The sequence below is a fragment of the Macrosteles quadrilineatus genome, unplaced genomic scaffold (genome assembly GCF_028750875.1).
Source record: "Macrosteles quadrilineatus isolate MER2022 unplaced genomic scaffold, UCM_ALF_1.0 Scaffold_5__1_contigs__length_97177068, whole genome shotgun sequence".
In the NCBI taxonomy this organism is placed as follows: domain Eukaryota; kingdom Metazoa; phylum Arthropoda; class Insecta; order Hemiptera; family Cicadellidae; genus Macrosteles; species Macrosteles quadrilineatus.
Window position 1 is genome coordinate 12,642,927 of NW_026542598.1, and position 144,179 is coordinate 12,787,105.

General features: G+C 33.0%; 1 protein-coding gene across 1 annotated transcript; it reads right to left on the reverse strand.

Annotated features, from left to right (window-relative positions):
• Nucleotides 1-8,905: 8,905 nt before the first annotated feature.
• LOC128995268 (uncharacterized) lies at nucleotides 8,906-79,061 on the reverse strand. The gene is made up of 5 exons (XM_054420228.1): nucleotides 78,954-79,061; nucleotides 17,852-17,981; nucleotides 16,423-16,578; nucleotides 10,620-10,790; nucleotides 8,906-9,672 (listed from the first exon to the last, which is right to left on the reverse strand). Exons 2-5 carry the CDS (start codon nucleotides 17,979-17,981, stop codon nucleotides 9,650-9,652), a joined length of 480 nt encoding a protein of 159 aa, XP_054276203.1. The 5' UTR covers nucleotides 78,954-79,061; the 3' UTR covers nucleotides 8,906-9,649.
• Nucleotides 79,062-144,179: the final 65,118 nt, after the last annotated feature.

Sequence of the window (144,179 nt, forward strand, 5' to 3'; positions counted from 1 at the left end):
TAAGATACAATAACGAGTAATTTCTGAAAATATGGTAGTCGTTGAGTGAATACCATGCTGTTGTAAACTGTAATAACCTTTAATGAATAAAATCCGAACCATTATAGATTTAAACAATATATTTAAAGTAGTTTACGCAACAAACGCATAAAGATAGTGTTAATGAGACGAGTAGAAATTTAGGGTACAAACCTTGGCGAGTGCTTTATAAAAACTTCTACGGGTGTCGTTAAGACTATTTACGCGAGTTGCGTACACTACTTTACTTAAGACAGTTTTTTAATTACTAACAATCACTACTCATAACTTCTAAGAGAGGTTATGTTTCCGTTTATAAACTCTCATTGCCACTGACAGTGAAACAATTAATCATTGTACCAAACACTAATGCACCATGAATCATAACAATTTTGCTTCTCCTCTCTCAATCCTTGAACCGCAATGGTCCGTTACCGGTGTTGTTAAGTAAAAGAAAAATGATAGTAAGTACGTAAACAGCGCTGTTAAGTGAATCTTTTCAGTTCATATACTGAACTGAAACGGCTAGTTTAAAAAACGGTCGTACGTAAAAATATATTTGAAGTCGTGGAACAGCATTTTTAATAACTTTTTTATTTGTAAGCTATTAATAAAATTAAAATAATTTAATATTTATTTTGAAATAGATGTAGGACGTAGGTACATAAATTCTCTTGTCACAAGAAAGAAAATATTATAGGAACAGGATTTAAATCCGTTTATCAAATACTACACCAATTATGTACTTTATAACATATCAAGTTATTGGTTCTAATATTGGAACTTTGTTGACGTATTTATTTAAAATATAACTACTACAAATTAAAGTTAAACTTAAAATCTGTTTTGAATGGTACTAGTTTAAATCATACGTACATTTATTTTATGATTATAAATGAACCCCTTATAATTCACCTCTATATAGCCTAGGAAGTTTGCGTTCCCAGCTAAAATCTACGTTTCGCAACCATATTACGCTAACTAAAGACATAGGTTTTAAGTAACGAAGATAGTTTCTTTCATAAACGCATTCTGAATTTTCAGTTCTATCGTGATAATGTACATTATGTGCATTTCACTGTTATTACCTGTTACAAATTGGCTCAAGATTTGTGATACACATCTAGAATAGTTACTGTAATTGATTCTACAGAAACAAAGCATAGTATTGTCGTGTTTAGTCCCAACGCATTTTATTTTACAGAAGAAAACGTGTATTAATAAATCAATTAACATGATTTCATGTAGAAGATTATTAAAAAGTTTTATTAAATAGCGTTGTCTTGAAATATTTTTAAATTAAGGAATACAATTAAAAAAAAGTCAATTCAATTTTATCTTTAGGCATCCAAAAAAATTTTGTATCTTCAACGTTTTTATTTCATATTTATTGCATGTACACTAAACTTCAGAAATTGTTTTTGTATAAATCCAAAGATAAACGAATGAACGATTTGGTGGAAAAGTTAAGAGGCACGACCAAGTAGTCAAGCCAAGGAAAAAAGGAACTTTATGTCATGGTGTGTTCGACTGTTATTGGTTGTAAGATATGGAATTTCCTCTGAAATCACGTTTATGTAAGTATTGCTTTTGACATTATGGTAGAATGTTTGTAAACAACAGTCTCAGAATTCATTACAATGTCACGTCTTGCAACAAGCTGTAACTAAACCGTCGTTTAAAAAGTGTGAGCGCATTGTGTACATTTACGTATTTACCTCTAGCCAGTTACTTTTAAAATTACATATTTAACAAAACCAACAAGAAGAGTTACCAGTGTATATTTTTCTTTAAAACAATTATTCTAAGTTACTAGAGAACCCGTGCGGCTCAATGAGCCGCATATGAAACATAACGCCGAGGAAAAACGTTATGCTTAAATTCGAGTAATTCTGGCCTACATCTTAAACACTTGTTAGAAACTAATTTTAAATATCTCTATTTGCGTCGTCAAGGTTCACCTGCATTATTTCTGCTCTCAGTTTTAACTGATAGCTTCTAATGAATGCTAAACGATCTGCTTCAATTCGAGCTAACATGTTGCAACAAAGTTTTTCCAGCATTGAGAATTGGAGAAAACTGTTGCCTAGACATCCCCCTAATCAAACGAATTTTCTCCGTAGAGAATCCTGAAAAGTGGTGTGATATCAACCATTTAATGTGCTCCATTTTTTACCCACAAACTCTGGGTTATCAACTGGAAACCCATAATCTGCTTTGAATAGGCTAAAGTAGCAACACCATTGATAGTTTGTTAACGTATTTTAACGTGTTGTGTGTTAGTCACAGTATATGCCCCGCATCAGAACGTCCTCACGTTGTTCAGTGGGTCCCAAAGTTTTGAAAGTATGGATTCATTTGTCGAAATAGGTTGGATAACTTTTGTAGCTATAAGATTTGTATAGCAATTTTCATTTTCTATTTTTGAACAGCATATATTATTTGCCTCTCCTGAATCATAAAAATAAACTTGACTTTAACTACTCGATCGTTGAATACATAAACAATAATCCGTTCACTTATGTCTAATATTGCCACTAAAATTAGTCAAAAACTTTTTAAAATGGTTTACAATACCTGCATATAGTAATCCTTTGTTGCTGATTACTATATGCAGGTATTGTAAACCATTTTAAGTATAATACAGTAATCCGGAGGCTAAACAACTATTTAAAAAAAAAAACTTTTTATAGGTTTGTCCTTATTATTAATTGTCTCCTCCTCCCGTTTTCAATATTTGTTTCAACTTGAGGCATTTCCCGTTCTTCCAACAAAACTGATTAAATGTTTAACTTGGTCTTAACCTACTGAATACTAAAACATCAATATTTACTTCCAAAAATCTAATGCGTTTCTTTTTATATAAACAGCTGTTTTTGTTTTGTTTTGAAATTTGTTCTATGCATTTCTTATGGGGAAAATCCGACCTTTGAGAGGGTCTCACGTCCTTAAGAGTAGAAATTTTAAAGTTCTAAAACCCTATTGCAAAACTACATATTGAGACGAATCTTTTGACACCTTAAACGTTGAAATTGGTCCACAAATAAGGGAGGAGTTGCGTTAACAAAATACAGCTTCACGTATTATATATATAGATAGATATATAAATATATAATACATCTATTATGAATAATATGAAAGTGTTTTAAGAAATGTATTAATAATATGAATAAATTGTGATTAAATTGTAATTGAATTATTTAATGCAGGAAAACTTCCATGGTTTGATACATTTAACCATTATTATTTTCAATCCTATATTATCAATCTATCTATATATTAATAGGCAAGCATGTTTCTTTAAAACCTTTTTTCTCAGCTCGTGTGCATCGTAGGGAAAATCTACGCATACCGTTGGAAAGCTATTTTCCTGTAGGTGTGCAGAATCCCTTTATAAATTTAAATAGGCTCAAAGATAAGCACAAAAAATGAGTTTAAAAATTTGAAAAAATTAACATGGATCTTATGCGTTGCTATGCTGGTTACGAAATAACAACGAAATATAAACAGAAAATCAAAACAAATGGAGGAAACTCCAATCACATGTTTTATTTACAGTGTGGGGTGAAAATAGATAAGTGAGTACATTACATATTTTTGGTCGAGTTTCGACCACTGGACGACCTCTCGTAATTGATTATTGCCTGTAAATTTTAACCAGCTCTATTTTTTAAAACGTTTGGTTTTTTTTACAGTTGAAACACAAATACTGGTTCTTTGTTAACCCTCCAACTCCTCAAACATTATATACAGTTACAGTGCAAATATTGCATGCTCTCTATGCATTTTTGTGTTATTCATCCTTTTTTTACGCACTACAATGCCACAGGATGTTTTTCAGAACTGTTATCTTATTGATATCAATTCCGGGATTATATTAAAACTAATGTTTAAATGTTAAAAGACGTTTTCAACAACAACAAAAATACCAGGTTTGTAAGGAGATTAAAAGTGGCAAGGGGGTTTGATGGAGAATCGTATAAGCTTATCTTACCAAACGGTTTACAACCAATAATAACCTTAGCTGGAAATAGCTTTGACTGCCAGTGGGCACCCCTGTACATAAACATTCTATAAATATATACATCAACCAGAGACATAGATTTCACCTACTGGTTTTATTCCACAAATCATCTACATCTAGCACCATTAATTCATTAATCAAACGATCTAACCAAACACTTTGATTTTCGGTCATATAAAGAGTCCAACTTTCATTTATTATGATAGCTTCATTGTTATGAATACATAGTAAATGTTACAAATGTTAATTGTCTTTTCAATTACTCCATAAACTCTACTACACCACAGAGAATAGACCAAGGTGGTCTATTGTCTGTGCGTATACATACGATAAAAAAGATAAACATGAAAATTCATTTCCCCACTCAAAAATGATTTTTTTGTTGATGTTTGAAAATATTTTATCGCCTGATCCGTTCTAAACATTTTTAACTTTGTGGTTTAATAAAAACTAAATGTCGTCCAATGGTCGTAAACTTGACCAAAAATATGTAGTGTCCAGTTCTCTCTATTCCCACGCTGTAAATAAAACATGTGATTGGATTTTCTTCCATTTGTTGTGGTTTTCTGTTTATATTTAGTTGTTGTTTTTTCGCCAATATGACAACCCCATAAGGGTTATAGTATTTTGTTTATTTTAAATTCATTCTTTTGCTTACTTTTGAGCTTATTTGATTTGATAAAGGGATTATGGACATATACAGGAAAATGCCTTTCTAAAAGTATTCGTAGATGATCCCTGCAATGCAAACGAGCTGAGAAAAAAGGTTTTCAAGAAACATGCTTGCCTATTAATATAGAGGATACAAACAATTGACATTTTGATAACTAAAATTGTATATATTTATCAACATGTGTGATTAGTAAGAGCAAATATTTAATTTTAATGCACTAGTAGCAGCTCACATTGAAACACAGCTCACAGTTCAATGTGCAGAGTAAGAGCAAAAAGGATAGAAGGGAGAATATGTAGTTACCTAAAACAACTGCCACCTAGGGAAATATAATGTCGGCTTCTATGATTCAAGCGTAAAAAATATATGTGTTTTAAGAAGACGATCCTTTAAAACCTTACTTACACGCCCGAAGCAAATTTAGTAATTCTTAAGTAAATTAATTCCACCTAACAAATAAATACACTTATTAATCTTTTTGTTTTCCCTCTTATGAGGGACTAATTCCTGTAAATGAGAAAATTAATTTTGGTTGAATTCAACGAACCACGCCTTCAATCGACATAAGCACCTTCATTACAAATAAATATGTTCTTCATCTGAATGGTTTGTACAGACAACTTGAGAAACTAATTAAAAGATTTTTCATAAGTCTGCATTCAAAAATAGCCCATTTTATACAGCTGAGATTTTAGGAAAACCGTCAATTCCCATACACCAAAAATAAATAATGATCAGCTGACGTTTCCTCAAATAAACATTACTTTCGTTACACAAACAATACTTTGTGACATCAACAAAGTTACAGCTGAAGTTCCCATGCTCGTCGATCTTCAATCAGCTGAATTTTACACTAAAATTAATTGTACAGCCGTTTGTGTTTAGTAGAAAAATACGAAATATCAGATATTTTTTTAAGTTTGATGAAGTACTTTTTTATTGTGATAAAAAGTATCGTTCAATACTGACACGTCAATACGCCAAAGACGGGCACTCTGCTAGCTACATAATAATTTCAATCTTTTTAGTTCTTCATATGAATGATTTGTACACACACCTAGAGAAACAATTTAAAGACTTTTTACAAGAGAACATATGGCAACAGATTACTCTGTTGAGTGAAAAAGTAATACTTTGAAAATATTGGAATTGGCAAATATTTCAACACCATGATAACGAAGAGTATAGCAAACACGTAGAGTTATCGCTGAAGTATGGAGTGTGTCAACAACAAGTAGGTTGTGGTCGCAATACAAGCTTTGCATTTCGAGGGTACTTTACACTTGAATGTACATTTGTGAAACCTGCACCACACATGTTGCTCGTTGTACAGCTTACTGAATCAAATAACGAAATATTTTTTTTTACTAGGGTATTGGCGAATTTTTTTTTTCAAAAAGCAACACATTACGGTTTAATTTTTGAAGTCATTTAGGAAAAAAAATCACGAGCATTTAAGGTTCATTTATAATAATATCTTTGGTGTAGATTACATACGATTTTGATAGTAAGTTGATAAATATATATGACAGAAACGGAAACTCTCAAGTGTCTTCAAATATAGCGTTGTTACTGACAATGGTAGACCAATAATTATCTTTGCCCGGGTGAACATGTACTAAACACCCCATGATCAAGGACAACTGTTTATTTAGTGCAAGGGCATTTGTGTTAGCTTTAAACTGATTTTCGGGTGAACACAGTTTTAAACAATTATTAAAAACTATGAAAATGTGATCTGTAGTCTCTTTTATCCGGCGAAAATTGTATTACAATACTAGCCTGTGTTATTGCTATATACGTATTTGTATGATTAAAATCAGTCGATAGCTGTTGCTCATGATAAAACAAAATTTCGTACCATGTCATTGGTTAAAACTAAAAGTGTAATCACACTTTCACAAGATTGCTTGGATAAGGGATGTATAAACAACATAATGTATTATTACTAAGTCAAACTTCGAATAGATTCATCTCTTCTTACAATAAGTTATTGCATGTTTCACAATTTAGTAGACAAATTATTGAGTTGAGATTAATAGCATTACTGACTTCTTTGAAAATCGATTTATACATTTACACTACCTACCTAGTGGAATTATCAATTTCATAACCCAACCCACATTTGTAATCCTAAATGCCCTTTCTTAAGGGGAGTCGGGATCTCCATTTAAACCAATGTTAATTTCTCTAAGTTTAAGGAACATTTACAAAAAAACTGTATAAGATATCATTTAAAACTTTTTATTGTTTGGTAGTGCATACTAATTTAAACATTTTAACATAAGATTTTTTTAAATAATTAGTTTTAATTTTATTTTTATTTTTTTTTTAAATAGGCTACGTTAAAAATATGAATATCTTTTATCGATTAGTCACCATAAAAATAATTGAGATTGAAATTTTTTTAATCCCTATGTTAGTTTGTAGAGCATAATGTACTCAACAAGTAAAAAATAAAAATTTTTGGTTTATCACTTGTAGTTATGGAGATAATGTACATACCTTGTTAGTAAAAAAAGTCAATTTTCAGAAAATCCATCTAATTGGAGAACATGTAGTAACCATAGTAACTAACCTTACTAATAATAAATATTATTATTAATAATTATTATAATAAATAATAATAATAATAATAATTATTATTATTATTATTACTATCATTATTATTATTATTATTATTTTTATTAATTTATAATTATTATTAATAAATTATAACCATAAATTATTAGTATTGTGTTCTCAACGCTGAAACTCTCAAAACTTGAGGTACAGCGCTTCGAAAAAATAATTTTGGAAAAAAAAACTATTAGACGGATTTAAATAAAATTAGTCTCAAATTAAAGGCAATAAAAAGCAGAATAATAGTATGTAAAAAACTCAAAAATTATTATTTTGACCCGTTTGAAATCCCGACTCCAACTGACTGATTATTTGAGTTGTAATTTGTATTGGTCTCATTAAATGTAAACATATTATTATAAGGTTGAACTTTAAATCAAAGTGTACGTGCGGGAAAGCTTTCAAAAGAATCTGTTGTGGTTAAGACGGATCACTAACGCTTGGCTATTTTTAGAATCCCTCTTGATGGAATTTATATTAAGCTGTTAGCCTGGTGACAGTTTCTGATTAAAGAATAAATCGGTTTCTGAGTGGATGGGCATTTGTCAACCAACTGACGGCAGACATGGTTTCCTTGGTAATGCATTGCATAGGCCTACAGACAGGGCGCTTTATTTGTATAAATCTTTGTATCGTAGGAATTTTTATTCAAGATACAATGTTTTCGTACATTAGTACTTAGTAGCGTTTTCACTGTATAAATTTGGATATCATACATTTCAAATAAAAGCTGTATATGAAGATGTATATACATTTAACTATACTTTCAATTGATATAAACTTAACAAATGATATATATTTGTCGTAAATACCATTAATTCTTCTTTATTTTTTGGATTTTCTCTCTTTGCTGACAGCTATATTTTTGTTATTTAACAAGGCATATTTATGAAAATAAAATTTGTAGTGCGACTTACCTTCCGCTGTAGTTCTTAACTTGTAGAGTTCGTTTAACAGTATCAAATACCACGTTTCGTTCGTTTTTGTAATTACAAATATTGTACACTAAAAGCACTTTGAAATTAATTTTATAATAATTTAAAACAGCTTAGGAGTACCAAAATTAAAGGTATGTAAACAGTTTGGCATTAATAAAATAGGAGTTCAGTTCTAGGTAGCACAAATCAAACTAAAATTTTACTATAATTGATAGCTCTGAGAGCTATACAGATAGTAGAAACCAGTATTATATTTAGTTCACAATATTTAGACGGTTTAAGGGGAAGTTCCCCACCACTATTTTTCTATTTAATGTATGTTGCTTAATGAACTGTTGAGCTATTATTTTAAAGGTAAGGGTCAAGTGGAGGGGATGGATTTCTTTCCCTAAAACCATATAAATATTGTGAACGAAGTATAGTTCTTTATATGAATAAATATATCATAGATGATGAAGTAATTTTTTCAGTACAGTTAATTATCATTATTCAGGGAAATACTTTCAAATGAAAAAATACGTGCAATTTGTATTAAGGTCATAATTAGTTTTTCTGTATTAAATCTTAAAGTGTTCATAAAGTTCATAGCAACTTAAAGTAGGTTAAAGGAAGAGAAAAATAAACTTCACATTGGATTACTTGGTTTATTACATAATACAATAATAAAATATAAAGCCAGTATATCAATGTTTACAACGTTTAAATTTAGTGTCGGGTTTGTATACAATGACATTTAAAATGAATCTCAGCATCGACAGGTGCCAAGTGGTACAGTATACACGATGTTGAGGTGACACTGTCGAATACCTCGTGAACATAAAACAAGATGACACCCTACTAGACACATACAGCTATATACAGCACATGTAGTATTGAAATAACAAACTGAATGTTCAAAAACTGTAAACTCCGGTAAAAACTACTTATATTACTCTATGGGTTTAAAATTGCTTTAAATGTATAGGCCTACACTAACATTTGATCTATCGGAGATGAGACCGGGTACCAAGCAACCCCGGGTTCGATCCTTACTAAATTACGAATAAAAAACATATGTAAAACGGTAAATGCATAGAGTACAGAGCTACGTCTATGACAGCTAAAAGCCCGCTCATTGGACGTAAATAAATATAAAAAAACTAAACTAAACATTACGAGTAGTCGGAAACATCTAAAGTTAAGACATCGAGACTATAGAAAAACTATCGAACGTTTGTGTTTCCATAGTCTTGCACAAAAGAAAAACATCCCGCTCCGAGGTTCGACTTTGACCCGAAGTAACAATAATACTTGAGATGTGGAGTGAAGGTGGTCAACCAACTAGGATCTGAGAGAATGTTGATATTTGCAGAAAGTTGAATGGAATGAAGACATCTACTGTCGGTTACGTCTTGCCCCTAGAGAACACCAAAACAAAAACACACCTTGTAGTCAGTGGTAAATATTTACATCAAATATCTACATCAAAAAGGGTTTGAAACACGCATTTAAGATTTACGTAAAATTAATTTTACAATGTATCAAATATCTTTTATACTGTGATATTTTTATTTTAACAATAACATCCACAGTTTCTATTTTATAGTTCGAAATTGCCACTACGATAATTTCTTACAAAGGAGCAATTCACAGCAAACGATAAATCTTACTCCCATCAGCTGTTGGCTACTGATTAATTGCATTAGTGACAGGGCTTAGTGTTGGATAAAACAGTAAATGTTAAACAGAGAATGCCAAGAATACGTCCAAGGCATTTCATGCATCTTCATAAAGGGAAGCTATGCAATTCTCCTCCAATCGTTATTGTGTAGCTAAGGAACCAAAAATATCTTCTATGTTGACGAGAAATGAAATGACAATAAAATGAAATAAAATGACGAGATATGAAATTTAACTGATCTTTTTTCATAAAGTAATTGTACTCATAATACTTTCAGTAATGTTTTGTGGAGATAAATAAATATTCACAAATGATAACCAAATTAGCCAAGATTTTAACAGATAAATTAAAAGCTTTAGTGAATAATATAATTTAAATCAACGTTTTCTATCTAAAATTATTTTTACAATGTTTACAAGACCTTGAAATTCGTCTTGAACTAACATAAAATTTGGTTTTGGTTTGTCAACGAGTAAATCGTGACGACGAGAACTTTGGTCCTCTATGTATGATTGTTGAAGTTATATCAGGAGCTGGTGTGTTGAATTAGGAGTTCTTAATGAATTGAGTAATATAATTGTGGATGCTGCGGGAGTTAATAGTTTAAGAGATGTGATTTATACGTAGGTTTAGGAATTATCACAGTTGGTGTTTTGAATTATGTAATGTGGTGTAAGTTCTTACCCGTGTTCTTGTTGGTTCCCTTTGCAGGCCTGGCCCCCTTACTTTTACACTTCTTGGTGATCTGCCTGGTCTGTTCACAAGATGAGTCGCTCTTGTCCTTTATCGTGTCCGTGCGAACCATCTCATTCTGTGCGCTGCAGCTGCTCCAAGCGCCCTTCTCATAGCGACAGGCTGCAAGCACATAACACGTCCAACTTTAGAAGCCATGCACGTATTATGTCCTACGTCATGCTGCCATGATCCTCTCACGAGACATTCGGTTGATGCAGATTAATGGACATTGAGGAAATATGTAATGCAACAGACAGATAGAACAAGAGCATGAGTAAATTTAAATTTTAAGGATACACATTTCTTGGTTTAGTGTTTTTGCGTCGACAAAATTATAATACAATGATTAGTAGTTATGCATATTTTATAGAAATATTATGTAAAATATAATAATTTAAAGAGTTAGATCTAAACCTTTGACTAACAAATTTAAAATAGTTGGATTCGCGAAATTTGGATGGAATAAGCTAAGGCTGATTGTAAAAAAACTATAAACAATACAGTATTCAGTAAAACGGCATTAGGCATTACAAAGCTTCCCTTGTTGATAAACATATCAAGAATCATTTTAAAACATTACAATAACATGCAACCTAAACAGTAATGCTCAAAATTGTCAAATTATTGTCAATACTTCCACCATCCACATGCACCCCTGCAAACCCATGCAAATAACTGCTCTAGTATTTGGATTCAGATTGTTGAAAAATGATAAAATACGTAATTTTTAACACGCACAGTAATACAAATTATAGCAAATCAGAGTATCTAACAAATAAACTGATAATATTACTTAAACATGCAAAGATTATTATGTCAAATTAAATATTCAAAAACAATATTCTAGCAGTGTAAAACATCACTCGATCTTAACGCATTAACAAGACGTAACAAAACAGTAACATAAATACATATTACACTCTCACGTCTGGCATTTAGATAAACAGTACAACCATTGGCTACATGGTATATAGTAATTGGTACAAATAATCGACTGATTATGTCGATGAACTTCAAAGGGAAATATCTATAAAGCATATTTATTATAACTAGTGGTCTCCTTTTGGTCAAAAAGTCGACCAAAAATTTCTATTGTGCAAACTTCTCTATTTTCACCCAACGCTGTAAATAAAACATGTTATTGGAATTTCTTACATTTGTTTTGATTTTCTGTTTATATTTAGTTGTAATTTCGTCACTAGTACAGCAACCCATAAGGCCCATGTATATTCTTTTAATTTTAAATTCATTTTTTGTGCTTATTTTTGGGCGTATTTTAATTTATAAAGGAATTCTGCACATCTACAGGCAAATATCTTTCTAACAATATGCGTAGATCTTCCCTACGATGCACACAAGCTGAGAAAAAGCTTTTATAGAAACATGTTTGGCTATTAATAGATAGATTCCTAATTATAATCAAAAAAATGAATAACGGATTGCATTATAATCATCTTATGCAGAGAAAAATGAAACAAAAAGATCAGTAACCACAGTGCCTAAGTAAATACGGTATATTCTGGGCTATCTGATTTCAAACAACATTAAATTATATTTTAGTCAAAAGAATTATCTTGAATAATACGCATATATTATAGTTAAGATCACGTCTGTGTATACAAAAAAAAATTATAATCTTTATTAATTAGAAGATTAAAGTACACGTAGTGCCAACAGCATTACCATTATGGGTTGTATCGAGTTAGAGTAATATTTATACTCTGTTCAACCAAGGAATCATTACGTCAGTGGTTTGAATTGATTTGCGAAGTTAATTCAACGACAAAGCTTGTAACATTGATGATAGAAGGACAAATCACCTCACCCTTGTTCAGATATAGGAGGTCTACAACAATGTTTCTCGGGGTCTGAGGCAAATTCATTTGCAGCACAAATACCTTTGTTGAATAATTCCTGTCTGGTGTTTGGTCCATGTACTTTGCATTATCCTCGGTTCAATAAGTAGTAGAAAACTAAATTGGTCTCGATCCTTGGTTAATGTTCGTTACATTTAGTTAAAAACGTATTAAATAAACTATATCCTTAATTAAATATACAGGGTGTAAATTAAGTCTGGCACACATTTTTTATCTTTTTTTCTATAGTAGATAGAAGAAATCAATTTGCGGGAATGATTAATAACAAATGTTAGACACTTTTTACAAATTTTGAAAATAAAAATTCCCTTAAGGGCAAGGGGTGGTGGGGGGTAACTAAAAATTTTCAAATGACAACCCCCATCTTGTGACCCCTCATTTTAAAGGTCATTGGAAGACAAATCCAAAGATGTGTCTAAAAAAATTTTTTTTGCACCCTATCCAAGATGGCGGTTTAAAATGTACTTAGGGTTGAATGGGTAAATTAGGTATGGCACACATTTATTATCTTTTTTACTCTTTGTAGATAGAAGGAATTAATTTGCGGGACTGAGTAAGAACAAATGTTTGGCACTTTTTCATAATTTTGAAAAAAATCCCCTTAAGGGTAAGGTGGGGATGGGGGGTAACTAAAAATTTTCAAATGACAACCCCCATCTTGTGACCACTCATTTTCAAGGTATTTGGAAGACAAATTTAACGATGTGTCTGAAAAATTTTTTTTTGCATCCTGTCCAAGATGGCGGCTTTAAATGTGCTTGGGGTTAAACGGGTGGGGTCTGGAACACAATTTTCCCCCGTTTCAGCAAACTTATTACATATCTTAGATACTGTAGCTCGATTAATTTGGCGATCAGGGTACAAGTTGTTAAAAATATCACACGCTTCAAGTTGAGTCCGTTTTTTATCTCCATAGCCAACAATGACAAGTATTTCTATCTTCTGTTTTGTTGTTAACAATGCCATGTTAAAATAAAAATAATAAAAGATGTACTTACGACTACTCCAAAGAAACTACCTTCACAGACTGAAGGGGAATAAGGAAAAACTGATAAGATTGTTACCTGATTAGCCTGCAGTCTTAAGAAAGAGGATAGGAATTCCAAGTGAGTGCAACGTCCAAACCTGGAATCTCAATTATCAGATTTATTTACTAAGTGATAAGAGCTACATAAGTTTGTTTATTGCACTTCGTCCTATTGTCCAAGTTTTTTTTTATATAAACTATCAAATCTATTATAACTTTATTTTTGGTAAAAAAATAAAAATGTGTTTCAGACTTAATTTACTTGTTCAACCCTAAGCACATTTTAAGCCGCCATATTGGACAGGGTGCTTAAAAAACATTTTTAGACACATTGTTAAATTGGTCTCTCAATTCCTTTAAAATGAGAGGTCACAAGATGGGGGTTGTCATTTGAAAAGTTTTAGTTGCCCCCCCCCCCTTACCCTTAGGGGATTTTTTCAAATAAATAAAAAGGTGCCTAATTTTGGCTCAGTCCCACGAGTGGATAAGTTCTATCTATTAATGGCAGAAAAGATAAAATTGTGTTCCAGACCCCACCCGTTTAACCCCAAGCACATTTAAAGCCGCCATCTTGGACAGGATGCAAAAAAAAAAAATTTCAGACAAATCGTTAAATTTGTCTTCCAAATACCTTGAAAATGAGTGGTCACAAGATGGGGGTTGTCATTTGAAAATTTTTAGTTACCCCCCACCCCCACCTTACCTTTAAGGGGATTTTTTTTCAAAATTATGAAAAATTGCCAAAGATTTGTTCTTACTCAGTCCCGCAAATTAATTCCTTCTATCTACAAAGAGTAAAAAAGATAAGAAATGTGTGCCATACCTAATTTACCCATTCAACCCTAAGTACATTTTAAACCGCCATCTTGGATAGGGTGCAAAAAAAATTTTTTTAGACACATCTTTGGATTTGTCTTCCAATGACCTTTAAAATGAGGGGTCACAAGATGGGGGTTGTCATTTGAAAATCTTTAGTTACCCCCCACCCCCCCTTGCCCTTAAGGGAATTTTTATTTTCAAAATTTGTAAAAAGTGCCTAACATTTGTTATTAATCATTCCCGCAAATTGATTTCTTCTATCTACTATAGAAAAAAAGATAAAAAATGTGTGCCAGACTTAATTTACACCCTGTATATAAAATCTGTGTGTGCATTTCACAATCTTAATAATTTTGAATGTTTAGTAAATACACTAAATTAAAAATATAAACCACTTGGAAAACCTGTGGTCCATAAAAATCGCAAGTTTAGTACAATAGGCTGTAGCAGTGAGGACTGATAAGTTATTTACGTTTGTATAAGTTAATGCTAGTTTATTTTAGTAGAATTTTTTAATATTTGTGGTAGTTTAAAATAAAGTCGTAAACATTGCTTTAAGGTATAAAATTTACGTTTTGCACTTCTGTTTTTAGCTTTAAGAACAATTGAATAAGGTATTGAATTTAATCTATCACACGAAGACCATTGAACATGAGTGTAATATAATGCAATGAATTTACTATTGGTGTTTGATCAAACTATTAGCATTTTATAACCACATCAAATATAATAAATCCGTAATATCAATTTAGGGCTCAATATGAGATTCGTCTGTGTGTTATATTGGATCGAATGTGCTGCACTATGAGCGATAAGCATTGTTTATTGTCCTACATTATACATCAGTCGTAATGAAGACATAATGCATGATAACGGATTCATTTCACAGTGGAACGGATCCATACAGTTGATGTTTGATTTCACAATATGAGTGACCTAGAAGAGACGAACGGTTAATATAGTGTACTGTTCAATATTTATTATTTATTATGTAGTGGCCATAGACCACTAAGTGTCTTATGAGATACTCGACCCATTTTTAATAAACTAATAAATAGATGTATTACTCCTGATCTACCCACTTCATGTTTTCATATATCCTATACTGTATATAAAAGTTAATTAATAATGTCTTCCAACCTTTCATCTAGTACTGGCGACGAAACAAATGGGATTTCATAAATGCAGCTGCAATTAGTTTCACTAAACATATTACAATGTATGAAATGCTTATCGCAGTGCACAACGAATATAAATAAACATTTTCTAAGTCATATGAAAAAATGTTTCGCTGAATGCCAGATGATAATATCCTGACTTTAACAAGGAAGAAGTCAATTTGACCTTGTTGTCACGGGCTAAGGTGACCCTCATTGATAGATGACACAGTTTTGTTGTTTACATTTTACTTATTTAAGATAATACTAATGTTTTAAGGAATAACAAAATCAATAAAAGAACTTTGGTTTTCTGTAATTTTTTTCATTTTCGAGATAAGTTAAAAAGTTTCCTCCGAATTTCTAAATTGAAGTTTTACAATGAAATACACTATCTACACCCGTATAAGGTACGTCAAGTCTTGTACTGAGAACTGTTGATACATGAAGAATTGTTATGAGAAATGTCGATACATGAGTCATCTTCAACAATTTTGGTTTACTTATTTTACAAGTAAAGTTGAGGTATCAGTGAATATTATTGAAACATTTCTATTAGTTAGGGCGAGACTAGCCAACTCGAACCTTTTATAATTCAATCCTCTTTTACAAAGAGTTCGTTGGTTTATTAAACATATATTAAACACTATATTAAACAATTATGCAGTCCAAATTCTCCAAAAACTAAACGAAACTGTTACTCATTAGCTCGTGCAAATCTGAATTTTTAATTAGACCTCATTCCCCTATCAGGAGTATAATGTTCTCACTAGTCTAGTTTGAAAGCACAAACACTTCGCCATGCATTTCCACAGCACCAATCACACCAGACATGCCAAGTAGTGAATGTTGAAGCGACAGACCTTTCTTACCTTTCTTGCACTTCTTCTGGATGGTCTTCGTGGGTTCACAGTTAGCGGCGGCCGTGGTGTCCCCCTTCTTGCGGTCTTTCAGAGTCAAAGTCCGCGTTCTCATGTTGTTTTTGGGGTCACACTCCGACCACGGCCCCTTCTCATATCGGCATGGCTCTGAGAAATCCAAACATACATATTTAAAAAATTAAAAATTAATTTTTTGCTCAATATAAAAAAATACAATTTGTTTCAAAATTATTCGCAAGCCATGCAATTAGCTCGTGTTGTAAAAATGAATGGTTTATTGAAAATGTTTGTCGTTAACTTAAGTTGTAAGAATAAGATTATTGTTTCAAACCATGTACCTGTCCACGCTTTTTGGTTTGATAAAATATAGTTGAGCGTTTAAATTAGTTATAGACAATCATTATTGAAGGTTGCACTCATAATTTCTGTCGCATGAGAAGTGGTTTTGTGTACTCTTTATAGCAAAGCACACACGATTTTTATGTTGAAAAACATAGATGTTTTATATTACGTCGTGTAACATCATACACAACTAACTAACTGATCACAAGACCTATCTCGGACCTCTAAATGAAAATAATTACATTTGAATTTTTTTTACTTTTATCATAATTCTTTTCAGAAATATTACACACACTATACTTTTTAAGTTCTCTTTTTGCGATTGAGTGTAGTATAAATCAGTCGAAGGACATTTCAAAATGGTTTAGTGCATGTTTAATTCTCACTGATGTGTTTTCTTACTAGGGTTTCAATGTTTTTACTTAAGAAAACACAAGGTAAAAATTCTTCTGTTTAAACAAGGTTTTATTAAATTGTGTTTAAAAGAAGACTCTAAATGCTGTAAGAGGATGAACACGCTTTGTTGTCCTCCAAAGAATTCTTTTATGACAAATCCTTCTTTCTTTTTCACCAGAAACGACGGTTGCTCATAAAATATTAAAATCTATCTGATATTGTTTTCTGACATTTAGCGCAAAGTTGTGGAAAAAGTCGAAATCGATCACCACTCATCATCTTTCATATGCATTTAATGTCTTGTGAGTCAACAGAATACGAGTAAAGATATTATTACATAAGTTATTAGACGTATTTGTATGTACTTATAGTAAATGGATGTATGTATACAAAACATTTCATAAAATGGAGCTCCATTTGGTAAATATACTTTGTAAACAATCGTAGTAAAAAATGTGGGTAGTCTATAAAGTACCATGGGAAAATTATCATAATTATGTGAGGAACCGAATGATTTCAATCCGTTTTAATTATCATGTTATTTCCATTCGAAATTTCCCAATAACAATGGAATGATATTAGGGAGTGATTACATGACCGTTAACTCCATACTTCATTCGATCCTTGCCATTCAAGTTTGACCAACAACAATACATTAGACAAGTCTTGTTGTTTTTCTCACCTTTGTTGTTCTTGGTCCCTCGTTCACTGCGGATCAGCACTTCCCGTTCGTCCTCTTCCCAGATCTCCCCCTCGGCTCTCACCACCGCCGCCACCAGGACTACCACCGCGACCACTCCACACCACTTCATCTGTAACACACCAGAAACACTTGAAAATGGATAGACTATACCTAGGTTAAGGTCGAAGCAGTCTCAGCGTTCAATGAGACTTCAAACGTTAAAGGAGATTCTGTAAACACGTTCTTTATAAAAGAATTTGTTTGTTAAATGTGTCAACTAATTTTTAATTTTGAGAAAGGAATACTCTTAATAAGTAGATGATTTATAACCATATTATATTTTTGTAGATTGTTTAAAAACATTAATGAGAAGAAAGTGATTTCTAAACTTTTTTGTCCTTACTTTCTTGGCTTTGAAAAGAGGGGAACATTATCATTAAATAAAAAAAAACAGTATTCTCGATTAAGCTTTTTGCGTAGATATAACACACAAAAAATATGAGAAATGTAAATGTAGTATATTCCTTACCAAAGATACCCGAATGATTAATCCTGCATATTCATGCAGGCAGAAGAAATCTCTTTTGCAAACCAAAATTAATTATGATGCATGAAGTCCAGTAGTAGCAACGGTAAGCATTATCGGCTTTTTATAAACATATGCATACACCTTTTTGAGTAAAATTTAACTTCAGTACGTCATATTTCCCCTACAATGTAACGTAAAACATTTATAATAAAAGCTACGATTTACAGTACCTAAACTCAGCAGTATTCACTATATAATACCATCGTTACAGAGTGGGTTGTAGATGAGTGGATGTTTAAATCAAACATGCGAGTGACGAGTGAGAAGAGGTAGGTTTAATATATAATTGGTTGGTACATGAATGGGATCTATACCTCATAATGCCTGTGAAATAGTTTTTTATATTTTATCGTATAAAAACATCTGCATTCACCAAACATGTGTAAACTCAAAGGTTTAATAAATCGAACAACATTAAAATATGATGTAACAAATGTTTGTTATGATGATGATGTTATAATGATTGTTATAATGCCTTTGAAATATTTCAGATTCCTCATATATTTGAGATTTATTTTTTGCAAGACTTTATTTCATACAAAAACAATCCTGAATCATTGTGACTATAATGGTAATCATTATACCTACCTAAATGTAAAAAGGAGTAAAAGAAAAACATAACCTCCTTCCTAACAAACATAGTTTGTTGTCTTATTTTTCTAAATGAGGCGCCAAAGAATTTTCTGACGATCACCGATGAAACTTCTGTCGAACATCCTCACAAATTAATGTTTAAGTACGGTATGAAAATCAATCGCACCTGCCGCTTTCGATATTTTATTATCTTCTATTATCTCTAAAAGGTTTGTGAGTTATGAATATGATTATTAAGTGACAACATATTTTAAGTTTGTTATAATTGAAGCTAGGAATTGACAAAATTTGATATATGTATCAATTTCATATAAACATGCAAGTTGATGTACAGCTCGTATATATGCGAGAGAGTATTACACGCTACAGTTAGGAGGTTCTGGGTACAATGTTATTAGGTAGTGAACCGACCAACCACCGTAGAGGAGACTATCAGGCACATAACAACCGACATTAACCATCATTTGCTGTCCTGTTACCAAGACTAAGTAGATTGTTTCTGTGCGCTTGGAACCCCTCGAGTACCACAGAACGCTTTTAGTGTGCTGTAATTGAAACAGTAACACTTTTTCAGGATTAAGAATCGAGATAACGTTCGTGGGTGATTTAAAAACAAACCAGTAATCTTAAGTGGAATTATTTACTCTGGTCATTTAAGAAAAATACTTAATATTTTTAAACTTGTGACGAACATTTTCTCCGAGTATTTCCTACAACACAATCTTTATGACTGATTTTACATCGTAGGACGTTAGGCTCTGGTCTGAAATACTTACTTACTTATACACTTAAATACTTTCTTCTAAAATGGCCACCATACGGATGAAGGTTTTTTAAGCCAAGTGGAGATGAGTGTAGGATGAGTGGCATGATCTTGTAGACTTCTTAGTGACTAAGGCCGACATGTTCCTTAGACACAGCTCATCATTTTGCATATTACTTCAGGCAAGACCTAGTGGGCTAGCTCAACAAGTGGGCATAATAGAACATAGTTAAGAACCGTTGGGGATTTAAACCTGGGAACTCGGGAGCCGAGCATCGCGCTCTACCACTAGACCATCGAGTTCAACTGAATCATATGGTCTACATCTACAGCAAAACACAAAATTAAAATAGTTCAAGACGTACTATGACAATAAGCCAAACAAATGAAACATTTAATGCTAATGGTAAGTAGTTTTTAGTGTGTAAGCTCATATTTGGGTATTTCCAGTAAATACAATATCGCAAAGCTTGTCGGTGAGAAGAGCAACGTCCCCAATGTTTAGTGTTGGCTGAAATGTAAATGTAAAATGGAGCTCCATTTGGTAAATATACTTTGTAAACAATCGTAGTAAAAAATGTGGGTAGTCTATAAAGTACCATGGGAAAATTATCATAATTATGTGAGGAACCGTTTAAGACGTCCTGCGTTGTATTAACTGAGAGAGCTTAAAAAGGGAGCGTTTCATAAACTCCAAATTTCACAAACTCCAACGCTTAAAATATTAAATGAACAGAGCGGTTCATAACCTCCAAATTTCATAAGCTCCAAATCTATAACATTCAAATAATCACTGGTTCACAATGTCCAAGTTTCACAAACTCCAACGTTTAAATATTAAATAAACAGAGCGGTTCATAACCTCCAAATTTCATAAGCTCCAAATCTATAACATTCAAATAATCACTGTTTCACAATGTCCAAATTTCACAAACTCCAACGTGAAGATACCAAATAAACAGTGCGGTTCATAATGTCCAAATTTCATAACCTCCAACGGTACAGTCTGAGCCAGAAGTCTCTACAGTGGTTGCCACAGCTTAAAAGAACGGCCCCAAAACTCAATGTTCCGCTTCAAAATAACTCGACATTTAGCCTACTTAGACTTAAGTTATATGGTTGAAACTTCGTATGAGTGAAGTCAATAAGTCTATGACACTATTGGTTTTAATTAAAAGCTTAAAAGTTAGTATTTTCTATTTTAAATCTTCAAATAAAGTCGGTACTTTTAAATGAGTTTTAAAATATGACATGAAAAAGTTCGTCGGCTGCTAATTTTTTTATTTTTTGGTCAGGTAAGTTAAAAAACGGTGGATTTTGTAGCTAAAGAGTTGAACCTTTTGGATCATATTTTTTAAAATTTTTAGCTGGCGTAGTTTGGTTGTAATTTAAATTGTAATATAGGGGCTACCCGCCGCGCCGCGTGGCGTCATGCGGGCAGATTCTGCCTACAACGTCACTTGTAATACAGTTTAGATACTCAAATTTGGAGCTATACAGGAAAGTTACTAAACTAATTAGAAAAACACGGATTACGAGTCACACTCAGCTGTGTGACTCAAATATGTGTTAGCACATAATTTGCAAATCAAATTACATATTTATATTTTTAATAGCTTTAATTCAAGCTTTCAGCTGAGTTTCTTAACTGTTCCGTCTCTCAATTAAAAGCCATTACAAATATAGTAAGAGATTTTTTTTACCGATGAAAAATTTTAAAACATATAAATTTGTTTTATAAGTATATTTTCTATTAGCTGTTAAAATTTCATGATGATTACATCAGTAGTTTTTTTTTGTTATGTGTAAAAATAGCCCTTTGTTAGAAAAGTGCCGAAAACCTTGTACTTTATTTATTCTACCCACTAAAAGGACGAGAGTTAAAACAACATAAAAAGGTAGAAACTAAAATACATAAACGCAGAAATACATTTTTATAAATAGGATTTAACTTATTCATCATATTGTAGGTATACTGGTCAAGTTTCAATAAAAGTTCATACTCGAGTATTTACACTTTTTTACTCGACAGCAGTCTCGTTTTCTCCTTGCAACTTAATGTGGGTAGTTCAATAATGTTAAAGTTTTGACAAAATGATAATTTATATTTGGATTTGCCTTTTCAGTGGAGAGTTAGGCATTGTATACCTTTTATTTACCAAAAAAATGCGTAATCACAAACAGTGGAGTCTTTGACTGTCGTATAAAATATTAAGGTATGAAGTTGTTGTTGTAACGATTATTGCATATTCTATTTAAAAATAATGTTCAATGTAAATAATTCAACAAGTTATTAGATAGGTACCTTTTATAGTTTTTAGTTTCTATTTAGCAAATTTCCCTATAAGGAAGTACAGTAGCTATTACCGTAGATGGCATGGTAAGACCTACGCCCGGGACCGATTTACTTTTTGATTTTGATGTCCCCAGAGGCCAAAAACACCATTCGTTAAAATTGTTATATATGTATATACTAGCTGTACCCGCGGGCTTTGCCCCGTTTAACTTCATAAGTATTCGCATGGCTCATTCACGTCCTGGTTGAAGTTCGTTCGCTACGCTCACTCACCTTTAGGTTGGAGCTCGTTCGCTGCGCTCACTTGCCTTCAGGTTCGAGCTCGTTCGCTGCGCTCACTTGCCTTCGGGTTCGAGCTCGTTCGCTGCGCTCACTTGCCTTCAGGTTAGCTCGTTCGCTACGCTAACTCGCCTTTTAGTTGGAAATTAGCTGTTGTCATAAATTAAAAAAAAAGAATAGTGCTACACCCTGTTGGTAATCCTTGTAACTTTTATGCTATTGAACATCATAGAACATAACGACAGAACCAACTTGTTTAATTGAAACAGCTGTTAAGATTCATTAATTCCTTTTAAATATGAAAAATTATAAAGTTAACATAAAAGTTAACTAAAGAGCCACTGGGGCGGAGCCCGAAAGGATTTTTGAGATAAGAATATGCTTTAATGTTAATCGGGAATGTGAGCTGTCATCATGCCAAATTTCAGCCCAATCCGTCCAGTAGTTTATGCGTGATTGAGCAACACACACACAAACACACACACAAACTCACAAACTTTCAGATTTATAATTAGGTTATTAGTAAGATAGATAGATAGATTTATATATATATATATATATATATATATACTAGCAGTTACCCGGCGCGCTTTGCTGCACTTAACAAATATTATTTTAAATGGCAATTAGTTCATTACGACGAATAATAAAAGTGTATACAAAAAAAACATATTTTACTTAATTGCTAGTGGATGAACAATGTTTTTTGTTTTTTCATTAGGTGTATAAATATATAAGTTTTCAGGCGTACCTACCACCACGTCAGCACGCAACATACAGCTGTCCGTGTGAAAGCATGCATATTCTAAATTTAAACCGACGACAGTCAGGGATTGCCCTGGTGTCTTAAAATGGTTATTGCGAAAGCAAGACACAAAGGAAATTTTAGTTTCTTAAATTCAGAGGGTAATTCGGATGAAATCATCAGTATTCATGTGATTAAAACTATTTCTCCTTTAAACTTACCACTGATAATTCTTGCTTCAATCATTTTTGGTGTCAATTTTAGCGAATTTCCCTATAGCGAAGTAAGCTATTACCGTAGGTGGCATGGTAAGACCTAGACCCGGGACCGATTTACTTTTTCATTTATTGATGTCCCCAGAGGCCAAAAACACCATTCGTTAAAATTTTTATATATGTATATAAATAACGATGTACGGATGGATAATGCTACTTGATATTTAGATTCAGTGATATCACTACCTGCCGTCCCCCCTCCGCGCCACTTCGTCACGCCACACGTTTTGTGAAGTTTTACGTTCATTTATACAATTTCCATTATGTACGGACTTTGTCTCGTTATTATAACACGCATATGACCTTTGACTATTAATACAATAGTTCTTCTGTATCCAATAGTGAATGATATAACATACAATTTCCCAAAACTTACTACTGTATTATTAACCAATCGTTTCAATTGTTTTAATTTAAAATTCTCATAATGCAACTGGTTAAATGATATATAAAATTCCAAAGTGCAAATGATAAAATCCACGTCATCTACCAGACAAAACTACTCTTAGTTTTTAACATTGCCGTTATTAACTCCGTTTAGTGATTAATTTCAAATGAATGTAGGATAAGTAAAAACAGTCGATGATGCGTAGAACAATTGCAATAATTAAATGCTGATAAGTTTCCTACTCTAAATACCCTACTCTAAAATATTTACCTAATGTTACTTTTTAAATTCCGATAAATTTAAAATGTGGACCATTAAAAAAATATGCCGGCACCACCCATAGTCACTGGGCGACAAAATCTCAGGACTGGGTGACACTTGTGTCGCCCAGTTAACATGTTATTGTATGCCCTGAGAGGAACCATACTACTCTTGCAGCGTTAAAATAATTATAATATCCAAGAAATGTTCAAATCCATGATATTGATTGAGTAATCCATTATCTTGACTTAAGGCTTCAAACGTTCAATGGCTCAAATTAAAGCCTATAATTTACTGATTATTTTGAGTTTAAAACATAGAAAAAAAAAACATAAACAATACTAGAAGTATTGATTTTCAATGATAGAAAGCCCGTATATAAAGATTCATGTTAAAGAGAATACGAATTTCACAATATATTCTTATATGAACTACATCATGTGAAATGTTCACAAAAATCCAATATTTTCCAAATGTAACACACTGTTACTCATAAACAAGGAAGTAGCTTTATAAAAAAAATCAACTTAAAAAAGTTTTAATTTGCAATTACATGCTGAAATCACAATAAAATACAAGTTGTCAGATAGAAAATACTAAAGTTAATTTTAATAAGGGAAAATATTGGGGATATTTAAAACAGCGGATTTGTATTTGTTAAAAGAAAATAGTTCATGCTTCCTAAATGTTTTCTCTAAATCTAATAGTGTCTGAGAAAGCAACGTTAAAATAAAAACGTTCGAACCACTGCAGTTTCTAATTTTATATTAAGGGTATAGTTAAAAATTACTCGTACAGTAATCAAATAAACAGGGTAACGAATTGAAGGATAGGTACAACTATACTACAGTATAAGGACGCCAAATACGCGTAGGTACAACTAGGTTGTTGTCCCTAGGAATCGAGGTACAAGTAGACGGCGGTACAACGAGAGGGCATACATGTCTAGTTGTACCTACGTCTAGTTGCGTTGGTTGTACCTACGACTAGTAGTTGTCCCTAGGTATCGAGGTACAAGTAGACGGCGGTACAACGAGACGCGTTCTCCCGATGGACTAGGGTTGGGACTGATGACTCGCCCAACCAAGCTAGCAGTGCGGAGTGTGGGAACTGTTGTGACAATTAGATTAATGTATCTGCAATCCTAAAATGCTATGGGAAGATAGGGGAAGATAGGGGAAGATAGGGTTAAACAGGACCACGACGTAGAAAGTAGTGAAGGAAGTAGTTAATGTGGCAGAGCAGAATGAGGGAACCGTTTGTGGCAGTTAGATTTATGTATCTGCAATCCTAATGTGCTATGGGAAGGGAGGGAAATAGTATGATTAACGTACAGAAATCTTGGGCAAATTAAAAAAACGATAAACAAAAACGTGTTTGGAAGCATTTAAGATGTATGCATGATTATACTTAGTCAACTGTAATTTGTACTACTGTATACAAATAAGGGAAACATATATTAAGATTTGTACCGTTGGCTATCGTTGAAAGTTGTCACAAAAATCTTGTTAAAAGCTGGTATGTATCGTACAAAACATGTATATTTGGCAAATATTTCGTTATTCAAAATTCGCAAACTGGCTCTTTACTCCTATATGGAGTGAGTTATCGAGTACAGCATGAATCACCCAAAGCACCAGTTCACCATTGGGAATATCCTTCAAGGCCTATGCAAAGAATTCATGTTGATTTTGCTGGACCATTTTATGGCCATTATTTTCTACTAATTGTGGATGCCTACAGTAAATGGCCATAATTTTAACCATTTGGTCCAGCAAAATCAACATGAATTCTTTGCATAGGCCTTGAAGGATATTCCCAATGGTGAACTGGTGCTTTGGGTGATTCATGCTGTACTCGTTGACATCCCAAACAATTTAAAGTCATATTCTCAATGTCTGCATCAATTTTAGGCCACCAAACATACGAACGAGCTAGTCCCTTCATGCGAACTATACCCACATGAGCCTCATGAAGTTCTTTCAAAAATTAATTCTTGCACGAAGTTGTTTGGGAATCACCACACGATTCCCTTTTAATAAGCATCCAAGCTGAATTGACCATTCTTGTTCGTTAGAAGACATCGGGTGATGGATTGGCTCCCCTCTGATTAGTGAGTTTCATAAGTTAAGTCTATCGACGGGATTTGTCTGAGTTTTCATTACCATGCTATCTCTAAAAATAGTGTTCTCGACTATAATATCGCGCTCAACGTACTAATTTTTATTTACCTTATGGCTACATTATTGATCATATTTGTAATAACCACTGTGAATCAGCATTATTTGACGTAGGGGTTGAGACCGTTATATTTAAATTTGTAAACTGTGTAAATTGGTGCACGGTTACGTGTGCCAGGTTCGCTAGTTTTTATTATTTATAAAACATATTTTAGTAATACCAACCAGCTTAAATTGCTTACAACAATTAATAACAAAACTTCAATGCTCTATCAATGAATTTGTACATTGCGAACACTATGTTTTCAGTTAAAGATGTATTACAGCAGTTCTAATTACATTAACCTATATGTTTTGGACTAAAAACCTTTAGTGAAATACCAGCTTTCGTTTGAGCTATTCATTATTTACCTAAAGCACACTGCTGACTCACGATTCAACAATAATTATAATCGTTTTAATACTTATCTGCAATCAATGATACGTAAATCAACATTTATTTAATTTTTATTTGTATTTTATTCCATTTATTTTGCTAGGTTAAACAGTAATATCACGAATTTAAGGATACACATTGCAAAGGAGTTTTTTCCCGAATTATTTTACTTCCGTGTTTTTTATTGTGAAGTGTCACACAGTTTAATGAAAGTCCATCCTAGTGAATGAGTAGCTGGTGTATTATTGAACTGTTGAACATTGACAGGTTTAATTATTAAGACACCAAGAGTTTGAGATATCAATCTTTGGTGGGATTCCTGTATTGTGTTTGGTGATTTCAGATAAACTGTGCCTAATTTACAATGAAAAAATGCATCGCATTTAGTAAAACAACAGCAAACATAAGAGCTAGTAATTCTTAAATTAAATTTACCAATTGAAAAAACAACTACTTAGAGATGGAGAACATTATCTCTGGTCTTGATCTACTGAAATACGAGTTAAAGGATTGAATATCGATTTTATTTATAAAAAAAAAATAAGCGAAATAATTCATGATAAAATTGTTGTTGATTGTGTGAGTCTAACAGTAGAGGACGAAGATTATCTCAACTTGAACATAGTGCGTAGTATCTATGAGCAGAGGACTTGAAAAATTATATTTAAGTTTTGATATAATATCATACGATAATCAGGAAAAGAACCTGTATCCAAGAGAATAGTAAAAAGCTCACGCGCGCGCACTGTTTTAAGTATGTTGTGTACATTTGCGACTTTTCGGGTGCTTCATATTTGGCGCCAGAATGTGCCTTGTTGACCTTCATTATTTTTTTCTCACGCCCGTCCATAACGGATTTATAGTACATCCGCTTGACTAGTTACTGATATTTTAATTCACTCCACAAAATTCTGCCTTAGTACAGTATTTTGTTAACTCTAGACTTCTTTGATTCCTAACAGGACCAAACAGGTGAACAGGACAGTTAGGTGATAGGTCATACTGTCAATATACCTGATTATATAAAAGTAATATCGATAAATAAAATAAACTACAAATGTCATGTTTTATTTCCTGAACCACGAATAGGCAATAACAATACATTAAGAATAAGATAACAGCTGGCTGGAGTGTATGTAATGTATGTAACGCAACTGCAGGTTTGCTGCGGCGGGGGTATTTTCATTTTAAAACATATGTTTACGAAGTCTACAAAATTATTTTACTTTGTTTACATGTCTTCATATTTCAAGCGTATTATTGTGTTGAAGGAATGTTTAACAATCAATAGCCACTTTCACTAATTAATTATGGATTCAATATTAAATGGAAAACTCCTGCTTTGTTTTTATTTCAAAAACATTATAATGAGATGATATATTCTAAACGTTTCTGTTACACAAAATACAGTTAAAATACAGTTAAAATACAAAATACAGTTGAAGCATAGACATGAACATTTGACGCTTACTTTAGTGTTTAATCAATATTTTGTTTAAAGTGGAATGACCTCAACGGCTACTCTGAAACTAACCTGAGAATTAAACTAAAAAAGTTCGTAGAGACAATATATTTTTTCACTAAAGCAATTACTATGACAAGTTCCAGTGAGCGGGATTTATTAATTTTGTTTGGAGAAGGTTTTAACTAGGTACATTCTGTTTCAAAAAGGAAAAGGGGTTAAGATCATATAGACTAGCATGCATAGTATGAATAAAGTACAGGGCAAAACCTATAACAATAATATTTTGAGGTAGTTTCCTTTTCTTTATATGCATGTCAATGCTGGAGAAACGTAATTTCGTGATTGGTTTCGACAAATGGGTAATCAAACCCTAACCATGCACTGCAGTGGCAAAAATGTTAGTCGTGAGCCGTTGATTAGCTTTTTCAAATATAGATGAATATAAACTCGTTAAATGTTTTAAAATAAAATTATAATATATCAATTGAATATAACATGTAATACTATCTAACAACTAAATGGCTAAAGAGGATGAAGAAACAAATAAATAGGTATTGTAATGTGGTCTCAACCATGGTCTCAACTATGAACCCGCTGAACGTTTTAAATAGGCCTATTTCGATAGAATGTAAAGTCAATCGCACTTTTAGCAGGAATTCCACCACATAAACTTAGAATAAGAGTAGTTTCTATTTTTGTTTCTATTATTTGGACCAGAACCAAATCTAGGGTAAAGTTTAGTCAAAGGGATGCATTTACACTAATTTAGTTTACCTTAACGAAAGGAGAATAAAAGTAGAAATAATAACTGGGCCAGGTCGCTAATTCAGTGGGTTTTACCAAGAACTTAAATTATCTCCACATTTCACGAAGACAATTTCCGAAATTACAATCGGGAAAGCATTTATATCAAAAAATTTTGTTAACTATAGACTACCGGTAAGCATTAAAATGCACAAACATACGCCTGTAAATTAAGTTACCATTCTTCGTAATGTAATGACATATTTGATGTAATATAATGATGATTAAATGCTAGAAACTCAGTTTCTATATCCCGCAAACTGATGCTGAGCCGGCCAAACTCCGCGCCAAGCGATTTTAGGCCTATTTTTAATCGCTTAAAAATGATACAAGCAGGCTCCGTATCAAAAAAAGCTTCAAATAAAAAATAAAATTCATTCTTTGATCTAAAACTTTGCAGCAGGATTTTTTTTCCTGACCAAAAAATAAAAAAGTTCCTCGCTTACTACATTTTTCATGTTTTTTATGGTGTTAAAAAACAATCATCTGTTTTAATTTGCCTAAATAAATTATAACAATTATGTTAAGGTAAAAACTAGCTACATAGTAATGAGCACTGGTTTTTCCAGAAAAATAATATATCAATTTGAAATTTTTATGTTAACAAATAAGTGCAGCAGAGCAGGTTGAGTGAATGTATGTTTGTGTAAAACAGAGAGGTTCATTCGGCCCGTCCGCCTCGGTATCCCGATTGACTTATGGCAGAGACTGTACCGTTGGAGCTTATGAAACTTGGAGGTTATGAACCGCTCTGTTTATTTGATATTTAAAAGTTGGAGTTTGTGAAATTTGGACATTGTGAATCGGTGATTATTTGAAAATTATAGTTTTGGATTTTATGAAATTTGGAGGTTATGAAACGCACTGTTTATTTAATATATTATCGTTGGAGTTTGTGAAATTTGGACATTGTGAAACTGTGCTTATTTGGAAGTTATAGTTTTGGAGTTTATGAAGTTTGGAGGTTATGAAACGCACTGTTTATTTAATATTTTAGACGTTGGAGTTTGTGAAATTTGGACATTATGAACCTCACCCCTTAAAAAGAATGTAACAAGAGGATGAAGGACAAATCCTTGAAAAACAAAGGATTTTGTTTTTCAATCAAAGAGGGGAAAATGTTTCTCATAGTTGGTTGTTTTTAACCACCTGAAATTGTTATTATTGCAGAAAGTATTTAATAGATATGATAATTAAAAATATTTTTTTTTCAACTGAACTATAAAAATATATATGTTTTTGTTTGTTTCTATTAGTTATAAAATGTAGTTATAAAAGGGGTTTTAAGCTTACAAATTGTTTCAATTGGACGTTTAGATTCAAGAGTAAGAGTTGTTTGTATTCCATAGCATAGAAAGCTAATGTACCCTTCTACCTCAATGTAGTTTGATTTGATTTGATTTGTTTATTTATGGTTTTGTTATGTTTTGGGTGAAAGATGTGTCAACATAAAGCAACAAGTATGATATCAAAACATGCCTTTATTAGATCAAAATTTAGACCAAAAGGAAATATGCTAAGCTATTGATATTACAAGACTAGCAAAAATAAAACCATAGGTGGTTGATAAAATCATTATAAAGTTTGATTTAGATAAAAGTTTGTTATAAAATATGTTAAAATACGAAATATTATTTTAAAGACACAATATTACATTTATAACATAAAAAAAACATTAATGTTATAAGATTAAATTTATGCATTTAACATTAAAAATATTTCCTGCCTATATTAGATGAACAACCAATATAAATTATGAAATCAATTTTCAAGAGGGCCTGATTAAGGAGTAAGCGGAGTTTTACTTTGCTAAACCACGTTCAGTTAGGTATACATAAACTTCCTTAATTAACGGAGTTACTTGAATTCATCCGGAAGGTTTCATTCGCTTTATTTCACCCTTACAAAATCCATTTTGCTTTCAAATCGTTAGATTGCTTTTATTCATCGAAGTATAATAGATTTAATACATTGTTTTGGCATTTTTTGTTTTATTTTAGAAAGGTTTTGCGCAATTAATATATTTTTAATGGCTTGTGTCTCTTATAAAAAATGTATTTACTGTATGCAACATTTCACAATCAGTACCCTAAAAATTGAACAAATTCATCCAATATGATTTTTCATACAACTATATTGGTTATCTTAATAACTAAATAAAAAATATATTCAAGCAATTATCAATACTGTTTTAATAATCAGTTCCTATTATTATAATGTTTTTTATTTACATTTGATCAATACCCCTAGCTCAAATTAAATCTATATTATAAATTAATTAATAATAAATTATATCAAATTAAAAGTTAGTTAGCATGTGTAATTCATATCCTGCACCTCTAATAATTACCTATACAAATACCCATACATATAAAATCTCGTAGGTGTATTTTAATCATACCGGAAGTCAGAAGATATTACCGGAAGTGATCAGCTGACAAGAGGTGGTTGTGCTGAGGCAACTGATTAATGAGGACAAGGTCTGCTAATGTAAGGGTTATTAGGGCACTTGTAGTGTGGCGAGGCAGTGTATAATATATCGGATGAATTCTCTTGGAGTCACACAAGGGTGTATGTTAGGTCTAGTTTTGTTTTTATTTGACGTAAAGTGGACGTTATTAAATGTTAACGTTTTGAGCATATAATTATATTAATTCAGTATATATTTTTGTATGTGTTTTTATTTTATCATGTCATGTCACACCAATAGTATTTATATGATATATTGTAGTCTTAAAGGTAATTCTTTCCAAGTTAAAACAGTTTGGAGTTAATAAACAGCTACAAATAAGTTTAGAAAGAAGGGGAAGAATTTGTGAAGAGATGAATCATTCAAAACTAATTATAGATGTTAAAATAATGTATTTACACAAGTTAAGTATAAGTATAACCGATATTTAGATATGTACCAGTGTATGTGCAGCACACTAATCTAAAAGTGAATTGAATACAATTCAATAAATATAGCAATACAAATTTTTTTCAACAAATTTACTTGCTTTTAACTATTAAACTCTATTCCGCATTTCAATATGGACGACAGTCAAAGATATTCTAAATGTATTTGACACTGATGTGTCTCTAGATGACTTTTACTCTGATGATCAAAGGATGTAGTACATTGAATACTCAGTCAGAGCTCTCATTCAATATGTCCTGACTATTTTATGTCCTCGTAATTTGGCATATATTAGCATAAGCAATTTGCATATGTACATTATGTTTCTGTGCGAATGCTTGAAGAATAGGCTTTCTGTAGTAAAAAAAATGTATATATCAACCTTTATTGATATTTATTATTGTATTGATTTACAAAACAACCCCTATAACAAATTAACTAAACCTGCCACTACTAAGTCCTCTTATTTCCAAATTTGTTCTTCTTCGTTACAAGACAAAAATATCCTGGGCATTCGTATTTTGAAATTTTACTTGTGCTCAAATGGGTTGATGCCTAGTTGCCAAGATAGAAAAGTAAATATTTAACCAAGGAAATCTAATAAGTGACTACTATTATGATAATGTAGCGGTTTAAGCTTACCTTTTTGATGGATGTAATGTTACACGATTACATTATGTTACATGATTGTATTATGTATATGATACATGATTACTTGATTACATTATGTTACATGGTTAATTGTAAATAGGGCTATACTTTAAAACATTTCTCCTACACGTTTGTATGACGAGGGTCGATGTTGATGGCTTAACTCATCACTGAGGCTCTCTAAGGTAACACCAAACAAACCACCTAGCCTAACATGTCACAAGCTTGGATCTAACATACAAAAGCTGCTAGAACCTTCGTTAAAGATTGTTTATGTCTGTTATGCTGGAAAGAATCTATACGTGAAGCCATTTTGAACAATACTCCTACCTTGTTTATTGACCAATTTCAACGTTTCAAAAGATTTATCTAAATTTGTATTTTTTTAGTAATTTTTAAATTCTTACCCTTGAAGGCCTGGGGTGCTCTCAAAGATCGATTTACCCCATACGAATTATAGAGAACAAATAAAAAACAGCTGTTTATAAAAATGAACTCAGCAGCTTTTTTTGGGAGTAAATATTGATGTTTGTAATATTCAGGAGGTTATAGACCAATGTAATCAGTTAATCAGTTTTGTTGGAAAACGCAAAATGCCTTAGGTTCAAAGAAGAAATATTGAAAATAGGAGGAGGACACAATTAATAAGAGATCTTAGGCGTATGAGAGGAGTAGAAGAAGACGTTTTGAGTAGAAGAAGTAGAAGAAGAGAGACATGGACTAACAGGAGGAGGATTCGTGGCAGTTTAAGGAATCCATGCTTATGTGTTTTTAAGCTAAAATAATTTAAATTTTATTAATTTCTACGATCTAAAAGTGACGTCACCTGGACTAGTTGAGGGAACAAATAAATTATTATTATTCTGACAGGACTCATAGATAAAAATAATTTGAATGCCTCAAATATTTCTTCATTATGTATATGTCAGTCGGACTGTTATTGAAAGAATTGTATATTAGGTCAGAGGATGTACTTACCACTCGCCTATCTTTTAAATAAGAGTAAAAATATGTTTCAGTAGTGGTATAGAATGTTACGACCACAGTAATTAAACCGGAGCGTTGTAGAGTTTGTTAAACCTTCAGTAAAATGACAAGCGAGCGTAAAAGACAATTTACCATTTATAATCAAAAAATAATTTTGTACGTAGAGGAACGTTAATTAAAAGGACGTAAGAGGAATATATGCCCTAGAGCTGGCAGATGACAGGGCGAGGCCAAAGACCGCCTAGGTTTTCAATGGCCAGAGGAGTAAGTAAGTAAGAGGAACGTAAGGTATTCTTCATTTTGACGTTAAACGATAAACAATAGTTAAAACTTAACTGCACGCTCTAGTTTAGAATATAGATCAAAGCTTTCTCACTCTCATACATTTACTTGAGTCCTACTGTTTGACGGCTATCGTAATTTATTGCACCTAAGAATTCTATTTCACAGTCTAATCACTAAAAGAAAAGGAAACAAAAAGTATAAATATGTATTTATACTTTTTGTTTCCTTTTTAGCAAATTTTCCATATAGGGAATAAGCTATTACCGTAGTACTCATGGTAAGACCTGGACGCGGGACCGATTTACTTTTTCGTTTTGAGGTCCCTAGTGACCAAAAACACCATCCGTTTAAATTCATATATATATTTATATATGTGTCCGTTAGCGCGATAACTCGAGCAAAAATGATCCGATTTTGATGAAATTTGGTACAAACGCGTAATCCTACGTTTATTCGAACGAGTTCGCGATCCAGCATAATCGGACCATGGGAACGGGGGTTTATGGGGGGTTTTATGGGGTAAAAATGGGTTTTTCCCATTTTTACCCCATAAAACAAAAGATTTAGCAATTTCTTTCTAAACCGTTTTGTAGAGCTTAAAAAAAGAAATAATTTAGTATATTGAAGTGCTGTTGTATGCCTAACGGTCACGGAGAAAATTCAAAAATAGTGTAATTTAAAATTCCCATGTTATTCTTATGGAGAAAATGAAAATTGTTGTAGTTTACTTGTTTATGGTTATATATTGATAAAATTTGGCAAATTTATTTATTTCATCCTATACTATTGACGTATGGTCAAAAAACACTTTTTACCTTCCCCGTAGCAGCAAGCCTAAGCACTCGTTAAATATAATGTTATTTAAATAGGGCATAAATATGTCTTATTTATGGAAATATTTTAGTAAAAAATGTAATCAGACAAGTTGAAATTCGCTTAGTCTGCAGGTTTGCTGCGGCGGAGGTATCTTTTAGTATATATTTTAGTATATACTAGACATACATATGTTTTATAAATTATGTTTCTTTAGTGAGATGTTAGAATGGAAGCAAAGAAATATAACTTTATGGATGGTTAAAAGAGAATTCCATACTACAGAAGAATAACTTTAACCCAGAAAACGTGTTTTTAAATCTGTTTGATGGCTTAGCCTATTGAAATAGTACTTAATGTCGGAATTAGGATCAAAATTATCTCCGACATCTACAAAAGAACTCAACGATATCATTAAAACAATATAAAAACTTATAAAATGGTGTGTTCGAATTATGATACTAATGGATAGAACATTAATTTAAAATACTCATATGAAAAGGGTGTATTGTAATATTAAATTATAGCTATTCAGTCACGAATGTAATATCCCTCACTGTTTTTGTAATTGTTTTAAACCAATTTTTATATCAATGCCAAATAAATAGCGCCATCACACAGTGTGTGTGTGGCTTGAATTAAAATTCACCGATAACCAGTGATTCACAGCTGTAGTGGAGAAAACCGCACTCTGGTCCCTGATTGGATAATAAATCTCCTTCAGTAAGATCCGAAGGGATTAAACTGTATTCTGATAGGTTTAACCTTAGCTTTACTCGTATTGCAGCTATTCCAAGAAGGGGTCTCAAAATAGTTCATCAAAACCTGCAATTTAGTTAAGAATCTTGTATGCAGATTATTCTATTTAGTCAAAAACTATTATATATGCACTAGCTGAACCCGGCAGACGGTGTCTTGCCTTTGACTATTTATAATTTAAGTACCGTAACGTTTAATTGTTTTATTGTATATGAAGTGCTTAACTAAATTAAAATATGTACGACAACTAATGAAACACATAAAGTACAAAGGATAACCGATTCTTTATTATTGCTCTTATATTAATGCTAGTGGGTAGACAATATTTTTGGTCTTTCTATTCGGCTCAATCACGTCCTGGTTGAAGTTCGTTCGCTACGCTCACTCACCTTCAGGTTAGCTCGTTCGCTACGCTAACTCGCCTCCAGGTTGAAGTTCGTTCGCTTCGCTCACTCACCTTTTTATTGCAAATTAGCTGTTGTCATAAATGTAAAAGAAATAATAGTGCTGCACCCTGTTGGTAATCCTTGTAACTTTAATGCTATTGAACATCATAGAACAGAACCAACTTGTTTAATTAAAACAGCTGTTAAGATTCATTAATTCCATTTCTCATAAGGTTAACATGGGAAACTCCAGAGCCACTGGGGCGGAGCCGATTGGACGGATCACGAAATTGATGGTGTATAAATCTATTCCATGACATTCTACACGTATGTACCAAGTTTCGTGGGAATCGGTTCAGCGGTGTCTGAGTTTATCACTGCCAAACAAACAAACAAACAAATATATATACAAACATCCTCTTTTATACTTATAGATTAATAAATTCCACATTCAATCGCATATTGCGAAAAAAATTGGTATTTCAGCTCTGATGTTATCATACGAATTTTAATAGACCATTTTACGCACTTATATAGCCTAACTAAAGCAAATGGTTAATTACATTCGTTTTTGAAATGTTAATAGATTGGTTTCTTAAAATAATTGTACTTTCTTTACTCCAAATTTACATTGTTAACACAATATTTGTGTCCAGCATTATTTTCCAACCATGGGTGTGTCCGAGCGGTCAGTCCGCCCTCACATTTCCCGCTTTGACCTTTTACTAAATTGCGCTGTGGATGCACTCTGACTACTATGGTATAAGTAAATAATCGCAAATGACTTGTTTATAATTTGAATTTGTTGTCACAGAATACTTTATTTGTACATCTATCCAGACAGAATGCCACAGAATTGTTTGCAGTTTTAAACGTGTTTGCCTGTAAGCTACCAAGGGGATGTTTTCTCACGAGATAAAAAAAGTAAAAGACCATTACTTTCATTAATTTGCTTCACGATAGAATATCTAAACATGTAAAGAAAATGGACAAGATATACTGTTTTGATATTAATTTACATCATAATCAATAAAATTGATGAAGACTGATCATTAAATTTGACTAATTGTCTAGAGGAAATGCACAATATTGGTAAACAAAAGCATTGTTACCCAAGATCTCATTAAATTAGATCTCGTCGCAGTTGTTTTTATTTCTGTATTTCCATTTCTTAAGGTGGAATTGGAGAATTGAAGGTTTGAATGCACAATTTTTAATTGCTTTCTACAAATTTATTTTGTCTCAGTTATAAAAATAAACTCTTTTCAAAATAGCATATTTAGACTTTTGCTATCCGACGGTAATTGAGCAGAGGCTTCTTATTTGACTTCTACATAGTAAAAAGCTATTCCTACAATAAACATATCTATATAGTAATAGGCAAGCATGTTTCTTTAACACCTTTTTCTCAGCTCGTGTGCATCGCAGGGAAAATCTATGCATACTGTTAGAAAGATATTTTCCTGTAGGTGTGCAGAATCCCTTTATAAATTAAAATAGGCTCCAAAATAAGCACAAAAAATTAATTTGAAATGTTAAAAAAATTAACATAGGCCTTATTAACATAAGTTGTCATGCTGGTGACGAAATAACAACAAAATGTAAACAGAAAATAAAAACAAATGGAAGCAATTCCAATCACATGTTTTATTTACAGCGAGGGATGAAAATAGAGAAGCCTGTACATTATTGAGCGGAGCGAGCGAAGCGAGCGAAGCTCTTTGGGATCATCTTCAATGCAACAAATAGAGAAACATCACTCAATAACGGCTGAACGCATTTCAGCCAAACTTAACAAAATTACTTAGACTAATAGTGAGATGGTTTTTAAACAAACAAATTTCAATTAGATAACGCTAATGCAATTTAAAACGAACTCAAAATTTCCAATATTTAACATTAGGCTTATGGGACTAAAGTAGCTATGACAGTTTTTTTGTTTACAATAAAAATGTAAACAAGAGAATCACAAGGTATTTCCGAACTTTCTAGACTTTTCTTTTAAACGTTTTTAAACCATTCCTATGATTTTAATAAACAAGAAAATGCCTTTAAAACATTTTTTTAAGGCGCGTAATTCACTGAAAATTGAGAAAATATACGGAACTACTTTCTCAATGCGCGGAGCATAAACAAGGAGTGGAGGGATATGGACCGGTGACTACTGTACTTTCTTGGGAACCTATTTTTGTTGCCAGCTGATTAGAAACAGCCAATGTTAGAAATCAGGATTTAATAAGCGATATATCGAACCGCATCGAAATCGATATTTAATCCGATAATACCTCACAGGTTATATTATGTTGAATTACATCGACGATACAGTAAGTTATTACACATATTAATGAAACGCAGATTGAACACTGATCTAATTTAGGCATGTGGGGAAGGTAGGTCGAGGTTTATGAGTATTCGTGACTACATTAAGTGTTTTGAAGTAGCCTAAGGTTAGATTAGGAAGGTAAAGTGTAGGTTATAGATAGGTGATCGGGTTGTTTATTTGTGTTGCACCACATAATTTTTATCTTTTGGAATAGTTGGTTAAACGGGGAAACGATTTTAAAAATGCTTGCATTATGGTCTTAACAAGCCATCTACAGTATTCTAGCATTGACTTTATACAAATTCAATGATTCTAGCAAATTACTACATAAAAACCAAACAAAAACAACATTTGGATTTAGACCTTTGACCATAGCAAAACTAACTTATAATTTATGAAATGTGAAAAGTTGTATATCATGAAATACTTTTCTGTAATTTTATTGCTCAATAATTTAGTCTTTTTGCAATTTTTACGTTTTTACACATTGAAAAGGGTGAAAAATAAAGCCCAATGTTCTTGTTGTAGGCTAAAGTTGAATTTGAATGTTAAATTTCCTTTCTCTTAATCTCTTTTTTATACTTTAATGCCCTTTTTGGATGTTAATATCAGATTCCAACTACTGTAATATTTTCCTGGTCAAAACTACCATAATGCACTTCAGGAAGAGGTATCTGAATAACAAGATGTATTAAAAACAAATTTGAATTATTAAAATTTTAATCAATCAAACCAGCATTAGTACAGCTATTGACTTTTTTACATTTAGTTACTTATACAAATATCAAATCACGTTTGTTCCGCTCAACTGGCTTTCACCTCTCTGAAAGCAACCCTAGTATTAATTTTGGTCGAGTTTTTGACCACTGGAAGATCTCTAGTAGCCTATATATAAATATCGAGATTTAACCCAAAGGTGACTGGCAGGATTAGAACCCGTTATCCTGGACAAAGTTCCACCTCTAGACTAGACTATCTTCAACGTTATATTATGAAACCGTTGTTCGTCGTTGAAACCTTGTTTTATCGTTGGAAACTGTGTTTTGAAAACGGCATAAGGAAATGCTTAGTATATTAGTATACAACAGTATATGTTTTTATTGGAATCGTCTAATCTGTCGAAACATCCATCAAACTTTTCCTTGGTCTCAAACTTCAACATTTGCTGTAGATACGCTGGGAACCCTTCTAGATGTTCCAGACGTTAGCTTCGATTTTAAAAGTAACCGATTATCATTAAAATACGCCTTGCACTGTAAAATATTTATTTCTGTATTCTAATACGTAACAGAGAGAAGTAACGAAAACTTAGATTTAGTAGGTAGTTGTGGATTATTATCCCGAGTTTTAATGGTATACATTTCGGAGATGGCTGTGAAATAATATTGGGCTCTTGGGTATCGCACGATCTTTTACTTTATCAACATCGCCTGTTTGTAACTTCTAATGGTATTTTTATGGAGATATTGTTTTGTTATGCATCTACAGTTTTTAAGCAAAGAATCTCCTTATGAAATTAAATATATTGATTTGTAAACTTACTTATTCTGAAAAATTCCGCTGAGAAAAGAAGAATTTTCTCTACGAACAAAAGATCCTTGTTTTGGACATACCAGAAAGTCACTAGGCCTACATAGCAATTAAATTTATACTAACTTCAAAAGCTAACAGTGTAGATTAGGTAAATTCGTTAGTGCATATACTAACTTTGGATTTAATAATATCACATTCAGCGAAACCTGGCCAAATCAAATTGATTTTGCTTTTCCCGGAAACTAATTTGTTTAATTCTATCAGGTTCGACAAAGAAGGATTTGGATTTGCAACCATTGAAGTTGAATTACATCCTGACAAAGAGCTTTATATTAATGTGTATCAGCTGATCCCTGTTGCCATGACGACCGAACCCTGCGTAGTATTTATTGACATTTGAGTTTCAACATAAAATCATACTGATATTTTAAGAGTTCATCATTGTATTTCCAGGGTAACGTTGCCTGCCACAGTCAGATTCCCAAGTAGTAATTATTAACGGTGTTTAAGATTTGAGGTACTATTTAAAAATATTATAATTTGACTCTTAAATATATTAAAACAAACCCTTTTTACGAATTGTACATTGATTATGGTTCTGTAATCCAAGAATACCGGATTTTTTTATAAATAATGTCATTTTTTTACAAACCTAATACCAGGACGTAAAGCGTAATTTGGTTTTTATTCAGTTTTAAATTACCTTTATAAATACTTTTTTTTCAGCACTATCATAGTAAACAACCTTTATATTTAAAACTTAATAACTTCTTGATCAGCATTGTACGTGTTATTAAATTACCATCTTTACCATCTTTTTTGTATATTACCGTCTTGTGAGTAACAGTATAAGCGTAAATATATGTTTTAAGTGTTATAAGACGTTTCTTTCATTTACTTTCCATAAATTTAAAACTTCTCCATACTGATTGAATCTCAAAAATGAAATTCCTTGAAATTGCAGGCCTAAAGTCGTTCTTGTGACTTCATGTCGCATTACGCCTATTCAGATCCTTCCGGACAAATTCAACTGAATCCTTTACAAATATTAGATTGGATACGATTCCAGGTAAATGAGGTTGTAAAAAATACGAATTCCAGGTAAATGGTACGAATAAGGCTGTAAAAGTATAATATTCTCCAAAATGTAAGTTAAAGGATATTTACAAAAAAAAAAGATCAATAGTTAATTTGGTGAAGCTACTTGAGCCGCCGACAGGGAAATGGTGTAAAAACTGTGTTCTTTTTACACCCAAACGGGTTATTATTTCAAACTGAAAAGACAATTTAATGTTAGACAAAGGAAACCTTTTGTGTTTCCATCATTCCGGTTATGATAGTATCTATATAAATAAAAGTGAACAGAACTGTTGTGAATAACTGAACCTTTTTAGAAAATAAGGCTTTAATAAACTTAAATTGTTACATAGTTGTCAAGGTAAACAAATCTCTAATACAAACAACAAGTAAATAAATAATTCAGCTGATTACTAAAAACAGTAATTCATAACATTCTCCCCCTCAAAATTTAAACAATGTAATCAGCGAGGTAACTTGGTGGTTTTCTTGATCTTTTCGGCCTTTCTAGAGGTTGGTTTTCTTCAGAGTCTTGTTCAGGAATGAAGTTCGGTTGATAATCATCATTTGGTTGATACTCATGGTCTTGGATATCAAATGGAGTGACATTCTGTTCTGGATTGACATTTGGATCTGGATTAATGCTCGGCTCTGGAATGACATGTGGTTGTGATTCATCTGTCACCAGTTGAGGATTTTCTTTTAGCGTTGGAAGGACTTGGTCTTCTAGTAGACTTACATCCCCCCTTGGAGAAAGGTGCTTGAGGGATACAGTTGACTTTCTTTATCATTGTGTTTAACCAAGGCATAATGAGGGTTAGCATCCATCAGCTCTACTTCCTCAACTAAAGGATCAAATTTTGATGGCCGAACATTTCTTTTTAAGAATATCGGTCCTGGTTTCATGAGCCAAGCTGGCAGTGAAGTGCCATTGAGGGATCGCCGAGGATGAATGAAAAACCTTTCATGTGGCGTACTGTTAGTCGAAGTGCACAAAAGAGATCTTATGGAGTGCAATGCATCATTGAGTACAACTATCCATTGTTCTACCTTTAGTGACCTGTACTTTAGAGCTAACAAGATTGCTTTCCACAATGTTCCATTGAACTTTTCAACTTGGCCATTCCCTGCCGGATTATATGGAGTCGTTTGACTGGTGGCTATCCCTCTTTCATGAAGGTAGTCTCTGAGTTCTTTTGAAAGAAAAGATGTCCCTCTATCTGAATGAATGTAGTTTGGCATTCCAAATATTGAAAATAGATTTTCTAAACAGCGAACTACTGTGCTTGAGGACATATCACTGCAGGGATATGCGAAAGGGAAGCGTGAATATTCATCGATTATAGTCAATAGATATCGATTACGTGTGCAAGATGGCAAAGGACCCTTGAAATCTACATTTAGTCGCTCAAAAGGTTTTGTGGCCTTGATAAGGTGAGCATTTGTAGTTTTGTAGAAACGAGGTTTAATCTCTGCACACATTGGGCATTTATTTGTCATTGTTTTAACATCCTCAACTGAGTAAGGGAGATTTTTACTTTTTACCCAGTGGTACATCCTAGTGATACCAGGGTGGCAGAGTGATTGGTGAAGTGCAAAAAGCTTGTCATCACAATTTATGTTTGTGACAGCTCCACAAACGCGTGAAAATGCATCTGCGGTGACGTTTTCTTTGCCTGGTCTGTACTGTATGTCAAAAGAATAAGGTGACAACTCAAGACGCCATCTAGTGATTTTCTCATTCTTTATTTTACTAGTATGCCGACTGTTGAACACAAACGACAAAGCCTGTTGATCGGTGATTAATAGAAAATGTCGCCCAATGAGGAAATGTCTCCACTTCTTTAGAGATTCGACTATGGCTAGGGCTTCCTTCTCAATAGAGGAATGACGTTTTTCACAATCGGTAAATGTTTTTGAAAAGAAAGCGACAGGTCTACCCTTTTGACTTAAGGTGGCAGCGATAGCAAAGTCAGATGCATCTGTTTCCACAACTAATGGAGAAAGATCATCAATCACGGTAAGTATTGATTTTCCTATGTCTTGTTTAATTTCCTGAAAAGCCAAAGCTGGCAAAGATGAGGGCAATATAGGAAAAGATTTGCAATCAATCAGAGGCCGAATCTTGTTTGAGAACTTGGGAACCCACTTTGAGTAGTGAGAAAATATTCCTAATGCACGTTTAAATTGAGATGCATTAACTGGCAATGGCAAATCTAACAAGGGTTTCAGACGCTCTGGATCTGCTTGCATAGACTGGTAGCGAATTTGATATCCTAGGATTGATATTATGTCTTGAGAAAATTTGCTCTTCTCATTGTTTAGAGTAATATTATATTTCTTAGCTACCTTTAAGAATTTATTCAGCCTTTCATCATGTTCTGACTGAGTTTTTCCGGCTACGGTTATGTCATCAATGAAAGCCCACACCCCTTCTAGTTCTTCAGTGGAAATAATCTTATCAATCGTGCGCTGAAAAGCAGACACACCATTTGTCACACCAAATGGAACCCTACAGAACTGATAAAGTTTTCCTGCTGCCTCAAATGCTGTGAAGCATTTCTCATGTTCCGATATTGGTATTTGATGGTAAGCCTCCTTTAAATCTATAGTACTGAATACTTTATTTTCTGCTATTTTACTAGCTATGTTTTCAATATTAGGCAAGGGGTAGGCATCTAATAGGGTAAACTTATTTATAGTTTGACTATAATCTATTACTAATCGCTTTTTATGATATGAGCTTTTGGTAACAAGCACTTGTGCACGCCAGGGAGATGAACTTTCTTCAATTATACCACTTTGAAGGAGTTTTTGCACTTCAGAGTTGATGAACTTTTCATCATCATTAGAATACCTACGAGACTTAGTTGCAATGGGCTTGCAGTCAGGTGATAGATTATGAAAAAGGCATGGTGGTTCCACAGAAGCACAGGCAACATTACAAATGGACAGAGGTAACTTATCTCCTCCAAAATCTAGGTTCACTGAAGAATGCAGTTTCATTATATCATGACCAACCAATATGTCAGTGCACAGATTGTCAATAACAAACAGTTGTACTCTCTCATAGTTATGGTCAGAGAACTCTAAGTTCACATTAACATAACCTTTGATGGGTGACTTTAGGTTTGTGGAAGCCATAGATACCTGTTTCCGTTCTGGAATTACATGAAAACCATTTTCAATTACCACAGCTCGGTTTATAAAACTATCGGTACTTCCAGTATCAACCAAAACTTCAACAGGTATTTTATTTGCATAACCCCGCACAACTGCTTTTGACAGTCCATTGGAGGCAGCTGCACATGAAAGCGTGGTTACTACCAAAGAAGAGGCATTAAAGGTCTTACCTTGAGTTTTCACCAACCTGCATACCTTCACAAAATGTCCCCTTTTCTTACAACCAGAGCAAGTAGCATCTTTGGCAGGACAGTCGTTTCGAGTAAAATGACGCCGGCCACCGCAGTAGAAACACTTCTGTTTTAAGTTTTTCGCTACAGCTGCTGAAGTAGGAGACTCTTCAGGATCTATATTTTCATCCAGTTGATCTGGTAGTGTTGATGAAGTGTTGCAATATGTGACTTCAATTTGGTTGGAAGATCCATATGCTTCACAGCTCTTCTGTGCAGACTCAAGTGAACGTGAAATGTCCTCAGCTTCTTTTAATGTCAAGGACGGTTTTTCTAGTAGTCTTTGTCGAATATGGGGGTTCATAATTCCACTTATAAAGGCATCTCTAACGGCTTCATCTCGATAAGTATTTCCATCTATGGCACGAAAATTGCAATCCTTACTCAGAAGTTTAAGTTCTTGTAGATACTTGGCTATGTTTTCTTCCTTCTTCTGCTTGCGGTTTGCTAGCATGTGTCGAGCATAAATTTCATTCTTCTTAGGATTATAAATAGTTTGCAAAATTTCAACTGCTGACTTAAACGTGGAACATTCAGAAATATACTCGTAGACATTGTAAGAAAGAAAATTAATCAACACGTTAAGTTTCTTCTCTTCAGTAACTGCTGAGTCAGATATGAAATTTTCAAGTGTCCTGAACCAGTGTTTGAATGCTCTACTTGCAGAAGGATTTTCAGGATTAATATCAAACCTGTCTGGTTTTAAAAGTTTTTCCATTTTGATTTTGATTATTTAATTATCTTAATAAATTTAAGTTTATTAAATTTGTTGTGAATAACTGAACCTTTTTAGAAAATAAGGCTTTAATAAACTTAAATTGTTACATAGTTGTCAAGGTAAACAAATCTCTAATACAAACAACAAGTAAATAAATAATTCAGCTGATTACTAAAAACAGTAATTCATAACAAGAACTTCAATAGTTGAACTCAAAGAGTAAATACCCCCGCCGCAGCAAACCTGCAGACTTAGCGAATTTCCATTTGCCTGATTGGATTTACACTAAAATGTCTCTTTAAAAATATCACATTTATTCCCTATTTAAACAGAATTAGTTTAATGAGTACTTAGGTTTGCTGCAACAGGGAGGGTAAACAAGTTTTTTTAATGTAAAATGTTAAAAGGTACTGTAGTTTAGTAAGAAATTAATGTATTTTCCAAATTTGATCAAAATATGTTCATAAACAAGCAAACTTCAACAGTTGACTTATTCTCCATAAGAATAACATGGGAATTTAAAATTAACATTTTTTTGAATTTTCTCCGTAACAATTAGGCGCATAATTATGCTTCAATGTACTAATTTTTTTGTTTTTTTAAGCTCTACAAAATGGTTTAGAAAGAAATTGTGAAATTTTGCGTTTTTAGGGTCAAAAGTGGGAAAAACCTATTTTTACCCCATAAAAAACCCCCATAAACCCCCGTTAAAATAGTCCGATCATGCTGGTTCGCGAACTCATTCAATTTTATCCCGCCTTACACCTTCAAACCAAATTTTATCAAAATCGGACAAAAATTACTCAAGTTATCGTGCGGATGGACATATATATATATAAAAATTTGAACGAATGGTGTTTTTGGCCTCTGGGGACATCAAAATGAAAAAGTAAATCGGTCCCGGGCCTAGGTCTTACCATGAGACCTACGGTAATAGCTACTTCCCTATTGGGAAATTAGCAGGTAAGGAGTGTCAAACGATTGCCAAGGTTTACAAAGCCAGTTGGTATTTTATGGGAAAGAATACAAAAATAATTTTTAGAAGCAAAAAGTGTTCCGGGACTATGGCAACGTATATTACGTTCAGATCAATGTCTAAAAATAATAAATATGTCTAATAATCTGTAACTGGGTGACCCTAATATTGTCGTACATTTTCTGACTTCTGCTACAACATAGGTATAGTTGAAAATTTAAACATATTTTTCTGTTATATAAATATACCACCTTGCATCCTTAGAGAATAAATTTCAAACGGAAATTCCGTTATAGTTTATAAATCCTCTTTTGATACTGAATCATGTCAACTTATGTTTGATATACGTATTTTACAAGTTCGAGATTAATTGATTTTCAACGTTGGCATTTTTCCTGTGAATAGGGCAATTGATTGTTTTAAAAGATTTCCGCAATAATAATACAGTATCGCTTTTTCACGTAGTAACCTTATTTGTAAATAACATTTACATCGTTATCAACCTTATTTTGCTCTGAGTGTGACCATGCTTAGCTTAAATGCTCTAGAATAAAGTTTTTTTTGGGACAAAGTTATATTAGTTCAAACTACTTTAATTATTTGTAAAAATGAGTTTTCTTTATATTGAATGACATACTACAGCTTTAAACTGTCTTACTATACAGTTTTGTAAAAAATAGTCTCTAAGGTAACCTACTTCAAAAAGTATAATTACGATCTCGCTAAAGGGTGTAGCGTCTTCTACCCTCTTAATTAAATCCCGGTTACTGAGAAGGTAATTACCATTCTTAATTGTTGGAACTGTAACTAAAATCGTTTAAACAAATCAATCTTATCTCTTAACGCCGTAATTTAACATCCGGTGAATTTATTTATCGTTAGTGATCGTTATCTTTGAAAGTATCGTTTTGAAATTATCGTTATAAGGTAGAAAATCATCTTAAGTATAAAATAAATCATGTATGTGCTACAAAATAATGCACGTACAATATCAATTAATTCTTTAAACCACTCTTACTTTACTGAAACAAAATAAACAATTATGCATTTTTATGTTGTACAATGTGATGAGAAATTCAAGTGTCTAAACTAAATAATATTACCTATTCAAAACAACACACATTTTATCTATATATTAATTCAGCTTGTTACGATAAGCTGTGGAAGTAGGTTAAAACCCAATTTTTATACTTTTTTCATTGTTTATAAAAAATATAAAAAATTAATATGGTTATTATTGTCAACTTAACCGGTTGACTAAGTCCTGTAGACAATAAGCAAGACTGAAGCGCGAATAAGACACAAGTTTATAGAACATGTTCTAAAATTTCACTGCTTTCGGATGAATGGTTTTGCCTGAGGGCACACACAAACAGACCTACACGTACGTATTGATTATCCTACCTTCCGAACTTCGATAATGCATACGCCGACAGAAGTGCTCTTTGATTATACATGCGGCTCAAACAATAAAGATCAGGCGTGCCAATAGCCATGGCTTATTGTTCTGTACCTGCGGCTGCGGCCAGTATCCGCTCATCGATAACTGCCAGCCTTTGTTGTGGTATAGCTGTCTGCGGCTGGCATACTGGACTGCTTAGTGTTCAGCTGTAGGGTACAGCTGTCGCATCAATCAATACTAACTGGGTAGCTGAGTGGTTATAGCCTAATCATAAGCTCGCCGGTTCAATCCTGGGAAAAGTCAGGAGCTTTTTGGTGGTTCAAAACTTGACCCAGCTGACCCTATTTGGGGCTTTCAATAAATGGTTCTGACTTATGAAACATCTGATCTTATTCGGTAACAAACCTAGACAGATCATCTCAAAACACTCTACACTCATCCTTCACTCATATTTGGTTATACAAATACGCACATAGTGTCATCCCCATATCATAATGATAATGATATTAATGTTTAGCAACTATTATGACGTCATGTTTGTCTCAAATATCATCAACGAATTATCAAGAACCAGATTTTTTGTTACTTTTGTTCTTATCTCTGCCATTGGCATTTATTGTCACTTTCTTTAGGGTAACTGTTACCCCATCGAATCTTTTCTAAGACCACTACTCTTTGCTAGTTAGTCCAATGACAAACGGCATATGTTCTTGAATCGATCTTAATTTGAATGAATCCAGCCAACTACGCTATTCCCAGTAGGCTATTCAGATTTCGTAGGTTAAAATGTATTTAGTGGTTTCTGATTTCTTAATTTAAAATAATGGCCATACAAAAGTTTCCTGTTAAATTACTGGAAAACTGTTTAAATTATAGAAATCACTTTATGGTCATAAATACCAAATTTTATAAAATGTATTTACACATTTTAGGATAGCTTAAGTCATATAGGTAAAAAAATGACTGAACCGCATCGAGAATGGGTAAAAACAGACTATACCATCTTTTTACCGTTGCAAAACTGGGATTTTTACATTGATTCACATTTTTTTTAACGTGACTCAAAATATTTTTAACCGATTGTGAAGCCACTAGATGTATAATAATGTTATACAGCTGTTTTCTATACATTTTAAAATATGAATTTAAAAGAGTTTAATTCATATATAAAAAAATATGGACCCAGAAACATTATCAAAAACATTAGTCGTTCTCTGTAGATGCCGAAAATATAATATATCTTTATAAGATTATAGAAAAGCGAGAGCGAAAGGCTAGAAGTTCACATGTGCAACTTTCAAACAACAAGAGTACGATTTTCTAAAGACCAAGTAAAGACGTTAACAGTTTGAAGGCTTGCCTCAAGCCATTTCTTTGTCTTCAGTGGTGATCTTGCTGAGCTAAACTGTTTTAGATAATAGCATTGACTATTGGATAGTCAAAGATAATAGTAGTGTTAATTTGAAGTTTATTGGGATATTATGATTTATACTGCAGATATAATGCACGTTTACCAGAACATAAGCGCATTTTAAAATACAAATGCAATACATTGAAATATTGTTTACTAATAATTATATTGACCTACAATTTAAATAGCCCATGCGCAATAATAAATCTCCTTCGGCAAAATAATGTTTGATAATTAAAATGTTAATACATTTTTATCATAATTTTTAATATACAGTATAACTACAGTTTATATAGTTTTCTTATAGATCTATAACTTACATTCAGGAGATAGAATATAAAGACTTTTCAATTGCTAAAGGTATTACCTGAAACACAAACAATTATCATAAGACAATCACACTTTCAGGTCGATAGTTTCATTTAACATAATTAAGCAGAACATAATTAATTGTTGAGAAAAATCGTTATTATTTCCAAACCTATGTTAAGGGAATTTTTTAAAGTCATTGCTTTCGGCAAATCCATGTTAAAATCATACTACTAATGGAGAAATCCAAATGGAAAGCCTTGTTGCACAATATATAAACCTACTGAAAAGGTGAATATGAAACTGAGCTAAGTGGAAAGGTAGTGGAATATATGGAGAGCCCGTAGCCGAGATACGCGTTTGCAAAAATTACTCTAATTAACACCATCACCATACTTCACCCAGAGGTAAAATATGTTGTTTTTAAACATTACGAGCAACCCGCCGCTTTCCAGCAATATGTTTGCTACAAAAAGTTTACATTTTCTCTCCTATATGTTTGGAAACAAACTGTTTGTTACTCTCTTTTGAAAACATCCAGTTATAGATTTCTATTTCTGTTTGTTTGATTTATTTGTCTCTCTTTTGTTGACAGTAAAGATATATCTCTGCAGTGATGTACAAAAAATATAAAAAAGAGTTTTATAAATTTTACTCGTAACTGAAAATGTTCTATTTTACTGTTAACACTTTTTCCCATAAACAATATCAAATAGCAACAGCAAAATTTATTACATAACGGCTTATTTATTGTTTATTATATCATACTATAGAAAAAGTATATGCTTTTTAAACGATTTTAGTAAGCTATGTTTTTGGTTTAGATATTGTGTAAAACAAAGTTTCCAGCTACAACAAACGCTCGAGTGTTAAAACAACAGATTTTAAATGAAGTTTATATCCTTTTTCATGTCCGATATAAAACATTAATGCACACAATTATAAAAGAGAAAATATTTTAAAATGTGTTGATTGGTTAATGACAAAGAATTTCACTCTGTCAACTAATTGTTGAAAGCAATGAGAAAGCAAAGCGTGCTGAGTTATTTTGTGCGGATCAGCAATAAAAATCCTGGAAATATTTATTGTAGACCTTATTTATGCGTCAGTTTATCATTGACGCAGCGTAATAATCGGAAATGGTCCAACACGATAGATCAGCTTCATAATTTACAAACGTACTTCCTGGTAATAGCTATTTGTCCTCTTTCCATTTACCCACAAAGACAAATTTTCGAACGAATTTAAAAAAGTCCGTTTTAGTTTGGTGGCATTAATTATAGAGGTTCTTTTAAACTACGGATGAAAACTTTAATATTGTCACTATTAACGTATGAGATATTAAGATATATTTTTGCATTATCGTAGCACGATTCAATCAAAATATACAAAATATCTAGCAAAATATGTAATTATTGTAAAGTATGTATGCAAAGGGTTTACAAATTTGGAATATTTGTATTGCTGTGCTACGAGTTCATTATTTTGTAATGAAAGTTACTCCAAGACAACAATAAAATAAATTTGCATGAATAAATTGAAAGTATAGTAATACAGTACAATAATAAAAATTTAAAGGATTTTATTAATTTGATGTTCAAATACGTTTCTAATCTTTCTCCCTTTGCTTGAACAAATCTGTGAACAGTTCATCAAATAAACTATTGATACTATCTGTTCATACATGTTCTTAAGTCAAAGTCACGTAAAATCTCTTAACCCAAAAAAGCCCTCATCCAACATTCCAAATTTTACCAAAATTGAAATTTATATTTAGACAATTTTCCACAGTCATCTTTTGTTTGTAAGTTAACTTTTAGATATAAAAAGCCAACTATCTAGATATAAAAGTTACGTATCTAGCTGAACTGTGAGAAATATATTATTCAGCTGTTGCTAAAGACATGCATTACACTATTCAGCCAAGGCCAGAGCTCTTGGCCAACACAGTAATAATTAATCAGCTGACTTCCGGTCTGATAAGCAGACCACTGACCGCACTCTCTGACCTTCTACCGTTTATTTACTTTGACAAAACCGATACATTTAGAGTAAATCTCAAATTTCATTCTGCTTGCCAATAAGAAATATCATATCAGTACTAAATACCCCCGCCGCAGCAAACCTGCTGACTAAGCGAATTTCCATTCGTCTGAATTGATTTTCAGTTAAATATATTTTAATAACATTAGGTTTAACGAGTACCTAGGTTTGCTGCTACAAGGAAACTAACTTAAGTGTGTTTTTGAGTATAATATTGATAGCTTAGTACAAAATAAATAAATTTGCCAAGTTTGATCAAAATATATTCATAAACAAGCAAACTACAACATTTGACAATATTCTCCATAAGAATAACATGGGAATTTTGAATTTACAATTTTTTAAATTTTCTCCGTTACTAATAATTGAACAAAAATACTTTTATATACTAAATTATTTGTTTTTTTAAGCTCTTTAAAAAGGTCTAAAGAGAAATTGGGAAATTTTGTGTTTTGAGGGTCAAAAGTGAGAAAAACCAATTTTTACCCCATAAAACCCCCCGTAAAGCCCCGTTCCCATGGTCCAATCGTGCTGGTTCGCGAACTCATTCAAGTTTATCCCGCTTTACACCTTTAAACCAAATTTCATCAAAATCGGACAAAAATTACTCAAGCTATCGCGTTCACGGACGTATATATATATATATAAATCTATATATATTTATATATATATACATATATAAAAATTTGAACGAATAGTGTTTTTGGCCTCTGGGGACATCAAAATGAAAAAGTAAATCGGTCTCGGGCCTAGGTCTTACCGTGCCACCTACGGTAATAGCTACTTCCCTATAGGGAAATTCGCTAAAAATCAGTGCAGTTTTGCTTTGTGAAATATTTTCCTGGTTTTGATTCGGGGTTTTGGAATTGAGTTCAGTGTGAAATTACGTCATCTCACTTTATATTCAATGGATTAAAAAGAGCCTGGCGTGTGATCGGTAACGATTAAGGATACCTGACTTGTTAGGATTATTTTAGGTAAATGTGGAACTAGTTTATTTGTAGTTCAGTAGTCAGGTTTATTGTATTTGTGTATTCCCAGAGAAGAGAAGTGGACAAATAACCGTTTAGGACGAGATTTACATTCAATACAATTTCTTACAATTTAAATGTTGTAATGGGATGACAGGAAGTATACTAGCCAAACTGCGTTAACAAAGGGAATCAGTCAATATAAATACTAGGGATAGTATTACTAATATAACCAAACCTCACCGCGATGACCAGTTTAAAATTATGTCCCGTGTACCCAATAAGTTCCGGAGAACCTCTTCACAAGATATAAGGTATCGTTTTTTTTTATTTCATAACAAAATGTGAAGCAATGCTGTATATCAACCAATTAACTTCAATGCTGTACTTAAAAAGTCTGTTTAGATGGACCAGGAAATGTTATTCAAAGAAAACTTAATTGAATGAACATCTCAATGAGTTGGCTATTAAGTTATAGCATACTTCATCTATGGTTTAGTTTCTCATTGTACTAACTGCAATAATCATGGTACATTGACATCGTAGAACAATTGCTATAGCTTACAAGTTGAGCTTGAAGTTTTACACTTCGAAACTGTATTTTATAGCAGTTCTTTGTGTCTGTAATTTAACTGGCAAAGTTAATTTTCCTTCCTACAACATTAGCGTGGAAATCTTACTAATATTATAAATGTGAAATTTTGTGTGTTTGTTTGATTGTTTGTTTGTTTGAAGTTCAATCACGCAAAAACCACTGGTCGGATTTGGCTGAAATTTGGCATGATGATAGCTTACATTCCCGATTAACATATAGGCATATTCTTATCTCAAAAATCCTTTCGGGCTCCGCCCCAGTGGCTCTATAATTCCCCATGTTAACCTTATGAGTATTCATATTTAAAGGGAATTAAAGAATTTAGTCAGCTGTTTCAACTAAAAAAGTTGGTTCTATGATATGGAAAAGCACAAAAAAGTTATAAGATTTACCAACAGGATGCAGCACTATATTTTCTTTTTGCATTTATGAAAACAGCTAATTTGAACTAAGCAGAAACAAAAAAACTGTGATTCACAATGAGAACTGTCAAAGTAGGATTGTTTACAGGTATGTTTATGTTTTTCATTTCATGAATAATTTGTGATATTTTGCCAATTGTTGATAATTTATTTTTCTCTATTGTTTAGGTGAAGTGGTAGAACATTATGGCTATGGTAGATGTGTAATACTATAGAATACTGTAAATTTAAAAAAGCAAATTTTATCAAACTGTGTCCTCCCTTATTGCAAACGCAAAGCTTGAGTATTACTGCAATAAGCATTTTATACAAATTCCAACCCCGTACGAAGGACGAGTACTCTGCTGGTTTAATATATACTTTACTGTATTGACGTTATTGTATTCATAGGCATAGATTATTTGGACGAGTTGCAGTAGAGTAATATAGCTGTATCAGTGTTCGCGAAGTTATGCAGACCTGTTTAACAGTCTAGACTCCAGACATGAGTGTGATTGTTTGATGAGGTCATTTCCGGTGAGGAAGACCTAGTTTCCAGACTACAAGAACGCCTCTGTAGTCTTCATACACGCATCATCAGAGATTCGGAGCTACAAGTTTTGCTACAATCGCTATGCAAATTTAAAACAATTCCAATTCTCCATAGAGACCTGTAGTGTTAAGAGTAATTAATAAGTAACCTTGTAGTTCATTTACTTTGAAGTTTTTGAATAGCGAAATATTTGGTAAACATGTATCATAAGAATGGTCTATGTAATATGTAGTTTCCACTAACAAGCTAATAAATTAACTCTTTTATTGTTCTCAAATATATTCGGCCATTTCATTAATGTTAAATCGTAATTCACAAAATATTCTGCACTGTGCACATTGAATAAATCACTTTCGTTTATATCGCTTCTATATAAATAGAAGGATAGATCTTAATCATTCAGTACCATAATGCAGAATAAGAGTTCCTATAGAAAAACCCTTAACAAACTTATATTAAACATTATTTCTGTCCCTTTAAAGACTAGTAAACAAATCATTTATTAGTGAAGGTTATGGTAATAATTGAACTTTTAAAACATGCAAAAAATATATGAGAAGCATGTAACAGAGTATGTATAAACTCTCTGTTAAAATTCTAACGATTGCATTAGAATGTTAGTTTAAACGCCAGTGTACTTGGACATAGTAAAAAAATAATTGGTTTGATCAAAAACAGGGGTTTGATTACCACGACTACAAATATCTCTTGCAAAAATGCGGTGAAATCGTACTCAATAATACTGTGAAACTTCGGCAAACCTAATACAGTCTTGTACGATTCATAGTATTGGACTGAATCATATAAGGTTTTATGGATTTGTTCATATAAGTTACCGTCAACAATGATAGTATGGAAGGTGGGAAGAATCACTTTAATAGTTATGAGCAGTTGATTATAGTTCGCTCACTCAGTGAAATAAAAATAACTTAATTCAGTCATGTTCTTATCTTTTCTGGCACTGTTTAAGACTTTTTTGAGCAAGGTACCGGTTCTATCCCTGGTCTTATTACTATCTTAGCCTTTTGTTTGATACCATCATTAATAATTTCTCAGAGACAAATGACATTAGGAACAGAATTTATTTGACTTGAAATGGAATCAGAGACTTGAATTGAATTTAAGTTTTATTAAACTGGCTGGAGCTAGTCAAATGGATACTTCAGCATCCAAAGCCAATAGTGAAACTTATATGATAAATTATATTTTCTCTCATTACATTACTCTAAGTAGAGTTTTAATCTCAATGTGCCATTTGTAGTGCAAAGGGTCGTGATTTGGGTGTGATACTTTGTAAATGGCAGAATGCGTTTCCAACCTCAAAGCCCGCAGCTTCATACACATTTGTCAGTTCCCATTAGTTAATTAATGACGCAGTTGAAATTTATAGGAAACGTCGGTTCATATGCTTTAGTTTAACTGGTTTGCAGCATGAGTTAACGATTTGGTTTTTAAGTAATTGTGATTAAAAGGGTTTTTTCAAAAACGTTACCCAGCATTATTGATTTTTGTTTGTTTGTTAATTATTTCTCTCCTTAATTTAAAAAAGTGATTTTTCGCAAAATTTAATATTTTATTATTGTCAAGATAATATTGGATAAGCATTTAAAATTAATATTATTTATCTATAAATGTTAACAAATTGTTTGGACAGGCTTGATTTAGAGGTTAAATGTAAAGGTGGAAGGGGTTATTTTGCTCAATTATTAGTTATTAGTAAGTTTTGGTTGATAGTCAATCTTTGTCAAATGTATCTAAAACTTTGATGGGATAAAGTATCCTTATAAATTTTATACGCTTAGAATAAAACTAAAATTCTAGTAATTATAAAACAGTTGTTCATGCAGTAAACAAACATTTGTTGGCTACCAGTATCCAGAAATAGTACTTTTGTTTTAGCCTATAGTAAACAATTCCAACTCCGTTCTTAACCATTTCCCACTTTCGGATTAAGACAGACTCAAGATTTCCCCAGGCACTACTTCTGATTAGACACCTTCGTCCTCGTAATTCTGTTAAGGTTGCTTTTTCGTTGTTAAGGTTTCTGCAAAATCTAAAAGGGAAAGTTAATTCAAGTCTAATAATTTATCACACTTTTATTCATTTTTTAAATAAATCCCTTGGATCTCAATCTAAACATCAAATTATTGTTTTGCAATCTGTTTAGTCAAACTGGTTTCCCTAGTACCCACAGTTGACATTTGATAAATAATTAGTAGACAAACCATTTAAGGATTACCGATTATTATTCTAATATTTTACCTTAGTAAAAATAGTAAAACGATCAACATTACAACAACTTAAAAAAATATTGCTCATAAAATAATTGTAGTATTCATAACGCAGGAATAAAACAAGATTGCAAGAATTAGTAGCATTAAAAACCTGATAAACTTTTAAGTTAATTAAGTTAACTTAAGTTAATTCATTTAACTTAACTTAACTAAATTAACTTTTAAGTTAGTTTAAGTTAATTAAAAACTGTCTGGACATAAAAAGATAAATTTCGAATCGATGTTTCTTATAAACTAAACTAGAACCTACATAAATGATCCGTATATTTTTTTTTCAAAACACCGTTATGGTTTTTATTGGTTTTTTTGTAGATTGATCACTATTCAGATATATGTACGAATTTGTATGAAACGTCAGCTCTTAATCATCTTAATGAGATAATTTTTATATCAAACAAAAACAACACTACAAGCTCAGTTGTCGTTAGAAAAAATCATACTTAAAATTTTTAGCCCATATGAGAAAGAAATTTGTGTATGTGTTTACTTATTTAGTTGCACACGTTACATATTTAATTTAGTCATTGTGTAATTTCATTTTCATTTTAAGTTCAAAAGAGTTAGTTATGAAATATTACGGATAATATATTAAAAAATATAAAGAAATAAATAATAATTGGAAAAAATAAACTGCCAATTTTTGCTAACCATATAATAGTTTTTCGTCCTCATACTGCCTACGTAAACAACACACCAGAATAAAGGATTCTGAACACTGGAGTAGGATGAGACTCAAAGAACCAGAGAGCAATAAACTCTCACGGTGCGATGTTCACAAACTCTAAAACTCTTTGAGAGCTCCACGTTTGGAGCACGTTTCATGGAATACTCTAAAAGAAGCGATTTGTTGTTGTGCTTCATCCGGTCATGCGTTGTAACGTGTACTTCAAAAGAGTTTACAGTAGAAAAGACAGCGGAGCTCCATGGTTAGTAGACTGTATACCTGCAGTATTGGACATTTTTTCACAGTAGACGTACCCTTCTGTTTTCGTGTGTATTCTACATGATAGTAAACCGTTAGCAGTATATTCTTAAAAAATATTCTGATCCTATTAGTATCAAAGGTTGACTTGTCGTTAAAAAGCATCATTAATTCAATAGCTCAAGGAAAATTTGTGATTTGGCCTAAACTATATATATTCCGTGGGTTTAAGTTGCAATTTTGCAGGCTCACACTGGATCCACTCCTTTTCATTAATAATTATTAACTTACTTTGTACAGTACGGTTTTTGCGCTGACTGGCGGTTACCACAAAACGCAGATTCGTGGAAATATTCAATGAGACCCTAAGCAAAATATCATGATATCCCATATGTCAAAATCACATTTACTTCCAATATTGTCGTTAATTATCCCACTACCTCCTACACCATTCTGAAATCGTCTTATTTATACTCTTGAAACAGTGTTTGATAATTATTTTCTAACACTCAGTGAGGCCTATGCACTTTTCAGACAAAGGGTTACAGTAATACACAATCTTCCATCTAATTCTACCCTATAGGCTCAATAAATATCCCGTATTTGGGATAAAATCCCTTAAGTGAGAACATACAGAGGTCCTGACCGAACAAGGGGCTTTATTGTTTGATTGAGCAACATCCGTCGTTGCGGCACCCAATTGAAAAATATCAGAGCCAAACAACATCAGTGCAACAAAGTCAACTTTGGCCCAACTTGAAAGTTCTATTTTACACTTTGGGTCTGATAATAATGTTCATTAAAATAGTTTTCCTATATCCACTAAAAGTGTAAAGAGGTACAAGTACAGTAATTGCAAATTCTTCTAGAAATGAACGATATTGAACAGAATCGACTCTTTACTAAATCACCACGAATTAACTAATAGGTTTCATGGCTAGCATTAGATTCAACTGATGTATTTGTAGATTAAAAAATCATACACGTGCTCCACATATATGTGTGTAGGCCTACTTCACATTTGATCAATTTACTCTTGCTACTAAAGGTCAACATAAAAAGTTTATCCATAGCATTAGGGTTAGGGCCCTAGGGGGTTAGAAGGTTGCAGGGTTTAGGGTTATACAGGGTGAAACAGACCACTCTTACACAAACTTTTTATTTCAGTATTTTATTTAATTGTTTATGTTTTATTTCGCGTTTCTAGATGAAAACGTACTCCCGTAAAAATATATGTGTTCCAGTGTACGAGATCTGCCTCACCCTGTATATTAATTAGCTTGTTTTCTCACTTTTAAATGAATCTGAGCACCAAACTCAACCCCACTTAAATTGCAATGTTCTGGTTGAACTGGCTGTAGGCCTACTATAATAATTTTGTAAAATATTTTTTTCTCATTGGTTTTGAATTGAAATAGTTTAATCTTATTTGCAATAGCTTATTCAAATGATAGGTCTATGCAGATGATGGTATATTTCCCCAGACGACAAAGTTTATCGGATGACCTTTAACTCCCTGCCACCCCAAATGAATATGGGAGTGTCAAATGTCGCATATTTCTCAGTTTCCCTGTAATTTAGCTTGCTATTAAAAACACACGATTCTCGAGTGCCATAGGAAACATGATATTACTAAGACCGACTATCATTTAAATCGTATTACTTGTAACGGTAATTTGTTTTAATTTCATGAACTATGAAATTTATAATCTATGGTAAATGTGAACTTCATTATTGACAACCATCGATGCACATATGTCAATACAACATTATGAGAGGGTAAACACGGTCATATTAAAAACCTAGTATATTTATGATGAACTCCATATGTAAAAAAACTCTGTCTGGTTGTGGACGTGTCTTTTTAGTAAACATAAGATATTTGAAATAAATTAAAGGTATCCTGTAATCTTTTGTAAAATTATTGTTTTAGTCCTTAACTTAAGTTTGGTTTAGAACTCTATAATGTGTGATTTGAATTAAGGGCCAACGGAAATGAATAATAAAAACACCAAGTCAGTTTATAGATTTAAGGAAAAAAGGTTGTTCAGGACGAATATCAAGGTGCTATGCTTAGAGGTCTGAAAAAAGGTCAGGGATCTAAGAAAGGTCAGGAATTATAAAACATGAAAGCAAGATAAGAGAAACAAGAATGCTAAAGAGATACAGTAACTATAAACTGAACTAGATTCCCCAACGCGGCCTTCTATCCCTAGGAGAAATATACTCCTTATCTCTATAAGATATTAGTATTTTTTTTTTTAAATGCCTTTTCCTTATAAAAAAATAATCAATCTAAATAAGTCTTAAATGCAACATAAATGTTAAATAAGTAAATAAAATATATAAAAACAACGGATATACCTTTCGAAAAATAAATTATTATTCGACGCCAAATTTAGTTTCCTCATAAATGCCCAACTACCATCTTTCACATACATAAAATGAATAATCTTTCACATACATAAAATGAATAAAAAAAATAATATGTTTTGTTAATATGTTTCCTTTTTGGTTGATCAGAAATTTCAATTTATAACAAAATATTTGGAATAACTGATCGCGTCACTGATTAACTTAACGTGATACTTGTGAAACAAATACGAATGAAAAGTATTTTCTTAAAATAAATTCGTAGAATACTGGATAATCGAGATAAGTAATCGAACTCAGAGTCAACACAAACCAAAGTAAAATTCCAGGATTCCTGTTCTTGTTTACCGGTTAGCTCAGCTTCTGAAGAAAGAAGTTAGATAAATCAAAAGTTTTTGTCGAGACTTCGCTAAACAAAGCAATGGTTTACGATTTTAGGAACGCAAACTTTTAACTGGAAATCCTTAAAGAGCTTTCCTGATATTAACTTAACCGTCTGCTTTTTTCTTCCATCTCATCGTGTAAAATATCTAACGCAGTTGAATTTACAAAAAATTTTAAATATTGGAGTTTGGTGAGATGAAAAATTATTGGTTATTTGAGTTATCGTGTTGCAATCTAAGTAAAATAAACTAGTTCTGATCTTTTCAATTACTACTACTCTTTGATGAAGTAAACATTGAAAATTACATGTCTACTACTGTACTGTATTGAACTGTTAAACATGTTAGATTTGCAGTTGATAATTTTTAACTTTTTCATCCAACAGTACATCAACATTATGATTCCACGCTCCCAGCATTTGCTTAAGTAATCCTTGTATTGTATACAATAATTCGTCTGAGACAGGTGTCAGAATTAGTACCTAGTGTTATAACAAAATTTTAACATTCAACAATTTCTACCATAATGTTTGTTCTCATATGAATTTTATTCAATAGTGTTGTAAATGAAATACGAGTGTTCTTGATGTTTGAGGCCAAAAAGTAGTTTACAAATTTTCTAACCTTCTGCCACAAAATTTATCCGAAATCGAAACATTATACCGACACTTTGACGTGACGATCAAGATTATTGACACAATATACTGCATATAAAGGTATTGCAAGCATGCAAAGAAAACTAAATTGATCGTTGCTAATAACAGTATCCGTTGATAGGGATACCGAAAACCCAATAATGAAACTCTGTCAGCGAGTACATACTATGATATAAAACTCTTGCGTAGCCTTAGGCAGGCTTTAGACAATTAAAACGGGATCTGTGACGTGTAATAATAGAGAAGACCCACTGAGCGCCTATACAATCAACTTCCCCCACATCAAAGACCGTGGCTGCTGTAGAGGGTTTGGGGCAACACTTGGGGCTGATTGGTTCTTACGCTGTCTCCTGCTCTCTGATGTAGCGTTGACTATCTTTAGTCAATGGTAGCTGAGAGCTAGGATGATCATGCAATAACACGGTTATTGTACTTGTCATCAGTGCATATTGCACAGATCATAGTGCAACGACTACTTTATCCTGATGCTAATCTAATATATAAAATTCTCGTGTCACGGTGTTTGTCTGCAAACTCCTCCGGAACGACTTCACCGATCGTTATGAAATTTGGTGTGTAAATTCTGTAGGTATGCGAATCGGACGTAAACTATTTCCCGTTTCGAAATTCTTAAAAGGGCTCCGCCCCAGTGTCTCTGGAGTTTCCCATGTTAACCTTATGAGAAATGGAATTAATGAATCTTAACAGCTGTTTCAATTAAACAAGTTGGTTCTGTTCTATGATGTTCAATAGTATTAAAGTTACAAGGATTACCAACAGGGTGCAGCACTATTATTTCTTTTACATTTATGACAACAGCTAATTTGCAACCAAAAGGTGAGTGAGCGTAGCAAACGAACTTCAACCTGGAGGCGAGTTAGCGTAGCGAACGAGCTAACCTGAAGGCAAGTGAGCGCAGCGAACGAGCTCCAACCTTAAGGTGAGTGAGCGTAGCGAACGAGCTCCAACCCAAAGGTGAGTGAGCGTAGCGAACGAACTTCAACCAGGACGTGATTGAGCGATGCGAACGAGATCATCTTGAAAATTAAACGTAACGGTACTTTCTTTCCATCGGTCTGTCTTAGGGGAAACCTATAACTTAGGCGATACGAAGTTCGCCGGGTCAGCTAGTCTATATATATAAACATCAAATATCACTGACTCATTTATTCATTCATTCATTCATTCACTCACTCATCACGAAATCTCAGAAACCACAAGACCTAGGAACCTGAAACTTGACAGGCATCTTCCTTTTGGGTAGTAGACGCTCAGTAAGAAAGGATTTTACCCTCCGACCTCTGGGCTCCGCCACAGTGGCTCTGGAGTTTCCCATGTTAACCTTATGAGAAATGGAATTAATGAATCTTAACAGCTGTTTCAATTAAACAAGTTGGTTCTGTTCTATGATGTTCAATAGCATGAAAGTTACAAGGATTACCAACAGGGTGGAGCACTATTATTTCTTTTACATTTATGACAACAGCTAATTTGCAGCAAAAAGGTGAGTGAGCGTAGCGAACGAACTTCAACCTGGAGGCGAGTTAGCGTAGCAAACGAGCTAACCTGAAGGCAAGTGAGCGCAGCGAACGAGCTCCAACCTAAAGGTGAGTGAGCGTAGCGAACGAACTTCAACCAGGACGAGATTGAGCCATGCGAACGAGATCATCTTGAAAATTAAGAAGTTAAACGGGGCAAAGCCCGCGGGTTACAGCTAGTATTGTATATGGCAGTGCCCAAAATTATCACTCGAATACAGAAAATAAAAATTTTAAACAGTGTATTTTCTTTGCCGAATGGGTGTGTATAATTTAAAATTGATTTAAAAACATACACACTCATTTGAGTCGAAAATTTAAGCGGTATTTTCAATGTTTCAATCCGTTTCGGGGTTTTTTTTTTAAATATGTTAGTTATATGTATAAAAATGTTACTAAACATAAGACTATAGGCTACCAACTCACTTCTACATTTTCTACCGCTCTAGATTCAGCGATGTGTGTTCCCTAATGCTAAGCCTAGTATTTTTAATGAAATTGATAGTTTTATTCAACCAATTCATCCCCTAATTTAGCATTACAAAACCACACTTGTGAATATCGTACTTACTTTGACCAGCTAAATATAGTAGAGCTTTGTTTACCTGTAACATAAAGATACAAAGTGAGTACAAGGACAAATAAACTCCACCAAAGTTCGAATCTAATAAAATATGTAAAAGAGAAACAAAATCATTGAACTAGTACATTAGAAAATAACACTTCAGATGTGTTCATGTTAAAAGGATTCAACTGTTTTTCGCCTCAAAAGTTACTTCAAAGAACAATTATTGTTTAGTAAGCCGAACTTGTCATAAAGTAAGACAAATCCAAAGATATGGGTCAATAATGGTATGCGAGAGGAATATAAGGTATGTACTAGCTCACAACACCATTTCATTGGCTATATTAATTCACCCAAGACGTGAAGGAACTTTTATGTCGTTCCCGAGCTAAAGCTAATCTTGCATGTCATGTCAATAGTCTAAAGGACATTTTTATTACGACACAATTCATAAAACATGTTTTGTAAGCTAATAGTCTCATATATCTCCTTTGTTGTCATCCAGATGTCTTACATCGTCAGACTGTCTGCAGATAGCAGATAGGCGGGCTGGACGATCAGCTGTGCGGTAGAAGGCATTCCACGGACGTCTTTTTGTTTTTATTTCGCGACAACCATCTGTTGTGCCAGATGTGCCTGTCTGCCTCGACTCGACTCTCCACTTTTGGCCTTAAATGATTGAGAGGGACGCTATTTTTGGTTTACGTTGTGTTGCTGCGATGGCTTTCTTACGTCTTCACTTTACACCCTTGTTATTTCCTGTATGACGTCAGTTTGTAAAGATGTAAAGTGGATTTGTATGTTAGTGTATTATGTTAAATATATTGTCTGATAAAATTTATTTCTAGTCTAAGTGTTAAATTTAAAGCGTTCAAAGTATGCTAGATCTAACCTGGTTTGTTTCACTGTATTTTAGAAATTAAAACACCGGTGTAATTTTACGCAATAAGAACAGGCTGAAATTCATCCAATCTGAAGTCGAAATTTTGTTTGAAAGTGACATTAAAGGTTAATATCGAATATTTTCATGGGTTTGTTTACATCTTATTACGGCGAAAATGAATAGTGACTATTGTATTGTACAGAGAAAATTATGTTGAGCCAAGTACATTTTCTATGGCCTTTTATGATATAATTGTAATTATTTTTTCCCTAGTCTACTCGAAGGTATTTCAAAATTTGTAATCAGTTTATTTTCAAAATATGACTGAAACAGAACTAAACACTTTCCCATGTTACGCATTTCACTATTTGAGCAGTTCTTCATTGAGGTGTCAAGTACACAATCTATGCTTATTGTAATCAAACATACAAAATATGAGAAAATATGTGAAAACATTTGAAAATATTAGTGTGGTGCTAAGTTGTGTAGTGTAAAATATATATTGTGATGAGAGAAGTAGAATAAAATAATGTTTGAAGCTTTGTAGTTTATTCTAGACTAAATAAATTTAGATTAATCAACTGTGATGGCAAGTCTTATTGAGAGTAAATTAAATTTTAAGCCAAAGAAAAGCAAGGGCAAAAAATACGTTTATAAATATAGCCTATAAACGTATTTTTTATTCCTTTTATTCCCTAGAATAATGAATGCTTTAAAAAAGTGCCCAGGTTTTAGAAGTAATTCACAACTAACTTTTAAGCATTTTAAACAAAATATCAAAACCTTGTATGATATCTATAATGTTATAAGTAACAATAGACACAGCAAAAATATCTCAAAAAGTATAGTTTCAGTAAACAATCACATGCATACATATAAAAATCACTCATCTGAAATTTCAGCATATTATTGAGGATACAGCGCATTCTACTGTGAAATATTTCCAATTGGGTTTCCAATTTTCCCGAGCGAGTGTAATCGTTAACTCATTTGGGAGTCATAATTCTTCATCCGGTCTCGTAAAAATACAACACGCTTGAATTAAAACGTAACCAACATATAAAGTATGTAAGATATGTATGGTATTTCTAATGTTACACATTTTTTAAAGATGTTATTACATTTACAAATAGCTAATCTTATTGTTATGACGGATTCAATATACAATTTATTAAATGAAACGGTTGAGTTGTAGCATGGTCTGCTAGGTTTAAGTTATTGCTTCTATTGTAGTTATTATTGAACAGTAATATGTATTGTGAAATGAATTTATGTCTAATCATGTATTATATTGCTGTACATTATTGTTATTTACCTAAATATTATCGTTGTTGTGCAATTTAGTGCTATTATATTATTTTTATTATTACTATATAGGATCCCATCGCATTCAAAGTAGAATGTTGTATTTTATGGACGATTATACGCGTGTTTAAACGAACAAGCATTTCAATCCTTTCCATCATTTGCTTCTGTTATTATTCCGTGACTGTCGCCTTTGCTAGCGTGCGTCGAATAATTATTGCCTTAAATCAGTGGTTTTGTTTTTCCACATTGTCATAACTCTATTCATATATTTTAAATTAATTGTTAGCTATTTTCTTTTGCACTGCTGAAAGAATTTATTAATTTTCGTGTATAATTTTTTACACTTATAAACATATATAGGCATTTACTTGATAAAATTTTTACTCCTTACATGTACCTTTTCTTGATTGAAACTATAGCCTACTACTACTAATTACGTTAAAAACTACCACGTGCATGCATTTAATTATTGGTTTGCATAAACTGATTCAATCGTATTTACTCCAAAAAACGTTTAAAAAGTAATAGTTTAACGTTTAGCCAACAAGTTGACTTAGTGTTATTATTATTTTTTTCTAACTTTATTCAATAAGGGTATTGAAAAGAAACACATATTTTTTACACGAATCTAGTTAATATATCATTCAGGGAGGTAAATCATGACTTGACAGTGATTTCTGCATTTTCATAAAACAAAACTTTCTAGGAAAAATTTAATATGTAGGTGTGATAAATCCCAGTGTGACCCTTTCCTCCAATTAATTCGCAATGCTGCATTTACTCCTGTTAGCGATATTAAAAAGTGTTAATGTTTGTTTCCTGTTAATAAGGACTCCCTGGAATTATAATCATTAGTATAATTTTTATTTTCATGGTATGTGAAAATCATATGTCACCTTACTTTGGCAGTATTGAGATGATAATAAAGACCAAAAATAAGAGATCTGAATAAATTTCGTTAAAAATGTCTCCTTTAACTTGTAAATATTTATGATAAACGGCAGTTCATGCATCATGGAGTGCGGTATAAGAGAATGAATCCCAAGATCAGCGTAAATAAACCTAACCTTAACCACAATATTACACCCTCAAACCTCATTTCAACCAGCGTTTTACACTAAATATTGAATCTCTTTCCAGCGTTCTGGTTTGTCGAGCCGTGTTTTGTGCAAACATATTAAATTCAAAGTATTATTCCAGAATCAATGATAAAATTGCTGGGGAAATTTTAAAAACTAATCGGAAATATTTCACAGTAGAATGCGAACAGCTGGCTTAAATTAATTGTTAGCTATTTTCTTTTACACTACTGAAAGGCCCATACACAAGAATATGTTGAGAACTTGAGTGGATAATTATTATTTCACTGTCAGTAAAACTGTATCTTCAGGTATTTAATCAAAAATTATAATTTTTACAATTGAAATTGTCAATAAATTGTTAAAGCTTCGTTGTAGCAATATCATCCATTCAATTTCATTTGTTCCTTGTTCTCCCCCTTCTAACGCAGTAGGTTCTTAAAATAAGTTCCTGGCTTTAATACGAACGTATATTAGCACAACAAACGTGAATTTCAATCAACAATCAATTTCAATATTTAAACACACTTACTCTGCGATTATCAACATGCATTTTCAAACACACGCAAAGCTGAGCACTTGTAAAAATTTGAAAACGTAATTTCCATTTTGGAGCAGCACAGCTTATGGTTTTAATTCCAAACTAGTCCCGATGGAGCGGTGGGGGCTGCACGGGAGTCCAATTGTCACCCCCACCCACACCAACCCTCTCACAATTGTACAGCACAACTCCCCTGGGGGTAATAATTCTTCATCTGGTCGGTGATGAACATAAAAACGAATATTTCACTGTTATCCAGGGCTGTTTCATACAAATGTCTATGGGGAGTGAGCGACGCGACGAGACAGTGTAGGAATAACAATTTTAAAACTAGTCATCGTTTACGACCTTTTCAATTGAAATTACTGGCTGATGCATTGGTATACTGGTTTCTGTCTACGTAATGTATATATGGTAACTTGTGTAAAATCCCCTCTCACACCTGGACTTTGCATAATGAAGGTGACTTCAATATGATGCGTATTTTATATAAAGCTTAAATATTTCTTATGGGTCAAGTGTATTTAGTACATTATCTATCGGAAAGATACAGACGTAAAACTGTTTCCGGCTGGTCCAAAACATTAACGAAGTGAATGAAGTTTAAGATTGTGGAATAGATTAATGAGATGGGTTAAGTTCTGTGAGATATAGCTTATTTACTAAGCCAAACATTTTTTAATCGATTTGAAGGAGAGTAAATTCGGGAAGGACTGGCAAACCAAGTTTTGAGATCAATAAGAACCACGCTAGAATACATTAGAGTAGAGCGTAGTTGTAATACGATTATATTTTAGTTTTACTGAGAATTATAGATTAACAACGATCAAAACTTGGATGTGTTTTTTCTTTTAAGTAATCATTAAAGTCGGGACCACATTAGTTTGCAGTTAGGGAGGAGCCTATTTACCATATGCTTTTGAATGAACCAATAAGAACGGAGCGGTGTTGCCAAATCTAATAATACCAGCTGATTTGAAAATATTGCTTTGTATATATTAATTTGTGTTGTCAATGGGCGATGTGGCAACGTCGCACTAGCCTCGTCTTGTGATTGGCTGACACCAACTGCAAACTTACGTGGTCCCGACAATAGTTCAGAATTTGTGTGATTCTTTTACAAGTTTAGTTTCTGATTGAAAACAGCTGATTATCTATCAGTCATCAATTAACATTTAAAAAAAAAAACTGGGCCTAGTTTTTACCAATCACAACATTTAACGACTATTAATTCGTTCCTTACTGAAGAACAATATTAAAAGGTAAACTAGGATGAAAGGTAACTATAATTGCTCTCGTTATTATTGACAAAACTCGTTAATAATTTACATTATTTACGGTACACAAGTTACAAAGTTTTGTTTAAAATGTGCTGATAAATGCGCAAATTAAATATACGTTGTACTCCAGATACAATGCTATCATGTTAGTTCCATAAACAGAATTGGAAAAATAAACAGTTAAAACCTGTGTTGACTTGTTTAACTGTTTGGAAACGAATATTTTAACCGATCCATCGACGCTGAAAGTAACAAACTTGTTGTTTTAAGTGAAATAGAGCACAAAACCGTTTTGGTACAAGATTATAGCTTTTTGTAGTTAATTTTATCAATTTTTGTATAAACTCACAATTTCTAAACACGTGTATTCTACAATCATGAAAAGATAATACAGGTAGTTTTACATTAATTGGCAACTCTTTCATACTTAATGTTAACAAACAATGTTTATGTATTTTACCTTAATCGCCTTAAACCTTTAAAGGTGTATTTTCACCTCGGAGAATATTAGTTTTAACTTTTTTTTTCGTAACCTTTGCCCTAACTGCAGTAGCATACCTTAACCCCAGGCTGGATTTATTATTTTAACCATCACCATCCATTTTGTTTGGTTTAATGAATATTCTGAAATTATATAAGACAAAGTTTATTCTAACGTAGAATCTTGAGCTTGCATTTATTTATTCATTTCCTAGGACACTAGGCATGAGATCAGAATTGTTTTTCACATTACTTCAGGCTGAAGTCCCGCGCTATACTGTACCTCTAGACCAGCTCGCTCCCTGCAGTAGTAATGTATTGGAAAAAGCTTTAAAAAGGCAAAGCGTAAAGACTTATAAATAAAAACTTAACTATTTTACGTGTTAATTAGAAAACAAGAGTTACTTAACATGATCAACGGGTACAAATTACATACATCAGCATCGCCATGAAGGCTTAAGGACTATGAGCTAAAGACTAAAAAAGTGACATTATTTGCATATTGTACTGCTATAATGTGCTGTCATTCTTCTAAACTAAAACAGGTTTTACCAAAGCAATCTCGTCTTATGATAACTATTCCAATTGCTGAATTAAAAAATTTAAAAAGTATTTTCAGTCCATTAGTTTTTTTACTCTAATATACATTATACTAGATATGAGACAAAAGCAATCAGTAAAGTTATATCAGTTTACATTACATTACAACTGTGCTGGTATTAAATGTAAAAAAACAACTCGTCGATATGTAAGTCACTGCAAGACTTAAAACAGTCTTACAGTTAACGTGCCAACATCAAACTTGGGACCATCACACAGCAGAACGATATAAAAGCAATACAACTGTCCTATATTACATAGCATCTATTATATCTAGTCAAAACAAAGCAGATAAATATGTATTGTAAATAGCATGAAATATCGATATAGTCAGGTGTAAAATAAAATTCAAAAGAGTCCCAGATTTGTTGATAAATAAAATCTAAAATAATTCGCATTTTCCCTATTATTTACATTTTAGACGAAATTTCCCAATTTTCTGTTTCACTTGACCAAGCTGTTGTCTACTATGTATACTTATTGAGAAATACTAAAAAAAAATCATTGATTTCTCTTAACCGCATACAAGTTAGACAGTTATAACAATGTAATGGACTATTTCCACGTATACAGAGCTAAGGAGGTGTCGCAGGCAACAACAAAAAGCGGCACTTAGGGCCTAATTATATGTAGGGCGTAAGTACCTCATCATTTAGTGCTATTACGTGTGTTGGGAGGGGTTAATAGTCTACCACTTAGCCGAGCTGTGCTGGGTGAAACGAAACTCAACCCTATACTGAGTATCATATATCTTGCTTCGGAAAAAGAACTACACAGAGGATTTAGAACGTAACTTTAACTACAAAGACTTTATGTACATTGGTCGAACCAAAGTATTATCCCTGTAATGATCTAGCATCAGTATAGATTACATAGGATGAGATGACTATTTGTAGTATTCAAAGTCAACGGTATGAATAGGCTACTGCACACTAATATCTTCCTAGCCCTATCCTAAACAGCATAACTCTATGTTTAATCTAAGTTACTGCTTTGAGAAACATTTGCTTATTTATGCTTGAAATTATATATTTGCTTACGTTTACACTTTTCAATCTTTAAACATTATTTTTTATGTATTGTTCATAATTCCAACTGTAATTTTTTACTAAACAGACTAGAGGTCGTACAGTGGTTAAAAACTGGGTTGAAAATATGTAATGTACAGACTTATATATTTTCACACCACACTATAAATAAAACATGTTATTGTTATTCAGCTGTAAAAAGTTAAAATTAAGAAGATTTCAATAATGGTTTCTTTAGTTTCTAAATGCCACATATGAAAATTTAAATTGTATCAATAATGTTAAAATTGATGTATATGTAATTTTCAATATGGTTGGTTAAATATCGAATTACAGCGATTGCTTACGTTGCTAAAATTATATAGGCAGTTTGTTTTCATTCACCACACTGTTTAATATGTTTCTGATTATTATTCATCACTGTGTAAGACATGCGTTGACTGTTTATGACATTCAACTTGAAAACTTGCAAAGAAATTCTGAAGAGGCGGCAAAGTCGTGACTTGGAAATGAATCACGTGAGTTGTCATTTCTCGGCAAAACAAGCGACTAAAGAAATCGGTGGTTGTCAAACTTTGATAAATTCTTATTTATTCGGCCATTTTGAGTTGAGTGTAATATCGTCATGAGTAGGCTTTCCAGGCCTGTGTTGGAATCCGTCAGCTTTTTTAAAGACCTAGTACTTAATTAAATTTACCCAGAATAAATTTACATGGACAACTGGGTCAACGTCAAATTTTCAATTGCTTCAGTTCTGTTAGGATTATATTTTTTAGAAAATCAGATAAATAAGTGATAACAATAAAAGTAGATTAAGACTTAACTACTACTTACTAGCCATCGCCGAATAAACTAGATACCGTTTTTTCTTCATAATGTGTCTTCAGAATTTATTTATGTTAGATAACGTTTCCAAACATTTGCTAAAAAATAATGCGATATTTGCTTAAAACTTAATGGTATATGTCGTTGTTTACCTAATAATAAATGTGATATACTGTAGTACAAAATAAAGCTTTAGCTTCGCCATAACAAAATGCAATCAAAATCTTTCCTGTTTTTCTTTCATACTATACATTTCCCTCCCTATTACTACTCGTAAGCCATACAAATCATTGGATTTTACCATGGTATATTATTTGTTATAGTAAGCCTATGCCCAAAATTAATTCACAATGTATACATTGATTTGATTTCTCCTAATCCATTGCAAAATAATTCACAAATTCAAATATGATAAATTATTTCAAACCAAAGATATACATTACATGGAAGCATATCTTAGTTTCATTTCAACCGTAAAAGCTTTGTTCACATTTTATTGTTTGTTTCAAGCAAAATAAACACAGCCAACCGAATATTCCGTAGATATTTTAACTCATAACTTCCGCTTTTTTTATTGTTGTTAAATCTTGCGTTCCCTCACACAGTTGTTTCATTTGTTTTGAATTGTTAAGCTCGTTATTGCTATAAACCCTTTCACCGACTGCTTAAAAGGCAAAGTTTATGTTTTTTTCAGTTAGTTTATACTGAAATTAACCTACATTGTTTTTAAAGGTTAAAAAAACGAGCCAATGATTAGAGGATTTTTATTGAACCCAAGGTCGATAGCTCCAAATTATGGCAAACTACTGACTGGAAAAAGAAATATATAAACCCAGGGCTAGAGGCTGGATAATCTATGCCAGGAACCCAACTAAGAATCACCTCTTTCTCATATAACTATAGGAAATAATAGTGCACTTAATCAAAGCTATACCCCTATCCTAGTTACCCCCTCAGATACAATTTGTTTAAATAATACAAACTCGAAATTTTTCCATTGTGAAACTTATAACAGATGTTTTACTCTTACTCGTTGTTTTGACAGCTGTGTGTTTGAGATAACGTGATTCCACATAGCCTACTCTATCATAATTGTACTGTTTGTTGGTTCATACGTCATTTGTTTATGTTTATGAGTCATACCGCTTTCTTCTCTAATATTCGTGGTTCATATGCTTGACTGTAGTTTGGGATTCAGTCGAACATTTCTACATTCATCCTAAATCGTCTTCAAATGTATCTATGTTTCGATACACTTTGATTGATTGTTACCATTAGTGACTCACTTATGAAAATCAAAAAGGGGACTAGGAATAAATTACACGATTGGAAAAGCTTACGTGCAAACCTTTTGGAGTTTCAATTTCGTAAATTTTAGACCCTTGATCTCTAAGAAGGATCTCTAGATAAATGAAGAATAAATCACCGGAAACATTAATAATCTAAAATAAAAGTGCAAAAATATTTTTGAATACTAAATGTAAATCCCGTTATCATTATAGCCTTTAGGCACCGCATTGCTTTAACTTTCCTGACTAATTTTTTTCAGTTTCTGATAAATAATGTTTACAAAGTTACACAACTATAAGTCAATAAGTCATTTATCTGGTCAGAGCATTCTTTGAGCTAGGAAAATGGAAATACAGTCTGATTATAAACTAGGGAATAGCTACTAAAATAAACATTACTTAGAATTTGGTCAATCTACCCATGAACAAAGCACAACATGTGCGCATGACTGCGTCAGCAATAAGTTCACGGGCAAGGAAGCATTTTGACACTGGTCATTTACGAAGTGTTTTTTTTTTTATAACCAACTAGCAGAGCACCCGTCCTTCGTACGGGGTTGGTATATAAGTATAAAATGTTTATTGCAGCTATACTTAAGCTTTGAGTTTGCAATGGGGGGAGGACACAGTTTGATAAAATTTACGGTATAATATAGTATAACACATCTACCATTGCCATAATGTTCTACCACTGCACCTAAACAATAGAAAAGATGAATTATCAAACATTCGCACAATATCTCAAATTATTCATTAAATAAAAAAATCAAACCTAACTGTAAACAATCCTATTTTGACTTGACAGTTCTCATTGTGTATCACAGCTTTTTGTTGTTGCTTAGTTCAAATTAGCTGTTGTCATATATGCAAAAACGAAATAATAATAGTGCTGCACCCAGTTGAGAAACCTTATAACTTTTTAATGCTCTTGCATATTATAGAACCAACTTGTAAAGTTGAAACAGCTGACTAAATTCTTTAATTCCCTTTAAATATGAATACTCATAAGGTTAACATGGGGAACTACAGAGCCACTGGGGTGGAGCCCGAAATGATTTTTTGAGATAAGAATATGCCTTAATGTTAATAGGAAATGTTAGCTATCATCATGCCAAATTTCAGACCAATCCGTCTAGTAGTTTATGCGTGATTGAGCAACACACAAACATACACACAAACTCACAAACTTTCAAATTTATAATATTAGTAAGATTAAGAAGGGATTTGACTGCTAATATGAATGTCTATATAGTTTGTATAATAGGCTACAGACAATTAAATAAAAAGACACTGGTGTTATATTGGTAAATAACAAGAGAATATTTTACTTAATGCCGTTACTAAAACATGCTGTAGTTATATTATCGAACATAATGATCCATAAGATTAATAACAATGCAGATATATTACTAACTACATTTATAAATATATTATCACCCTTTTTGGCAAGAGTATAGAAAAGAGCAGAAAAAACATATTTCAAAAGTACTATAAAATACACGCCTGCTTTGCTTTCAGACTAAAACTCGAACAACTTGGAGAGTTTTTCTTTACGGCTTATACAACGCACAAACATTTTCAGCCTGTGTTTCTCATGCTTACCTAAAATATTACTTCTTCTCCAGTATTTTGTCTTATATGTTTAGAGAAAGAGTTTCTCAATAACGTTTTTCATTGTAACATAGCTTTAAAACACTATAACGCCATCAAGGAAATTATGGTAGAGTTATCAATTTCAAAAAGTAGTTTTGGTTGTTGCTAACCTAAACTGAGTATATTTACAATGAAACCGTGACCAATTAATTTTACTTATATTTTTAAACAAGCAGAGGACATGTATATTACAACATATGCTGGAATTAGATGCCGTTTGTTACTAAACACGAAAGATAATATATCTTACAAATTCGATCAAAAATATAATTTGTTATGAATTGCATTGTTTATTAACGACTTATTTGAGACTTTTTACACTAAAAAATTGTGATACATTAGTATTGTCTTGTTTTTATTTGACCTATATTTACGTAGCAAGCTAACATTAAAAAGTACATTTCGTTACGAAAATCCAAATCAATTGGTTGATTAAGTATCATTTGTTATATTATTGTTGCAATATACAATAACACATTCAACCTATTGAACAATTTTTCGTCAATCGAATTCCTCCCTTATATAAGGGAGGAATTCGATTCAATACAATCAATCAATAGAAGGGATTGAGGACATAATCATAATTATATCCTCAATCCGTTCTATTCTAGTAATTGTTAGATTTTACCTGCTTACAAAAAGATATTTCTTTTTACGTAAACCTTTTTGCATCAACATTTAAGATCAGCAAAATGTCTGTCTCGGATGTGATAAAATAAGGGGCAACAGCCATCATGTTTACTTACTTAACTCGTTTAAATGTTGTCTAAGTCCGTTAACCTGTCAAAAAGTTAGAGCGTGGTTTATAAAATCACTTTAGAATACAATGTATTTACCTGTAAACTAACAGATGGAAGCTGTTATAGCTACGTATGATTACGTATATGTACTTATCTGGATAATAGTATGTTCAACATGAACGGGTAAACTATTGAATTGACTAAAATGAAAAATGTTTACAAAAGTTAATCATAAACACGGCCAAAAAATTAGTCTAAAATAATTCACCGCTATAAAATAAACTCGGGCTACATCCACTGGACGTCCAAGGTTTCGGAGAGGAACATAAATATTAATTGGTTCTAAAATGGCAAAATAAATAAGTCCACTTTCACATTATGCTAGTATCTTTATAGTGCAACACATTTGATTGAAATAGCCTAAACCAAAATACTATAAATGGATAAAACTAATAGGTACAATAAATTGAGCTATTATCTGTTATAAATGGGGTGTAGATGTTTTATAAAGAACTAGCTGGCCCGACAGACGTCGTCCTGTCCTAATGTGGTTTTATGTCAAATGCTTGTTCATTTTCACGATCCTAGTTGAAGTTCGTTCGCTACGCTCACTCGCCTTTAGGTTCGAGCTCGTTCGCTGCGCTCACTTGCCTTCAGGTTAGCTCGTTCGCTACGCTAACTCGCCTCCAGGTTGAAGTTCGTTCGCTACGCTCACTCACATTTTGGTTGCAAATTAGCTGTTGTCATAAATAAAAAAAACAATAGTGATGCACTCTGTTGGTAAACCTATTAACTTTTTAATGCTATTGAACATCACAGAATCAAATTATTTAGTTGAACCAGCTGTTAAGATTCTTTAATTCCATTTAAATATGAGTACTCATAAGGTTAACATGGGAAGCTCCTGAGCCACTTGGGCGGAGCCCTTTTGACGGATCTGCATTAAACTTTACACAAACCATCCTTGAATAATGCTTAATAATGCCTGAAAGTTTCATTACAATCTGTCGAGTGGTTTCGGAGTCCATAAAGGACAAACAAACAAACATACATTGGATATATATAGATTGGTAAAGAAATAATTTTTCCCGGCATATTCTCTTCTCCACTCTCACTCCATTGCGAGACCAATACTTACCACAATTAGTTTAGGAGTAAGATTATCCTAGATGTATTAAAAGGTAATTCACAAATTTATTTGTATAATTCAATTTTATATTGGTACTAGCTGTAACCCGCGGGCTTTGCCCCGTTTAACTTCTTAATTTACAAGATTATCTCGTTCGCATGGCTCAATCACGTCCTGGTTGAAGTTTGTTCGCTACGCTCACTCACCTTTAGGTTGGAGCTCGTTCGCTACGCTCACTCACCTTTGGGTTGGAGCTCGTTCGCTACGCTCACTCACCTTTAGGTTGGAGCTCGTTCGCTGCGCTCACTTGCCTTCAGGTTAGCTCGTTCGCTACGCTAACTCGCCTCCAGGTTGGAGCTCGTTTGCTACGCTCACTCACCTTTGGGTTGGAGCTCGTTCGCTACGCTCACTCACCTTTAGGTTGGAGCTCGTTCGCTGCGCTCACTTGCCTTCAGGTTAGCTCGTTCGCTACGCTAACTCGCCTCCAGGTTGAAGTTCGTTCGCTACGCTCACTCACCTTTTGGTTGCAAATTAGCTGTTGTCATAAATGTAAAAGAAATAATAGTGCTGCACCCTGTTGGTAATTTTTGTAACTTTAATGCTATTGAACATCACAGAACAAAACCAACTTGTTTAATTGAAACAGCTGTTAAGATTCAATAATTTCATTTCTCATAAGGTTAACATGGGAAACTCCAGAGCCACTGGGGCGGAGCCTGAAAGGATTTTTGAAATAAGAATATGCCTATATGTTAATCGGGAATGTGAGCTATCATCATGCCAAATTTCAGCCCAATCCGACCAGTATTTTTCGCGTTCACTTGTTACAAACATATATCCATCCATACATCCATACATCCAAACTTTCTCATTTATAATATTAGTAGGATTTTCAAACAAGATTTAAAACATGGTAACCACAATTGTTATTTTATGATTTAATTTTAAATGCAGTTCCTACAAGCACTTTGGTCATGTTTGGCATCCCACTCGGTTACAATAAGAACTAGGTTCAGACCGAGAAGTTTCCTCCCTTCTACTTGAAACCCAGGACAAATGTAACTTTTAGATTTGGTCCCGAGCCAAAGTTGGAATGGTCCAAGTTTCCTTTGAGATGTAAATAAGGAAAATAGTAGGGTGTTCGGAGGGGAAACCTTTCCGTGTTGTCTTGTATCAATACCCTCACCTAGCAGGATACTATGAGGTTTAATGTTTTGAAAACGGTACAATGTTGTGCAGCAATGCAATGCAATTACAAATTATTCTCGAGGAAACGTATTTATCCTATGTGATTTTGGTTGTAAAAAAATTTGAAATGATTGGAAATCTGAATTTTTTTATTTGGTTTTTATATAAATTACACAGTATACTTTAAAGAAGCCTGAAATTATGTTATAAGCAAATTATTATATACTACTAACTACTACTACTTAACTACTGAAACTATCATCCCTAGGTCAAAGACCTGTTTGAGATGTTCTACTCGCTCATGTACATTTAATATATCTTAAAGGTGGGATCACCAAAATCCTCAAATACACCATAAAGAAACTCTATGGTGCAAAACTATTGTTATAATTACTATTTTTTGCGTTGGTTATTTGATTGAAATAGTATAGTATCACAAATAGTAAAATTAGTCTTTAGTACTTATTGTGTTAATAACTATTTAGTAAAGTAAATATTTGTACAAAACCTCATTAAAGTGTCAACGAGTTATCCTTATTTGTCACACATGACGATTCAACAAACAAAAGCAAAACTGAATGCGACAATATATAACTCAGTGTAACTTAGCTTCGTAAGTTACGAGCATAATTAACCTTACGCGGTGCAGCGCTAAGTGTAAAGTTAAATTGGAGTTGTAACACCCTTAGTAAGGGGGGGGGGGGCAGGGGGAGGAACTTGGGGTGAATATAGTCATTAGAAACACGATCAGGCTTTGGAAAATGTCATGTCAATTAACAATAATTATAAAGCCATTTCCCAGTTCAATAACATGTTTTAGTGAGAACAAGTGAAATGGCGGTGATGTCAACTAGGTGTGTTACATGTAATGGTAATTACGAGACCACCATAATGAGTAATTCCACCCTTGTCACTTCTAAATTGGTTGAATTAAATAGTGTACGCTGAAGTACTATTGACTGTGATCAGTAATTTGTGACTTACCCAGGTGGCACGAATACTAGAAAAATACCGGTATGGATCATAAACTAATGACGTTGTTGGCCCGAATCCTATACTAATAGCATTGAACATACGTTTTGGCAGTTCTATTTAAGCAATGTTAAATAATGTTTATTTTCGGGACAAAAACGTCATTTGTTTATGTTTATGATCCATACCGGTATTTTACTAGTAATCGTGCCAGCTGGTCTTTAGGATTTTAATAAATGATCGTAGTTAGTTAAAGAAACAGTTGGGCAAAGAAAGAAACAAAGCTTCAGGAGAGATTTTACTATATTCTACACTCATTTTCGTCTCGTTGTTGACTTAAAAATACGCAAAGTTGTGCCTCAGTATATTAAATAATAGATTAAAATTGATGTCCATTACATAAAAATATTATTTTCAACGCACTGGTAGAAAGAAGTATTCAAATTCGTTATAGCCCCAGAACTGCAGTAATGCCTTACATTTATACAAACACCTCATCAGAGTAATATACAGGGTTTATATGTTTTGGCCGGATGCCATTTTCAAACACCTTGGTTCAGGAAATACATTAGCAGTGTAATGTGATTCGTGTACTAAATAAGCATTATGTTGTTCCAACAAAGCATGCTGCACTGTTAATTACTTTTGCAACTAACTACGAGGTGTTTAAATATCCATAGTAGTGGTGGAAGTAGTTTTAAAACTTAATTGTGCAACTCGAAATTAAAATGTGAAAAATAAACAGTTTATAACATTAATTTTTTATTTTTTAATAAGTTTAGGCTATTTTTAATTTTTAATACAAACTTGTGATTTTAAATTCCTTTAAAACTGCTTTTACCTGAATTATTAGGGTCCAAGAAAAAAATACTAACTCATTAATTTGCCATCATAAAAAGTTTTAAGGAAACATTTATAATACAAACGAAAATTGATTTTTTTTACACGAAATGTGAAAAATAATCCATTGACAGGAAGCCCATTATTTCTTTTTTTATAACATCAAAGACACAGTATACTATGAAGACTTTTTTACACAAGCACACGAAGAAATAGGCCTATGTCGAATACACCTAATAGTCGGGTGTGACAAAAAAAATCAAATGTATTTAAATAAAAAGTAGCACGAGTATTCCTTTAGAAAAATGGGTGCATAAATTAGGGCTGGTATTGAAATGTTTATCACCTCTTATTTAGAACCTTAGACGTTACAACATTTCTTAAAGCTATCAAACAATTCTTTTACACAATAATAGCTATATTTTACATTTTCAATAAGACGGACAATAGTAGTATTGACTTAAAAATAGTCATTAATAACATCTTACATAGGGAGTAATACAGAAAGTGTACAATGTGTGGACGGTATTATGATTAACATTTGAAATAAGTAAGGCATTTTGGGAACGTAGTATTTCTCTTGTCGTATTATGCGTAAACGGACCTCCAAAAAGATATAGAAATACATTTATTTAATTCCGGTCAGTTTTTAAAACACATTGCTTTCGAAGAAAGTTTGTAGTATTTGTAGGTAGTCAATGGAAATAAAACTAATAGTACAAACTATCGAATCCTAAACAAATCCTCCTAACCAAAACAACAGCGTTACTCTACTCGACATTGCATATTAAAATCTAATTTTCAGTAATGCAACACCTAACACTGAGATCGAGAAAACAATAACTAGCATGAGCCAGCGGCTGGGCGGCGGGGGAGGGCACCTGCAAAATCAATAGACGGCAAACAACACCAGGACAATCGGCGCTCCTGTGGCTAAGACGACAACAAGCACCTACCTTGGAGGATGTGAGAAGGCTGCTAGAGCTGAGGATACAATCAAGGAGCTGTTGTGTGTTCGGGCGAAAGACAATCACGCGGTGACCGACACAAGTTCTCCTCACTGACTGAGGTAGGAGAGGCGAGGGAGGCTGGAGCTCCTGCGCCGCCGTCAGCTGGACCAGATAGTACCTCTCCCTGCCACCGCACCACTCAGCGCTAGGGTCGCTATCCTGGGGCACCGTGAAGAACCATGACAGCTTGTTGTGTCCAAAACTGGGGTGATTTAAAGAATGTTAGTGATTTAGACAGTCGTTCGGACATTGGCAACACGGTTGGTAGCGTGTAAAAGTTTATAAAATTATATGGATATACTAAAACAAAATTAAGTATTTAAGAGGTGAAACACTCATCATCATTTAAACACTTTTGAATTAAGAAAGAACGACAATAAATAATTACATTTTAACATAAACAAGAAGTCAGCTGATCATATGATAATTAATGTTTACATTTAAAATACAGTTGAGACAGTAAGTAGCAAATTCATTTTAGGATTCATGTTAGTGGGAAAACTATATAGCTACAATATAATGAGTACGTGAAATAGTAAAAATAAATATGTGTTTAACCACTTTATCTGTGAATTAAAAAGTATCATCTCAGAATTTTTTTTAATGCATGTTTAACCCTTGCTCAAGAAGGCGAGCAAATGCTAAGTACAGGTACTATGAGTGAGTATGCCTGTAGCTTAAAGTCGAGCGTTTAAAACCCGAATGGTAGCTTCTATGGGCCCAGATTAAATAGTGGATCATGTTACAATGTATAGTAGTGACTATTCATTGTCACTGCTAATACTAAACCATTAGTGGCGTGTTAAACACTCAACCAAACTTCGTTGTTATATTATAAACATTTTACTTCAGTTTTTACCACGATTCTTGCCACATCAACATCGTCATTGCTATGGGTAAACCAGCTGGTGACATGCGAGGCATTATCCAAGCTGCGGTGTTATCTTCTACAACAATGACATGTTATGAGACTTTTATCTCTCGGGACGTGTCAATTAACACTGTCAGTGACATGGGCGAAGTCTGCTGGAGACATTGCAGCTTTTATACAAGCTTCGTTGTTATCTCATATGATGATGCGTTGAGTGCAAATAATAATACTACCATCTATTTTATCTAGAAGTTAACATTCCATTTCTTGTAACTTTTATTTACACCTTGCTCTATTTTTTAACACGATTAGACAGGAATATTTTACGGGGTTGGAAAGGCTGTATTTAAAAAATAAAAAGCTGAGATGTACGTTAGATAAAATATTGTAATTAGTTGTAGCTGAACCCCGTATGAGGTTTTAAGGGTTTACCAGCACAATCAGTAGGGCTTACGAGCTTGCGACTTCGGTTTCGAAGTGTCGGATTCAAATCCTGACAATCAAAGGTTATAATGACAAAGACATAATAATGTTGAAGCTCACCTCAATCTGCATTTTTTTCATCCAGGAAACCCCTACCTAGAGCAAGGCCCCACTAGAAAAACAAGGCCATGCTACAGGATTCATGACGTCACACTAGTGGATGGATTTCATTGATAAATTCATTGCCATCACCATTCCCATATGTTTTAGGTAAATAAACAAGCTGGCTGTTTGTAAGATTTTAATGGTAAGATCCACCACTATCCACCACTGTGACGTAGTGTTGCGCTGCCCCTGCTGCAGCATGGCCTGTTTTTTTCTAGTGGGGCCTTGCCTAGAGTCATCCTTGTAATGAAAAATCCCCCCGCACTTAATTCATACATTTCATTGGTTAATCGTAGGTTAGTTATTGACTAAGAACACTTCTTCGGTTTGAAAAAACATAGTTTTAGACCATGGTGGAAGGAAAATACATTGGTGTGCTATTCCCGTTATATGCTGACGTCACTCAGATTGCAAACACCATTTTACCATTTACAAAAATTATAAAAACAATAGCAATCAAATCAAAACAAATATATATTTTAGGGCAATACAATCAGATGCTGGGTGACGTCAGCATATGACGGGAATAGCACACCTATGTATTTTCCTTCCACTATGGTTTTAAACCATGGAAATCACTTCACCATGTGGTAAGTTTGAAAATATATTATCTCCAGTTCTGTCTAGTAATATTTAAGCTGTTTATTTATTGAACATCTGTTACAATTCACAAAGCTATATACAACATTCGTTTTGGTTTCGATTACTTTCCTGTGCGTATTTCATTGTTTTACTTGACAAAATTTGCAAAGTCAGAAATGGAACCTACTAGAAGAACAGGAAAACAGGCGAGAAACAGTCCAAACCCTCCACAGACGGAACTCCAAGGTGAAGACTCTAGGACTACGATCACCAATCTGGCAATCTTCGTAGGCACCGTGATAGTGCTTAAATTGATACCGATTTTCATTGATTGTTGATATGTGACTTACATCTAGGGTGAGTGAATAATTAATTAAAATGGAACACTATTACTGAAGATAGTTTTGTATCAAACAAATTTGTTGTATCCTGTGTAAATTTTTTAATTGTATGCAGTAAATGTTACATAACTAAATGTCAAAGAGTACTTTCAATTTTGTTTGGTTTTGGTCGATTGCCTTTATCTTATTATTACATCAAAACTTTATAACTATAACCTTCCTTAAAAAATCTAACTAACTATCTACGTTCTTTGTTTTATGATTATTTTTCTTTTAACTAAACTAGAAATACTGTAATGAATTTCTTTTGGAAATGCATTGTCATTTACAAAGGTTACAGATTGATTCTTTGAAGGAAAACTACGTTAGCAAAAACTTCTTTCATTTTATTGCAAATTTAGTATAACATTTTGTGTAGACAATTAACTTTCGAAAATATTTTCAACAATTATTATAAGAGAGAAGGCCAATTGAACGGACAACATAGTCCGATCGGGCGGTGCGGGAAAGTAGACAATGCAAGAATAGTTATTTGTGTAACTAGTGGTGAAAGTGGCACTTTGCTGCACACGAGAGCAATGTTTACGCATGAGCCGCAGGCGAGTGCGGAATGATCTCGAGTGCAGCAAAGGCCTTTTTCACTCGTGTTACACATTATATTTTTCCTACAGTCACTATAAACCATATAAATAATTAGTCTTTCAAACACTATACAACACGTTTTTAGGTTCAGCTGGCAACACAAATGGTGCCCTAGAGAAAGTAGTACCCGCGGTCCGTATCACTCCGCTATTTTTCCTCGGCAAGAAATGTGCTTCGCGTTTTGAGAATATAGTTCCGTATGTTTTTGTAATTTGAAGTGGTTTCCGCGCCTAAAAAAATGCTTTAAAGGTATTTTCTTGTTTATTAAGATCGTAGGAATGTTTTAAAAACTTTTAAAAGAAAAGTCCAGAAAGTTCAGAAATACCGAAACTATAAACACAAAATGACAAGTTAAATCGTAGTTATAATAGTCAATCAGCTGCTCATAGTATTATTATCTTTAAGTGTTGCCAACCTATCTCCAAGCGTACACGGATTACGTGCATAATAGAACCACGCTGTTTTGTGTTGTTTCGTTGGAATCCTGATGTGCGGCAAAGTATAAACCGTACGGCAAAGTATAAACCGTACGGCAAAGTATAAATATGCAGCAATTAGCAGCTTTCTGTACTATAAACAGTACAAGGAAGCCAACTTTGTCGGGTGACTGTAGGAAAAAGCAATTTGTTAGCCTCTTCAATAGGTTCAATCTGTACTTGTTCTGAAAAATACGTCCCAGACCCTCGGTTTGCTGGCAGTTCTATTTATCTTTAGGACCTTCTTCAAATTATATTATTTTGTTACTAAGGTTAAGATCGATGATTTATTATGTTTTTACTTTGTACACATGCTATGGATCTATTGGAATCTACAATTTGTACGTTCCATCCCAATACATTAACAGGGTGACAAATCTTCACCCAGTGTCTCCCTTACGGCTACATGTGCACTATAACCTTTCTAGAAGAGCATAAAGAACAATTTCAGAAATATTTATGACAACGTTTCCTTATATATTACCGTCAGTGTATCATTCTGTTAAACATGGCACGTTGGTTGCAATACGTTATGTGACTCAGAAACCCCTCTTTGTTCTGGTGAGTATATTAATGAAACTCAAAATGTTTGCAAAAATTAAAACAACTATGGCAGTAGGTATTTTTTCTTAAATTATTTATTTTAATCTTTGATTTAACACAACGATGGTGGTTATTTAGATCATCTTAGTCAAAATAATTTTAGTTTTCTTAACACCTTTTAACTTTTTAAGTGTTGTATAGAGCCAATTATTCTCTAATCCTAGATATTATAACTGACACTTGGTTATTGGGTTTGAATTTACAAAAAATGTCAAATGTGGCTTCCTCGTAAAGTCGATTTTAGACTATAATATTTTAGTGAAAAGTATTGGACTTTGAAGGTGTTCTAATCTATATATTTTATTACGTAAGGTGCTTCATTATGTAAAATTATGGGCGTCTGAGAAATCGTTGAACGACCGGAGAGGGCTCAAATGAAAGGTCCGTAATCCGTGATATTACAATTACCAAAATGTTAACACAAAACTAGATATTACATCAAATGTTCTACTAAAGAATTGGATTGGAAGCCTATATATTAATTTGAAACTGTTTTTCTTTGTCACAGCTATTTTGAGAGAACGGCTGGGCGTAGAAACTCGGTAGAGGTGTCTAAAGAAAGGTCTTGGTCTGTAGATGAGCCATCAAAAGAGAAACATGGTGAATTCCCTTGGGGCTCTGCCCCCGTGGTCTTTAAATCCCCATCCCATGTTATTCTTATGGAGGAAAACGGGGTTTTTGTCACAGCTAATTTGAGAGAACGGCTGGGCGTAGAAACTTGGTAGGGGTCTCTAAAGAAAGGTCTTGGTCTGTAGATGAGCCATCAAAAGAGGAAAGAGGTAAATTCCCTTGGGGCTCTGCCCCAGTGGCCTTTAAAGCTGCCTCTTCAGATTTGTTTACATTACGACCATATGCATAATTCTACACTACTTTTTAATGCAACAGGTGTTAATATTTAAATTGTGATTTATTGAATTTGTCAAAATGAAGTACAGTATTTGCAATGGATTTTTCTGATTTTAAAATTGATTTCCTTCTACATCGTGTCATGTTTTGCAATATAATGTTCTATTACCAAATCAGTGGAAAATCCTAATATCACAGTAAGTTTTAAAATTATTTCTTATGGAGTTAACTTATATCTACTGTATGGGTTGGTTTCTGCCTTTTTACCACTTCTTGGAGATTGTACGTAGGATTCTTTGGCATATTGCATCTGTAGACGAAACTTGGGTTGGTGTAATTATTACAACGGAAAAGAGCGAGAAATCCTGGACAATTTGATATAGGCTAAAAATAAAACTGAATTAACACTGTGCTACATTTCTTGAGCAATCATTGAAAAACCGATTTGCAAACAATGGAAACATAGAAAAAGTCATAGAACACAACCAAGTAGACGAAATAGAAATATTTTTTTCACACTAAAAACACTAAAAAAACAAGATCAGCTTTTTGAAAAAAGATAAGATATTTACAAAAGATTTTGATTATATCTAACTGTTGTCTAGATCGTGAGTATTTCCATAATCTTTGAGTCGCCTGTAATGCTTCGCAATTGCTCGAATTCGAGCAACAGGTACACTAGTTATTATTTATTTGTAATATTATTGCAATTCTTAATTTTTAATCGAAAGGTTCCTAATTCAATGCTAACAGTAACGTTGTTAAACTTAGCCACATGGTAACTAACCTGTTATCTGATGATCCTTTCTAACAGCATGTTGTGCTAAGCAATTAAACGAGACATTTTACGGGACTATGTTTTACTATTGACTATAATTTTACTGAAATTTAAATTTTGTTTCACAGTAGAGTAGACACCTATGATAAAAGTTGCATAACATAACACATATTTTCCTACCCTCGTGGGTGGAATGCTATTTTCTTTTGTAGTCGACGTGTCTTTGAAAAGCAGGAATATGCTGATATGAAAGGCTATATTGAATATTCTATAAGAATATCCCAACTTGTCGGCATGAAAGCCGTACATGATTTCATATTTGACATCAAAGTTAGAATATTGAATAAAATTCCATGTAATTTACAAGCTTAGTTAGTAAACCTTGTGATCGAATGTTTTAAAATAAAACAAAGCAGAGGTGTTTTCATCAGACATCTCACATGATTATACTAATTATCATACGCTTAACAACATTACATAAGAATAAGCAGTTTTGAAATTGCTCAGTAAAATAATTTATATAAAAATTCTAAGACATGGCAAAAATATTTTACGGGGTTGGACAGGCTGTATTTAAAAAATAAAAAGCTGAGGTGTACGTTAGATAAAATATTGTAATTAGTTGTAGCTGAACCCCGTATGAGGTTTTAAGGGTTTACGAGCACAATCAGTAGGGCTTACGAAATTGCGACTTCGGCTTCGAAGTGTCGGGTTCAAATCCTAACAATCAAAGATTATAATGACAAAGACATAATAATGTCGAAGCTCACCTCAATCTGCATTTTTTTCATCCAGGAAACCCCCACCTAGAGTCATCCTTGTAATGAAAAATCCCCCCGCACTTAATTCATACATTTCATTGGTTAATCGTAGGTTAGTTATTGACTAAGAACACTTCTTTGGTTTAAAAAAAACGTAGTTTTAGACCATGGTGGAAGGAAAATACATTGGTGTGCTATTCCCGTTATATGCTGACGTCACTCAGATTGCAAACACCGTTTTACCATTTACAAAAATTATAAAAACAATAGCAATCAAATCAAAACAAATATATACTTTAGTTCAATACAATCAGGTGCTGGGTGACGTCAGCATATGACGGGAATAGCACACCTATGTATTTTCCTTCCACCATGGTGTAAAACCATAAAAATCACTTCACCATGTGGTAAGTTTTAAAATATATTATCTTCAGTTCTGTCTAGTAATATTTAAAATGTTTATTTTTTGAACATCTGTTTCAATTCACAAAGCTATTTACATTTGTTTTGGATACGATTACTTTCCTGTGCGTATTTCATTGTTTTACTTGACAAAATTTGCAAAGTTAGAAATGGAACCTACTAGAAGAACAGGAAAACAGGCGAGGAACAGTCCAAACCCTCCACAGACGGAACTCCAAGGTGAAGACTCTAGGACTACGATCACCAATCTGGCAATCTTCGTAGGCACCGTGATAGTGCTTAAATTGATACCGATTTTCATTGATTGTTGATATGTGACTTACATCTAGGGTGAGTGAATAATTAATTAAAATGGAACACTATTACTGAAGATAGTTTTGTATCAAACAAATTTGTTGTATCCTGTGTAAATTTTTTAATTGTATGCAGTAAATGTTACATAACTAAATGTCAAAGAGTACTTTCAATTTTGTTTGGTTTTGGTCGATTGCCTTTATCTTATTATTACATCAAAACTTTATAACTATAACCTTCCTTAAAAAATCTAACTAACTATCTACGTTCTTTGTTTTATGATTATTTTTCTTTTAACTAAACTAGAAATACTGTAATGAATTTCTTTTGGAAATGCATTGTCATTTACAAAGGTTACAGATTGATTCTTTGAAGGAAAACTACGTTAGCAAAAACTTCTTTCATTTTATTGCAAATTTAGTATAACATTTTGTGTAGACAATTAACTTTCGAAAGTATTTTCAACAATTATTATAAAAGAGAAGGCCAATTGAACGGACAACATAGTCCGATCGGGCGGTGCGGCAAAGTAGACAATGCAAGAAAAGCAATTTGTTAGCCTCTTCAATAGGTTCAATCTGTACTTGTTCTGAAAAATACGTCCCAGACCATTGGTTTGCTGGCAGTTCTATTTATCTTTAGGACCTTCTTCAAATTATATTATTTTGTTACTAAGGTTAAGATCGATGATTTATTTTGTTTTTACTTTGTACACATGCTATGGATCAATTGGAATCTACATTTTGTACGTTGCATCCCAATGCATTACCAGGGTGACAAACCTTCACCAAGTGTCTCCCTTACGGCTACATGTGCACTATAACCTTTCTAGAAGAGCATAAAGAACAATTTCAGAAATATTTATGACAACGTTTCCTTATATATTACCGTCAGTGTATCATTCTGTTAAACATGGCACGTTGGTTGCAATACGTTATGTGACTCAGAAACCCTTCTTTGTTCTGTGAGTAGATTTATGAAATTTAAAATGTTTGCAAAAATAAAACTACTATGGCAGTAGGATTTTTTTAAATTATTTATTTTAATCTTTGATTTAACACAACGATGGTGGTTATTTAGATAATCTTAGGCAATCTAAATCATGCTGAAACCAAGTATAGGATAGCTGTTAAATAAAGAAAATGGATTCAAACCAAATGGATGGATTTTATAAATATAAATTTACTTAAAATAGATAATAAAAATTCCAATAAAGTTACAATAAGATGTATTTAGGTTCTATTGCTTTATTACAACAATCTCATGGGGCTAAGACGGTTTTAACTTATATTTTGGTCTAGGTTTTTATAGATGGGCTAGGTAACAATTTGGAGAGCAATTATCTTAATCTAGGGGTTGGTTCGTGCCAGGTATGAAATTCTGATAGGCTAATTAACTTATAATTTATACTAATGTAGGCTAAATAACATGAGATAATAATAAAGTGAAAAATTTAGGCTAGAAGTTCTTAGTTTGAAACAGTCACTTGAATTTAGTCTATTCACAATGGTGTGATGGTGGTTGGGAATTAATGGTGATTTTTAAATGTCTATTGAATATGATACTACCAATTTTTGTTGAATCTTCTTTCTTGATTTCTCTTTATAGGCTAATCGATATGTCTATATGATCTGAATGTTAATTTTAAAAACTTTTGAATATTTAAATCACTGGAGACTTGGCTCCCACATCCATCTCTATCTACATATCTTCCTCCACAAGCACATTTTCTTCCTTTGTTTTTAGCTTTTCTTCCAACAATGCTACTTCACACCTGGACACTAGACAGTACATAGGAAATATTTCCTACCTTGACACCATTTCATTTTATAATATTATTTTTGAATACAGTTTTTCTTCTTCACTACAGTAATTTATATTTAATTAAATTTAAATATTTTTTGGAAAATACATTAATTAATAAATATTGAAAGTAATTTAGTTACAATTCACATTTGAAAACATTCATGTTTTATCTCACTTTTTAAGTGTTGTATGGAGCCAATTTTTCTCTAATCCTAGATAATAACTGACACTTGGTCATTGGGTTTGAATTTACAACAAATGTCAAATGGGGTTTCCTCGTAAAGTCGGTTTTAGACTATAATATTTTAGTGAAAAGTATTGGACCTTGAAGGTGTTATAATCTTTATATTTTATTGCGTAAGGTGCTTCTTTGCGTAAAAATTATGACCGTCTGAGAAATCGTAAAACGACCGGAGAGGGCTCAAATGAAAGGTCCCTATTATGTGAATTCCCAATAGGAATAGTCGAATTTCCAAAATGTTAACTCAAAATTAAATATGACGTAAAATGTTCTATTAAAGAATTGGACTGGAAGCCGTACACAGCAGATTTTTCTTTACTTAAATACAGGTAATTGTGATTGTGTCTTATTGTCAATCCAGTATTCAATATTAGCATTTGGTTTACTTATTTGGCAGTTAACTCTACAATTAATTAATTTGTATACTATGCTAATACAAGGCATAACGTTATCTATGATCAACTTTATTGCCATGTCATAGAATTTAGATATAAGTTATTTTACTGAGCAATTTATAAAGTGCGTATTTTTATGTAATTTTGTTAAGCATATGATAATTAGTATGATCATGCGAGATGTCTGTTGAAAACACCTCTGCTTTGGTTTATTTTAAAACATTCGATCACAAGGTTTCCTAACTAAGCTTGTAAATTACATGGAATTTTATTCAATATTCTAACTTTGATGGCAAATATGAAATCATTTACGGCTTTCATGCCGACAAGTTGGTGTCTTCTTTTAGAATATTCAATATAGCCTTTCATATCAGCATATTCCTGCCTTTCAAAGACACGTCGACTACAAAAGAAAATAGCATTCTAAGCAAAATAAGCAAAATGTGTGTTATGTTATGCAATGTTTATCATAGGTGTCTACTCTACTGTGTTACAAAATTTAAATATCAGAACATATTTTGAGTCCCGCAAAATGTCTGGTATAAATCGCTTAGCAACAACATGCTGTTAGAAAGGATAATCAGTTACTTAGTTACCATGTGGCTAAATACTTATAGAAACGTTACTCTTAGCATTGAATTAGCAACCTTTCGATTAAAGAGTAAGAACTGCAATAATATATGAAAAATAAATAATAATAAAATAGGATATAATACATAAAAGCATCACAAATATATAAGAAGTAATGGTTTTTAATGTAGTTTAATATAATTTTCATTGTTGTCATTACTTACCTATACTTCAACCATTGACTATTAATAGTTGTTTCTACCAAATTTTTAGGCTTAACATTGGATGAAAATTTATCATGGAATCTCCACATAGATCATGTAGTTAACAAAGTCACCTCTGGATTGTATGCTTTATATAGGATGTCTAATTTTTGCTCAGTAAATACATTAAAAACAATTTATTTTTCTCTTATTGAATCAGCAATCAGTTATGGCATTGAAATCTATGGAGGTACATCAAAACAAAATTTGGATAGAATTCTTATTCTTCAAAAAAGGGCGATAAGAATCATAATGAATTTGAATTTTGGTGATTCGGTTCGTCAGCATTTTACAGATTTGGGCATAATGACTGTTTACAGTTTATATGTTTTTCACACAGCACTTCATGCTAAAAAACTAAGTATAAACAATCTGGTTCCCAGGTTAGGTGACAGCCATTCCTATTTTACAAGAAATAGAAATCAAATTGCCATTGATTTCCACAGGCTAGAGTTTTATAATAAAAAACCATTAAATGCGGGTGCTAAGTTTTTACTACGGCTACCTGTGGAATTGAGAAACGTTAAATATGTAAACATGTTTAAGAAAAAATTAAAACTGCATTTGACAAATAAAACATTATATAAATTTGATGAACTCTGACAACCATACTTTTTGTTGTTTATGATGATCAACTGTTGTTTTAAATATGTACCTTATGGCTTATGGAGGAAATGTAAAGAAATTAGTTTGTTAGCTGTAATTTAGTATAATGACGCCATTCGATGTATACCACTGTATATAATGTGAATAAAGACATTTTCAATTCAATTCAATTCAATTGCCAAGCTACATTTTAAGTTTAATTTACTCAAAGACAAGTGTGTTGAAAAATAGGTTGTTTGATAAAAAGGTAAATTTAATGAGTATTTGATCATTTAGTGAAAATTAGCATGTAGTGAGGGAGACACCTAAGTTCATATTTTAAAATTAGATGATGATTTCAAATCAATGTTAATAATCAGAACTACAAGGGTTGTCATTTTATGAGATTTAATTTAGCTTTCTAAAGTATTTTGACTGCAAAAGGCTGCTCATGTCATCTAAAATATTATCAGTTTGACAAATAAATAAACATTGTACAGTCATAAAAAATATACGTGTAGTACGTAATACGTATACAGGTTTTACACAGTTTTTTTTTTTTTAGAAAAAAATCTCAAAAAACATCTTTAAGCGTTTGCATATAAAATGACTGTGTGTTTAGTTCGGAGTGGGGCTAAACTTTTTGGATTGGAATATTGCAGGCATATCCTTTAAAAGGTTGCAATTTGCTGGCCTGTTCTAGGAGACAGATACAAAACACTGAATGATCTCGAATGAATCATGCGTATTTTCAAGTCTGAAGAAAAATATAAAACGTGTCTTTAAGGGAACCGAAAACCAACCTTTAACATTTTGTGTATGTAGTAATTCTGATAGACTAATCAATAAAACCCATATCCATTGAAAACCAATCCTAATGGTGTGTGAATGAAAAACAACAATAGTTTCTTTAGTGTTTTAAATAATCTCAACAAAGGAATCTCCCAATATTTGTTAACTAAATACATAAGTTTTAAATAGCTCTCCCGCCCAACATTCAGAGAGTATGACCACAAATCAGGAACGGTGTGATATACAGTGTAGAGAAGTGGTGGACCGGGTGGAAGGGCCATTTGAGGTAGTTTATCATCGACAAATACGACGATAAGTTATGTCGTAACCTCACCAGACCCCTATAAGTCATTGGTTACAGTCCAAAATCACCCTGAATGTACCTTAATGGCGTTAATATGTTGTCAATTGGCGCCCTCGACATCCATTCATGAGTACGAGAATTCATCCTCCTCTAATTTTTGAATTAAGAGGTGCTGGTTTACAAAAAATAGGTTTACCTTTACTTTAGAAAGAATCACAGTTAAAAAAAATCCTTGAACAGGTATTCTCTTGAAATATAATAAAACATGCAGTAACTTATAAACTTATCCATACTCTTAAAAGTGATTTTTGTGAAGAAATAGGCTGATTAAACTCAATCTACTGTTACAAAATTTTAGAAATTAAATATGCATTAACAAATTCCAACTGAGTGATTTCCCACCTAAACATTAATCAATCCATATGCAGTTCCTCAATTTCAATAGACCACATAAAGCTCTACTATCAACAATAATACCTGAATTATTCGGGTATTATTGTTGATAGTAGAATACTACTACAATACTACTGCAGTTTTATGCATAACAAGGTATCAATCGGTTTAGTGGTCAGGCAATAAACTGGGACAAGGTTAATACCCTCGATATTGTAATGATTTAATCATAGTTTTATAAAAAATCTACAGTATTATTTACTTTGTAAAGTTTACAGTGAAAATATCTATGATGCTATTTGAGATTAACACACATTGTTTTAATACAAACTAGAGCTTGTCCCGTGGTCGAAATCTCGACCAAAAATATGTATTCTCAACCTTCTTCATTTTCACCCCACGCTGTAAATAAAACATGCGATTGGAATTTCTTCTATTTGTTTTGATTTTCGTTGTTAATTCGTCACCAGCATGGTATCCCATAAGGCCCATGGTAATTACGAACATACGACATCACCGCCGTAGATTTCTAGTCTGTCGTGCTTTCAACTGACTCGCCGACTCACCATTCTTACTGGAATTTAGATATTATAAGTTATTAGTTACGTTATAGAGCAAACCGTACTTGTAAACAAAATTATTAAAGTTAAGCGTCTTTAATAACTACGGTACTATGCTCTGTGTGGCTTAAACTATTGATAAAAGTATATTCCTTGTTTGTATGGATATTGTTTTATGTTTACAAGCGTTTCTTGTCACACGTGTACACAAATAAGTACTAATAATATTGGAGTAACAACTTTTTTCAAGTGAATTAAACCATATTTTCAAGAGTTCCAATTCTTTGGAATGAGGCATGTAGCAATCGTTTATTTTACAATCAATATAATTAATGTCCTCTACGCTATTAAAAAATAGTTGGCGATAAGGAAATAAATGTGAAAAATCAATTCCTGACGTAATCGTATACTATAAAGTAATATTAAACCACATAATGAAGGAAAGTTTATGAATAAGTTTTCGAATAAAAAATTTTCTTCTAAATGAATGTGGTGTATGATTGACTCGATCGATAATAAAGTATGTTTAATTAATATTTACCCTATCTTTAATGTTTTTTTCTTATGAAATTTACAGAAAGTAAAAAATGATTATGTCTCTATTTTTAATGTATACTAGGTGAAACCCGTCGAAATCGACGGTTACTTTCAAGGCTTACGTTAATTCATCTAACTGCGATAAATTGGGTGAAATATACATATTTTGAGCATTTAACATTGTTTAAAGAGTAATAAGTGTAAAAAGAATAATGATATTAATTGCGTTAGTTGCCAAATTTGGTTGATCATTCAATGAATAAAATATTCCCCATACCGTACGTCATCGGAGTTATTATTAGTAGCCTATGTTATTTGGTATATCTTCCTTTGGAAGTACGTTTAAATAGTATTAAAATGGTATTGATGGATCTTTTGTAGTTAAACACTTTCGTGATTTCATCAGTGTAATATGATTTATTTCAAAAGAAAATATTTTTTTGGGAAGACATATTCTAACTTCAAAGGGAGTGGGGTATATCCACTACAGCGTAAGTTTGATTGTTCCTTCGTCACGTCGCGTCAGTTCATATCGTACTTCTGTGCCAATGAATGAACCCTTAGCTTAGTTTTGAGAAATTATTGATTGTGGGGTTACTGTTAAAGCTGGAATTTCTTGACATGGGGGATGTCAGTTAGTTGTCTCAGCCTTATCAATAACATAAATTTGTCAATACAATCTCTCTAAGGAATGTTAGGTATAGTGGAATACTTGAAGTGAAGTTGGCTTTTATTCTTGTACTGTTAGGGGCCTCCTCGTTTATATGGTCGAGCGGCTTCATAGGCAACATATAATGCAAAAGGGACATTTCCAAAAAACAAAAATACTGTAAATTTGCTGAAATTTGAATATATTGACGTTTACATATTGTTAATCAACGTATCTTATAAAGGATGATGTGATCTAGTTTAAAAGGAATATGACCTTTCTGTCGTGACAGTAGCTGCTTAAAAAGTATTTTCTCTTTGTACCATCTTTTACAGCCAAAATGTCGTGTTATTTTCAATAATGTTACCAAACCAAACCAGTGCACCACCAAAGTCTGTAATATAGGCAGGTGCAAATAATTTGTCAAGATGGGTACCATTTTAGACAAAGTTTCTATGTTTGGATTTTATTAGGCATGATAAGAGCAGATATTTCTACATAAATATTTGATGTGTGTAGAATAATATGATAAAATGTAGGCAAAAGTGGTAAAAAAGGCAGACACTAACCTGTACAATAGATATAAAATAGTTCAATAATAAATAATTTAAGAATTGCTGTGATAAAAGGATTTTCCACAGATTTCGTAAAGGAAAGTTATATTGCAAAACATGCCATGATAAAGAAGAAAGTCAAATCATAAAATAACATTGCAAATACCTATTTGGTAGAATTCACTAACTCCCAATAAATGTGTGTTGTTTGAAATACAATTTTAAAATCAACAGCTGTTTTATTAAAAAGTATTATTCGCATGGCCAAAATGTAAACAACTCTGTGGAGGGATCTTTAAAGGCTTCTGGGGCAGAGTCCTAAAGGATTTTGATTAGTTTTTCTTTTGATAACTCATCTACAGACCAAGACCTTTCTTTGGACACCTCTACTAAGTTTCTACGCTCAGCCGTTCTCTCAAATTAGTGGGGACAAAGTTTCCAATTAAATATTCAGATTTCCCCATGTTAATCTTATGGGAGAAATTCCAACTTTGATGGTCTGTGGGGCAAAGCCCGAGGATTTTTACTACGTGAATTGGTGAAAGGAGGCGTATACACAAAAAATACTTTATTTTGACACGTCGTTTGAAAAAATCCGTCCATTATTAACGGAGGAGTAGTGTTTTGTAGAAATCGCCTTCACGTATTATATACAGGGTGACACAAAGGAACCGGACGTTTTTTAAACAGCTGTTCCATTGTTGTTGCACGTGGTAGGAAAATTGAAGTTATGTCATTACCTTCAGTGAGGCTTGCCATTTTTGTTGAAATGGCTCAGTGGACCCTAGATCATCGCGTTTTCGCATACAATACTTTAGTCCGAAATGATGAATCCGTCGTCAAATCCAGCGGGAATTTAGTCGACATTTTAATATTGAACGCCATGGAACGGTTCCAAGTCGAATGTTTCAGGGTTCCGAACAACTGGGAATATAACAAGAAAGCGACCATCAGGCCTTGTTAGAGCTTTGAGAACACCTGAAAACATCGCCAGAGAGAGAGCAGTATTGAATGAATGTTTCCTAACAAGGTGATTTCTCGCTTTGGTGACATGCCGTGGCCGCCAAGATCATCTGGCTTGTCCACTAGTGATTATATCCTTTGGGGGTTTCTTAAGGAGCGTGTTCATGCTCACAAACCACGCACTCTAGAGGATTAGAAGTTTGCAATCACAGATGATATCAATGGCATTCAACCTCCTGACCCGAGTTTCAGAGGATTTTCAGACCTGAATACACATTTGTAGATAAGTACATGGCCGCCGTATGCATGACGTCATTTTCAAAAAATGACGGTTTTGTAACAAATGGCAAATGTTTACCTCACTATGTACAGTATTAAAACCAATTTATTCCTTTTAACTACTGTGTACTACTTATTTAAAAAACGTCCGGTTCCTTTGTGTCACCCTGTATAAGGATACCCGATATTTACCTGAATATTTTAGAAGCATTATTTTAGGTATTCAACAATTGGTCCATTTTCGGGGATAATCACACAAACCATGTGTATAACACTAGACATAAGAACCTAATTAAGCCCACTAGCTATAAATTAACACTATGAAGCATCACCTCAATATATTGAACCAAAATCGTATAGCTTAGTTCCGGATAACTTAAAATACAATAGCAATCAAAAAACATTTAACAAAAATGAATGAATGAATGGAACATTTTATTCTTTAAATGGATTTGTAAGTGGAAGTTGGGAGGGTTAAGTGTTAAAATTATTTTATATTGATTTTAATTACTACTATTTATTTTTTAGTATTTTACTGTATTTACAAAATGTCCTGTCATTTTATGATGTAGCATTGGTTCTATAAATAAATAAATAAATATGTAAATTATTGTCAAGTGAAGATTCGTTAAGAGCTTCGTGGAACAGAATACAATACAGCTCAATTAACGACGAAGTATAACAAACGCGAAACAGTTCCTGGTCAATTTGAAAGGGTTCAATTTGTACTTGTTCTAAAAATCGTTCCTTAATTTACTGCTTCTATTCATCAAGTTTAATTCCAAAAATTTTAATTTTAAAAGCTCATTTGTCCATCGTATAGCTTTTGTCATTGTTTGTTAGTAAATAAAAAAATAAAAAATACAATAGTACCAGGAAGATTGTTATAATTAGAATTGAAAGTTGTTCAATATATTTATTATTTCAAGAACATTTTCAAACCACCAAATGTGACAATGCGTTATTTATTTACGCTGCTGTTAAAATCAAGGTACATTCATCCAACATTATTTCAATCTACTATTGATCCCTCACTTACAGTGGTATTTTTTTGTATTATTTTATTATGTACTGACGATGCAGGTGAGTTGACAATATTCAAAATTTTATTTTATGATGACTGGTAGTTTGTTTCGGTTCGAAAAAGAAAAAATATGGTCTAATCACTGATAGTTTAAGTAAGACATCTTTCTATGGTATAAAATGCGAAGTCTTCATGTTTATTGATGTAATTATCGCAATTTCCTTGTCCGATTTATTTTATGAGCTGATGAGAGACATGAACGAACACTTTTTCAATTCATATAGATTGTCCTTAAACCTAAAAGCTGTTCAAAAATTATAATCATCACCTTAAAAGCTCGAGATTGTTATCAACGGTCCTCAGTTGGTTAAAATTATAAATTCTACAAATGTTTTGCAGATTTTCGGTCGATGTTTTTAGAGACAGATGTCGCTGAACGTGAATCACTTGAGGTAAGAAATCGTCTAACATTAGTCTCTTGTCACTTGACTCCTTAGGTTTAGTCCTGGTGTAAACTCAGAAACGTTTCAATTTTTTATAAACAGGACTTCGTAAGACTGGTTTTGATATTTAATTTTACCAATCATAACTTGCACTGATAGTACCCAAAATGACAAAATAGTTTATGTAAAAAACGTAACGCTTTTAACTTAAATGAATGGATTAAAAGATGCAGTACACAGTGCCCAGAAGTGATGAATTAATTGTTCAAATATGTGGGTCAAAAACATATTTACGAGGTTTGCGTTTTTTTTATTTTATAAAAGAGTACGCCAACCCTAGTCTCGTTACTATCTAACTTCGGCCTTTTGTTAAAATAGTATCGTTACTTAATTTATATTCCGATCACAAATTACATCTGAATGGGGCCGTTCAAGACCCTACTTGCAATCGAACTAGCACCTTTGTTGTACAATTGAAAAAGATTGTTCGTTATATCAACTCAAATGTAAACTTTAAATGTGTGTTGATATATATTTAATATTCTTGTGGGCAAATGGAAATGTTAACTAGCAGCACCCAAATTACTAGAAATATCGTTGGCGGCAAAGAAATTTTGTTATTATCTTAAGGAAATACACAGAAAAAGCATTATGTTAACTGCTGTTCTTCCAAGCATGTCCTCTTATAAGGCATGGTCTGTTGATCTCTCTGCTTCCTTAATACTCTAAAAATATGCAACGGACCATACAAGGCCACACTTTTTTAGTGTGGCCTTGGACCATATCATATCATTAATTTATTTAACAATATAAACACTTAATTTTCAGCATCTTAAAAATATCTGTCATGGACATGTTTTATGAAAACTTAAGTCAGAATCAACAATTTAATAGGGAGAGATTAAGGCAGATGTTAATATAAAAATAACGAAATGACCGAAGTCGATAAAGAATTTAATTATCTGGGTGGTGTTTTGTACTTCGCTGCTATGAACCAGAAAATTAAACGCTTTATTGAAGTTACTGTCTCCATGGTGAGCGAAATCCATCTAGATGAAGATGACATTATGATCTGTCCAACATGTGTTACAATTTATAGGTGTAAACATTAAAGTACAGTTTAAGTAATTGCATAAACGAATTTTAAGGTGTGCAGCAAGAAATATGCATTTTAAATGAGTAGGCCTAATGGTATGATTAAATTTTATAGGTTTTAACAAACACCTCTCTTTTATTTATTAGTTTTATATAAGAACCTCATTTGTTCAATTTTACCTTTGACTATTAATTGATGGAATGATAGGACATTACGTCTCCGTTAGTTGTCACTCTGTCACTAGTTTCTGAATTACAATTTACGAAGTTGAATTGAACCGTCCACATAGTGTGCTTAAGTGTATTACTGATTTTCGTCGAATACGCTAACTTTTTTACCAGTTCAAACTAATCGGAGAACTTATTGTTATAGTCCTATTATTGGCGAGGACTCTATTTGTTATAGAATCTTTCAGTTATAGTGTCTTTTTTTTACACCAACTGTCTCAGAAACAATAACTAGTGAGAATTTTACACTTTGAACACTCTGTGAGTAGCTGAATCAAATACATTCTACATTATGTCTAAATAAATAGGATGTTTACTTAATAATCCAAAAGTAATTCAATTTTGGTTATATTTGTCTCAAACCCAATTATTTATAGCAGTGATGTTTTGGCAACATTGAACAATGTGAACTCATTTATGATACACTCTAATTAATAGAGGATTTGATAGAAAACGAAAACGGAATACATTTTTAAGGAATATAACGATTTATATTGCGAGCTTAGTTACAGTATGTATGGTGAAGGATATGCTAAATCTCTACTTACATGTTTCGATATTCATAAAATACTTTATTATTTCGTAGTCAACTTTTAAGAGATTTTTTTTGTAGAAAGTAAGTTAAAAAGGACTGCATTATATAATCTAGGTAATTAATTAACCATCATACAATGAATAAAATTTTGAAAATAGAGAGAAAGTATTTAGGTTTTTTTGTTCAAAGGGTTGTAAATCAGTTGTAAAGGGAGTTTTTGCGATGGAATGCTGCCAAGATTTCTTCTAAAATGTCAACTGCTCTATCTTGATGGCGCTCTTTAGACCCACAATCTTTATAATATTAAATTTTGAATGAGAGAACAAGTATTATTGTTTGTAATTACTATACATCAAAGTTATTTGTTTATAAGACGAATCATTTTAGCTGTAATTACAAACAACATAAGATCCGAGGTTATTATTTTTTTTATTCACTGCACATCAAATAACTAGGCTATATAGTTTCATAGTTTCTGTAATCAATGTCATGATCTACGGATTGATAACAACGTCAAGGTTTATAAAATATCATTATTATATTTCAACTACAATTTTTCTGAATTTTGAAACATATATAAATAACAATTTATATTAGGCTAATTTGTTTAAATTTTTCCTTTAAACCAGTTAATGAAAAAACTCCTAAAGTTAACATTATGATTAAACCTAAAAGTATGCGCTAAATGAAAATAACAAAATCGTGCAAGTAGGCCTACCTATGCCGCTTGTCGGTTCGTAAACAATATTTTTTTATGTCAGATTAAATATTTTAGTGTGTTTTACGTGATGGAAGCGCAAATATACAAAGGTAATTCTATTTATTTTGGCAGCAGCCTCCGATAATGTCTCGTTAATCTAATTCCCCCTCATCACACTTTATAGACATTGTCTATTATTAATGAGTAAACACATTTTAAATCGGAATTATTTGATAAAGTTAAGTTGAATACAACAGTGAAGATGTAAGAGATTGGTAATATGATCATTTGAAACAGGAGGTGGAGTGAAATCATTATCACACCAGTCTAATAAATGGATCCGTGAAACTCACGACGCCTGTAGCCACTTTAGCAGTGTGGGGATGAATGATGAGCTACGTATACCTTTACCTCGGCCTTGAAAGCCTAAGATGCTTCAGACATACTCATCATGCATGATTATTTAAGCCGGCATGGTTGGATGAAAAGTAATAGATCAGAATATAATGAAGTATTTTTTTCTAAGCCATAAATAAACCATATTACATTATTTACTAGGAATTAAAAATTAAAATATCCCTCATAATTCACTTTTACTGTATCGTGTACATGGTTAGTTTCTTCGATAGATCGTTCGTTTGGATTTAGATTAATACATCCGCAATAATACATATACTATTTAATTTGTTTAGAGGGTTTTCTAACACAAATACAGTACTTGGTTATTAAACTAATCAGAGAAATATCTAAGATATTTAACGATATCACATCGACATTTTACAATCTAACTTAATTGGTTTATTTCGCATAAAAGATATTAGACTTTTTTTATTTCAACAGTACACGAAGCTCACTAAGCCGAGTGAACATTCTGTGTGATTCGTGTCCTTTGTACAGCCAGGCCGGACTGTTTCCTAATGTTTGTATTCGTAGAGACACACAAGCGAAGACCTGCAAAACCCTTTGTCATCCACGACAATGTTATCCAATAACGGGTTCAAAGCTACTTTGTTCAAACAATGAAATATGGCAGTCATCTACACTTGTTCTAGTCTCAACTTATAAATTCGAATTTAAAGTTGTTCTACGAAGTTTATTGGTTGAAATGTTGACCTAGTTTTTCTTGTTTGTTATATTTAAAAAAATCGTCTCTTATGAAACAGCTTTTGCACCAAAGCATGACGATACATTTCACAATAATGTTTTACAAGGGGAAAAGCAACAGAATATATAAATTTATTCAGGCTCTCTCGCTTTTTTCCATTGTAACATTTACGCCAACCCAAATTCAAATAGTAAATATTTAATTTGAAGTCAGTAAGTGTAAAATTAGCAAACTTATTGACTGTAAAATTAAAATGTTTATGTTCTTCTTCTCACTTTTAATTTCTGACAACAGCTGGAGTTTCATAACAATTTTTGTTTCCAATGTTAATCTTATGGAGAAATTCAAAACTTTAAAGGGCCCCAGGGCCTCACTCTCTAATTATTTCCCTAAAAAGAAAGTTTCCTGCACAACTTCACGTTACGCTCTTTCCAATGACACCAAAAACATTTCAATCGGTTCAGTAGTTTCGGAGGAGTAATTGTCACAAAAAACATGCTTGCGTATTAAATACGTAACAAGTGTACATGTTGCTCGAAATCGAGCAATTGCAAATAAGTACAGGAGTTATTTATAAACAAATAACTTGTTTAAAAACTAAATCAGTCATAATTTCCGATGATTTTAAAAGAGACAACTAAAAGATTAATAACTAATGGGAATACTCACAATTTACATAACAGTCCTATTCCAGTTTAAAGGGTTAATTTTTAACAATCAAACTGTCCATGGACGGGAAAAGGTAAGCTTACAATTTAAGTCAACGTAAAAAGGCTGTCAGCTTTTATAAAGTACCGTACCTAAGTTTTTTAGCCAATTTGTAGACAATAAGGTATAGGCTACTTTAATCTCTACATGACAGAGTTAGGCAAACACTGGCAGAACTCTGAAAAGGTGTTATTTATCATAGGCTTACTCATATGCCAAATTCTTAAAATAAAAATTCTATAATTAATAACTTATATCATTAAACACAAACCAACATCTTTTTTAACATTTGTAATTCAACATATAGATAATTTACACATTGACTGTTTACAATTAACATATCCTCTTTTACTCACTATTAATTTTTGCAACGGGAAAAATCTGTTTCATAATCATTGACATGGATTTATAATAAATAATCTATCATAAAGTTTAAGATTAAATAAACCTGCCACATAGTTGTTTTATTTTTTTTTGGATCAGCTAGCTGAAATTGTTAAATAGGCATTTGACAGTTCTGGTTGTTTACATTTAAATGTCAAAGCAAATGTAAACATTGTGAATTTTCTCCTGCTTCCATGGGGACCAATTATTAATATTGAACTAGTGTACATGTTGCTCGAATTCGAGCAATTACAAAGTATTACAGGAGTTATTTCAGATTGAATAACAGTCATATTTACAATGAGTTTAAAAGAGTCAACTCAAATATTACCGTTGTGTAACTCAGACCCTGTTTATCTTCGTTATTGATAAACCTAAAGCATTCCGGACGGTTCTCTCCTTCTCAAAATGCCTCGCTGTACAGGCAACACAGGTCATTAATAGAGGGCCAATTGAGAACGAAAAGTCGTTTTGGGGTAGTGTTATGGCGCATTTGTAAGCAAATAGTTGAAGTTGTCCAGTTTCAGGTTCAGACTGTGATGAGTTAAGCCTATTACGCGCCACTACTCTGTAGCTGCGGTCGTTATCACGATTGCGCCTCCTGTCTATGTTTCGATGTCGTTGCGTCGGAGACATTTATAAGGAATAAACAACAAATAATAAACAAATTATAGCTACACAAAACAACGATAAATGCACAAACTTAAGTTACAATCATGCTAACACAATCCATCATAGCGACACAAAACAACGATAAATACACAAATTTAAGATACGGAGTATGTTTTATCTATGATACAACCATACTAACACGATCCGTCTTGGGGGTTATGTTTACACAAACTCAAATAGTAAATAAATGTACTCAATGTGTTTCATTGAATTGAAAAGTAAATAACAGCAATAAAATTATACAGCTGATCAAAATGTAAACAATTATGTTCTTCATAAGGATAACATGGGAACTTTCAAAGCCACTAGGGCAGAGCCCAAGGGACTTTTTCAAAAATGTAAGGTCAGTTTGCAAATCTACGCGACACGCTCTTTCCAATGAGACGTCAATGGATAAAATCGGTTAGGAAATGGCGGAGGAGTTCAACCGACAAACTTTCGTGTAGCGTATTAATTATATAGATTTCTGACAACAGCTGGAGTTTCAAAACAATTTTTGTTTCCCATGTTAATCTTATGGAGAAATACGAAACTTTAAAGGGCCCCAGGGCCTCACTCTCTAATTATTTTCCTAAAAAGAAAGTTTCCTGCACAACTTCACGATTTAGCTCTTTCCAATGACACCAAAAACATGGCAATTGGTTCAGTAGTTTCGGAGGAGTAATTGTCACAAAAATCCTGCTTGCGTATTAAATAAGTACTAGTGTCCCTGTTGCTCGAATTCGAGCAATTGCTAAGTATTAGAAGCGTTATTTTAAAAGTATTAACGGTCATAATTTCTGATGACTTTAGAAGATTCGACCAAAACATTATGGAAATACTCAAGATGTACATAACAGTATTATATCAATTTATCCAGACTCTCTCGCTTTTTTCCATTGTAATATTTACACTAACCCAAATTCAAATAGTAATATTCCATTTCAACCAAGTCAGTAAATGTTTGTAGCAAACTGTATTAGCAAACTTATTGAATGTTTAGAATTAACATATGTTCTTCTTCTCACTTTTAACTTCTGACAACAGCTGGAGTTTCATAACAATTTTTGTTTCCCATGTTAATCTTATGGAGAAATACGAAACTTTAAAGGGTTCCAGGGCCTCACTCTCTAATGATTTCCCTAAAAAGAAAGTTTCCTGCACAACTTCACGTTACGCTCTTTCCAATGACACCGAAAACATGTCAATCGGTTCAGTAGTTTCGGAGGAGTAATTGTCACAAAAAACATGCTTGCGTATTAAATAAGTATAGATATAGATATAGATATAGATATAGATATTGTTTAATTTATAATTATTTTAGCGTATACAACCGTAACAACGGATAACTTACATACCAATGAATATGAGTAACCAAGGTTCAAATATATCGTTCAGTTGAATTGCGTTGAACGTTCAAATTCGAATTTAAGCTCGTTGAGAGCTTAGAAAACAAACCACATACGGAGAAGTTCAAGTTAATACCAACCACAGAAGACGAGATTCTCACACAGGCTTTGCTGTTTGCACGTGAACTTCAACTTAGTTTTACCTTTGAGGTTATTATTTCCTCATACAAATATGGCACTGCGTTATCCCCTCCATAGCTCCTTTACATTCTATTAGGAGCAATAGATTCGAAGCATAATTTGTTTGCAGATTCAATCTTGTTTATGTAAAAATAACATAATCGCTATCGTCAAAAATCATGATTAATTATATAGTAGGTCAATTTTACTGATTTTGTATGTAGAATTTTACCACAAGCTAAAACTGGAAATACACCAAGGCAGCAAAATGTCATGTTTGTTTCAGCAAAAACCATTGCATATAAGCAGTGCAAACTTCACATATACAACTAATATCACATGTTAAGAGTAAATAATTAGATAGGCAAGGATACTAAGGACATGGGTTGTATCGTATAGTATAGACTGGGGCGGTGGCGTCATCCTGTAATCCAGCTACTAGGACATCGCGATCTATGGATATTTATAGGCATGCACTGTGGATGTCATGCTCCCCGGTGTGGATTAACGTCCGCACTAGTGAGTACTACGACTATCCGCAGTACTATCCCGATAATTATATCAATTGGTTAATTATGTGGAAAAAATTTTGTTTGGATTCCGTATGTATGTCCCTTAGTTGCCATCGTATCGGCAAAGATACTGAGGATATGGGGTTTCTCATATCAAGATAGTGTTGATAATGCTAAGCATTTTGAATAGCAAAGTTTATTTTACTAACTAATGTTTCAGCATACCATTAATAATCCATTACTTTGTTTTCAGTAGTTTGTAAATAATGTATTCACACTTGTTTAATGTTTCTAAATTATTACAGAAATAAATTAGTCGGTGTTTAGATACTGTAAGTAGTGGAGAACTGCCGGTTTTACCTCACTTTAGACACGTTTTTCCCATGTTATTCTTATGGGGATCATTTTTTGGCCACCAATTCCAAAAATCCTGATCTTTGCCCAAATATCCCTATAAAATTGTCAAACCTTATTTCTTAGTTATTCCCTATAAATATATTCGATATTAAGCAAAAAATAAAAAAAACTAATTATTTCATTTATTGACCCATGCATGTGTATATGTATAGTAGTATAGGTTGTCGCTGCCGTTTTTTGGGGTGCGGGGTTTTTGGGCCAACTCCCCCCCCCCTCACCCCCTCACCACTCCCCTCTGCCCCATGCACAATTGCTAGTACATCTACCATTCCCCTTTCCAGTTGATATATTATATTTCTATTTCAAAATCATGTATGTGTGTGGTTTGCACGCGAACTCGGCTCATGGCGTGGGCGCGCTCCTGGTCGCGGGCATGCTCCCTTGGACATCCTTAGTGGAAATCCATGAATTCTGGCTACTTGGGAACCCAAGCCATTTGACATACAATAAATCACCTTTTCTCCTAATTACCTTTTCTACTAAATACATGTCTTTATATTTGGTCTTTAACAAATCCTCTGTATAGAAGCCTCCTCTGATTATATTACCATTTTCATCTTTCAAGATATAAGTCACAGGCTTTGTATTCTTAACTTCTGATATTGTAAATAGTTCCCCTGTCCAATTTGGGGTATATCCTTTACTAAAAACATGTTTATACTTGGAAATTCTCACGCTATCACCTACCTTATATCTTGGCTTTTTAACTTGCACTACTTTAGAAGTCCTTTCATGCAACCTCTCATGCACATATTTACTGTTCTTAATATTCACTTGGTTAGGCTTCATTCCTATAGATCTATGCACTTTATTATTATATTTTCGAATTAACTTTGGAAGTAAATCCAACCATTTATAACTCCCCTGAGCACTAAATTCTCTATATAACCAATTCTTTAAAGTTCTCTGAAACCTCTCCACAATTGCAGCCTTAGTTGTAGAAAATGTGTGATAGTGATTAATATTTAATTTTTTCATTAGTTTGCTAAAATATTGATTAAAAAATTCTTTTCCATTGTCGGATTGAATGTTTTTAACCCCCTTTGGTAGAATGGTTTTAATGGCTTCTGTAACCACCAACCCTGTCTTATTCTTTAGTGGAGCAGCATAAGCTTTTTTAGAAAATGTATCTATTAAAGTTAAAATCTATTTATTGCCAGAATTCTCTCTAGCATAGTTTTGCATATCAATTAAATCTATTTGTACAGTTTCGTTTATACCCAATACTTTAAAAGACCTTCTAATGAAATTCTTTCTTGCAGGCTTATGAAGTTCGTATGCAATTTCATTCATTTTTTATAACATCATCCTTTCCTGTAACTCTAAATACATCACCATTAGCCCCAATCAATAGATTATCTTCCATTCTTTTAAATACATAGTTTTCTGGTATATATGGTCTATTATCTATATACTTAAATCCACTCAAAGATGTGGGGTCAGCAACTAATAAATCAGGATTATATTCCATCAAATTAAAAATTTTTTCTCCATATACAAATTTTGATCCATCGTAATGCATAGCTTGTGACATTAGACAAATATCATCCGAATGTTCCCCCTCTGGTAGATTTCTTATAAATTGTTTTTTGGCATCCCAACATTTTTCTTTTTTATCAAAAGTTATAGTCTGTTCTTTTATAACACAGTCAGTTTCATCAATGGCAGGTTTAACACGTACTAACCTTTTATTATAAAAACTCCAATAGCCTGCTTCCATTTTTGGAACTTGTGAAACATTCACAGCATCTTTACTATCTGTACCTTCCATCAAATTGCTAAGTTTCTGTTTCTTAGCATTCCAAACACCATTCTCTGATTCTAAAAATTCATAATTATTATCATCTTGTATAAATTTACCATCTTCTTTTCGTATTAAAGTCTGTTGTAAAGTGGGCACATCATCTAAACTTTCACCCTTTTCTACATTAGTAATTTTCCGTTTCTTAGCATTCCAAACACCATTCTCTGATTCTAAAAATTCATAATTTTTATTGTCTTGTACAAATGTACCACCATCTGTTCGTATTAAAGTCTGTTGTAAAGTGGGCACATCATCTAAACTTTCACCCTTTTCCACATTAGTAATTTTCTGTTTTTTAGCATTCCACTTTTTATTCTTAGATTCTAAAAACTCATATTTAGTTTTACCTTGTAAAAAGACATCACCTTTTCTAGTTAATGTCTGTCCTAAAGTTGATACATCATCTACAAACTCCCCATCTTTAACATTACCAATTTTACGGTTTAAACAATTCCAACTATCATCTTGTAAATTTAAAGTAGGTTCACTACTCATGGTTGCCGCCCTGGGTTCTGCAGGCTTATTATATGGATTATATAAACGATAAAATTTATCTATAAACATATTTTTATTTAATTAATAATTCCACTTTCTCTCAATTCCTCAATAATGGAATCTATTTCATTATCCACTCCTGAGTTACCGGCTTGGCGACTTAGCCAAAGAAGTCTTAACCTATCTACAAGCTCATTAGGATCATCCCAATAAATATAGTCTATTTTATTACCAGTCACTTGTCTCAAACCTTCACCAACAGATTTAAATAGAGGTTTAATTATATTAAGATATTTAGTATGTCTATTACTTGAAATTGGTGCACCATCTTTGTAACTCTTTAAATGTCCATTTGTAGCTTCCAAAATCTCTTTATAATTTTGCAAATCAGCCTGAGTATAGTTCTCAGGTTCTTTTAACGTTAACAATTCCCATAAACCTTTTGTCCCCTTGTAGGTTTTATTTGCAACTGTAACATCATCATTGCCAATATCAACTTCCTTATTTCCAATAAAAAATTTATTTGCTTCTCGTCTAATACCATATGTAGTGTCTGTCATACTACTTTTACTGAGGTAATTTCCTAAATAGTCTGATGCTAAAAGACCAAAATCTAATTTCTGTGGGGTGGATGGTTGTAATGGTTGTAATGGTTGTAATCTTGGTATCATTGATATTCTAGATGGAGTCATTGGGAGTATCTCCATTCGAGGCCTCTCTGATGTGATTTTCTTTAATTCTTGTAATGGCTCTATTAAAGGTTGGAATGTTTGGAACCTCTCTTCAGCCTCTAGAAACTTGCCACGTTTTAAAGCTCTATATTTCTCTCGTATTTGATTTGCAGAGTCAACCAATTCTTGTTGAATGTTTTTCATCTTTTATTTACATTTTATTTATCTCATTTGACAAAGGATTGTACTCAAACACTTTATCATGTATTATCAAACAATATGCAGATGTATTTGCTGGCACATTTTCTTAATTCTATGGGAGGAAAGAACACTGACTTTAGCTCTGGCTCTGTACCCGAAAATGTTATAGTAAATGAATCCATTTTTATAAAGAAATATTTTTTATGAATGATAAACATAAAATTCCACAAATAGAACTATTTAAATCTTGTATTTGATCAGTTGTATAGAATATTTTATATCCCTCAAAATATTTAATTACTTCTTTTGGAGGTTGGATTCCAAATGGGTCAAAATAAATTACAATATCTTTATTTTTACGATATGCTGTCCAATGTGTGCCAGATGAGCTATCTAAATTAACTATTCCGCACTCTTTTACTCTTGGTGTTAGATTTTTTAGCTCGCTTTTTAGGTACACTCCCCTGAAGTGAGGCACGTCTTTTGCGGCCTCTAACAGCTGGTAGTTGTCCATCTTTTTTATTAAATTTTAATCCCATTCCCATCTTTGCTTTTGCCTTCATCAAATTTGTCACGGCATAAGCAGCTGCTCTTTCAGCAAGATTTGCGTCCTTGGCCGTTACTCTAGTCCAAGCTAAGTCTGCTAATCTCATGTCTGCTTTGTTCCGAGCAGCAGTATCGGGATTATTCATGTAGAATATGTCATGCTCTTTACAATAAGAGTCTAGTTTATTTTTTGGAGGTACATTTTTAGCTAAATTCTCACGTACATTCGTCCCAGGTCCACAGTATTGATATGTTGGTATGTGAAGTGGAAATGGAAGGTTATTTATAAGAGTATTCAATAACCCTCGACCCCTGTAAGGCTTTAGGAATAAACCTTTGCCCTTTTTACATGTTTTCTTATTAACATTTTTTACCATTTTTATTATATAAAAAATGTCTTTTATTCAACAAAAATACAAATTTAAAATAGTACATACTAAGGAAAATATACCAAAGAAGTTGGGTCTATTTCCTACCAATATTCGATGTGTTATTTGCGGTCCAGGTGGAAGTGGGAAGACGGTTGTAATTTATAACCTAATTGTAAGAAAGGAAGGATTAAAATTTACAAACTTATATTTAATATCCAAATCGTTAGAACAAGAAAAATATAAAAAAATAATTGAAATATTTAGTTTGTGTGATGAAGTGAAATTACACACGTTTACTGACTGTGAAATCACACCAAATGATGTAAAATCACAGTCAGTTGTTGTATTTGATGACATAAATAGTCCAAATATTACACAATTTTTCTCAATGGGTCGACATAAAAATATTAACTGTTTTTACTTGTGTCAATCTTACAGCAAAGTACACAAACATTTACGTGATAATGTAAATTTCCTAATATTATTCAAACAAGATGATTTAAATTTAAAACATGTATATCACAATCATGTTGGTAATGACTTTTCATTTGACCAATTTAAAAATCTCTGTCATCAATGTTGGGATAAAACTAAATATGGCTTTTTCGTAATAGACAAAGAAAGGTCAAAGAATAATGGCAAATATAGATTTATGTTTGACCAATTCTATCAAGAGGATGGTAAGGGTAAATAAATGAAAGATTTTTTTTAACATTTGCATTTATTATACATCTACACATTTTGAACATCGATTTTATAATGACCGAACGCAAGAGTATTGATGCCATCTTCTAGAATAAACCTCTTGTCATCGTCAAAGGATAGTACTTTTTTATTCATGGTTAAGGTTTGAAGATGATGATTTATAGATTTAATTCTTGTCACATTCTCATAGTAATCTTGCCCAGTTGCAAGGCAGTTCAAATAATGTTGATGTCTGAGGAGATGTTTAACAGTGGCACCATCAGCTCCTTTAGCTTTCTTCACCTCTAAAGCTTGCTTGTCTTCTTCATATAACCATTTTAGAGGAATGAGTTTTCACCACGTCACCACTAGAGGCAAGAAACAACCATGAGTCAGGAGCGCGCCCACGCCATGAGCCGAGTTCGCGTGCAAACCACACACATACATGATTTTGAAATAGAAATATAATATATCAACTGGAAAGGGGAATGGTAGATGTACTAGCAATTGTGCATGGGGCAGAGGGGAGTGGTGAGGGGGTGAGGGGGGGGAGTTGGCCCAAAAACCCCGCACCCCAAAAAACGGCAGCGACAACCTATACTACTATACATATACACATGCATGGGTCAATAAATGAAATAATTAGTTTTTTTTATTTTTTGCTTAATATCGAATATATTTATAGGGAATAACTAAGAAATAAGGTTTGACAATTTTATAGGGATATTTGGGCAAAGATCAGGATTTTTGGAATTGGTGGCCAAAAAATGATCCCCATAAGAATAACATGGGAAAAACGTGTCTAAAGTGAGGTAAAACCGGCAGTTCTCCACTACTACTGTAAATCTTCTTCCTGCCATCAGGGCTAATAACAATTTGTATGTCTGTATAAACGGACACATGTTTTTGCGTTAAATCAAAAATGTACTCTATGAAGTGTTTTTAGGGACAGTTTTCAAGAGTCTAGGCGGAAAACTTTTTTGTGTTTCTAGCCTATTGGTTAATATCGGATTGTAATGTAGGAGATAAGTTACTGGCTCGATTTTTGGAGTAGGTCAAAAAAGATTTTTCGTCATACTGCAGCAAAAACAGCAGTTTTTAATGCATGCTTTGCGGGTCTAAAGTAGCATTTTTACTCTCTGGGGAATAAAAATCATTTTTAGTCTCTAGGGAGTAAAAATCCGCTAAATTTCAATTTCGGCAATCGCATCGATCGAAATTATTTATCGATTGATTTATTAAGTACGGTTGTAGCCTATTGTTGTCGATTGCCGACATATCGATGTTATAATAACACAACCGTAATATACGAAATAATTGAATCTTACTAAACAACTGCTTTAGTCGTTCTGAGAGGTTATCTTTACATAAAAATGATTTCGTTTTCTAGCATTGTTTTGGTTAATTAATGATGCAATATGACGAAATTATGGGTTTGGACTGCTTTTCCTCGAGAGAAGACATTCCTTCAAAAACGCCATCGTCATAGACACTAAAAAGTGCATTGTATCATGAACCAAAAATGCAAAAGCTTTTCAACGGTGTACTTATGTATTTATTTTCTCGAGTCTATAAATTTGTCACAACAACTGGACCAGACGTATAGACCGTATAGACGTTGCCAGTTGCCACACACCCTGCACTGTATTTTAGTCACGTGTCTGTAGCAGTCCCGTCCCTCCTTGGCGATGATCGGTTTTATTACGTTTGGCAACTGAGGGGAACTTGCAAGTGCTGATTCAACTCTAATCACACTTTGCCCTCCACTTCCCAGGAGATATAGCCATTGCTATTAACAAATACCCCCGCCGCAGCAAACCTGCAGACTAAGCGAATTTCCATTTCCCTGAATGGATTTAAACTAAAATGTCTCCTTAAAAATATCACATTTATTCCCTATTTACATAGAATCAGTTTAAAACATACTTAGGTTTGCTGCAACAGGGAGGGTAAAAGTGTTTTTTATGTAAAATGTTAATAGTTAGTAAGAAATAAAAACATTTTCCAAATTTGGGCAAAATATGTTTATAAACAAGCAAACTACAACAGTTTACTTATTCTCCATAAGAATAACATGGAAATTTTAAATTTACAATTTTTTGGAATTTTCTCCGTAACCATTAGGCGCATTATAACGCTTCAATATACTAAATTATTTGTTTTTTTAAGCTCTATAAAATAGTTTCAAAAGAAATTGCAAAATGTTATGTTTTTAGGGTCAAAAATGGGAAAAACCCATTTTTACCCCATAAAAGCCCCCATAAACCCCCGTTCCCATGGTCCGATCATGCTGGTTCGCGAACTCGTTCGAATAAACGTAGGTTTACACGTTTGTACCAAATTTCATCAAAATCGGATCATTTTTGCTCGAGTTATCGCGCTAACGGACACATATATATATATATATAAATATATATATATATATATATATATATATATATATATATATATATGAATTTGAACGGATGGTGTTTTTGACCTCTAGGGACCTCAAAACGAAAAAAAAATCGGTCCCGGGTCCAGGTCTTACCGTGAGTACTACGGTAATAGCTTATTCCCTATATGGGAAATTCGCTAAAACCACGAATCTTTAAGAAAAGGTCTTTGTTTTTCTGTAACTTGTCTAGTACTATTTTTATTTTTTTTTACTATTGTAACGTCAGATGTTTTAGTTGCAAAAGTAAATTTCACAAATCAAAATTTGTTAAGTGATGATATAGACCAATTAAGATATAAATAAATATTTTATGTTTTAGTAACAGTAACGTTAATTAATTTTAACTTTACATACTACTAAAATTGTGAACGCTTAAATGGTAGTTCAGATTATGATTTCAGATTTATGAGTTTTATTCTTTCCAAATATCAAACTGGCTAAAATAAAATAGACCTGTCTGTATCTTTAAAATACATAAAGACAGTTCATGAATGTTTATGTCATTAAATAATATATCAGAGGGCTTTTCATGAAAAAGCATCAGGTTATATAGGAAAATAGTCTAAATCCCTTGTATAGCGAAACGGTCGAAACGTGTGTGTCACTTTAGTAGATAGGTATTGTTAAGAATTGACAAGAATTCATCTGCACATGTTGTCTTATGCACTATTAATTACAAACTATATTAATACCTAGATTATCCAAGTACAAGTTTTAAGCTATCAAGTAGTTTGAAAAGGGTAAAAAGATATTAAATTTAATCACATATTCATGTATTTATAGATCTTTCAGTACTTAATGTAACTTTTCTGAACTGAGACACAATATTTTTGCATTGATTAATTTTTTCCCCAAGATGACTATACATTTTTAATACATTAATGCTATAAATTGATTTTAAAAAGCAGAAAAAAATTTTTTTTCTGGACATTAACTACTTCAACCTAAAACAAAACTTTTATTCTTGATGTTATTTCCAGAATGTTCAAAATTCAACACACATATCTCTGTATGAATATACTTTATAATAAATTGATTCCTAAATAATACAAATATAAATTTAGTTGGGATCTAATAATAAAACTTATGACTTGACATGACAATGGTGAGGTGAACAGAAGACTCGATAAAAGCTGAAGTAGAAAATGCAAGGAAGCAATTTGTTAGCACCATTCAAAAGGTTCAATTTGTACGGTCCACTCCCTCAATTTCCTTTTTCTGTTTTTAGTGAATGAGGTAAAACAATTTAGCAACCATTTTCTAAAGATTTGACTGCTGATTTTACCTTTTAAATCCCTTAAGTTTATGATTAAATGATTTCGCATCCCTTTTTGTATTCAAGAGTAATTCAATTCACAATTAACACATTACAAATATCTAGCATAAGTAGCTCCCAGAATGTTTCTATAAATTGTAGAATTATACTAACCAATACTAAGTAAATTTTGACCTAAAGCGTACAAAGTTGAGACATCATTTAGACGATAGTTAGATAAACAAAACTTCCAGGAAACAAATAATATGCAAGAACAATTTTAAAAGGCCGCAATTTTTACAGCTATTCCCCAAACCCTTCTGAATTTATTTAAAAACAAAAAACAGAGTTATTTAGCTGAAATAATCAATATAATTGAGGGAGTCTCGGGTATGTTCTATGAGCTGGCCGTACAGACACATTAGTTCCCCGTCGTCTTCAATAAGACTGGATTCCCAAGACCGATTGCTTGTCTTAAGCACACATGGGGTAGTTTGGTGATTAGAGAAGGTGTTCTGAGCTAGGGGAGGTTAGAGACAGACCAAATCAGAGCACATATTACACTGACAATAAATTGGACGCTTTACTCAAGCAATAATTAATCAAAATTATACTGATAGCACTTAAGTTGGGGACTGTGACTCGAAAATTTTAAAATAAAATCAATTTTCTTTTTTTTATATGTTATTATTCTTTGAAATCTCCTCTTTTCTGTGGTATAATTAGTTTTTACAGGAAAAAATCAGAACACCTGTAAAAATATAGTTTATTAAGCTATAACAAGCGTTTCGAGGGACTCGCGAGCCTCTCACACGCCCCACGCGTGTTTTTTATTAAATTGCTCTTCCCGAAAGTGAATATTTTATAACTTAGATGTAAGTTTTCTCAGCTCCTATATAAGATAGACTTACCAAATTTTTATGACAGTATCCTGATATGATTAGCTAGTATGCTACATGGTAATTTTAAATTTCATTAAAAAACAATATTGTAAATAATTTTTTTATTTACAAAAAATATCGAAAAAAAGTCTAAATTTAAAAATTCCAGCAAAAATTGAAATTTTAACCTAGGTAAATAATTTCATGTAGGATACTAAATAAAAGGCTAATGAAAAATACAAAAAAAAAATTATGTCTCTATCTTGTATAGTTTTTAAGATATGCTGCATAAAGTTAACATTGATTAATATAGGCGTGTACAGTCCCCTTGTTATATAACGTATAATATAATATATGGTATGTTAAGTTTGAATATACCTATGTTAGAAAAATGCATTGGTCTAATTTTAAATTCATAAATAGCTGTTATTTAGATTTTTAATTTTTTTTAGGCTAAAATCCAAGAAAATTTTTATTTAGCATTGAAAGTTTCCCATCAAACGACAATAAGTTCAACAAGAACAAAGCAAAGTAGCTGGACTATCAAGATTTCTCGTTGTAAAATAATGTAGAATATAGCTAAGCTAGTCAGCCTGCATATAATGTTGCCTTGTTTTCCAACAAAATTATAATGTTTAAGCTTTTCCGGTACCAAGAATATTTCATACAGGTCGGTTAGTACCATTCATAAGTAACTAATTCTATGTATAAAATACAAAATGACAAATTACTTGTGTTATCTTTGAATATAAAATGTGCAACTGCTGTTTCACTTCAAGGCCAAACTAGAAAAAACTTCACTTACGAACTATTGATGGACTAACAAGTGATTTTCTACTAGCTTTATGCCCAAATAATGCAATATACACACTCTAAAATTTAACCTTTAATAAATTAAACCCATGAAAGAGGAAACATAAATAAGAGAAGCGTTTGACAACTGTATTCATAAACGAATCTGAATGTAAAATACAAGTTTTAGAATGGAGTCACAATTTCACTTCCAGTTTCCTAAATCACAACTAATAACTATATTTCGTCGAAACTAGAACGGCTAAGCTTTTAAACAACATAAAGTCATGAAACTGTTAGGGATCACTACCTGCAATACGCTTACTCAAATATCAGTTACAGTCTCTAGCTTTTAATAAACCTTGTCACAGAACGAACCCGAAACAACTAGATGAAGCTAACTCACTGGAGCGTGGGTTAAGCTTCAATTGAGTTAAGGTTGATCCTACGACGTAATTTGTTTGAAGTGTACTGACGCATGGGTATTTAAGGATTTCACATTCATTCCGGTTTTAAATTTAGAGTGTAACTAGCTTAACTGGATCCAATAAGTTGTACGCCAGTGTAGTCTATAATTATTACTGACCGAATAAAATTACGTATTTCACAAAAATCTAATATACATCGTTTCCAAATTGTAAGTTGTGGGTTTCAAATGTTCTATATTGTAATATGAATCATGTCTATGTGATGTTGATTGTTTGTTAATTGATCGCTACAGCTCAGATAAGCTGCCTATATCAGACAATGTAAGGTTTATCGGTTCATGTACAACATTATCTGACCCCTACCCTTACCCTTGGGGATGTAACCAGTGTATGTCCACTTGTAACTAATTAGCGTGAGTGTGATGATATTTGTTGTGATTGGGTAAATGTCTAATATGCTATTTTTTAGTGGCGAGATGTGTTTAAAATTTGCATCAGTAAACCCCGTGTTGTTTATATGGTGAGGTTTTGAAAAAAAAAATTCATTAAAAACCATTTATTTTATTATAATGCTAATTTAATAAAATCCTAACTACCCGCTAGGGTAGCAAAAGTCATAGCTTTTTTAAATAAAAAATCTGATTTATTAGTTTTATAGCTAACTTTCAAAGCAAAGTAAAATAAATTTGTTTTAGTACTTCTAGTAGACTTCTGAGATTGTGTTGTAAAATAGGAAGCACTGTGTTATGTGTATTTTATGTTCACGTTTGACTGTGCCTACTTGATGTGCGATATATCTCTTACTTTAGGGACCAATATTATGATTTGTGTTTCATTTAGTTAACATTAGAGGGCATACTATTGTTATATTTATATAAATTTTAGTTGGAATTATTATGAAATAAGCTTAATTAACAAGAAACAAGTAATATGTAGCAAAATGACCTTTACAAAAAGTGGGTCTTAAAATTGTTTTCAACCTTGTAAAAAAACTTTGTACCGTTTACAAAGTTGTTTTCTTTTAATGGTTTAAGTCGATGAAATTAATTACGTTACTCTACCTGTGTGCATTTTGCAATTGATGTAGTACGAATAATTTTACCTCGTATTTTCCTTCAAAATGGTTAGCTCGAAGCCAGAAATTGCTTCTTATCACTACTTCTCTCTCAGAGTTATTTGAGTTTCGTCATTATTAACAGTTTACATTTGTAATGACATTCATTCTTGTGGTTACGCATCAGAATCTCCAACTATTGAGCACATAGTTAATGAAGTGCTCCTTCCTTGGAGGTCAGCAAAACACAAGTGATGCAAAGACAATAATTTTGCACCTTCATTTACCTATTTAGTGCAATTCACGGAAATAGAATTATTAATTGCTAATGTTTCGTCAAACTAAGGCTAAACAGTACAAGTCACTGTGTCTACCAAAGCATGTGATAGGAGAAGGTTTGTTATTGGAATGGAGCCAACTAGTCAATCTGAAAACATCAGCTGGTTGGTTCATGTTGGGTTTACCCAAATCAGCTGCTGTTTGTGGAATGTTTTCGGACGACATGATTTCACAATCAGATGGAGAAAGAGACAGTTCTTTTTTTCGTTATTCTTAAAGGTTGCGTATTGTTTAATTTGATGATAAAGTATTAGCATAGATAAAACATACTCCCTTAGTAGATTTCTCATCCTTATGGAACAGCTGAAGACAATTTTATTGTTAGTTCTGTACGGTTTATGTAGAGGTCGTGTTTTGTTTACAATTTGTTTCCCGTTATTACAGCCATTTAAATCTCGTTTAACCAAATAATACGATCTAATCATAAACAATAACTTGTCCCCTTGTTATATAACCAAACAGTAAAGCACAAATCAAGAAATTAACCCTAAAATAATAGAAACAAAGTTTCGTCGACACTAGCGCCCATGTGTCACGTACACGAACTAGACACGAAAAACGTGCTTCAAAATTTACAATGGGATGAGAAGTCTACTTGTGTTGGTTAGTCTATGGTATTAGTGTATCACAAAATAACCATGATCCTCTCTTCTTAATATTTTTTGTCATTATGACCTGATCGTGGGAGCAATCTTCTTAAATATAACTTCCAAGGTGGATTTAGCGAATAAAAAGTCTTGCTTAAATTACAATAGTTGCATATCACACAAACACTATGTGTATTGTACTGCCACATTGGAGCGAGGCTGGTCTTGCAGTTACAGCGTAGGACCTGATTACTACAGCTATCAACTGTACAGCACCTTAAAATAGGTAATTAAGATGATGTTCACCAAGTAGTTTGGCTTTCCCTTAATCTATGATGAAACAAAACAAGTGAAACGAATGAATCCAATTAAAAGGCCAATTTCCACTTACGTTAGCTTAATTTATGCTATTAGTATATTATTACCATTAGGCTATAGTGCCATGATTAGTGCCATGACAAGTTTTATTTGGAAGATTGTTTGTTATTATAGTTGAAAACTCTCGTATACGCTATGGTACGATTTTTTATCCGATAACTCGGTAACTTTTACGTACTAGGTAATGTTTTGTGACATTGTGCAACCATGTGTTCATATCGTAATACTTACATAGTTTGTTCGAAGGTACCAAACAGTTTCGCAGCACTGAGCCGGGCTGGGTCAGTCATCTATCATACTGCGACAGAAGCTTGCCAGGGTCTAGGCTATTCATCACTGAACCCCGGGTCATATTACTGCATCTAGGTGGACCTAAAACCATAAACATAAATACAGGAAATGGAATAAGTACCCTATTACTTATAAACTATCAAGTAACCTTAACACGCACACAAAAGACTTACATACTAATAGTAATTGTGCAGTCATTTCACATACAGGGTTAAGACGTCACATGACAAATTAAACATGGGCAACATAATACTATCTTAATATTTGTTGGATATAGATTTATATGCATCGTTAGGTTTACTACATGTTAAAAACCTTTAGGTATGCTGAACATTACTGTTCAGCATACCTAAAGGTTTTTAACTGAAACCAAACAGTTTTACTTTAAAAGGTTTTTAAAGTATAGTACACTTTTAGTTAAGTGCGTGTACCGAAAAAGGTATAACCTGATTAGATTAGTTGAATGGGGGTCTCTTCTATTTGTCTAGTTGTGTGCATTGAGAAAAAAATTACCTTGACCATTGCGATAGCGACCAAGGTACAGTGAAGAACAGGGCGAATAAACTAAAGGTAGTATTATAATATTTTACTGTCATTTTATTTTTATTCAAATATGTATTAATGCGTTAACTAATATCTGAAATCAAATATAGCACTATAATAGCTTAAATTTCCACACATTTTAGAAGTAACAAATAATTTTTCACCACATTATGATGTTTTTAGCGGTATTACATACGTAAATTGGTGGCTGAAAGTTACGTTTTGCTGGCCATGCCAGCTGTCATCGTCATTTGGGGACCGAGCAGGTTTTTACATCCCTAGGGCCGCAAAATCAGCTGTCCGCTTACTTTCTTAAAACATGAATGCATGTTAAGAGGGTTCCCTACCCCCATTGAAAAACGTCAGAAAACCGCTTCGCGCGGTATCATATAGCGGTTCTAGTTTTGACATTTAAATTGTGAACCAAACACCATTTTGTACATAAAGAGTGGTTCTACTAAGTTTGCTTTTTAAAAAATGTCTATGCTTACGCAATCAAGGGCAACGACTTGTCAAAGTTAGTGAGCTTTAACTGTAAAGTTCACTAACTTTGACAAGTCGTTGCCCTTGATTGCGTAAGCATAGACATTTTTTAAAAAGCAAACTTAGTAGAACCACTCATTATGTACAAAATGGTGTTTGGTTCACAATTTAAATGTCAAAACTAGAACCGCTATATGATACCGCGCGAAGCGGTTTTCTGACGTTTTTCAATGGGGGTAGGGAACCCTCTTAAATACACAATTAGTATCTATAGCATTAGTCCAGGCAAATTAGATCAAATATAGGGTGTGCTCCCCAAAAAATCGTCTAAAGCTGGAAAGTGTTTTAATACCTTTTGGGCGTACCAAATAAGACTCCTGTGAGTTTGCGACGGATTCTGACGTCTGCTTAAGTTTTGGGAGTCGAAAAACTATGAAAATTTTGCACTTTTTTCAGTTTTTCGCTTATAACTCCTAAATAACGAATCCTAAGGAAAATGTTGTTCAAAGGTGTCTTTTAGTGCATTAAAATCCGCGTTGATTGATGTTAAATACGTCAAAATCGACCGAGCCGTTTAGCCGCTGTAGCTTTTCAAAGTTAGGATATTTTCATCAACATGGCCAAAAGGTTGATTATTTGACCAGTTTTCGGCTTAAAACTCCTAAACGACGCATGCTATACAAAAATGCGCCTGTAGTTAGTTTGGAAAACACAAAATTCGGCGTAGAATTATGATTATGAATGACTAGATAGTGGTTTATTTCATGGTTATCATCCAGAGGTTTATCCAAGAATGTGTGAAGGGAAGGGTAGTAAGACCCCCTATGCAATTTTAAATCTAATATTGTTGAGGGGGTTACAAAAATTCTAGGATTCGTCCTAAGCTCCCATTTATACGATCCCATCTCTGGACACTCCCGAATGATGTTAAGCGATTCTAATATAATAAGATATTACAACCAGAAAGATTTTATTAAATATAGCAAAAATGTTATTGTTTAGCTTAATAAGCGAAAGATGATAATAGGACGGATGTACATAGTTTTACTATGTATTAAGCCTATAAAAAAAACGATTGGGATTTTTCGTAGATTTTACCATATAACTTTTCTACTACTCATCATTGGAATCTTAAGAATAAGGATTCATTCTTTGCTCTTATTGGTCTTGCCACAAATGGTGACATTTGGTACCATCTTTTTCGTCAGATATCGAATTGAGATAATCGTGCCCCTGGCAAGTCTTTCAGACGGTAGTGCATTATATCCCTGCATTTCATATGGAGCGAGAAAATGTAAACCTTTTTAGCATGTACACGATGGTCGAGATAGGTAGACGGAGTTGAGAAGTTCTTGTCGAACCGGTGGATTAGCCGTAGTGAAAGGGGGTTAACCCATTGACGTTAATTTTCCATACCTATCTCTCTGAATTAAGTACAATTTTAAATGAGCTCTAAAGGATTGGTGGATGAGCAGCCCCTTTTGTTAGAATCAAAGTCAAAATTAGTTGAAAGTGTCCTCTAGAAGAGACCAACCCTCACTTGATTTGGATATTTTTTGCTCCCAACCATGTATAGGGCCAACCTGCTTCTGCAACTTCGCCAAGCGTTGTAACCCGTCAGAACACAGTGAGATCCATATTGATTGGAGTAAACAGCATGAGTAGTTTTAGGCTACATGAATAGTTAGATTTTCGACTCTTCTACATCACGCTCTCTTCATCAAACTGCGCTAGTGGGTATGGACCTATTTTTAATCCAAAGTATGATTCAAATTGAGGCTTGGATTTAATGTGGAATACCACGTGTTGACTGAGGGGGCAGATTCTTCTTTAACCTTTGCTGTTGCCATCACAGCTCGCGATTAATGTCACCACTTCCTTTTATTCTGCACAGTTTATGGTCATTATAATAAGCTTGCCTATTTACGATTTTCTTGCAAGCTGTGCCTTTCCATTATGCTTTATACATATCTCGCGTTGATCATATCATATGGGATAACTGCTGAGCTGATTGACGTGAGCGAACTATTTTCAGTGTCACGACCCATTTACTGAAAATAGTTCGCTCACGTCAATCAGCTCAGCAGTTATCCCATATGATATGATCAACGCGAGATATGTATAAAGCATAATGGAAAGGCACAGCTTGCAAGAAAATCGTAAATAGGCAAGCTTATTATAATGGCCATAAACTGTGCAGAATAAAAGGAAGTGGTGACATTAATCGCGAGCTGTGATGGCAACAGCAAAGGTTAAAGAAGAATCTGCCCCCTCAGTCAACACGTGGTATTCCACATTAAATCCAAGCCTCAATTTGAATCATACTTTGGATTAAAAATAGGTCCATACCCACTAGCGCAGTTTGATGAAGAGAGCGTGATGTAGAAGAGTCGAAAATCTAACTATTCATGTAGCCTAAAACTACTCATGCTGTTTACTCCAATCAATATGGATCTCACTGTGTTCTGACGGGTTACAACGCTTGGCGAAGTTGCAGAAGCAGGTTGGCCCTATACATGGTTGGGAGCAAAAAATATCCAAATCAAGTGAGGGTTGGTCTCTTCTAGAGGACACTTTCAACTAATTTTGACTTTGATTCTAACAAAAGGGGCTGCTCATCCACCAATCCTTTAGAGCTCATTTAAAATTGTACTTAATTCAGAGAGATAGGTATGGAAAATTAACGTCAATGGGTTAACCCCCTTTCACTACGGCTAATCCACCGGTTCGACAAGAACTTCTCAACTCCGTCTACCTATCTCGACCATCGTGTACATGCTAAAAAGGTTTACATTTTCTCGCTCCATATGAAATGCAGGGATATAATGCACTACCGTCTGAAAGACTTGCCAGGGGCACGATTATCTCAATTCGATATCTGACGAAAAAGATGGTACCAAATGTCACCATTTGTGGCAAGACCAATAAGAGCAAAGAATGAATCCTTATTCTTAAGATTCCAATGATGAGTAGTAGAAAAGTTATATGGTAAAATCTACGAAAAATCCCAATCGTTTTTTTTATAGGCTTAATACATAGTAAAACTATGTACATCCGTCCTATTATCATCTTTCGCTTATTAAGCTAAACAATAACATTTTTGCTATATTTAATAAAATCTTTCTGGTTGTAATATCTTATTATATTAGAATCGCTTAACATCATTCGGGAGTGTCCAGAGATGGGATCGTATAAATGGGAGCTTAGGACGAATCCTAGAATTTTTGTAACCCCCTCAACAATATTAGATTTAAAATTGCATAGGGGGTCTTACTACCCTTCCCTTCACACATTCTTGGATAAACCTCTGGATGATAACCATGAAATAAACCACTATCTAGTCATTCATAATCATAATTCTACGCCGAATTTTGCGTTTTCCAAACTAACTACAGGCGCATTTTTGTATAGCATGCGTCGTTTAGGAGTTTCAAGCCGAAAACTGGTCAAATAATCAACCTTTTGGCCATGTTGATGAAAATATCCTAACTTTGAAAAGCTACAGCGGCTAAACGGCTCGGTCGATTTTGACGTATTTAACATCAATCGACGCGAATTTTAATGCACTAAAAGACACCTTTGAACAACATTTTCCTTAGGATTCGTTATTTAGGAGTTATAAGCGAAAAACTGAAAAAAGTGCAAAATTTTCATAGTTTTTCGACTCCCAAAACTTAAGCAGACGTCAGAATCCGTCGCAAACTCACAGGAGTCTTATTTGGGACCCCCAAAAGGTATTAAAACACTTTGCAGCTTTAGACGATTTTTTGGGGAGCATATGTCTAATTTGTCTGGGCTACATTGCAATAGAATTGTTTTATTGTCACCGTTGCCTAGCAACTATTTATTTTTATTTTTGCTGATTCCTCAAATTACTTCTTCACATAAAGTTGTAGTTGTGTTGATTATCAGTTCGCATTATTATAAATGGTGAATAGTGGTAATAGTGGTATAGTGTGGTGAAAAATAGCGTTCGTACCACGGACCAAAATGGTTTTGCAGCTCTCGATCGTTTCAAGTTCTCGACTTGGTCTCGAACTTAAAAACTATCTCTAGCCGACAAAACCTCATTTTCGGCCCTAAGTACGAAATATACTAGTTTATGATTTTAAAATTTACTTTGATTTTTTATAAATTGCTTAAGCTTTGTAATCTATACACTATTTCTTGTTTCACTTCGTGTTCTTAAATTGTTATCAGGCATTGTTTTAGCTTCAAACAATGGATAATTTAGGCTAATTTTATTTAAAAACCCAGCAACAGACAAAGTATGAATTAAACGTTCATTAACTGCTGTTTCGGAGTTTATTAAATACGAGACTGCAAAATGAATCGCCTACAATCGCCTACAATCTACAATTGCTTGGCTGGCAGATGATAAATGAATCGTTTAAGGTTATTGTTCAATATTTCTTCAGTGTTTTATCCGTCCTCCCGTGGCTTAGGCTTATTTGATTTAAAATCTTTACAGTGTTTATTTTTGTTTAAAACAGCGAAAGTCTTAGTTCAAAAATATCGCTTTTGTTGCATATAGGTGATCTTTATTTTTGAGTTTGATGTAGAATTCATACGCTGTTTTACGATAATAGATCTATTTAATATAAAACTAACATGATATCACGTTATTTAATGTTCTATTTTTCAGCCACAATATAATATTGTAAATCTCTAAGCCAATACATTTTTCGAAATTTTACTCGCCGATCCGATGGAATTTCCAAAATAGGTCATAATTGGAGGTTTTTACCTATTTTATATTACAGATTGATTTATTCCAATTTAAGAAAATACTAACACAGGATAAAAAGCTCAGGATATTGAATTAACCAATTAATAAGAAAATACCACAGCGTTCCAAACATGTAATTCAATAATATGTGACTTAAAAAGGTATTTATTGTGGTTGTGGTCAGTTGGTCATCTTGCAGCTTGTTTATACAAATCTGTTTGCCTATACATCTTGTGCTTCCAAAATACTTCTTATATTATGTTTACATTTTTATTCTACTGTGTCTGGTTCTCATCCCAGCCGTTAAAATTCAAAGAATTTTCAATTCCTTTAACTTTTTCTAAGTCTTTTCTAACTTTTTTTATCTTTTTTCTATACAAAAATTGTATTTACCTTTTGTCTACAGCTCAATAAGTTGTAACTTCCGTTACGGCCGTTTCGGCCATTAACATGCCATCATCAGACGTCTTCGGCTGAAGTAGCGTCGTCACAGTAGAAACACATAACACGAACACGAACACATTTTACGAATACAAATATACAAAAATGAAACTAACAGGCCTGTCGTAGTTTAGTTTCGTAGACTCGAGTCGGCATCTAGCTCTGATCATGTCAACCGGTAACGTGTGTGCGACAGGCCTGTTAGTTTTATTTTTGTATATTTGTATTCGTAAAATGTGTTCGTGTTCGTGTTATATGTTTCTACTGTGACGACGCTGCTTCAGCCGAAGACGTCTGATGATGGCATGTTAATGGCCGAAACGGCCGTAACGGAAGTTACAACTTATTGAGCTGTAGACAAAAGGTAAATACAATTTTTTAGTTGCATCACAGCTCAGGGGCTAAAAATGTAGATTTTAATTAGTCATTGTTTTAATATGGTAGCAATAAATCAAATAAACAATTAGGCTTTGTATATTGCAATTTAGGGGTTCACCATGGATTTGTAGTTGATAAAGGACTGTTTTCAGTCGTACTTAGAAAATCAGATATTTCCTGCACGAAAGCTGACGTCCAAATGCCACTTCAGCCAAGTCATTAATAACTCTCCTTTCCTGTTTCCGTGTTAAACTCCTTTGTAGCAAAACATCTTTGCGAATTCGACTTTAAGCCAGGATTATTTCATTCTTTAGAGAGAATGTTATGTTATCTCCTATTTGCTACACTAGCCTATATAGTTTAAAATACCTTGTTTGGGCTTATATTGGTTTTTTGTTTTTTTTATACAAGTACAACTCGACAGACAAAGGTTCTATCATAAATTGTATTATTTAATTTTCAACTCCATAAATTTTTTTTATTGCAAAACTTAATACATTTACTATTATATGCCTTATTTATTGTATTGCTGTTAATTATTATTTGGCAAACATGTGTTTCCTCAAGTATTTCAACAATGGTTCACAATGGCTTTATACTCAACATGCTCCATTGTGTGAGCTATTTACCCTACATCTTATACTGACTTATTTGTGTGTTGTTGATTGGATATTTTTTGCATGTTGTACTTGACTGCAATAAAGTGCATATACTTGACTGCTACACTCTGTAGTGTATTCCAACTTTCGTTCGGCTTTTGTGTATTGTTAGTTGTAGCGTGTTAGTTAAGGGTTTTCACCTGGGGACGGGATCAAATTCCAGATCCCAAAACACTGTGTATTGTTTTTTTTTACCATTGTGATGGGAAATGTCCGCAATAAACCTTTGAACAACGTTAACTCACCATCACCAATAATAAACTTTTTTGGCTTCTTATAAACTAACATAAAAATTAAATGAAGTACAATCGCTCGGTTACCAAAATAAAGTATTAGGACGACTGGTAAGTTCATTTGTCTTGCACGTCTTTACCAATAACTCCGGTCCAGTACTGATTGCGACAAGGAGGGGACAATGCTCGAATCCTGATTAGATTAATCTTACTCCACTGGGAATTATTAGTCCGCATTGTTTTTTTTTATTTTTTCACTAAGACACTAGGCACTAGCCCGGGATCGATTTAGAAGTTGTGGCATTATCACTTAGTTAACATCTATTGGTGATTTGGCCAGATTTGAACCCGAGGCCTCAAGGACCAATGTCCCGCGCTCGAACCCTAGACCAGCTCGCTCCACTGGTTCACATTCTGTATGGAAATTACCTTTGTTTGTTTCGAGTAATATGCCATTTAAAACTTTAGGAAATAGTCTTACAAGTGCTATTAACAGATATGTTTTGGTATAAATTGGTCAAGCAACAATTAAGTTATCGTGTTATATAGTTATCGTTTTGCATAATATCACCAAGTAATTCATTGGAAATTTGAGATATTATAAGGTCTCTAATAAGGAATCAAGTAAAATAAATGTTTAGGTTTATGTTGTTAGACTCCTGCATATAATATCACATTATAATTGAATTTCTTTCGGTGCATTTCGAGCAAAAGGATTATTCTTTGATTAGCAAAAGATTAAAATAAGAAATGATAAAAAGCTGCAATAGTACCAGCTTTGTGTAGATTATTAAAAACAATTCAATCACAAGTAAAATACTGATATAACATGTTTAATAAATTGCGTGATGCGTGACCCCTTTCAAATGAATTGTGATTGTATTCCCTTTAATTAACGTACTTAAGACGACTGCTAACCCAAGAATCACCCAAAACAATCAAAAGATAAAAACTGCAATGACTAATATATTAGGGATTGATCAACAATTGTTAATTTAGAAATGTAATTGGGTGTTCTTAATGTTGACTAGAGTTCATATTCACATATTGACACACTTAATAGTACAGGTAAAATAATACAATAACACTCCATATAAACAACAAAATTTGTACATTAATGAAATTTCACCTGCGAGTTACTAATAATATGAGAAATGAAGATCCGATGAGTCCCCAAAATTTTGGGCGTCCTAAGACCCTTTTTGGGGCCCTTTTTGTTACGAAGGGCCCTTGTTCCTAAATAATTTTGTTTTTACGTTTAAGGTCGAGTGAGGTGTGGTTTTCGATGGGTTTAGTTATTTTAAATCGATTGGGAGTAGTTTTAAGTGTATTAAACCACACCATACAGGGTGTTTCGAAATATATACTTTTTACGATATTTAACCATTTATTCATAAAGTAATAAAATTAGTTACCTCCATGCTCTATATAAAAGGGGATTATTGAAAATAATTGTAATTCTTTACTACGTAAGGGGAAAGGATCACAAGGAGTAAGAGAAAATATTAAATACCCCCGTCACAGCAAACCTGCAGGCCTAGCGAATTTCCGTTTTACTTACTTGATTTTCAATTAAATCTAAAATAGCATTGTGTTTAACGATTACCTAGGTTTGCTGCTACAAGGAGGCTAATAAAGTGTGTTTATAGTAAAATATTAATAGCCTAGTATAAAACAAATAAATTTGACAAGTTTTATTAAGACACTAGCTGACCCGGCGAACTTCGTATCGCCTAAGTTATAGGTTTCCCCTAAGACAGACCGATGGAAAGAAAGTAACGTTACGTTTAATTTTCAAGATGATCTCGTTCGCATCGCTCAATCACGTCCTGGTTGAAGTTCGTTCGCTACGCTCACTCACCTTTGGGTTGGAGCTCGTTCGCTACGCTCACTCACCTTTAGGTTGGAGCTCGTTCGCTGCGCTCACTTGCCTTCAGGTTATTTCGTTCGCTACGCTAACTCGCCCCCAGGTTGAAGTTCGTTCGCTACGCTCACTCACCTTTGGGTTGGAGCTCGTTCGCTACGCTCACTCACCTTTAGGTTGGAGCTCGTTCGCTGCGCTCACTTGCCTTCAGGTTAGCTCGTTCGCTACGCTAACTCGCCTTCTCAGACGACTCATTAACAATTTTATTATTCATAGCAACTTGTCCATCTTTACTGACTTTGTCCAAATTGGTGTTCAAACAGGATTTCCCTTTACAAACCTAAAATCTTGCATATTGCAGAACAGGCAACACCAATTTTAAAGCACGAACAATGTGGTGCAAAAACACCTTTCATACATACTGACGTTTGCAACTTGTATAGTAAGTTCCTCAAACTTATTTTCAATCAATACAAGTACGGTTATCTTTCGTGGTTATGACGACCAGGACAACACTAAGACATCAGAGCAGCATTGTCGGTACAAGCATTTTTGTCCTGATCAATGGGAACAAGGTTTATGGGGTAAAAATTGGATTTTCTTATTTACTTATTTACGTCCACCAAAATATTAGAGGGTTGCTTAACAAGATGGACGAACTTGAAATTTTCATAGATGACGAGCAGCCCGATATCTTGTGCTTGTCTGAACACTTCTTGAAGAGCTATGAAATAAAAAATCTTATAATAAAGGGGTTTGACTATGTTAATGCGTACTGTAGGTCTAATACGAATGGTGGTGGAGTCTCGATTTGGTGTCGCCCCAAAATAAAATTCGACCCACTCGATGCCACAGAGTTCTGTATCGAAGGTGAAAGTGAATTAACAGCAATGTCAATTAATTTAGACGAGAATGAGAGGTTACTAATGGTGGCAGGTTACAGGCCACCCTCAGGCCAAATAGACACATTCTTGGATTGTATAAATGACCTCTTAGATAAGTATTCAGCCTCTCACTCTAGAACTTATGTGTTAGGGGATTTTAACGTCGACATATCTACTGACAGTTTTGATAGTAGGAAATTAACTGCGACTATGTCGTCGTTTGGTCTCCTAAATGTGGTCCACTCCTATACACGGGAAGCTTTGGGCTCATGTACATTGATCGACCACATATTCTCAAACGATAATAACAACCTCAGGAGCGATGTCATAAAATCTTGTCTGTCCGACCACTATGCTCAATCAATTTTGATCAACACTAACTTGCCTACTGATCGTTCAGGAGCGAAATTTACGTACGCTAGGAGTTTTAATTCCACCAATATAGAGACTTTTAAACATTGCCTTCAGCTAGAGAACTGGGGAGATCTGTACGAAGCTGAGAATATTGATAGTAAGTTTAATGCTTTCAATAGTACATTAAGTTATCATTTTGACATTGCATTTCCAAAAAGAATTAAAAAGCTCCATTCAAAAAACAAAAGACGAATTTCATTTTCAGCTGAACTTTTAAAGCTAAAAGAACAATGTCTTGTATACTATGAGAAGACAAAGCACCTCAACTCTGATAACGTTCTAAGACAATACTATCTGAGATTAAAAAATGAATATAGAAAACTAATTAGAGAATTAAAGACGAAAATGGTAATTGCCGAGATTGAAGAATCAGACAGTAAAACTAAAGGTATTTGGAAAGTAATAAATGAAAACAGACCAAGAAAAAAGAAGGCAATGGATAGTATTTGTATTAAGGATGACAGTGGTGGTGTAACCATTACTAATCCCAATGAAGTGTGCAACAGATTTAACAGTTTTTTTGCTGAAGTTGGTAGCTACAACAACAAAGGTGCGAGAATTCCTCCTAACTCCTGCAATTTAAACAATAGAAATATAATATCGTCATTTTTCTTGAAACCAGTGACTGAAGAAGAAATCAAAAGCATTATCAGTGAGCTAAAGAATATAAGATCCTCAGGAGTTGATGAAATATCTCCGAAACTACTGAAAACCATTTCAGGTCTGATCTCATCACCACTCTGTCACATGATTAACTGCTCCTTCGTTGAGGGAAAATTCCCTTCCAATCTAAAACTGTCAATGGTAAGACCCGTTTTCAAGAAAGGGGACAAAACCAGCTGCAATAACTACAGGCCTATTAGTTTAATATCAACCTTTAGTAAAGTATTTGAGAAAGCAATGGTTAATAGATTATGGAGTTTCCTAGAGTCCCAAAACATCCTATATGAAAACCAGCATGGATTTGTAAAAAACAGATCGACAACCAGTGCCATGCTTGGTCTCATAAACAGAGTGGTGAGGGATATGGATTCACGTCAGAAAGTAGCAGGGATGTTCTTTGATTTTAGCAAAGCTTTTGACCTCGTGAACCATGATATACTGTTGAGAAAAATGAATGATCTGGGCATTAGAGGAGTAGCTCATGCTTGGTTCTCTTCGTACCTGAAAGACAGGCGACAGTTTGTTATGATACCAGCTGTAAATAAAAGTGGCTACTTGCAGAACCATTCCTCTTCAGAAGTCCCAGTCAGGAGAGGTGTGCCCCAGGGTTCCGTCTTGGGTCCGATTCTCTTCCTTATCTTCATAAATGATGTTCCATCCAGCTTGAATCTTGCAAACATATGCCTTTTTGCCGATGACACTTCTATCACCATTTCAAATCCCAGTATTCAGGCCTTAGAACAGACCCTATTTCTTGAATCCAACTGCCTGCTTCAGTGGTGTGAGGATAATGAACTAATCTTAAATGCCAACAAAACCACACTCCTTCAATTTAGCATTGCTCAGCATCGCACATCCACTGACATACATGTTCTTCTTGATGATACCACTATTTCCCCCTCCCCAGATGTAAAGTTCCTTGGTTTAATTCTAGACGAGAACCTCAAATTTCACAAGCATATCGATCACGTTTCAAACAAGATATCTGTTGGGATTTTCATGCTCCGCACTCTTAAACATACTGTTTCGTGTGAGGTCCTCTTGACAGCCTACTATGGACTAGTTTATCCTTATCTGACATATGCTGTACCTGTCTGGGGGTGTGAAAGCCAAAGGACTCAGTTCATATTCAGGCTTCAAAAAAAGGCTCTCCGAACTGTTTTTTCCCTTCACCGTCGTCAATCCTGCAGAGATGTCTTCAGATCACATAAAGTTCTAACTTTCCCTTCCATTTACATTTTAGAAACATTATCATTTATCAAGAAAAACCAATCATCATATAGCTCTCCAAGTACCCATAGTTATCGTCTCCGCAACAATTTCAATCTTTCAGTACCACGACACTCAACCACTTTCTTTCAGAAAAATTTCCACTTCAATGCAGTAAAACTTTTTAATGACCTCCCCTCCTTTGAAAGCCGAACAGGACATCGGAAAATTCAGGAAATTAGTTAAGTCCATGTTGATAAATAAGGTCTGCTACAGCGTCCGGGAATTTCCTGGTAGGCTTTAACCTTATTAAACATAAAAGAAAACAATTTGTATATAATGTATTTAGTAGTTAATTAATTTCATAAAAATGTAATCTCTTGACTTGGCCAATGCAATGTATTGTCAATCTGGTTGAATAAAGGACTTTGACTTTGAGGACTTTGACTTTGACTACTTTACCCTCAAAACTCAAAGTTTCCCAATTTTTCTCTAGAACATTTTAAATAGCTTAAAAACAAATAATTTAGTATATTAACGTGTTTTTGTATGGTTATTAGTTACGGATAAAAATACTAAAATTGTAAATTTAAAATTCCCATGTTATTCTTAGGTAGAATAGTGTAAAATGATTTTGTTTGTTTTATACTAGGCTATTAATATTTTACTATAAACACACTTTATTAGCCTCCTTTCTAGTAGCAAACCTAGGTAATCGTTAAACGCAATGCTATTTTAGATTTAATTGAAAATCAAATAAGTAAAACGGAAATTCGCTAGGTCTGCAGGTTTGCTGTGACGGGGGTATTTAATATTTTCTCTTACTCCTTGTGATCCTTTCCCCTTACGTATTAAAGAATTACAATTATTTTCAAATAATCCCCTCTTTATATAGAGCATGGAGGTAACTAATTTTATTACTTTATGAGTAAATGTTTAAATATCGTAAAAGGTAATAATATTTCGAAACACCCTGTATGGTGTGGTTTAATACACTTAAAACTACTCCCAATCGATTTAAAATAACTAAAACCATCGTAAACCACACCTCACTCGTTCTTAAACGTAAAAGCTAAATTATTTAGGAACAAGGGCCCTTCGGAACAAAAAGGGCCCCAAAAAGGGCCTTAGGACGCCCAAAATTTTGGGGACTCATCGGATCTTCATTTCTCATATTATTAGTAACTCACAGGTGAAATTTCATGAATGTACAAATTTTGTTGTTTATAAACCCCTATTTTACCTGTACTATAATGTATTTCATCTTGTGTATTGCCTTCCAGATTACTTCATGAATTGTATACAAGAGGTTAAGTTACTTGATTCTGTCCGTGTTACGTGGTTTCAAGACTCATTACGACCTCCTAGGAGCGATTTTACGTCCAACTTGTCAATGATGCCATCATAGACATCGAAACCGGTCGCACTAATGAAGACTTAAATGATTACTTGGACATAATCAAGGTAACTTAACCTCTTGTATACAGCTTAACGTATTACTTTACCTAAGTACCTAAAGAGTTCCATCATAATGAGCTCAGCTGGTCTTTTCCCACTCCAGTGTGTTATTTGGAGAGTCCAGATGTTCAGTCCTTTGATGATAATTAGCCCTACATTACACAGCATACACCCTACCTTGGTTTACTTACTCATACTACTGTGTTAAAGATCCAACAGGAAAGTACATTTAGACTACTTCATTACTTATAAAAAATACAGTACTTTTCCTGTCGAAAGAATAGTTGATTTATTATGATCAATGGAACGATATTAGTTTTATATACAGCACGTTAGTGTTGAACTGTGGTTTACTTCTTATTTTTCAAATATCCATTGCATTTTATAACTAATATTGTTCCTGCTCTCATAATAAATTACATGACTCAATTTATTGATTAAAAAAATATTTTCTTCAAATAGTATGGTAGTTAGTTTGCAACTATGTTCCTAAACATAGGGGAAAATAAGCAAAATACGACACCAAATAAAAATTTTACCTGTAAGTTTTTAATCATTGGTAATTATCCCAAAATTAATGTCCTATAAGAAAGCTCAAACTTTTATAACAAATAATTAAAAATGTTGAATCCATTATGTTTCTGTTTCAAAATTTCAAACCCCTTAAAAATGACTATGGTGTTATGTAGTACTTTTAACCATTAACTAAATAAGTCAATGTTCTAATGCTTAAATACTCAATCGTCGGGGATATAAACCGATAAAATCAAAGTTCATGAATCTAATTTGTATAAAATTGAAGTCCGTACAAACACACAAGCAACCATGCCCTGAAACAACTATACCAATATATATCACTATAGTTTAGATCCTGAAGTTAGTAGAGGCTCAACAAAAGAAATTAATATGAAATCAAATCAAAGTAGTTTACTATAGTAAAGTAGTTTACCTAACCCGCCATGTTAAACTTCCCTATCCCAAGCGTGATGTATACAACTTCCTTACTTCTCAAGTGATGTAAAGTTGAAAAAAACTCACTCGGTGATGTAATGAAACCCATTTAAATAACATTGAGTGCTTAACTTAAAAAAATATACCTCTATGGAGGCATCGACGTTCAACGCTAGAAATCAGCTGTGCGCTTGTATGTTATTGTTATGATTTAAAGTATTTTCCTAACCTAGCTTTTGTTTGTAAAAGAACGTTACTGTTAGACGATGAGTGAAATGGATAATGAAAAATATTGTACGTAAACCCATGTATATTGTCGGGTCAGGTAAAATCTTGTACGTAAAACGTTGCGCAAGAGCGTGTTTACATCTCTTAGGAAAATTATGCAACTCGCTTCCGCTCGTTGCACAACATTCACCTGCGTGATGTAAAAACGCTCTTACTACACTTGTAATGTAAATAGCTATTACGTTACTGTAGTTTAAAGTAGTTTAAATCTGTTAAAACATCAAAATAATCTAGCTTTATACATACTGAATTGTTGTATAGACATACATTCAATAAGAAATGTGGCACTAAACAAACACTTAAGTCTATAATTATTGTGATGTTCTCTAAAGCCTTAAAGTTAGTGGAGACTTAGAAGTAACGATGACCAAGTTGTAAGCCTGAGAGGTCGTGTTAAACAGATAAACCATCCCTTAATGGAGGACTCTACTTATCATCTTGGAAACGCTTTCGTTATAAAAGCCAGCAGAAGTTACTTAGAATTTTCTTCGTCGATATCATCTCAGTAAAATCAGCTTCGTTTCTTTTAGATGTTCTCTTAATATAACATTAAAACACAAAAGCTAAAACGTGCGTTTTTAGCTCACAAACTACATTGTGTATTACTATATTAATAATATATTTACTTAATTAATATATTTTATTCAAACAAGTTTTGCATTAAGTCTAGGAGCGTTACCTTTGACAGTGAGTAAAGGAACGAAACGTTGGGAGATTGTTGCTCAGACTGTTTTCCCAATCTAAAACACCAGGCAAATTGTTTGGACAAAAAAGGCCAAATTAATAGTTTATATATTTTTAACAAACAAAATAAGCGCATCCATGTGTGTATGTTATAGGTAAGGCATAAATGTATCCCTTTTATCTTATTACAGCTATAGCAAATATGCATAACACAGATTATTTTATTTTAATCATTTGTAATTCGATTTTGCCTGTATTTAGGCTCATAAGAAGTTCTAGAATAGTTGTTTATATTAATTTGGAAAATGGTTATCATTTTAGCGAATTTCCCATATAGGGAATAAGCTATTACCGTAGTACTTATGGTAAGACCTGGACGCGGGACCGATTTTTTTTCGTTTTGAGGTCCCTAGAGGCCAAAAACACCATCCATTCAAATTCATATATATATATATTTATATGTTTATATATTTATTTATATATATTGTGTCCGTTAGCACGATAACTCAAGCAAAAATGACCCAATTTTGATGAAATTTTGTACAAACGTGTAAACCTACATTTATTCGAACGAGTTCGCGAACCAGCATGATCGGACTATGGGAACGGGGGTTTATGGGGGGTTTTATGGGGAAAAAATAGGTTTTTCCCATTTTTGACCGTAAAGACACAAAATTTCACAATTTCTTTCCAAACCATTTTGTAGAGCTTAAAAAAACATATAATTTAGTATATTGAAGCGTTATTATGTGCCTAATCGTTACGGAGAAAATTCCGAAAAATTGTAAATTTCAAACTCCCATGTTATTCTTATGGAGAATAAGTCAACTGTTGTAGTTTGCTTGTTTATGAACATATTTTGATCAAATTTGGAAAATGTTTTTATTTCTTACTAACTATTAACATTTTACAAAAAGAAAACAGTTTCACCCTCCCTGATGCAGCAAACCTAAGTACTTGTTAAACTAACTCTATTTAAATAGGGAATTAATGTTATATTTTTAAGTAGACATTTCAGTGTAAATCCAATCAGTCAAATGGAAATTCGCTTAGTCTGCAGGTTTGCTGCGGCGGGGGTATTATTATTGTTGTTGCAATTATCTATCCAAGTATTATACGGGGCGAGGGTTAAATGGCTCACTTACGCATATGTATCGTCCAAGTACAAAATAATCTATACTTATTTAATACGCAAGCAGGTTTTTTGTGACAATTACTCCTCCGAAACTACTGTACCGATTGACATGTTTATGGTGTCATTGGAAAGAGCGTAACGTGAAGTTGTGCAGGAAACTTTCTTTTTAGGGAAATAATTAGAGAGTGAGGTCCTGGGGCCCTTTAAAGTTTCGTATTTCTCCATAAGGATAACATGGGAGATAATTTTTATTTACAGAAACATATGTTTGTTACTTGAAAATAGTCAAAGTCTACTACATAATAATTGCTGTGTATTATGACTGTTAATGTATACTACATTTCAATCAATGATTAAGTACCTTAAAGTTTACTCATAATGGATCTGACTACTTTATTTTTAATGCTGGGAATAGTAAAATTCAGTTGAGACTAAGTTACCATGATTTAGAAAACTTTACTATAATAATTTATGTATGTAAAATCACAAATCTTTGACATTCTTAATTCATTAGAAACGAAACAGCTTATCGAGAAATCAAACGAATCATCTACTTCATGTGAATAATGTTTTTACACAAACATTGTTTTTTTACCAATAACTTGATTCTATTTTACTTGTGGGTGTATTTTGAGTTTGCAGTTATGAAAGCGCCAAGCCAAGTAACTTTTATCTAATTTTCTTTATAAACTAACAGTGGTAATGAATTACTACATGAACTTGACAAGTCATGTAATTAATTGTCAGTATACCAAGGGGAAGAAGAGTGGGTCCTCGAAAACAGTCGAAGGCGGAGACACCCATCTAAAAAATCGAACTGAGTTTTTAAATATAGAGGTCAGTGGATTGCCAAGACACAGATTATACTAATAAAAGGGGGCAGTGGTTTTATTGATATTAAAACATCAAAAAGGGCCTCATTAATGGCACAAGGCTTCATGTGATCAGAACGGTTAACAACAATGTTAAGTAGAATGTAAAGTCCTAACTGGAACAAATGGGTAGGGACATATTTTGATCTCGAGGATACAAATTTGCCCGTCTGAAACAAACTTACCTTTTAAAATGGATAGATGCAAATTTCTGTTATCTTTGGCATTTGCAGCACAAGCGCTTTAATTAAAGAGCAGCACTCTTCTTAGTCACTCATCATCACCAATTTCAGTCATGAACAACTGTATATATGTTGTTTTAAGTAAGGCTACATCTTTTAATAGGATACGCATATTCATTACGGAAAATTCTGACCAGGATAATATTCCTGAAGGTAGCTTTAAGACTAAAATCGTAGTATTCATGGAAATGCTTTGTGATAAAAATATATTGTTTAGTGTTTATTTTTAAAAGAGTTTTCTTCAAGCAGCATTTTATGACCCTCAAAATATGCTACATAGGCTTATTGGTTTGATATGATCAAATGTTTTGTTAAATGTGTTTTTATCTAAAAAAAAATTACTACCCTATAACATCCTTGAACACTTATTAATTTACTAAATATAATATGCATAACGCTAGAAAATGGCTGGACTGCTTCCCTTCTAAGGTTTTATTATTACTGTATTTAATTTTCGACGTCGAGTCAATATATATCAAGATAATTGTTATATAAATTTATATGTTTTTGCGGGGCGTTGAGCCGCACAGGTTCACTAGTAAAGTATAAATATTCCAAACATTCATGCAACATAAAGCACGTGGGTAGAGTCATAAACAATGAGTAAACGTGATACGAATCTCAAATGTGCAAACCACATTCATTTACCTTTGTAAAGTGAAATTAATGTTGTCTTAGCTTTGTGTAAAATACATCATATTAAAGAATTGTATTCATTATAAACATAATTTTGTGAGGCAATCTCTGTGGCTTGTTAATGCCACCAACGCGGGGCAACGTTCCCCTTCAAAGCGTGCGATCAATCAAATCACCATCCTTGTATATTTCCTTCATCGCTGATCCTTATTCGATAAATTGTAAGCTTGTTTATATCGGAAAACACTTTTCTTTGGTGAAAGAATTATTTGTATTTTTCCAGCCTTTCTAAACATCAATTGATTTTCATAATGTCAGCCAGTTAAGCTCGTTTAGTAAAACACATATTTAAGTAATCTTAAGACTAGCTATAAACACGGTTTCACAATAAAATTAAAATTGCAAGCACATCCAATGATGTGGATTATTTGATGTTGTATATCTGGGTGATGAAAGTAGGACTCTTGTTACTCGAAACTAAACACTATCGTAGAGTGTCATTTCAGTGAACTACTGACTTTGGATACTTCTTATTGTGTTAAAAGATAAATACTATAAAATATAGTACACCCACCATATGTTTAACTAAAGAATATTCTCAACACATACGAATGGGCCTAAGTTCGCAATAAGTCATGAAAAAGGCTTGATATTTATACAGCTCAAAGTAAGAACGAAAAATAGATTTCAATTTATTCTAACAAAGTTTGCCAATCCAGTCCCTTTGTTATGTAAAACACGCCGTGCCGCTGACTTAGACTTATGAAATCTCTCCTTTCAGGTCAATGTATGGCTTTACTAGGATCATTTGCTTTTCATTCAGGTGGTTAATTTTCAATATTACTTTCCCTGTAACATTGAATTTACCTCCACAATTGCTTTACATAATTTTACCTCCACAATTTTTGAACAAAAAATGCCACAAAACAGTTACATTTTTTACTTTCTCCCCCTATACCATAGTATATGGAGAAAGTATTGTTTTCGTCAAAATTTTCGAGTTTGAGTTTTGAGTGGATATATTCGTTTTGGGTCCCCCTGGACCCAAAAAAGTGGTTTTCGAAGTGATGTCTGTGTGTGTGTGTGTGCGTGTGTGTGTCTGTGTGTCTGGATGTGTAGGTCCGATTTCGATGAAATTTGGTATGTACGTTCAAATCCATGGTATCTCCAGGCGTTTTTTTCATTTTTTTGAAATTTTGATTTTTAATGGTGATTTTCCCATAAAAACCCATAAAAACCGGAAAAATCGAATTTTCTCAAAAATGGCCCAAACGATTTTGATAAAAATTTAGTATATTGTAGCCCTTTAAATTCTGAACAAGATGGTTTAAATTCCATTTCTGTAAAAATTACGGTTCAAAAGTTATGGTAAATTATGTTATTTTCCCATAAAAACCCCATAAAATAACGAAAAAAAGGATTTTAGACAAAAATCCGGTTTTGATTTAACATAGTATGTTATGGTCCATACAATTTTGATAGTTTTTTTTCATTTTTTTTGAAATTTTGATTTTTAATGGGGATTTTCCCATACAACCCATAAAAAACCGGAAAAATCGAATTTTCTCAAAAATGGCCCGAACGATTTTGATAAAAATTTAGTATGTTATAGTCCTTTATATTCTGAACAAAATGGTATAAATCCCATTTCTTTAAAAATTACGGTTCAAAAGTTATTGTAAATTATGTTATTTTCTTATAAAAACCCATAAAATAACGGAAAATCGGATTTTCCCAAAATTGGCTCGAATGATTTTGATAAAAATTTAGTATGTTATAGTCCTTTAAATTCTGAAGAAAATTGTACGAATCCCATTTCCGAATATTTACTCTCACTGCTTACACATGATAAAGGTTGTTGACAAACTTATGGGAGAAAGTATGTGTCAGAATGCTGATACCGTTTATTTATATTCCCTATCACTTGGTAGATGAATCATTCAATTGCAGTCCATAAAAATTTGCCTTTTTACTTTCTCCCCCTATACCATAGTATATGGAGAAAGTATTGTTTTCGTCAAAATTTTCGAGTTTGAGTTTTGAGTGGATATATTCGTTTTGGGTCCCCCTGGACCCAAAAAAGTGGTTTTCGAAGTGATGTCTGTGTGTGTGTGTGTGTGTGTGTGCGTGTGTGTGTGTGTGTGTCTGTGTGTCTGGATGTGTACAGAGCTAGGGACTACACCTTTGGTCCGATTTCGATGAAATTTGGTATGTAGGTTCTAATCCATGGTATCTCCAGGCGTTTTTTTTTTTCATTTTTTTGAAATTTCAATTTTTAATGGGGATTTTCCCATAAAAACCCATAAAAAACCGGAAAAAATCGGATTTTCTCAAAAATGGCCCGAACGATTTTGATAAAAATTTAGTATGTTGTAGCCCTTTAAATTCTGAACAAAATGGTACAAATCCCATTTCTGTAAAAATTACGGTTCAAAAGTTATTGTGAATTATGTCATTTTCCCATAAAACCCCATAAAATATCGAAAAATAGGATTTTTGAACAAAATCCTGTTTTGATTTAACACAGTATGTTATGGTCCTTACAATTTTGATAGTTTTTTCATCTTTTAGAAATTTTTATTTGTAATGGGTATTTTCACATAAAACCCCATAATATAACGGAAAAATAGGATTTTCCCAAAAATGGCCCGAACGAGTTTAAGAAAAATGTAGTATGTTATAGTCCTTTATATTCTGAACAATATGGTACAAATCTCATTTCTATAAAAATTACGGTTCAAATTAATAATTAATTTAAAAATTAAAAGTTATTGCAAATTATGTTATTTTCCCATAAAAACCCCATAAAATAACGGAAAAATCGGATTTTCCCAAAAATGGCCCGAACGATGTTGATAAAAATTTAGTATGTTATAGGCTTAGTCCTTTAAATTCTGAACAAAACTGTACAAATCCCATTTCCGTATATTTACTCTCACCGCTTACACATGATAAAGGTTGTTGGCAAACTTATGGGAGAAAGTATGTGTCAGAATGCTGATACCGTTTATTTCTATCAAAATTAAACAAATATGTGAATCATGTAAACGAAAACATAACGCGCTAGTCTAGTAACATACTATTGATAATAGTAACTGTTCGTGATTTCTTGTGGTTCAAAATAAGACCAGGTCATCCACTTAACAGCCTATAAATAAATTACAGTCTTATTAATATGATATTTTTGCACAGTCTGTTTGTATCATTTATTAAAGTACGAAGGTTTCCCGAGTAACCTCGACTTAAGCGAACAATCTGCAGCAATGACACCCTAATCCAAGGCTTTGGAACAATAGCTTCCTCCCCTTACGATTGAATGTAAGACTAAACTTTTAATTTATTTGTTTTTTTTTAAGGGGAGTTAGTTGCTTTGAATTTATACAATTTCAAAATTGTCCTTATTCATTCAAAAATACAGGGTGTATATTAAAAAACGTTACAACTTTAAAAAAACAATAAAACGTTTATTTTTTACTTAAACCTATAGAATAACAATCAAAGACTAGGAAATAATTTCAAATTTTGGTACGAGTTTACCCAACTAAAATGTGTGTTCCATGATTTGCACAAATGTTTTCTTACATTTATTAAAATAAACAGAATAAAATTAATTTTTTACAACAAAAATATTTCGAATTGTTCCTGCAAAATTAAATTAATTTTAGAAAATTAAGATAATTTAAATAAATAAATCGAAATAAACATAAATATAAGAAAATAAAGATAGTATTGCAAAAGACATTCATAGGTTATTTTTTAAATATGTTTTCCGAGAACGCGAGCAAGCCTTTCCAGAAAAGTAACCAGGAAACTGCTCTTAAGCATATGTTGAAACCTAGAAAGTACTTAAACAATGTCTCCCTGTATTTTAAAAACAATCATTCTTCTTTTAGAGGAAGCACTCTGCATATTGCATCTTATTTAGATTATCAATCTTCCACGCTTAAACCCGCTTATCTACATCCCTTCAAAACCAATGATCCATACAGCTTTTTGCATTGTCAGTAATACTGTTTATAGAGACATATTGCAAGTGTATTTTCGATTTATTTTCCAAACACTTTTTTAATTTGTTTGGGGAAATTGAACTCAATTTGCGGAATAGAGTGTGTTCTAGCATGTATCTATAGGCATACGATGCTCTTTAGACTCAGAGGCAGAGTTCTAATATTAAATTAGTTCTAACTCATTATATCCTGTAATTATATTTAATTTTCTATACTAATATACTTGCAGTAAAATGTAGAGTATAGTTCAATATCTTTTAAACCACTGTGTGTCAGCATTCGTAATCTTGGAACAAAAAAAAAACCATTTTGAGTATAAAATCTAGCCGATAAGCCGATAATTTTGAGGAAAAAAACCCAAGGAAATGTTATTCGAACAAATTAGTATTTAAATAATAAATCTTCAAAAAGATGATATTCTGTTTATTTATTTTGTTCCTCGTTTTATTTTTTTTATCAAAGAATGGAAACTCACAATAAACTCGATTCAAGATCCAAAGTCAATATTGGATCTGAGAGATTCTTTGAAATTACTCCGTAATATTAGCGCCACTGATTGAATAAATTGCCGTATGTTGAAAAGCAATTGTTGAACTCGGATCCACAAAGGATTAATGTTTTAAAAGAGATATTTGATCAAGCTTGTTTTTCAGATGTTGATGCGCATGTGTTTGATGGTTTGATCTTTTTCCTTGGAAAACTTGCCCAGTGCAAGGAAAATTCAACTGACATATATTGTATTTTAAAACTTGTTAAGGTTATGTGCATCATATTTTTGTTTAAATTTATTGGTAAAATATGTTACCACATTTATATTAAGAGTTAACTCCCGTATAGCTTTCAGAGCTACCAACGTATGCAATTTAAATCACAATAGAGATTGGAACTTGTAGTGGGTTTAGAGAAAATGTTGTTTTTAAGGATTTTTTTGTGTGTAAAAGTTAGAAGCTAGAAGGGCGCATTATAAAATTATGATTAAGAAAAAAATGAGAACATCGACAAAAAATTACATAAATCAATAAGATACATCATAAATCGATACAAGAATCATCACAATTAAGTGGTGAGAATGCCGGAGCTGTAGAGTTGTCGTTGTTTGTGATCGTACAGTAGAAAACCTTTACTGTACTCAGCTACGGTTTATGGGGGGGGGGGCTTTTACTGCCAATGGTCCATCATAGATCATCCTACAACACACATTTACGTTGTTCGGTCCATTAGTAGAGAATAGTTGGTTTTCCTTGCACCAATGTTGCGCATTTCGTTGACTGAATAGGTAGGCCTACAATTAAAACACGTGGATGGTTAATTTTTAGTACTTTCTAATCGCTTACGTTCTGCAATGATATATTTTATACTTGTTTTTTTTTTAATTTATTTTAGGTACCTACGCTTAGAAATTGCCGTATCAGATTGTACTTGGCTACAAATATTTCTTTAACTAAAATTTAAGCATGTTGTAACAGTAAGCACAAAGATTGGTCAGTTGATTTGTCCTGCACGTCTTTACCAATAACGTTCCGACTCAGGACTGATTGCTACAAGGAGGGTTCTCTTAGAGGGGACATCCCTGATTAGATTGTCTCACTCCGTTGTCCTATAGGACTTGTGTAAATCATTAGAAGTCTGGTGTAAAGGTTTCCAACCCTTGCTATTTACTTTAAAATATTTTCTATCAAATAAATATTTTTACTCCTCGTGTGTTTTCAGATTTATTGCTGTAATTCCGGACTATTTCCAATATTATGTTTTTAATCTTGTAAATTCTCAATGTTTGGACTCTTCAATAGCTCTAAAGGCCTTCTCACGTATAAATTCCTTATTTGTAGACTATTCGTAAGATTAATTTAACAATAGATGTTCATAACGATTAATCAATGAGATTTTGACAGTTGCACTTTAAAAACAATTGAAATAAAATGTTAATGATTAATTATTAAACTATATTTTTTACTCTAAACCACGAACAGTATACAAAAAAGGAAAACTGTTGCTTGAATTAACTTAGTTATAAAAATGCCACTGCGTTGACACAAGAAAAAATCATACTATTGCAATCTACGTTTCAGAGCATGAGGGTCTAGTGTTTTCAATAGTAAACTTAAAACTTACACACTAAGTTAAAAATCACTAAGTTAAGGGGTGGTTCACGAGCTTCAGTTTATTGTAGCCGAGCCCAGAATCCGGAAATAACCGGTATTTAGGCCGCGACTTAAAAATCAGGTTCACGAGCTCGAAGACTTTATAAGCAGCGGACCAAACTGATAGTCTCCACACTCAGACTTATTTATCTATCTTACTAATATTATAAATCTGAAAGTTTGTGAGTTTGTGTGTTTGTGTGCTTGTGTGTTCAATCACGCATTAACTACTGGACGGATTGGGCTGAAATTTGGAATGATGATAGCTCACATTCTCGATTAACATTTAGGCATATTCTTATTTCAAAAATCCTTTCGGGCTCCGCCCCAGTGGCTGTGTTTCCCCATGTTAACCTTATGAGTAATTATATTGAAATTGAATTAAAGAATCTTAACAGGTGGTTCAACTAAACAATTTGATCCTGTGACGTTTAAGAGCATTAAAAAGTTAATAGGTTTACCAACAGGGTGCAGCACCATTATTATTTTAATATTTATGACAACAGCTAATTCGCAACCAAAAAGTGAGTGAGCGTAGCGAACGAACTTCAATCTGGAGGCGAGTTTAGGACCACATTAGGACAGGACGACGTCTGTCGGGCCAAAAATTTGTGGTACACAATGAGAACTTTACTTGTTTCTATGGTTTAGGTAGGTGCAGTGGTAGAACATTAGGGCTATGGTAGTTGTGTGCTATACTATAGGATACCTTATAAATTAAAAGACCAAACTTTCTTAAACTGTGTCCTCTCCCATAACTGTAATAAGCATGTTATACTTATATGCCAACCCCGTACGAAAGACGGGTACTCTGCTAGTAGATTATAAATTAGAGTGAAGTATGAAAAGTTAAAGTGAATACAATGCTAAGCTTCATATTGGTATGCTTACGTTAGGACCTTAAATATCCATGAGACCTTTATCGTGGAGTCCCTACCTAAATCATCCCTTCACAATGAGCCCAGCTGATATTTTCTCGTTCTAGTGTGTTATTTTGAGAGTCCAGCTGTTCAGCCCTTTGATGATAGTTAATTAACACTATGTTACACATCGTGCCCTTGGGTTTACCTACTTATATCACGTTGCTTACGTTTTTAAATGTGCATTGTTGAATATGTATGATTGGCTCTCAACGAATTTGGCTATTGTTCTATCAACATCAACACGTACACTATCTTCTGGATACTGCCTTGTGTTTTCTGTTTCTAAAATTTCCAAGTTTAGTTTTGCGCACAAAAACCGTTTCAGAAATCAGCCTTATACTGTTATTCCAAAAGGGTGTTTTTATGACACACGACCAATTATGATTAGAAACCTTAAAAGATGGATCAGTATTTCTTTTAACGTTAAACTTATTGATTAATAACCACGAGGAACAGCCTTTACATTAATTTTACAGTTAAATGCATGTGTTCTCGGTAGAACCATCGACCTTTCGAATAAAAACTTTCAACAAAGGTTGAATCATAAAATGAACGTTAGATAATAAATAAAATAACTTGAAATATAGAAATGGTGTTACTATCTCCACAGCCTTTACAAGAACACGCAACAAATTTATGTCATTGCGCATTTTTCATGAATAATTTTATTAAAAGTCTTAAAGTTAGTGGAGAC

Coding starts and splice junctions, on each gene's coding strand:
- LOC128995268 (XM_054420228.1), bottom strand. CDS start 17,981: ATGAAGTGGTGTGGAGTGGTCGCGGTGGTAGTCCTGGTGGCGGCGGTG. Junction 16,579..17,851: donor AGGGACCAAGAACAACAAAG/GTGAGAAAAACA, acceptor TGGATTTCTCAG/AGCCATGCCGATATGAGAAG. Junction 9,673..10,619: donor GGGAACCAACAAGAACACGG/GTAAGAACTTAC, acceptor GGTGTTCTCTAG/GGGCAAGACGTAACCGACAG.